The 116302-nt window shown below is 40.8% G+C and overlaps 4 protein-coding genes across 4 annotated transcripts; 3 read left to right on the top strand and 1 right to left on the bottom strand.

Moving 5' to 3' along the window:
* Positions 1–7223: 7223 nt before the first annotated feature.
* On the top strand, positions 7224–55587 carry rbbp8l (retinoblastoma binding protein 8-like). The gene is made up of 16 exons (XM_037774088.1): positions 7224–7297; positions 11239–11495; positions 39913–40175; positions 43037–43130; positions 43230–43272; positions 45431–45526; positions 47111–47223; positions 47502–47577; positions 48911–49104; positions 49205–49248; positions 50085–50146; positions 50459–51194; positions 51289–51385; positions 51485–51543; positions 51696–51837; positions 52872–55587. Exons 1-16 carry the CDS (start codon positions 7224–7226, stop codon positions 52931–52933), a joined length of 2412 nt encoding a protein of 803 aa, XP_037630016.1. The 3' UTR covers positions 52934–55587.
* A 2533-nt stretch (positions 55588–58120) lies between these two features.
* Positions 58121–80071, top strand: hck (HCK proto-oncogene, Src family tyrosine kinase). The gene is made up of 13 exons (XM_037771715.1): positions 58121–58448; positions 66231–66367; positions 68501–68534; positions 69316–69409; positions 69597–69692; positions 69923–70026; positions 71443–71589; positions 72155–72307; positions 72406–72588; positions 72890–72966; positions 75756–75909; positions 76283–76414; positions 77707–80071. The coding sequence occupies exons 2-13, from the start codon at positions 66239–66241 to the stop codon at positions 77907–77909; spliced, it is 1506 nt and encodes a 501-aa protein (XP_037627643.1). The 5' UTR covers positions 58121–58448; positions 66231–66238; the 3' UTR covers positions 77910–80071.
* A 2866-nt stretch (positions 80072–82937) lies between these two features.
* tm9sf4 (transmembrane 9 superfamily protein member 4) lies at positions 82938–99350 on the top strand. The gene is made up of 18 exons (XM_037771714.1): positions 82938–83042; positions 85396–85506; positions 87158–87257; positions 87400–87556; positions 89077–89221; positions 89748–89871; positions 90046–90167; positions 90576–90687; positions 91650–91720; positions 91942–92074; positions 92364–92445; positions 92582–92657; positions 92860–92943; positions 93540–93715; positions 93845–93908; positions 94153–94272; positions 94765–94854; positions 95652–99350. Exons 1-18 carry the CDS (start codon positions 83025–83027, stop codon positions 95799–95801), a joined length of 1935 nt encoding a protein of 644 aa, XP_037627642.1. The 5' UTR covers positions 82938–83024; the 3' UTR covers positions 95802–99350.
* A 9601-nt stretch (positions 99351–108951) lies between these two features.
* plagl2 (pleiomorphic adenoma gene-like 2) lies at positions 108952–114100 on the bottom strand. Its single transcript, XM_037772938.1, has 2 exons — positions 113716–114100; positions 108952–111717 (listed from the first exon to the last, which is right to left on the bottom strand). Exons 1-2 carry the CDS (start codon positions 114060–114062, stop codon positions 110253–110255), a joined length of 1812 nt encoding a protein of 603 aa, XP_037628866.1. The 5' UTR covers positions 114063–114100; the 3' UTR covers positions 108952–110252.
* Between the last annotated feature and the right edge of the window lie 2202 nt (positions 114101–116302).

Below are 116302 nucleotides of genomic sequence, written 5' to 3'. Positions count from 1 at the left end.
TTTTAGCTGTTTATCCATTAACTTTAGCAATTTCAACTGTTTTTACATAATGTTTTAGCTAACATCTGTTTAAACATTATTTGTAGCTGTTTATCCATTACTTTTAGCTATTTCATCGGTTCATACATTATAATATTATACAGTTTTAGCTAACTCTTCCAACTTTATACATAATTTTTAGCTGTTTCATCCAATTATCCATTACTTTTAGCTTTCTATTTCAACCAATTACTTCTCTATTTCAACCATTACTCGATTACTTTCAGCTAACTATTTGAACTTCCTTCCTCTCTTTCACACACTCTCAATTGCAACATGTGGTGAGGAATGACTCGGGTTGGTAATTTACTGAAGATCAGCATCACACCGATTTGTAATCCTATTTGGTTGTTTATTTTTCTCCTTAAAGGCAGGTTTGGTAAATATTTTAGAACATTTTTTTTGTTATATTAGTTGAAATTCTCATTACATCCCGACAGCAATCAATAAACCAAATGCTCGGCTATATGTGGCTGTCAAAGGACTGACCCAGCCCGCATGTAATGATTGGACGGGCTACCCGCCTGTCTACGTACCTACCTACCTACCTACCGGTCTGCGGGCAATCTGTCCGTGCACTCATTGTGCGTCAGTGGAGTCTTCCACAAACTGCTAGCTGCTTTCATTGAAAAAGAGTGGCAACACTGGTTGATTTTTAAAAATCTAGTGTACTCTTTCTAGTCTCTCAAGATTGCCCACCCTGCCTTTAACACAAAGATGTGAATATATTATTTGAATCAAATCGTAATTCTATTTTTTTGGTTTATTACTTTGTTGAATTTAGTTGAGACTGTCAGTAGAACTTTCCATGTAGGCTGGGCTTACCCACCGGCAACTGCTCATAAATGATGGAACAAAAAGTTCTAAAATTCAAACTATTGGGTGATTTTTTTTTGTTTACGCATCATGTGCTCTATTTACAGTATAATTCCTCGAGCTGAAGGCCATATCAATCTAACATTTCCTATCATTATATTGTGTGTTTTCCGATTCAGATCCCTGCACTGCATTCTTTGTTGGGCATTTCTGCAAAGTGTTTGTGCATTTGCATGTTTATTTAGCAAAGATATATTTGCTGATGCAAAGATATAGGCTATTTACTCCAGTGCACACATTCAGTTATATGTGTGTGTGTGTGTGAATTCATATGTGTGTGTGTGTGTGTGTACAAGCAGGGAGTGTTCTCCTGCTGGTTGCTTAAGCCGGCATTGTCGACCAAAGGTTGTGTTCCAACTCGGCTTTATGGCGGCCAGCTTCAAATTGACCATTGAGGAAAATACAGGCCTGTCAGCAACAAGGCTGCTGCTTTACTGCCGCCATGGCGACATCCAGGCACCAGTGCACCACCAACACTGCCCAGCTTTATGATTGTTGGCCAAGATGTTGCCGTCTTATCTGTTGCTGGGAGAGGCCTGTTGCAGTGTCACGTGAAGATGCAGACGCATTCATTTTTAGTCTGGCAGGGAGAGGGCAGAGTAAAGTGGATGCTTGGAATGAACAGCAGGAGGTTTAGAGGATGAGATGGGACCTACAAGAGGCTGAATAAAATGTTTTCATTACTGTGAAGATGAGAATTGTCAGTACTAGTAGTCTACTTTATGATGACGTGGTAAATATTTGAAACAAATGAACCCCTATAAAAAGGAAAACAGTATATGATCACTCAAGTTATTGTTGACAAATACATTAATAAGTGCTTAAAAATGTCCTTATATCAAAGTTTTTACCAAGCTTCAGCTTCAGTGGAATGAAGATTCTCAACTGTTGTAACCTCAAAGACAATACTTGCACCCCCAACCCATTCCATCCCTAAACAAACACACACAGTGAGCTACCAGCCCTAGTTCCTTTCTTTCTTTCAATGAATTCATAAAAGAGCAACGGCGAAGTGTGGCTTGCGGCGAATGAAAATCTTTAGCGGCCATTTGATTCTGTGGCAAAGAGCGGCCAAACTAAAAGTTGGGAAAAGTTTAACTCTCAGCGGCGAAGTGCAGCCAGAGAGGACCCGCAGCCAATCAGTAAACAGATCCTGTGACACCTGTGACATGTGGACTTATATGTTACAAAGAATTTCTTCCCACCTGAAACACATGAACACGCCTCCTGGCTGCAGAAAAATGTAATTATTGCAGCGAGCCGCACTTCCCCAACGCCTGATGTGAATTCAGGCCTAAGTGCTAAAGAGACTGCTCCTCCACTCAAACAATTCTTACGGCCGCAGTTACACTCAATTGTTAGTGAACTGAGTGGCTTCATTACAGCCATGTCACAGTAAAACCTCTAGAGTGTGACAGGAGGATGAGGGGTGGGGATGATGATGAAGTCCTCCTGTGTTATGTCAATGTCAGCCTGCCCCCACTCTGGGTTTGTTTCTTTTATGAATACCTCTAGCAGAAGGTAAACAGAGGTCTCACAAAATCGCAAAACTTTCCAATATTTGGAAATATTTTCAGGTACCAATTCTAATCTTCCCATGGATCCCGAAAAAAGGCTTTGAAAAACCTTCTCAGTCCTTCAGGTACCATGTGTATTCAACAAGTAGAGGAACAAGTAACAATAACTCTTTTCACTGTGTAAATATCAATGATAACTTATTGCAAATACTGTTAAAACTAATAATGATGGGCAGGGGCTTGCTTTTTAAAAAAAACAATGAAATTCCACTACTCCTCACCACTCCGGTAGTTTTTGTACAAGACAACCATAAAATGAATAAATATGCAGCCATGAATTTACACCCTTTCCCTCTGCAATATAGTTTGTCTGACCACCTTTGCTCTTCCTGCTACATACATGTAATTTACTATTATTAGGTTAAGTAGGCTCATTTCAACTGACAGTCAGTGGTGACAAAGAAACCTTGGATTTGATTTAGACGTGGAAGCATCGAGGCTGCGGTCAGACCGATGTCAAGGCCATGATGACTGCTGCGTCTCTGTAACAATTTTGGAGTTTGGTGTGTCAGACCTCCAAATACCCTGACGCATCCTTCAAGAGAGAGGTTTCTCTTTCTCTGTGTGTGTGTGTGTGTGTTTTGTGTAAGAGAAAGAGAGAAATTCAGCCTCCGAGGGCCCTACAGTTCTCCTTCCTTCATGTTCGCAGCATTCTGTCTTCCTGGACGGCTTTGCGACAGCTAAATGTGTGTGTGTGTGTGTGTGCAGTGTTACAACTCAATTCCAGGACAGACATGCGGGAAAGGGCCACAATCCAGCAATAATATGAGCGACCGATAATGAGAAATGGCTTTTTTCTTCTTTGTCTACAGCTGCAGACAGTCTTTCCCAGGGCTCAGCTCCTAGACTGTTCCATTCAATTACTGCCTGCAAGCAAACAGGATATTCTCATCTGTTCTGTGGTCCTTGTAGGGTAACTGCCTTTTGTGTGTGTGAGTGTGTGTACGTGTGTGTGTGTGTGTGTGAGAGAGAGAGAGAGCCTGAGAGTGTGTGTATAGTGGGATGTTGGAAAGTAGCACACACATTTATTCAACTAATTTTCAGCCTTTAAATCAAAACTTCCGCCAGCTGTCTGCTCAGTGATTCGCCCCGAGGTCCTATTCTTCACTCTGTGTGACAGGAACAAAACGGTGTGTGTGTGAGTGTGTGTGTGTGTGTGTGTGTGTGTGTGTGTGTGTGTGTGTATGATATACTGTATATTTGAGTATTTTGTCTTTGCCAAAGCCTGACGTTGTTCTTGTGGGATGTGTTGTTTCTTACAGCTCTAATCACTGACTGTGTGTTGTGGTGTCTCTGGGCTCCAGTCCGTCGTTTCCTCAGGACAACAGAGATAAGAGCACTAACAGTCTCAGGAGGCCTGTCACTCAAATCCAGAGCTCTTACAATTGCAAAAAAAGACATGGTAATCCTGCAGTAGAGTTATAGAGTATACTGCAAATGACATGATATTACAGTATATGATGAATAGATCAAATTTTGAAAGGTTACTGTTGCTCAGTAACATAAAGTAAATATTATGCACATATGTTACATACAGTACCTAGCATTATGTAACGTAACGTCTCTCAACAAGCTCAACAACTTTTGTTGGGGTTGTGTAGCACGTCAGATTTTCATGCAGGAGTCGCATTTTATGTTTGCATTTTTATGAACCATGATCTTGTTGTGTACTACTTGTTGAGTATGTATGCTGCTGTATAGTTTATCTTTTTTATTATTGTTAAACTGTTGTCTGAAATTAAGTAAAAAACTGAACTGAAATATTTACAAACGGTACAAACAGTAAACACACTGTAAGTCTTTCCTGTATTTTACATCAGCTGATTTGTTGAGCATCATTATTACAGATACATTGCCCAAGTCACTGATTATTTTCACCCCAGGAGCCCCATTCTATCATGATTTACGATTGTGTTCACTGATGAGCTCCTTTGCAAAGCTGTTGTCAGTGGTGAGGATGTTTGTTTTATTCATTTTAAAACGGGAAGTCGTTAGATGAGGTTTAATAACATAATTAATGAATAACTGCAACGACTATGTATAAGGTTGAATAACGACATTGTGCACAACAGAACACGTCCTCAGCAGTCTGAAGTTCACAGAACAAGCAGGGCAAAGGTTGTAACACAACAAGGGCTCCATAAACCAAAGTACATCTTACCTGGGGGGAGTAAGAACACACACACACACACACACACACACACACAAACACATTGGTTACCTCATTTAGCAGGTGCCAAACATCAATCTATACATGCTGACTGAAGTTACATCATAATTGAGATGTTGTTCATTAGAATAAAAATGCAAATTAAAAGCATTAAAAGCTCACTTCTATACAGTGAATGTCATGTAACCTCATTTGCTGGTTTAGAAACAATACAGTTTGGATGAATGGAAATATTTAATTTCAAGTAATGTAATTATCTTTTGAGGATCTGTTGGTGTGCAGCACTGGCTATCATCATGTACTGTAGCTCTGTCTGACCTCTGCTTTGGGGTCATGAAGGTGTGTGAATCATCACCATTGTTCTGCTCCTCTCTGAGGTGAAATGAGCATTGTTCTTCAGCATGCTCCTCATTCCTCACTTCTCCGTCTCTCCCTCCCACTCATTAACCTTTCACTAACCTAACTTGACTATACTCCAGCAAAGTGATCTGAGCTGCACACTCACTGCGTTTACATGCACTTAACCGTATTACAAACACTTTGGGGAAAGGGACAGCAGAGCAGCTGGATGAAAGGAGAGATCACTTCAAGTAGCGCTGCATACTCATATTTAAAATGATAATTCCACAGTTCCTTAAAGCTGAAGTAGGCGATATTGGAGCAAATATGATTAAAGAAAGTTATTTTTATAAAACGGTTGCTTTATCCTGACAGTAGAACATGAAACAGGTAACCTGAAAAAAATCATGTGCCTCTGTGTCCTCCGGTGCTCCTAACGGCATCTGCAAGATTTCACAGACCGGAGGAAAACAAGCAGTAAGAGCTGATCTGAGGTCCGCTATCCAGCGGCCGTCTATGAGAGCCGGCTGACAATCACTCGCGAACTCCGACCAAACGGTCAAACTAGGCAGCCCTGATCAAATATGAATCAATATTATGTTACGTTAATGACTATTTCTTGCCTCAAATGTTTTCAGAAATATCTTGTAGTTTACTGTTTAGCTGTAAAATGAGAAAGTTTGTGATGCGGCCGCCATTGTGAAATCTGATGAAGGAACGCAAAGTTCCGGTCACATGACCGGAGCACAGCCAATAAGAACGCTCTCTCAATGAAATGACCTGTGATTGGTCAAAGTCTCCCGTCAAGGGCTAGATTTTCTAAAGCCTGAAAGCAGAGCCATGGAGAGGTGCAGAAGTTTAGTTTTCTCTCAGAGCACTTGAATTACAATATGCTGAAAGATTATTATGGAATTTTTGCCCAATGATGCCAAAGATATACTGCCTACTGCCACTTTAACGTGGACATATTCTGATTCCCAGTAACCTGATAACTACAGTGCATGTAAGCGCATTCTCCGATTACTTGCATGAAGGCCAATTCATACTTTCCGCGAGGGTCCGCTTCTGATATGTACATGGCGTCATCCGCCTATGTCCGCAACGTGTCAGCCCAAAAAAAGAAAGAAAAAAAACTCCACTCTTGAGAGTCAAGTCTAGGTTATCCATGTTGAATAGGTTACCATGGTGATTTACCTTGGTTAAAAGTGAGCCAGTTTCGTGATAGTGAGTTAAGCCCAAAGATAGATGGTTAACCCACTGATCTCACTTCGTTGCACAGGCTCCGGGTGTGTCTGAGTAACCTGGTTACCTAAATGCATTTCCATCGCATAAATCACATACCAACTGGATGTAAGGACAAGTTCCTCGAAAGAACAACATAGACCAGAACTATAAACTGTTTTGACCAATTGAATGGAAAGACAAACACTAACCATACAGTCTGGCCCAACCTACAGTATATAACTCAATAGCCCAACCCAGACAAGCCAACACTAGAGGTTATTTGAGGGGCACAGTGAACCCACTTCAGCTATACATGCTTCTTTCATACTTTTATCTAGAGTCAATAATACTCACCCTGCACAACAGCAATACACGCAGAGACCCGGCAAAGGAGAACCTGGTATATGTTTCATCACGAGTTTTATGACCTTGTTCCTTGAATATTTTTGGGAACACTTTATAATAACCATCATTCATAAATGGTAAATTGATAGTTAATTAACCTTAGTTAATAGTTATTTTACTGTTAAACAATGCAGTGATAATTAATCATGTTTACTAATTATTAGTAACACTATAGTTTCTGTTATTTATTTTATCACTAGTTTATTTAATATAAACTAATTAGTTTATAAATAATATATTCTATCATAGCTGATAAGAGACGATTATTACATTCTGATTACGTTAGTAAACTATTAACAGTTTATTGTTGCACACATTATAACATTTTAAATACATGATGGTTATTATAAAGTGTTATCATATTTTTTGTGGCAAAGAGAAAGAAAGGGTCTTACTGTGCAGGCAGGCATGCACGTGTATTTACTCTCCCTCAGCAAAGACCATGAATCACACAATCTGCTGATATTATTAGCTCTTAGCCCAGGCTGGGGTTTATTCGTAGACTTATTCTTCCATTTTTAGGAAGAAAAACACACAAGACAACAACAGAGAGGCCGAGTGAGGCCTAAAATAAGACAGAAAACAACGGGGTGATGGATTACTCGGAGACACCCGAGAACGATGACTTCCGTGGCCGTGAGTTTGATTGTTTCCTTGAGAAGAAAAGGTTACAGGAAGAGAGGGGAGGGGGAGCGCAAAAGTACCCTTGAAGGGGAAATCAGTAGAGAAACCTTCCTTTATTTGTACAGTTACATACGTGCTCTCTGACTGTATGTTATCCACATGAATGGTTATGTATTTACTCTCTCAATCCCCCACAGCTGATTTATCCTCCCTCAGAAACGTCTGCCTCACAACTAGCCACGTAGCTCTGAACCATCCCAAAGCACTCCATAGCACAAGCAAGCCCCTAACAGTAATAACAAAAGCATTTGGCACCGACATCCATTGCCAGCCTAAGACTCTGTGTATACTATACACACTGCTGTAATATTTATTGTCAGCTGGCACAAGCTGCTCTGTAGGATACAGCGTGAAAGTGCCTGATTTGTATTCTACGCTGTGATTTCTGGTTGTAAACTATCGTACAAGAGTCTTAAAATGATTGTATTTTGAGGAGAATCGTACGCATCATAACCACGAGAAGAACTACAAACGTCGAATTTTACAAAACACGTATTTAAAAAACTTTTTGACATGCCAATAAATCTACCTACATTGTTCTTAGTTAGACAGAGACTTAGCTATGATGTGTGGAAGGGGACGTACGTGTCCATCAGTCCATCTGCCTGACAATTTTGTTCATATTCTGCATGAAAACAAATAAGGCCGTAAGCTAAGCTAATTAAATCCATAACTTGAGCAGCAGTGCTCGTGAGTCACATTCATCAACATCACAGCCTACACCAAGCATGATTTGCATGATTTCATTCTTAAGATTCTAAACTTAAAAGGGATATAGCGGCTGTGGCTCAGAGGGTAGAGCAGATCGTCCACCAAGCAGAAGGTCCGTGGTTCAATCCCCGGATGACATGTCGATGTGTCCTTGAGCAAGACACTTAACCCCACATTGCTCCCGAAGGCTGAGCCATCAGTGTGTGAATGAGTATTTAGATTCGATCCTGATGGGCAAAGTTGGCACCTTGCATGGCAGCCTCTGCCATCAGTGTATGAATGTGTGTGTGAATGGGTGAATGCTGACCTGTAAAGAGCTCTGAGTGATCGGAAGACTAGAAAGGTGCTGTATAAATGCAAGTCCATTTATATCCAGGTCCTAACAACTTGTAATCTTTACTTATGACATAGAAATGATGGTGTTTTTACAAATTCTCTATGTGCACTTCTATACAAACCAGTGTACAGAAAATGCTGTACTGTAGCAGGCATTAGTCAGATTCACATGCACACACTGCACACGCACGTGTGGATGCAAAGTGATGTAAAGACAGATGGATTTGTTAGTAGGCGCCCAAATGGACATCCATCACATGATTTCATGTCTCCCATTTCCAAGACTCAAATTCTGTGTGTGTGTGTGTGTGTGTGCGTGTGTGTATGTGTGTTTAAGACTTAATACAAGGATGGGTGCTATCTGTACAGGATTTTACACGTGGGAGTGTATAAAAAGAGATCACTCTCCCTGCTTGTGTGTGTGTACCAATGTGTCATGGAGGGTGCCTGTGCATGCATGAATGTGTGTGTCTGTGCTTGTGTGTGTGTGTGCGTGTGCGTGTGTGTGTGTGTGTGCCGAGCTGTCTCTCCATCCGTCATTGGCCCAGGGTGGAGAGGAGACTACTCGGAGCCCAGAAAGCAGGGGTCAAGTCCAGGCTTACTCAACCCCCGCAGGCCCTCCCCTTCCCTTCACCACCCCCACACACCCTCCTCCTCTCTCCTCTCTCCATCACCCTCAGATGAGGGGTGAAGGGCTGAGGAAAGAGGTGTGGGGGGTGGGGGGCTAGTGGAGTTTATGGAGGAGGGGGAGGTGGTGTTGAATGGACTGGCTGAAAGGAAGAGTTGATGAGAGGAGTAGGAGATCTATGAACAGTGAGGGAGCAATAAAAAAGGAGCGAGAGGGGAGGATTGAGAAATGGAAGGTCTGAGGATTATTCTTGGTGAAAGGAGCAGATAAATGGAGAGAGGGCAGAGAGAGAGAAAGGCAGAGAGATGTGGAGAATGGAGAATTGATGAGGGATCTTGAGAAAGAGAGAGCGAAGTGTCAGCAGCTTCTTTTTAGAATCAGGTAACCACAGACAACTGTTATAGGAATCAAGAATAATATTCACGAAGACAAATTCAGAATTCAGAATTTACTGGTATGATTTAAATGTGATGATGGGATGTAATGGGAAAGAGGTTCTTTAAATTATAATTGGAAGTTACAGGAAGTTGATCTAAAAGCTTTTTTGGAGTCCGGTTACTACCGAAGACGTGGATCTTTAAAATCAGCTCACAAATATAAAGTTTCATCTTTAATAAGGTTCAATAATTTCCTAAAACAGTTGGTCAGTGTAGTTATCAAACTGTACACAAACAGGAGGGAGTAGTGCATTTGTTGGGGACCATTTTCAGAGGCGGATTAATGCACATTTGGTGCTCTGGTGAGTATTAGTGGCAGCAGGACGATGTATGTGGGATTGAGTCAAAATAAACCACAATGTGTGTGTTCATGGTGATGAAGGAACATGTCACCCAGTGCATCACCAGATCTATCCTTTAGAACTGACTCAGTTTTAGGCCTGAGAACCTCAAGAACTGACACTGATTATTGAATCTCATCACGGTGAATGGCGCAGTGATATCACACTCTGGGAATCAAGGTGGTAGCAGGAAATAGGAAAGAAAAGCAGGTAACTAGTAGTTGGTTTACCCTCTGTAGCTGGGTCATAGTAGAACATGTTTGCTGACACGCCTCCACACACAGAGTAACAATGCATGCTGATCCACTTCAATAGCTTCACCTTGCAACGGGGTCAAAGAGAAGGACAAGAGTGCACCCTGCCGTAGGCTGTCTTAAAATATCTCCACAACTACTCTTCAGCTTGACATGAAATTTGCAGCCTGGTCTCCGAAAGATTACGTTCCCTTACAACAAAACGGCATTGTCAATTCAAAAATTCAAAATTGGTCAGACATGGGACTTCTACCCAGGAGACTGGTGTTCGTGTCTCGTGTGAAACCAAAAGTTCGGTACTTATTTTAACCCCAAACATGATCTTTTACTAAACCTAAACAAGGAGATGTGTTGCCGAAACATAAACGTAATTGAGAATGCAGTTTCAAAACAGCAAAAGTGCCACGAGTGGTTAAAACATTTAATTTAATGTTGATATACACATATGTATAAATGTTGATATGACATGTGTTTTTGGTTCAGAAACGTTGAGATTCAATGTATCCGTGGTTTGCAGAAACATACAATGTCAACATTTTATTCTAGCGACTGGGTTGGAAATTTGATATGGATATTTATCAAACTTACTGTGTGCAGTACTGTAATGAAGACGGCCTTTTGAACCAACTTCAGCACAAACGTGTACATGTTTAGCCCCGTTACTTTACTGAGTTACTAAGACTTGTATGTTGGAGACATTTTCATAGTGTGGGGGGTAATAAGTCAAATTGATCTCATGGGAAGGCATACAACATTTTAACGACATTCCGCGTGTCATGATAACGCATTTTAGGCTTACCGTAACGTACATTCCATAGATAAGTATGGAAAACATATCACAAACGTCACTAATTTAACTTCAAAATAACTCAACAACACTTTAGGACACGAACAGTGGTCTCCTGGTTGAAAGTCCTGTTTGTTGGACCCATCCACCTCCTTTCCCTCCCACCCACCATAAACAGTCTTTGTCACTTTTTATTCTACGTCACTAGCTCTGAGCGTAACATATTTTCATTGCGGTCAGCACAGACCATGGCATATACGTGACACGCCAAAAGCAACAAAGGTGTTGTTATAGCACGTGAAATAACTTGCAAATGATCGTGTCATTCATACGGCATTTGGCGAAACCCGGACTGAGCCGAGCATCTAGTGTTGTGGTTGCACATTGCAACCAACGGAATACCCCTCTGCTCACTCCTCCCTTTTCCAAGACCGCGGAGAGGTGACAGCCAGCAGCACGCCCAGCGCTTCGTCCTCTTGCTGTGTTACAAGCTGAAGACCAAACATTACCTGGTGTTCCCTTGTGAGGACGGAGGCAGGAAGTACTTCACCATGGACGACGGCGTGACTCTCTTCATCAACCTCCTGCAGCTGGTGGAGTTCCACCAAACCAACAAGGGCATCCTCCCTGTCTGCCTCAAACACCCCTGCGTCTGTGTAGCACTCCGACACGCTTGTGAAACTTCTGGTTGGTGGTACCACGTTTTGGCACTCAGCGGCTCGCATTACCGAAGTTTCACGAGCGTGTCGGAGAACTACGGTGGCCTTCAGGTAACGTAAAAACGTGAAAGGCTCTCTCTAGAGCCAGAGTGTGGTTTGTCCATTCTGGGCTACTGTAGAAACATGGAGGAGCAACATGGAGGTCTCTGTGAAAAGGACCCGCTCCCTATGTAGATATGAAGGACTCATTCTAAGCTAACGAAAACACAATGATTTTTTGTTTCAGGTGATTATACACTCATGAAAACGTTATGAATATTATATTCCATTTCTGACGAAATATTACACACTATTCCTTTAAAGTTGCTTTTAAATTTTAGACGATTAAAATATAGATGTATTCCGTGAGTTTTGTGTTTTGGCCAGCAACTGATTATTATTATGTGGTGCCAAATTAGCAAATTTAAGTACCAGTAACATATTTGAAAGAGGTTTGAAAACATTTTTATTGCCAAATACATGGACGTGAAATAGTCCATTTAAGCTTCCTCTCCAAATTCAGGCTGAATCTCATGGAGGATGTTGCACTACCAGGCAAAATAGGGCGAAAGACAGAAAAATGGGTGTGTAAAAGGGGAAGATGGGGAAGATACAGAGGATTATACAGAGAATGGTAAAGGGCAGATAATGTGTGTGTGTATGTGTGTGTGAGAGAGAGAGAGAGAGAGAGAGAGAGAGAGAGAGAGAGAGAGAGAGAGAGAGAGAGGTGCAGAGTGATGTGTGCCAGGTACAGCCCTCCAGAGGGGGCGTCATCGCGGTTCTCAGAGCACCACCTCGGAGTCGATGTCAGGGTGGCGTCGGCGATGGCCGGCACAGAGGCTCCAAGGGTCTGCTGGTATTTTTAACAAATACACACACACACTCACACTCATGGATGCAGACACACACACTATCACCTCCTGTTTGGCCTGCAGGTCACTGACTCATCAGAGATGGACTACTGCCTGATCTTCCTCAGAAAGGCCAACAAGTCTGTTTTTTCTTTTACTGACAGGAGGGTCCAGTAAGGCTACAGGCCCATTTCTCCTGGATTCCCCCACAGTATTACAATGTTTTCATACCAAAAAGCTATCAACATTAGAAAAATACTCTAACAATTTCATTCAAAAATGCTTTAAATTTAAAAAAAAGACTGTTGCCTGATGTTTATTTCTCAATATTTTGAAACAAGCTATGAAATGTTCTCATAAAAAACTGACATTATGTAATTTTCAGCTGTTTTAAACTGTGCACAGAATCCAACATATAGGAATAAAACTCTTCACCTGCAATATATGGATGCGGTCTCCTGGGCTGGAAAGGGTGATAAACCCAGGTTAACCTCATGTGACACCCAGAAGGAGAGAAAAAAATGTGCTTGTGTGAGCAAATGGAAGTGTGAGACTGATAATTACAGAAGAAAGTTTTACTGACATAACGAGTTCTTGGCAACTCAAAGCTTCTCCATTTTGACAACATGCCAGAATTGAACTTTTAGTCCTCCCTATCTTGGCTTGTCATATCGACAAGCCATTTGACCTAGCATGAAATTAGAATTATCCTCCTGTGTCTGCCATTAGTTCTCAGCTGGGAGGAGTGATTACAAGTAAAGGCTGATCTAAAAAATGCTTCTGTCATGTGAAAACTTTGAATTTAAATGTGACATAGTCCAGGCTGTGTGTCTGACAGCACACTCATTTAATCCTAAAGGAATAGGTCACCCAAAAAAAGCAAGTTTGCTGAATGGCTACAGCAACATTTTATTTTATTTATTTATTTTATTAAGAGACGAGGCGTTTGCATCCTGAGACCTGCATGTGGTTCATGATTATTATGGTTCTGTTTCAGCACTCAGACCACTTCACTTTCTCTCAGTCTCTCACCATTTAACCAAAACCATCATCTTTTCCTGGCATTAAAGGAAAACTATTATATATATATATATATATATGTATATATATATATATATATATAAAATTATGTTACATATACATACATATAGTTCATGTATAACCCTTTATACATTTTATTAAAATGAAATAGGGCACACATTTTGATTCTGAGTGTATTTTAAGAGGCAATCTTCACATGAAAAGAGAAAATATATATATATATAATATATATTGTTTAAATGATTAAATGATTGATTAAATGACTTTTGCTTTGACTATACGTCAGTGACTTGGGCGGCTGTGGCGGGTAGTGGGCCGTCCTTTAACCACAAGGTTGGCGGTTCGATCCCCGGCTCTTGCTGTCTGCATGTTGAAGTGTCCTTGAGCGAGACACTGAACTCCAAGTTGCTCCCTGCGCGCTTTACATCAGCACACTGAATGTGGTCTGAGTGATCCGTCCTCAATGCGTCTTGAGTGCGTTCACACCTGTATTTAAAGCTGTCCACTTGTGATCCGATCACTGAGGACGCATGTTAATACCAGGTCTGAACAGGGCCTAAGATGATGAACATGGTAATCATTATACCTGCTAAACATTCGCACGCTGATGTTAGCATTTAGGTCAAAGCCTCACAGAGCTGGCCTGTAGACTCTCATTACCTACCCCAAGGAGGTTCCGTTTTCGGCTCGGTTTGTCTGTTTGTCAGCAGGATTGCAGAACAACTACTGGCCTGATCGTCAAGAAACTTGGTGGAAGGATGTAGCGTAAGCCAAGGAAGAACCCATTACATTTTAGAGTGGATCCAAAATCACAGGGCGGATACATGAATTATTTTTTACTTATGGAAACGGCCTTGGCGTACAGTAGGTCTGGGCTCTCCGAGTGCCCTTCAAGTTCCATCATGTTTCCCTTCTTAATCATTTTTGCAACATATTGCGAAGCTGTAATTGCTGTGTGGTTGTTCAGCACTTTTTGTCAGGGCTGCTCTTTTCTTTTGTCTGCTCCAGAATACACAGGGCTGTGGTATTACCTTGTGTGTATTCTCTGCTCCTCTTACACTTTGAAGATCCATCGGTGGAGTTAAGCTGCGTGCAGTGCGTTGCCAGCGGCCCCGACAGGCACCATGTTTGATCTTCTGATGAAGCTCCAGTTGGTGAAGTCATCCCCGCTGCCGCCGCCCCTGCACCTAAGCACTGCACTAAATAATGATCATTATAGCCATCGTAAAGCGCTGCATGTGGAGTTCTCTCTCATCCTTCTCCATTATCTCTTCTTTCAGCCCCCCCTGTTTCTTTTCTTTCTCTCCGTCTGTCCCCTCCCCTCCTCCCTCTATCTCTGTACTGTCTGCTGTCAGAGTAGAATCAGAGTATATGTGATTCTCTGTAGTAAGAAATACATCATTTTAATGGTTTCATCTTCTGATTTGCTTACTATGTATCTCATTCTCCACACGCCTCTGTCTGCCCGTATTTAGTGACTTCCTCTTGTTTTGATCTTCACTTTTCCCAATTCTCCATTGCACACTTTGGACTAAATAAGCCTCCCTCTTGTTGTTTTAAGTTCATCCCCTGGTCTCTACTTCTCCATTCCTTAAACCTTCATCTGTTTCTCTCTCTCCCCCGCCTTTGTCAGCTGACATCTTTCCCTCTCTCTAACTTCTCGGTCCCTACCTCCATCCGTCTTTCTGACTCATCTGTTTCTGTCTGAGCTTCTGAATGTGCACTCTGGATAACCCGCGGAGGAGCCTCCCCTCTGTTTCCTGCGCTGAGATGCACCCTATTTATTTCATTGATTTTCATGAGGGAAAGAATGCGCAGGCCAAAGACTGACTGGCTGCAGTGGGTTTAGCCAAGACGAGCCGCTGGGTTACCCAGGGAGGGAGAGACAGACCGTTTGAATTTGAACTGAAGCCCTAAACTCAGAGCTGTTGAGCATTTGCATGTTGTAAAATGTTTTTGGCAATACCTGAAGTCCTTATTTGTTTAAAAAGAAAGAAAGAACGAAAGGAGGGTTGGCTTAGATCTGACCCAGGATGTTCTTTTTTGTGATGTATTTTTAATCCTGATTTGTTTGATTAGATGGAGGAGTGAGCACAGAGTGGGAAGTATTTTATCTTGCTTTTTTCCCCTCTTTTCTTTTTGTCTTTACTCCTTATGTCAGTGTGCTCATCTTCCATTTGGGATCAAGAGTTCACAGAAATCTGAAAGAAAAGTTTTTTGCAATTGCTAAAACACAATTTCTGAAACGAGGGCCCTCTTTGTCGAAATACTGCACACAAATATCAAAACATTTACACAAAGTACAAAATATCTGACATCTATTGCAAAAGTAAACACTTCATTCAAAGCTACATAAACTCTTCTAAACACCAGATAAATAGCTCTTTCCACATGCCAAGTGCACAATGATGTGCTAAGTATAAAACACTATCATCTAGATCAGTCGTTCCCAAAGACTGGGTCGGGACCCACAGGTGGGTCGCAGGAGATTTTATTAGGGTCGCCAAATAAATTTGTAGAATTTTTTCCATCGTCTTTTATTTAACATTTCTATCTGCAGTTCACCTTTAAGCCACAGGAGGGAGCCTGAATGTTCGCATTGTTCTGATAATTGTAGCCTACTTATAACATTAAATCTAATATGAAAAGCTAGCGTACATTCTGATTGTTATACTGATGAGAGGGAATCAAACTGTTATCTCCACCAGAATGCATTTATTTGGTTTCATTTATAAAGTATTTAACATGTGTATATGTTTTCAATAACACATGCATAAAACTTAGCTGTGATTTATCAAACATGCATCTCTTTGAAATGGCTGGTTAACCTGTTCACAATAATATAAGGTGATGCGGAAATGGCAATAAAAATGGTCAGGAACATTCAGTTAAGCACAAATTCGCTCTTCTCACAATTTATAGATAAGCATTGTGAATTGGGTCCCAATGGTTTGTTATTTTAAAAAAAAGTTGCAGAAACGCTGCTGGTGGAGACACCACAATGCGTGAGAATGAGGCGGCCGTCACACACTGCTCAAGCGGCCTGTGTGGCCCGGCCGTAAGCATTTAGGAGCAGTGGGCTGCTGTGAAACACTTGGCTTCACTGCAATGCCTCAGGTAAGCCAGTGAAGGACAAGCAAGCACACACACACACACACAAACTTACTTAATGCTGGCATCCCACCTCCTCTCAGCTGACACAGAAACAAGGCTGATTGCTGCATTCTTCTCATACATCAGCTAAACGTATACAGATAACTGTCTTTACAGCAGCTCAGAAAAGTGGCTCAAATGCAAAGAAGATATAAATAGTTCCAGCCAGCTCAGCCAGAACAAGAGACGGGGCAATCAAACCAATGGCCCAATTATGTGAAATCAGTCTCTTACAATCATTACGTTGGTTACATGGCTGAAACAGCTTGGACAACACCGGTAACATGCACAAGAACGGAAACAAGGAGATGTGTCACTATAGTGCCCGAGTCGGGCTTCTAACTTTGATGAAAAGTATCGGCGGCTTGTTGGGTAATAGCTCATCACAAATTCAACTCCAACTTGGCCACACTCCCACACTCCTTTCAATACATGCAAATTAGACACTTTGTGTGAAAAGATCTTCCTCTTCCTCTCTTGCGTGTACTTCTTCTCCTGATGGCATTGATGGTATTTATTTCTAAATGTGTGAATTGTTTTTTAATGATTCTGCTGCTGCTCAGAGAAACCTGGGGAAACGACTGAATGAGGTGCAAGAAGCAGGGTGGGGAGGGTCACTATAAAAAATTGAATCCGATACAATTACTTATTACCTGTTAAAAATGCAGTCAGTAACGTAATTCAAGTATCACAATATAAAAGTAATGTAATCGGATTACTTTCTGTTACTTTTGAATCATCTCAATACCAAATATGCAAATAAAGACAATAAAAACTGTTTAGTATGTAAAGTAGAAAAGGGGAAAACCTCACAGTACAGTTCTGCCTTCCAGCTGTAAAAATGTTGTCTCGAATCATTTGGCACATTAGTGTTGCTGGATTTTATCAATCAACACTTCTTCACACCTAAATGTAACGGTTGCGGTTTTAAACACGTGGGTAATGGTGTGAAACGGTCACAGTTTGGTTATGTTTAGGCAACAAAACTGTTGTTTGTCCACAGGGACCGCCAAAATCAACACAAAATGAAAGTTCCTCATAGTAGCTTTAAATTTCTGCTTTGTAAATGGTAATGTTTCAGTGGATTTTGTGTTTTATTGAGCTGAGCACATTTCTGTGTCTACTATATATTAGAAATACCTCTGAATAAAAGGAATTTGAGCATCTTAGTAAGGTGTTTGGCCCCCAAAAGATATTTAGTGTGTTGATGATGTGGTGGAGAGCGCTGTGGAACATGTCACTCCAAAACCTCCCCACGGGCGTTCAGTTGTGCCTGTGATTCATTTTCATGCTCATACCAATCAAACCATTCAGTGAACCCTCATTTCCTTTTTCATTTATTATGTCTCCCCACTCGTTTATTTAGGTTTTTCCCTTTCATTTTATCTCTCGAAAGTGGAATTATCACACCTGATTTATATAATTTTTCACTTGATAAAAACATCATGTTTGAAATCAAACCCGTTCATCCTCAAAAAAAAAAACTGTTAAGGGAGCCACTGTCATAAGAGATCATTGTTTCCGTGTGTAAGTATGACGGAAGTTCAGCAGTTATACATATCCTGAAAGATACAGCACAGCATGTGATGATGGATTAACATTAATGTCTATATGGAGAGAAGTATGACCAGAACGTGTGCAGGGCAGGGTGGAGACAACTCTGTGTAATCAGGGAGGTCGGCTATCAAAAAACAAGCAGCATGTGTGCGTGTGTGTGTGTGTGTGTGTGCGTGTGTGTGTGTGTGTGTGTGTGTGTGTGTGTGTGTGTGTGTGCGTGTGTGTGTGTGTGTGTGCGTGTGTGTGTGTGTGTGTGTGTGTGTGTGTGTGTGTGTGCGTGTGCGTGTGTGTGTGTGTGTGCTGGGATTCCTCATGCCTGTCTCATTGTCCTGGGCCCTGTAAGACAAAGGGTTAAGTAAATGTTTGGGGAAGATAAGGCCACTCACCCTGACAGGCAGCAGGCCCCACTGCCCAAGGGGACCCAGACCCAAATACATCACACACACACACGCACACACGCACATACACACACATACACACACACACTGTATGTACATTCACATAAAGACATATATTCTCTGTTACAATCATCTATCCCTCCTTCTCTCTCTCTCTCTCTCTTTAAGACACACTCATTTATATTTGACTCTTGGAGTTACCATTGTCTCTTCACCCAGTAAATCACCCTGTGAGTGTGCAGCGCTGTATACGAGCCAGCAGCTCCAGGTTTGAACTTGGTGAAAGTGTTGGGTAGGTAAGTTAGTTTCCGTCTCCAGCAGCGAGCCTGGCAAACACATCACGCTCATTCCTGTTTGTCCCACTGGTAGAGAGAGAGAGAGAGAGCTCGGCCTTACATCACAGCTCTCTGATAAGGTCTACGAGGGGGTTGTGGGCTTATACGGTGTAGTGGGGGACTATGAATTCTTGATGTCTTGAGCCAGTTTGAGAAATGTCTACATAGTCTTTGTGTGGCTTAGGATTGTCCCAAGCAGACAGCATAAATCCATTTACAATGACAAAGTTGTGGTATCTCTTCTGTGTCTCTCTTCTAGATTTGCTGTCTTTTTTTTTTTTCAGAGGATAATTTAGTCGTGGAGTGTGGGGTTCCAGATGTTATCCCACTGTAACTTATTTTTTTGCTGTAAGGCTGAATTACCAGCTGGGCAAAGCAGGGTTTGTGGTAACTTTATTCATTTCAATTCAGTTAACGTTATTCCTTCTCAGCTGGTGCAGGTTTTATTGGAAAATGCACCTCTAAAGCACAATGTGTATTCAAATGATGAGCACCTTAAAGGGGACATATCATGAAAAACTCACTTTTTCAGTGCTCGTGCACATCCATCTGGGTAGTGCCTACCAACCCACACCTATATCACATGCAGGCTCATTAGAATATACCGCCCACAGCTTGAGATATACCTTCACAAAGGTGCACCATGTTTTTTCTCACAAGCCAATCAGAGCAAACTGGGGGGGCTTAAAGAGACAGGCGCTAAAACAGAGCGTTTCAGACAGACAGTGAATACAGGTATATTCAGACAGACAGGAGGTGAACAATAATGTGTTTTTTGAACATTAAAGCAAGTCAAACATGTTCTAGTAGAAACCCAAAATACAAGTATGAACCTGAAAATGGAAAAGGATATGTCCCCTTTAAGGCTTATGCATTTTTACCAAGTTCTGATTCCCTTTCTTGTAGAAGGTCCAAAATCCCTCCCTCGTTCACTTGTTGATTATTCCCTCTATATAATACACACTCAGTAATTTACATTGCAGTCAGCTGTGAATTGAGATTTTGGAAACTTGTCAATCGTCATCATTTTGCGTCATCACTGACAATTGTTTTTAATACCTTTATTATTTCAGTTGAAATTATACTCATATTGTGTAAATGCCTGAATACATTTGTGTTAAATCAAATGATCACATCTCAGATGGTTTGTTACACAGAACCAGCACAGCACCAACACAGAACACAGAACCATGCATAGAGAGTGCACTGAACAGGGAGTTTGTTTTTACCCCCGGGGTCATGCAGCAGGTTGATCTAGCCCTGAATGTCCTGATCAGCCTCGTTGAATTGGAGTAAACATTCAGATGGATTTACAAAGCATTTGCTAGAATCATGATTTTTCAAGATACTTTCAGGTGAGACACAAAGTCATGTTTTTATTGCCATTTGCTCCAGGCTTGATGACTTATAACTGAGTATAGGAGACCTTTTTCTCACAGCTCTCTGGTCACTGAATAAGCCCATTGCTTCCAGGAAAAGAAAAAAATGTCAAACGTTATGCACAATAAAATTAAAATAATCATGGTGTGTTAAAGTTTATCATGAGTTTTGTTCAGGCCTAACTCCTCTAACTTTTCTTTACTTGGAGGAAATGGGCTTCCAAAGAATTGGAAACCAAAACTATGAAATCATTGCCTGCATGTATGAGCTACAAGGCCTCAGAATGATGGACTGTCCATGTATCATCGCCACTCTTTGCTTGGCTTTTAAATGGCTGTTGCAGTGATGTACAGGCCTTCTGCAACCAAGGAGGGCATTTCAGTATACAGAGAGACGTTTCGTTTTTGTAACAAATTAGCCGTTCGAGTAAACAGTAATGCGGTGGAAATGTAGAGCCGTCAAACAGTTTACGAATCCCCATTCTTTTGCTGTGCCCACAGAGAGAGAACAGAAGCTGAGGGAGAAAATCCTCACATGCAAAGAGAGCACTGAAAAAGGAGCTGTTCGTCAGTTTGAATGTGCCTTCACACACCTGAGCCTCTCAAGATTTGTTTAAACTTGCTCGAGTTATCAGATAATTTAGCCGGAGTTAAATAAGTTGATGACAGAAGGTCCTCTACCTTTTTGAAGTTGTAATTTTAACCCAAATCACAGTGTTTCCATAACTGTACCTAAGTGCTTATTTTAACCCAAACATGATCTTTCCCTAAAACTAAACTTTGTGCCTGAACCTAACCAAACCAACCGTCACATTGTCACATCATGGAACAGATTTATTTTTGTGATTTGTAACAGTTTTGGAAGGCACAGACAAATTATATCATCCTGTTGCATAGAAGCATGAAATCAGAAAACGTGTGTTGTTCTAGAGGACAAAAAAGTATTTTGTTATTTAATTTGAGTTCATGAACTCTGACCTGTGAATTTGTGGTGTTGACCAATAGCAAACCATCTTAACAATGTTGACCTTTGAAGAAGCAGAGAGCTGGAGAGAGAGTCCAAAATGGAAAACGATATTAGATTAGCTGTGTTGCACCATTTACTTTTATTCAACCACCTCCGCTCCACAAAAGAGGAACGGTTTGCATACAGACAGCAGTCGGTGGTATTTACGTCTTTTGAATGAACTGTGTGAACTTTTTGTCCTGTAAGCGTGAGCTTGCTAACTGTCATTTATCAAGCAATTAGCAAGGTTTAATTCCCTTTTCAATTAAACTGTTTATTGAATAAAATTATGTTCAGGGAGTAAATGGAACGAAAAATCGAGAAAAAAAAAATCGAGAGAAGCTGCTAGTCAACTAGTCCTGCAAGTTGTCACTACATCACCTAGCTTCATATATTTCGTGAAGACGTGAGGATGGGTTCCAATTGATTTACTAAAACATGAAGATGGTCATTGACTAATGACAGAAGATGTCCTAGATATTATTATCAAAACATTGCTGAAGTAGTCGTAGGCTTACTAGCCAATAACACAAGCATCTGCATCAATTGACACCAATTTCCCCAGACCATCTAATCACCTCACAGATAATCTTTCTTCATCATACACTATGAGCTCATGAGGTTCCCCACATCCCAATAATAACCAGCCTCCTTGTAACAATGGAGGGCAGCAGAAGCAGACAGCTGTATTAAACAATGCCACCCACTCACTGTGGAACCTCTGCAGACTCACTCATTAGTGACCACTGATCGCTGAAGATTGGGAGTTTGTAGGGGTAATAATATAACCTGCGGGGCCTCTCCTCCTCCTCCTCCTCCTCTCTCTTTTACTTTGCTCTCTCTCTCTCTCTGTCTGTCTGTCCCTCTCTCTCCCTCCCTGCTGGGCTTTATCAGTGGTCCTGGTCAATGTCCCACTGTCATGTCTTGAGGTGATTTATGTCACAGGCTGTGAAGTCGACTTATCTCCCTCCTCTCCCAGTTCTCTCCCCCTCCTCCCACCTTCCCCACCTCCTCCACCGCCCGGCCGAGGGTTGGCTCCCTCTGTCTCAGCCAGCCTGGCTCCTCCAGCCGGAACACGGAGGAGACATTTGTGTTTCAGGCATCCACCTGTCCTGTAAATTATGGCCATTATCAAATTTAGTTTATAGGTATTGGGGAGTACTACTGCATGTGTGAAAGACGTTGTATAAACCTTCAGTGGTGTGAAATCTCACAAAGTACCTCAAGTGATGTCACTTGAGTCAGTGTTGGTTGCGGCTGAAGACTACTTTTTGTTTGCATAACACACCCGAATAAGGATGTACAAAGAGAACATGGATGCAGTGTTCGAGGCTGGCTTATTCACATGAACGGTGGAAGGGAAATAACTCGGGATTCTGAACTTTTAATTCCTAATGATTTAAATAAGGACTATTCAAGTGTTCGTACTGGGAAGTTGATTTATACCTCAAAAAAATGATATACTGAGTTACAGATGTCTCTTGTATAGTATTATAAGTCAATGGGAAAACATCTTTTTGGGCCCAATGGCATCGCATGACGGACACAGGTTGTAATTCCACCGTTTGGCCACTACAAAAATTTGCTTCAAAGCCCGGTGCACTTCCTGGGGGGCTTGCACCCGAATCTCTGGCTGGACTTTTGGCAATTGAGTTGCGTCGTGGGTAATGTAGGCGCCAGGTTTTGACAAGGAAGCGTGGAATAAAAAAGATAACATCTCTGGTTAGGCTGCATTGATTTTTTTTAAACTGTCCATCGTGAGTTGGTCAATGTTATAGGAGGGATGTGTTAAATCAGGTGGAGTGCTTTTAAAATTTCAGTCCGGGTTGATTGGGCGACAGCCATGGTTACCACGGTAACATCAAGTGCAGTTTAATACCACAGCGCACACTCCTTGCGCAGCTACTCTGTCAGAAATGCAACACGACAGCAGGGTACTGTAAAGTTTGTTGTTGCCTTGCTGAGGAGTCGGAGGTGTGCAGCCTGTCGCCCGTCTTGTTTTCTGGAAGCGTTTTTGATGAACAGTCTCAGTCAGCGCTAACCTCTGTGATAAATACATTACGATTATGTGGCCGCTTGATGATAAAAGCCATGTTTCGCCAGTTGAGCAATTTTAACGTGAAGCATAGTAGCAGAATATGTTGGCAGTAACTTAATGAAACTATATCAGAGTTTAAAGATCCCATAGTATAAAAAAGTGAGATTTTCATGTTTTTTTATTATAAAGCAGGCTTAAGTCCTATATAAATACTGTGAAAGTATCGAAACACTCAATCCACAGGGAAATACACACAGCCCGTGTTCAGAAACTCTGCATTTGAAACAAGCTGTCAGGATTTCTGTTCATTTGTGATGTCACAAATATACAATATTTAGACCCTTTACACAATTTTAAATGTAAACATTCTAAATGTGTCCAAGTTTATTCCTGGTTGCAGTGTATGTGAATGTCATCAGCTGACAGGAAGTACACATGGACCCAAGCTGTTGCCTAGCAACACAATTCTGTGGCAATTCTGTGGCAATTCTGTGGCAATTCTGTCAAAATGCGCTAAAATTGAGCGTTTCAGACAGAGGGTAAATACAGGTATGTTCAGGCCGACAGTATGAGGAAGATAAAGGTTTTTTTGAACATTACATCATGTCAACATGTTCTAGTAGAAACACAAAATACAAGTATAAACCTGAAAATGAGCACGATATGGGACCTTTAATTAAGTTACTGCCACTACAGCTGTAGGAGAGTTAGGCTGATTAAATCGAGCTGGATTATATCTCTCGGGCTTAGGCAGACAATCTGAACCCAGCTGAATGGCTGAACCCACCACCACAATTAAAAACAATCGTATGGCGAGGTCATTTCTGAATGACAATACATTAAATATGGTTATTGCAGAAATAATGCCAACCATGAATAGCATAAAAAATGGGGTTTTATTTCATGAAAACCTTTAGGATTGTAACTTGCAAATCATTTCTACACTCATGCTATTTTTCTTCAGGCTTACAAAGGGTGATAAACAATCACAGGCTTTGAAATGATTTCTGAACATCGTTTCTCATATCTGTGTGCATGCTTGTGTGTGTGTTTTCTCATCCATCCACGTTTCCCATCCTCATGCCGCTCCTTCCTCTGGCCTTTGATGTGCTTTTAAAGTGGCCCGTGCTCTCTCTGCTTTCCCTCTCACTTGACAATTGTTTATTAGTTTTGAAATGGTCTTAGAGGACCTTATGTGTCTCTCAATGGCATACTTAAAGAGAGAATAACTGGCTTTGAAACAAAGAGAGAGTCAAACGATAGGAAGTGGAGGAGAGGCAAAAAAAAAAAATGAAGGAGCATTGCAGAAAACTGTTTATGACTTTTATCGAGGTTATTATGGTGCTCATTGGACAGGCATGCTCGACAAAAGAATGGCTAAAAAGAGGCAAGTAGAGCAAGAGAAGAGAGAATGAATAGAAAGCTATGTAAGAGTGTGAAAGAGTGAAGGAACAATGAACAGCAGAGGAGGAAAAGAAAGACATACAAGGAGAGAATGCCAGACCACCCAGGTGTCCTGCTCCTCACGGCAGTAAGATGGATTGGTTTCTGGTTGGTCCATTGCCAGCTTCAGGTTTGATCCTGTGACTCAGCATCCACAGCACCATGACTCCACATGGTTAACATGTACATTGTGTCCTCATGATTAAATCCAGCACCTGCATCTCTTCTATTCATTGTTCTTATACTCTCAAATATGCAGAGCCTCTTACAGAAACATGCCGAAGAAAGATATTTATGAAGTGCTGCTGGACTGAGCTCCATCTTAAGTTACTTTATTCAACATAAGAGAAAGGACGGAACCCAGTTGCTGATTTGCAGTTTTATCTTTTCTTCCTCTCCTGCTTAGGTAAACATGGAGCAGGAATTAGTATAAAATATCCGCTTTAATTTGAATGTCTCCCTTTTTACCTGATACATTTGTGTTGCATTTGTTTTACCTGCCTGATTCTGTGAGTATGGGAGTAAATCAATCAGCACAGCAGAGCAGTCAAGCTTCAAAAAGTGCAACACTAGCCCAGTATCTCAGCCCAGGAATTATGTCCAATAGACCATTTTCACAGCATCTATTTTGCCATGTCATTGCAGGGTGAACACTGGTGTAATTAATAACATGAATTATGGCCCTGTTCCATTCAGGTGGGCCAGGGCCCTGGTATTGTGCATGCTGGCTCACTGGAATGACTGTGACACACTAAATAGAAAGGAACCATAATTAATTTGATCAGTCACACCTGTGTTTACCCTGCTATGACATGTCAAAAAGGCCGCCGTGATAAGGGCCTAGACGATTCTGCGCCTCATGGTTTCCATCCAATGCCAGCGAACTGTGCATTTGAAAGAATTAGTGTGCCCCACGTGTTGCAAGGTGGAAAGTAAGTGCATTTCCCACCTGTAGTTCATTTTCGCTGGTCTGAATCAGGGACCAAATTGTTACAATGTTGCATGATGCCTCGACTTTGGTTTGTGTTCACCCGGCAGCATTTACAAGCGGACCAAAAGTTTGGTGTGCAAAGAAACTGCTCTCTAATTGGTCAGTAATAAGTGGGCTCCAGTTTCTCTTTGGATAAATCTTTTTTTTTCCAGTAATCATCACCATCACGGCAAGACAGTAAACACACAAAACTTCATTAACAGCAGACACTCCAACCCTAATCCCCGTAGACCGCAACACACATCAGACATCACAATGGTTTTAAGACACAAATCCAATTTTTTTATTCTCATGAATAACTGTAGTTATTATAATATAAATTAACAATTGGTCCCTGATAATGTTGGCTTAAAAGTATTTAGTCAGTTTCCATACAATTTACACTTTTATCAACACATACAGTAAGTGCGACCGGGCAAATGAAAAAGTGTGAGAAAGAGAGTTACGCAGGTGAAAAGTGTATTTCTTTCTTTTTTTATTTGTTTGTTACCTCAATGCAAAAAAACTGAGGAAGGGCACTCACCGGCATTTAAAAAAAAAAATTATTAGCATTTTGTTTTGTTCTTTTTTAGAGGGCGAGCACTGCCCCCCAGAAGGTGGCGCCCTAGGCGACCACCTATATGGCTTATGTCTTAAGCCGGCCCTGACAGCAAGTAGGAGGACATGAATTAGCAACTTAAATCCTTCCATTATTGCTAACCACTTATCCTATTCAGGGAGTCGATCCCAGCTGACATTGGGCGAATGTGGGGTACACCCCTGGACAGGTCGCCAGACTATCACAGGGCTGACACATAGAGACAGACACATTCACACCTACGGGACATTTAGAGTCAACATTGAAACACCGTGCAGCCCACAGCGACTTAAATGTTTCGCATAAACATTAATGAAAGTGCTGTAAGTGAAAATGAAATAATATTTATTAGAGTAATAGTATTAATAGTAATAGTAATAGTAATAATAGTATTAATTCTGAAACAGTCTATGATAATATTCCAACTACAAATATGTGCTGTGGAGTAGCAGTCATGAATGAGTAAGGTAAACGTAAGGGCCCGGGACACCCACACAGGTGTTTTCACTTATTCAGACTGATTAGAGCTCTGGAGCTAAACTGTACTACATGTAAGAATGATCAAAGTGTCACACCCTTACAGGTGCAATAAAGCTAACAGTGTAAGGGAGATGTCAATCAAGCACAGTCTGTACACGCCCAGACAGCCATGAGCGGATGAATAATCGGTCAAAATAAGGGACACCCGTGTGGGTGGACCGTGGCTGTTCAGGCTGTTTCAAAAATTAAAGTATACCTAAATATAATGTATATAGTGACTACGTTAAGTTACTACAGTAAAGTTACTACAGTAAGTTACTAATGTCCCATGAGCCAATCACCTTTGTTCCCCCCATTCAAACAGTCAAGATTCAAATCAAGAAAACAAATCTCCACCAGGTCTTCAGCATGTAACCTCTTATTTCACTTTTCCCTGGACATCCTTCTTTCTCGACTTTCTCTTTCCATCCCCTCTCTGAACTCTATCCCTCACTTTCACCTCTTCTTTATACCCCTTCCCTCTCTGCCCTTCTCTTCTTCTTGTTCCCCTTCTTATCCCTCTCCACCGTCCAGCCTTTCCCCATCCCTGTTTCCTTCCCATTCCTCTTCTCTGCCATCCTCCACAGGTCCATCCACTGATCATTTTTCAGCTCTGCCTCAGCTGTGGCGGCAGAGGCGGCGGCGGCGGCTGTCCCTTATCGGGCCCACGAAAAGGCTAAGAAAACAGTGTGATGTGGGATCCTTATAGGACTAGATGGTGTAATTGCCTAATTGCTTTTTTTCTCCTGTCAAGGGGTTCTGCTTTCTGTCAGGCAGGCAGGAGCCCATAAACACTGGCCGGCTATTCCCAGCATCTCCTTCAATGTCACCGTTTAGTGCAGTTTGATTGGCTTAACTCAGAGCCAGGGCCTATCGCTCATTGGCTCCTCCCAGGATGAATGGCCCCACTGACAGCCAATGAGGCCACGGCAGGGTGAGAAGGGTGAGCGAGAGAGTAAACAGCATTTTTCTGGAGTCAGGGACGTGCAGAGCTCTCTTTGTTGGGAATTCCAAGCAATGTTTCCAGTTTTGGTTCCCAGGAGACATAAAGGCGTTCAGAATTGTAACGCAACAATATGATAGGTATCCATTACTGGTGACAACAGCAAGATTTTAACTGTTTACATGCACACAAGTTTAAAGCATCTGAGGCTGGTTCACTCATGCACAAGAGTTAAATGTTTTAAGTAACACTGACTCCTTAAACTTAACAGAAGACAGGGCGATTTGAAGTTGTAGGGTGTTACAGGATGGCTGTGGCCTAGAAACAGGGCATAAATCAGGGCAAAGTCTCTGCTGCTCTCCCTCCTCCAATGCTCCTTCTACTCGAGCACACTCACTCCATCCAAGGCCAAGCAATCTGTTCGCCGAGGCAGAGAGGGCTGAGTGAGTGAGAGAGGAGCTCGCTGTGTGAAGAGGAGAAGAATGCCCTAATGTTGGTCATCTCAAAACCATCCTTTACCGTCCTCTCTCAGTCCATTTTTCTGTCTGGAAACCCCCCGTGTGATAGATATTCTGTCTCTCTCAGACCCTCTGTCCATCTCTATTAGCTTGAATGAAGATAGATGTGAACATTGTGTATGTTCACATGGCCATCAATTTCAATCCTTTCCATTGTTGATGGTGTGCAAGTGCGCGGAGCTAAAAATGGAGTCAGGTAGTGACGAAGAAGAGAATATGTAAAACAGGAATAGATTGAGAGAGAGAGAGAGAACACAGTAGCACTAGGCTTTTTTTATCAGCAGAGCACACACACTAATCTGAGGGAGGAAGCCTGGAGGCGTCCTGTCATGGAGGCAAACGCACACAGGAAACAGGCCGGTACAGACAGGAAGCCAGCGGCAACACAACAACAAGGCTCACACAGTCCCGCAACAACGGCTGCTTATTGTAAACTACTGATACACAAACAAACAAATCAACTGAAAGACAGCCGTGCGTCTGTCTGTCTGTCTGCCTCTTTATCTGCGTGTAAGTGTGTATATATGTCCAGTACAGCGGTAGTAGGTCTGGTGACTGGCGCAGAGTGAGGTAACACTAGATAAGTGGAGTAGGTTGTGAGAGTGGGACCTGAATACTAAGCGCCGTTTCACACCAAACATGGATTTTCGTCTGAAAAATGTACAAAAAAATGACTTTGCGGGTTCTTATGAAGGCTGGCACACCCCTTTGGAACATTCGTGCAGGGGGAAAAATATTTGGACGGACCTTGATTTCAGCGTATTTCCACCTGCAGAAATATATGTTTGACATGCGCGCACACTACACGCTGCAGAAGAGTTAGTTTAGCTCTGAGAATATCTAGTGAATGTACAGTGGAAGTTTGTGCAGAAATAAATGCTGCATGCTCCTTCAGACCAACAGAGGTTTCCTGTGTCTTGTGAAGTGACGGGGCTCCGGTGTCTCCCCTGTTCCCTCCGGCCGCGGTTGGGAGGCTGAAGCAGGAAAAGCCAACACTAGGATCAACATCAATTCATGGAGAGACCTTCGTCTGGTCAGCTAACATTACTGCCAAGCAGGTGAAATATAGAGTGATATTATGGTTTTAAGTGACGTGTGTCTCCTCACTGTTTTGACAGATGCACGTTCATTGCTATGTAGAGCGAGCACAAGCGCGAGCAACAGGACGCTGATGTTCGTTGACTTAGCGGCCACAGGTGTCGCTGTTAACAAGCAATTTCTGATTCTTACATATAGAGTCCCTTTAACAGGTACAACAACCAAATCGTGTGTGTGTGTCGGACTGTTAAATGAGGAGAAGGAAAGAGAGACATACAGATGACATAGGACAGGGTTTGTGACATTGCTTAACATTGTATGTGTCTCAGACTGCTGACACAAGAGTGTGTGTGCATGTTTGCGTGTGTGTTCAATAGCAATAGATAGAGGGAGACCTTGGGAAGTCCTCAAACTCTCCGGTTCTTTCCTGTATTGTTACTGTATACACTGACTCTAATTTGATAGCCACATATGATAAAAAAAAAACATCAGCCTCACACACTCACACACACACACACACACACTCAAGATCTGTGGTTTTGTACCATTAAACCGTTGAGACAGAACCACCCTATAAATATACACACTATGTACACACAGATACACATTCACCATTGGCACTTTCTTTCTCCCTTTTGCGCTTTATTCATCCTTCTTATTATTGCACACTGTCCCTCTCACCTCAGCCTGTTCGCTCTCTCTTCTCTTCTGTCTCGCTGGGGTTTGAAATATTTATCCTACCTCTCTGCTTGTTTGACGTCCCGGGTTTATTCATCGCTCTGGGTGGCCCGGACCGCGCTGCCAGCTCCTGATGCTCTCTGGCTCGGCTATAGAGAGGACACTACGTTTAATCTCAGTCACACTAATATGTACACATACATCAGTGCTTTTTACAATTCAGCATGCAATACAATAGGAATGAAGTTGCTTGAGACATTTGTGGGGGTTTTTCGGTCAAGTAATAACACTGCATTCGTCAGCAAGGTGGTTATAACTATTCCTCAAATGGAGGAAGACAAAGCCATTCCTAATGCCGCACGGCTCTACTCAACTCAAATCACTCTTTTTTGCTTTTCCATTAGTAGAAGTTGTGGATGGTACCCGGTATCTGGTAAATTTTTTTGGTACCACCTCGGGCGAGGTTCCAAGCGAGCTGAACCGATACTAGAAGGTGGAGTAAAAACACTGCAGACCACTGATTGGTCAGAGAGAATCGTCACTAGCACGACATGGGACAGTCTGCAAAAACCCGACATTATCAAATAGCAAAGCTATACCGTCAATAGCGACAACATATTTTTTATTCACTTGACCCAGATTTTAAAAACTGCAGATGTTCCTCTGTTTGGTTGCTGATGAAAGGATTCAGCAAGTGTCACGTTGAAGAAGATGTCACGTTGTTTCACGTGATGGCGCCACGGCAATCAGCTGAGAATCCCGCCTACACTGAGAGGGTACTATCTGCAGTGGAAAACAAAATAGAGAAAAGGACCTGGTGCCAAAAGTGAGTTGAGTGGAATCAAATCGAGCCACGCAGTGGAAATGAGATGTAAGACTTTGGTTTTACATTTGTAAGTCGCCCCCTATCCTGATGATATCATTTTTTCATAAAGCAGTAATTACTCAAAGCCACAGCAGCAGTGTTTGATATACTGTGAGGTGATGACGTTTTTATGGCAAGCTTGATTCCAAACCATTGCTTGAAGACACAAAGCAACAAGAAGTTGTACACTCTCTTGATGTCTTTTTTTCCTCACCATCCAAAAACTCACATGGCTTTTATCCCTGGTGTTGTTGCAAACTCCTGCAAAAAAAGAAAATTTGAATATTTGAAAATGTTCATCAGTCACACATTTATGTTGGTTGTTTGCCATTTTGTCTTGTCCGCTAACACATTACCCATAAGAACTTTATGAGGTGATAATATGTCAATGTTATTTTTGTTATATAGTCATCCTTCACATCTCATATTTTTAAGTTAAACTTAAGGTAATTCAGAAGACAGTAATTGACAAAAAGAGCAATAAGAAGGAAATCACACTTCAAATAAAATCACTTATTACTGCACCTGTTTTGGACTACAATAATCGTTCCTTTTCAGTGTTCAAAGGTGAAATATTGCACCTTTGTATTTAAATGTGGCTCTTGTACGTGTGTGTGTGTGTGTGTGTGTGTGTGTGTCTCCTGGGCTACCCTACATTGTGTATCTAAACATGGGCATGGGTCCAGCACACACACACATACTGGAGTAGCCACGCAGCACCAATGCTCCACCCTCTCATCAAAGTTCTGCCTTATAGTGTCCCACGCCCATGCCATGTCTGAGTCCAATGACCGAGGTTTAGTTACACGTGCACACCCGCTCAGACACATGCAACACATGGGGGTGGGAAGTATGAGGGTGGTGGAATGGTGGTGGTTTCAATGCTGCAAGAATTTCCAGTGCACACACTGACACATACACATACACACACACACACAACCTTATCTGGAGATCAGCAACAGGACTGGCTGGCTGGTTGGCATAGTAACTCTTCGCACCCTTATTTGATGAGGTCAGCCAGAGATGGAGCCGGCTCATGTTGGAGCTGGGAGGGTCGGTCATTTATATTCAAGGATAACGTGTTTAGCTGATTTGTGGGCTGTGGTGTTAACTGTACTTCTGCTGTAATAGGCTAAATGCACAGGTGTCAGTATATATACCATAACAGTATATATAGTACAATATAACAGAAACAAAGCCTCTTAAGAGCCACTGTGTAATCATATTAAGCTATTTGACGGACACTTCTGCAAAAGCCACCTGCCTTGCCTCTCAGCCGTGCGTCTAGGAGCAGTGCATATCTTTTTTTTTTACAGTATGGCTCACTTGCCCACTCACCATCGTCTCTGTATTCACGGTCAGAGACTACCAGAGTGCACCTGTCAAAGCCGCTGGGCCTCACTAAGCAGGCCAGATTTACCCCGTCAACCATTTACAGCTATTACAATGTCTCCCACACAGAAATGCAAACGGTTCGTCAGATTCATAGGCAGCCATTAATTTTCCAAAGTGTCTGGTCTTGCGCTGCTCTGCCATGCTCTCCTCCCCCTAGTGCCTGACATGGAGAGAGCTGCATAAACATTTATGCAGCAGTATTTTTTAAAGGCCCTCTGCAGTGTCTTGTAAATCTGCCCGCTGCTTTGATGTCTTATCTGTGTGTGTGTGTGTGTGTGTGTGTGGGTGTGTGTGTGCGTCTAACTATTGTTTAGGCATGCATGGACACTTTCCATGTGCATTTCTTGCTGCTCATAATCCAGCTAATCACTTTAGAATTTTATAAAACTACACAGGACTTTCACACAGGAGACCCCTGTTCGTCTCCTGTGTAACACTAAAAGGTGACGTTGACTTATTTTGTCACGTCAATCGCTAGTCACGTGAGTCGTTATTCAGTCAAGTTAACATCAACCACGGTCTTTTCCTGACCAGACTCTCAAAGTGGTCAGATCTCTGTACTGTTCACATTACACAACTTGCTGTCTTGTAATCTGGAGGCTTTAAGTCGTTGTGGTTTTCTCACTACATGACTGACACGGGGTCACACACTATAAGACCTTTCACCAGGAGGAAACCCCGATGATGTCTGCAAACTAAGTTATGTCATGAAAACACGGTAAATGATGTGAAACCATGTGCGAGACACATTGTTAATACTGTCGTTGGCACGTGTTTAACCATCGGTTTCCACACGTCTTTTTTAGTATTTATTCCTGTAGGTGCAACAACAGCTTTGCTCCGTGTTGCAAGTGCAACACATACAGTAAATTCCTGTTGTTACAGGCGACCCCTCAACCCCCCAGGTTTATCCTCAATCCGTGTCTCGCGCTCTCATTGGCTGTAGCTAGTGGCCAGAGTCCCCGACAGGTCCAGATATTTAGCATGCTAGATATCTGGAATGTGTCTGCGAGGCATCGGCGAGTCTCTCGTCTCGCGTCTTTGAGCAGTTCACACATGGCGCTCAAATGCCAATGTGCGAGCGGTGAGCCAACGCTGACTTGCCTCTGATGGGGCTTTTAACGGAGATCTCCAAAAACTGTCGGGGAGAAGAAAATCAGGGCTAAAGTTGTGTAGTGTAATAGTCGTTTTGTTGCCTAAACTTAACTTTTTGCGAAGACACGATGCATGCAACAAGTATATATTGACATGCCGTCCCTGACACGTCATAAACTGACACTATAGAGAGTATCTACAGCGTCTTTGTTTGAAGCGTAGAGCCACTGACCAAGCTTCGGTATTAAACAAGTTGGGAGTGAAAATGTGTTTTCTATGGAATAAGGAAAGAATGCCAAAAAACAATAAAACAAATCCTAAATAAACTGTTTAAATCCCATTGGATTTATAAATGTATTAATACAAAGCTAAAAACTTTTTCTTAGCCAATGGAAAGTTGACATTTTGGAGATTTGTGGTTTTCACTGAGCAGCAACAAAATTCAGGTTAAATCATAGTTAGGTAGTCGATGTATCCATCAAAAGTAATGCATCCTGTTGGAGTGCCTTTGAGCAAGACACTGAAGCTCCTACCTGCTAACAGTTATTTACGCTGCTGCCCTGCATGTCACTCTGGACTAACTGATTTCAGCACTGGCCTACAGAGTAAAAACAAGCCAGCAATCGGGCCCAGAGTCAATGCACTAACTGAAGATTTTACTGAGACACATTCTCCCTTTGGGAATGGTTCCCCTGAAAACCACATATAATTGATGCATTGCTTTTATAGTCCCTTTCCTATTGGATGGGAAATAGAATAATTGAGTCAGTAAATTGAAGTAGTGAAAACAAAACAATCATTTTCTTAATATTCCCAGAGAAACCGCAGTGCCTGTCTGATTAGTGCCCCTTAGGCCTATCTTCTCCTCAACAGATTTGATAGATGCTGTTTATGTAACGGAGAGAGAGACTCCAGTGATATACAGGCCTGTGAGTGTTTTAGTGATGGTTGGTGCAGGTCAAGGTAATGATCATAAATAAAGAGGAGGAGAAGGAGGGTGGGGATGGGAGGGGAGGGGTGGGGAAGAACAAGTGAGAGAGGGTGGATGAACATCATAACAAGTCTAAGGACGGGTTCAAATTCCTACAGCTCGCAGTGTCGTAACTTACAGCACCCTGTGTTGACCCAAATAGAGAGCTGTGAAAGTGGTTGGTGGGCTCAATGGCAACTTGGAAATTGTTCACGCTGTGTTAGAGACATCTGCAAATACTCACATAGCACCATCTCTTTTAGTGACATTTTTTATGGAATAATCTGTAGCAACATAAATTATTACTGGATCTGAAGTGCTTGTTTTGTAGGAGCCAGTAAGTTCCAATGTAAACCTGGTTGTAACATGTTTACTAAATCAACGAGACATTTAGATTGAAGAGTAAAAGAGGTAATGGGATATGGGCAACATATCTGTACTAACACTTAATGCTGTTTAATAATGATGTGAATAGGGAAGATTTAAAATTACATAAATAAAACACAGTATACCTCAAATTAAATGAGCTGAAAAACACAATAATGTTCTATAGAGTTTAGGAGAATAAGGGTCAGATGATAATTATCTGTGGATTATTTAGATACAAGTGGTCATGTGATCCATTTTTAGTATTAAAATGTTTATTATAGCCCCTTGATATATGTGGCCTCCTACAACTTTTGGAAATTATGATTGGACAGTGCTACAGATGTTTCCTAGCAACAATCTTAAGTAGCTTTTTTTTGTTTTAGTAGATTATCATTATCTTGGAACAAAATATCTAATTTCAAGGTTTAGACTGTTTGCATGAGTTAATTTATTCCAATCCGTCACATTCCATTCATAACAGTACTTCAGATGGTTTACGTCCCATTCAATACAATACCAACCTGCAGTCTCAGAATCATCATTAGACCAACACCCTGCTCTGATGATGAAAATAATCTAAACCAGAACAGCAAATATACATCTATAGCAATGATTACACATGCGACAGACAAAGACAAAACTATAGTACACACTTAATGAAAAAGGACTAACTTTGAATCAGGCAAAATCCATCGTTAAAAGTTTCATCAAAGTATAAACAAGACTAAGAAGTCTGCAGCCATGCTATAGCGGACGTGTGAGGCCTTGAGCTACATGCTGATGTCAGCATGTTAGCATGCTAACATTTGTGAATTAGTACTAAACACAAAATACAACGAACACGGATGGGAATGTCATTCTTTTTGCAGGTATTTGGTAAAAAAAAACAAAAAACTGAGTATTGGACAAACTGACACTTTGACCTGATGATGGTGCTAAAGGAAAAGTCATTGAGATTCATCCTCTGGAGATCACATGGATGTATTATGAACCGAATACTGGACCCCAAGATGGTAACTATTCATTCCAATAAAAAGAAAGAGTTTTCTACTTTCCTGGTTTACTTCCGGGGTATGTGGCTCACTGAATATGCACAGTGGTGTTTCTCCCGCTGGCCCCGCCCACGAGCTCTCACTCGGCCGTAGACTTTACATTTGGATGATTGGGATCCAGGAAAGTTTTACAAATATAAAACCTCCATGGATCAAAAATTCACAACAGAAAGAGTCATAATTGACCTTGTTCGAGGTATCCTGTCAACAGTATTAAAGACGCCTCTTTTACAATGGCTGTCTATGGGGGAAAATGCCTTTTAAGCTTTTTTGCTGCGAGTGGCTAACGGAAAAAAATTGAAAGCACGGCTGAATGGCTGGGTCATATCCAGGTCTTATGATACATCCATGGGAGATCACGAATGTCTGAGATGTCGAGATATTTCAGTGAATAAGTGAAAACTGCGACCTGCTGGGGGCGGTAGAGTGGGTCATTGGGTCAGTGGGTCCCCAAAATCATTGGTATTCATCCTCTGTGGACCATAAATAACTGTACCAATCCATTGTATAGCTGGCAAAATATTTCACACAAAACCAAAAAGGTCTACCTCATGGGGGCGCTAGTGGAAAGCCAGGTGATCACTAAAGTCATTCGGAGACATCATCTGGGCAACATGATTGTCTGAGAATGAAAGTGGTGGACCCACTGATGGACATTGCCCTGGCGAGAGCCACAGCACCAGTAATCAGTTGGCATGGTAGTTCAATGGTAATAGGAAACGTGTCTCCCAACCTGAAGATTGTAGGTTAAAAACCTGGCTGGGCGAGGCTCTGTACAGGTGGTGTTTTTGTTATCTAGAAACAAAAATAGCACTTATCTTATTTTAAGCAATTTATCTTATTGTAAGACTTCTGGTAGCTGGACATCCTCATTTATTAAAAAAGATTCTGAAACCCCTTACTGCTCTGGCATCCAAATGTGCTGGTTTCAAGCAAAAGTAAACAGTAACAGTAACAGTAAAGTTATTCCATGAACAGATTTAACTGAATGCGTCAACCCAGACAAGCAAACACACTTACACACTCTCACACCCACATTCATACGATCACAGACTTAGCTATGGTCTGTGTTATTGTACCCGAAAGCGCTTGAGACAGACTCACCCTGTAAAATACACACATATTCTGATAGGATTGTGTAGCTCTAGCTTTCTGTTTGTTCGTGTTACTCATGTTCCTTCTGGATTGGCTGTGTTGAACAGTAGACCAGCTATATATGAACTGCACTGCACCTCAGTTCAGAAGTTTATGGCTGCACAACCTAAAACTGGATGGAAAATAAACATTGCACTTTCTATTTACTCGGAGGCTGAACTGTGCACAAACAGTAACACAATCAACTGCTAGGTGTCCTTAAAATCCCTGTAATTTCAGAGACGTTGGGCAAAATGTTCATATACATTTTCATAATAAAAAAGATAACAAATAGTCAATATGATTAAGTTAAATATGTAAGTAATGAATTTGTATTGTGATTAAGTTATATTATAAGTAATGAATTGGTATTCTGGATTGATAACAAATTTATATTTTGATAAGGATAATTATATCAGTAATTAATTTATATTTCTGTATGACACAGATTAAAGATAATAATTATAGTTAGACAAATATAGGAAAATTGAATTAGAGTATATGTATGGCTCAATAAGGAAGCTGGTTAATAATTAATAATTGACTTATGGAGAAGCGGTGGGATTAAATAAGTTTATACTTCTTCTCACTCCTTTTCGAATACGTAAAATCAAGGCATCAACTGTTTGACAATTTATTTTTCTTATGCTTTTCATTGTATGTAAATACTACTTGTTTCTGACTGTCCACTTGTTGGTATGATCATTCTCTTTTTTTTATTTTTTATTTTATTTATTTTTTATTCTACATGTTCGAAATAAATTTTGAAATGAAATAATTTGATCAGGTTTTAAATGTGTTCAGCTTGACCACTGAGAGGTAAGCTAGGGAAGTGACGAGTCTCTGAAGAGGAGAAAAAAAAAAGGACAGCGATAAATTGCAGGCTTGACCTTTCACCCCTGGATCACCCTGTACACACCCCACTCATGATCGCCCGCTCAGCTTCCCAAACCACCCAAACTGCTTCACCTGAGAGTCATTCATTACAACCACTGCTTTAGTGGAGGATGGGAAAAGTTCTGGGTCGACATTTAACTGAAAGGCCTCAAAAATATTCTGCTGTCACCCAGAGCCATGTTGATCCTCCCTCTGCTTCAAGGTTCAACTGGGCCCTCTTGTGGATGCAAAAAAACATTACACTATGTGAAGCATTCAATTTAAGCCAACTTTATTGGCATCAGTGAAAGAGCTGCTAGAATTTTGACTAAAACTACTGCAAATAATATTACCATATTACACCAATCTTAGCTTCCTTTCATTGGCTCCCTATCAACGTTAGGTCAGACTTTAAGGTACCACTAATGACTTCTAAAATTATAAATGGGCATGCTCCTTTATACCTGTCTGACCTCCTTCTGTTCTCTGCTCTCAGAATACAGGCCTCCTGTCTGTCCCCAGAGTTAAAAAGAAAAGTCAGCTGGCTGCAGGGTCTCTTTGTGGTCATTTTGCTTCTCTTTGTGGTTGTTATGCTTCTATTAGTGGTAATTTTGTGTCTCCTTGTGGCCGTTTTCTGTCTTTGTGGCTGTTTTGTGTCTCTTAACAGTAATTTTATTAACTTTCCAACAAGAAATGTCAATTCAGACAGAAGTTTGGGGCCTGTCCTGCCAACGAGAATATTGGTAATTTTATTAATAAGTCAATTAATTCATTTTTCTACACTAATTCTAACCCTGTTTGTTTGTCGTCCAACATCTGCAAGCACATGAGTCCTGTGTGCCTATCTCTCTTTATCTCTCTTCTCCCTCTCTTCCCTGTTTTCCCCTCCTTTGTTCTCTCTTTTCAGTACCATTGATGACCTGGGACCTCTCTCTCTCTCTCTCTCTCTCTCTCTCTCTCTCTTTGGCTTCCCTCTAGAGAAGTCTTGGATCTGGATCTCCGTCCTCCAGGAGATTCAGCCTAATCTCTCGTCTCTTCTTCCTCCTCGGTGTGACTGGTGTGCTTGAGCGATGTGTCTTTGTGTACTCTGTCCACTTTCCATGTCTTCCTGGTGGAGTAGAAGTCACGTGGCTCAGGTCCAATCTGTTTGGCAGCACCTAGAAGATTCTCGACTTCTTCCCGTATCCATATACTTCATATGAATCTTTAGTGTCATTCTGAATTGCTATATTGTAATTTTACTATCATTATTTTGGTCTGTTCTGTCCACATGACATCTATTGCATGTCTGTCCGTCCCGGAAGAGGAATCCCTTCCTCTGCCTCTGTCTTTGCCTCCTCCTGAGGTTTTTTTTTCTCGTGTGCATCACTGAACACTGACAATAAAACCTATAATCATATGTTCATACTGGTAATCCTCTCATAGATATTTTTGATACCTGTGAAAGCAGGGAGTGGTAGTTTGGAGGAGGAGAAAGAGGATGACGATGAAGATGCTGCCTCGGCCTCGTCAGGCCGGTTATCAGGCATCTGGTTCAGGAATCAGGAAATGGCATTTTTCACATCATGCATCCATCATGTCTAGCTTCGGTGACAACATGCATGCCATTGCTTTTGTTAGTTGTTTCCCATTGAATTTACACACCAGTACCACTGTCCACCGCACCCTGTCGCCGCTTTATGGCTCGTTTCACACACACACAGCTGCCTTTATGTACTATATACAAAGACAGAATTCAAGATATGATTTTTGATTAGTATCACACTCCAATTGTGTGATCACAACCTCTGAGTTGTTAAGTGGGTAGGTTAGAGTTTGGGACATAGTGAGACTTTTATACTATTTATTACATTTCCACGTTGGGTTATTTTATTTTATTTTATTTTATTTTTCCAGGATATTCCCATTGAGATTTAAAATGTATTTTTCCAAGGGAGTCCTGGCCAAGATGGCAGAATAAAAGCTTCACATAAAAGCACATAAAACAAAACAACAAAAAGTTTAAAACAATGTCACATTAATCATTATGTTATTCATTCATTATGAATCAAGCTAATATTTTAAATGTATTTCTGAATTAAAAAGAATTTCATAATGTTAACTCTGTCTCTCTAACTTCTGATTTCAATATGCCATTGCAGGCTTCTGCACGGCAGGCTTCGGTTTTGTCCCTCTATCCCCACAGGGCTTTATGGAGCCGGTTTAGCCGGTTATGTGGGATTTCAACAGAACTGGAAAATCAAGGGAGAACTTGCCCAGGCCTCGGTGTTTGTGTTCCTTAAGGGGACAACAGCTCCGACCGGTTTTCTGGGGTGGAGAGATGAGAGCGGGCAGGGTGTGGGGCGTTCTCCCTCACCTCATTCTCCTCTCTTTCTCTTCATTATCGGGCTCTCTTTCTCTGTCTCTGTACAACTCGGTCCATCTCTGAGGTCTCCACAGCTGCATGAGGTGAGTAACCATTGATTAAGCTCTGAGTTGTTGCCTGAGGGCCAGAATAGATATCGGCTGACAGGTGGGTAGAGTCGGTGCAGCTATGTGTGGCTGGGAGTGAGGGCAATGACTGAGCTGGCATACAGGAAATGATCATAGTCTTATCAGGCCTTTCATGCTCATAATGGAGTGTATGAGTGTGTGGGGTTTGTGTGTGAGTTTTAAAGGTCTGTTACCACACTCTCTTCTCTTCACACAATGTTGTTATAAAAATGTGCTCATACATTTACAGTACAGCATGAAGTAGATATAAAGCTGCTTGTCAATAATAAGATAAGGCATTTAATTAAGCAATGTGCGATAGAACAATCACAAACCGCTTTTACATATGCTCAGGGATCATATTGAGGACATTAGAGACAAGATATGTCTTTCAAAGTGTGTATGTGTGTGTGTGTGTGTGTGTGTGTGTGTGTGCGTGTGTGTGTGTGTGTGTGTGTGTGTGTGTGTGTGTGTGCGTGTGTGCGTGGGTGTGTGTGTGTGTGTGTGTGTGCGTTTAAGTTGGTGTAACAGACATTCCTCATTTATTGTCATTTACATAAAAGCCATTATTCCCTCGAAACACGTTTTTCAGTGGTGTCACAGTTCAAATAAATGAGTGACATGTTTACTCAGTGTCACTCCTGGTCATTCCAGTGACATTATTAGTCAGAGAAGCAGACAAAGAGAAGCCATGGGATTTTTGAAAGCAAAGCAGCTCCGGCAATTAGCTTCCAATGACATTTGTTTAGAAACAGCATCAGCCACACAGCCCACAGCAGTGGTATGAAGTCTGAAGACCAAAACTTCCTCTCACAAGTCAAGTTTGGTTTCGATCAAACAACAAAGCTCAACAAAGCGGATGGGAGGTGTTTGAGAAAGGCTTACAGTGAGATAGGCAGCCAGGTTGTTATCTACAGTATATCTCTCTATAGCTGTGTAGCATCATGACTGCATATTTCCACATCGCAGTCATGCTTCAGTTAATAGTGGGAGAAGTGTCATACAGTAGTGGCAGTATAGTATAGAGTTTTAAAGGTGCAATGTGTAAGATCCGGCCAGCATTTTTAGTTTAAAACATCCCAAAAATGATTATCAAGAGAATGTGAAGAGGTTACAGTGTCAAAGACGTACTATGTATTGTGTTGCAGACATACAGTAGCTCGTGAAATTAGCACGCTAACCAACTACCGCCGGCCCGTCCTGTCTTGTAATACCACTTGTTCCTCGTGCGGTGATAGAGAGTTACTGTCCAACCCTCAGTCCAACATGACAGGACCAAGAAGTAGAGCTGCCCCGAGGAGCTTGTCATATAATTCATCCATGGTCCGTGTACGTTTTGATAGTTTGTTTATTGGATTAAATCCAAAGTGGCAGAAATGAGAAAAAGACTCTCACCCTCGCCTCGTCCGACCCGCCGCCTGGAGGCTGCTTCGCCAGAGTGTTCAGCATCTTTTGGGAGAAGGACCAGGAAACTTTCCGTTGCTGTAGTTACACAAGTTAGACTCATGCAGCCCGCTGGGACTCCCGATGCCGGGATTTGTGTTGGCTGAAGTTGCTGCGGTCGCTGACTGGGCGTCAGTCTCTCTCCGGAGCTGCCGAGACCCGACCGCTGTCCTCTCGGAAAGGTGGTCTCCTGACCGCGGGAAGGACGAGACGAATGTACAGGTCATTTTCTCAGTTCTGCCACTTTGGATTTCCGCGGACCGTAGAGCCCCCGGTTAGTGTCACAGTGAACACACAGATGGCGTAAACACGTAAACTACAGGCCGACGCCGCACGTGAAGATTATAAGATAGCTGTGTTATTTGTCCGGCTCTCAGAGTTTCAGCAGTTTGGTTGAATTTTGCGTATTCTTGCCCAGCTGTTAGTTAGTAGTTGGCTTTTTAAAATGTTATAACTGATGACTGTAAAATATGAATGTATGGACCCAGTAGTAGAGGTAAAATGCTGCCCCCTATTTGTTTAGAGCATGTGGCTACATGTTACACATTGCACCTTTAAGGATGAATTTACTGGAAATACAATAACTACACAGCAACAATAATTAGACAGTGACAACTTATGCGTGCGTGGGTGCGTGCATTTGTGTGTGTGTGTGTGAATAATGATCTAAAGACTGCAGGGTAGGCACATAAAGGCAGACAGGTCTTTTCTTGCTCTGCTGAGGTGATCTGAACAGCCACTTGTCTGACATATCCCGACATGTCGAGAGAGCCTGATCCACACTGATCAACATGCTAAATAGTATTCAATGCATCTATTTGTGCTTATTGGTGATCGTGTGAGTGAGTGAAACAGAAAGCAGAAGTGACACACACAAAAAGCTATCGGTTTGCATTGAGACTTTCGATCAACAAATTACCTTATTACAGTTTTAAATTGAGACCATGTGATGCACATAAATGCATGCACATGCGCAAACTGTTGAAAAGCTGTGTACTTGGCACACAAACTGCAGAGTTAAGTCCCAGACCTTGCAGGACCAGTCTAGCTAGTTTCAATCAACCTTGATATAACAACGAAATTTGCTACAACATTTGTGTAACTGGGACGGCTTATGAAAGAGCAGCACCAGCGAAGTGTGTGGTACTGTACGTCCTCAACGCAACACAGTCCTCGGGCTGTAACGCCCAAGTCCTTGATGACTCTGACTGATTTACGATGTTCCCACTCTATTAGGAGTTTGAAGTTTTAATACCTAGTAAAAAGCGCTGGATTTAGGGTGTGTGAAGGGTTGTAATGTCATGTCCAATTCCTTTTTTAAAAGCATTCAGTACAATTTCATTCAGTCCATCAAACATATGACAAACATTTTCTGTCTCTCTGTTGTTGTACAGTCAGACTCAAGGTCTAAGGAGATCACCGTTGCAATGGAGTGCTTCAACAGCCTACTCCTCAAACTGCGGGAGGTCCACGAGCGAGAAGTGGAGGGTAAGTGGAACTCAGAATGGAAACAGCAGCCAGAGAGAGACACATATGCAGCTCATATCATTTGCAAGAATTATAACCAGATGTGTTTTTGGCTTCCAGGCTGGCAGGGGAAAATCCAAGAGCTGTCCAACAAGAAGGGCTGGTGAGTGGCTTCTTCACTTCCCTGAGGTCTCTACATGATCATGTTTAGACAACGCTAACAAGATATTCAAGTTAGATCAGCCACTGTGGGAGCCGTGCTCAGGCCTGAAGTCTTTGTGGACCATGCAGGCATACGTGCCGTGTTTGTCCATGTCATGTTTAGCTTGTGAGGAAGCTCATGTTGCAACAAGTCATTCAGTCTGGTACCGAGTCATAAATGCTTGGTTTCATTTCCACTTGAAAAAAAAAAAAACTGGTAAAGGAGTGAGATTATTTTAGATTCTAGATACAACTGGACAAGGCCGTAATTTTAATGGGTTTTGGGCATGGGCACATCCCCCACCAATATTCAATTACAGTGGAATCCGTTTAAAGTGATCACGTTTGTTGGGGTCAAATTGCGTTTTCTCCTGCGTGAGATGTGGCCGTTTTTGGCCGGCTCTGCAGCGCGAGTGTGCACGCAGTACGGCGCCCCTTTGCCGCAACGTGGAAGGAGACGGGCACCGGTCTGCATGTGTGCCGCAGAGCGATTACTTCCCCTATAAGGTTACTTCCCCAAACTAAAGACACAAAAGACGAGGAAAGAGTCAATCATGCCAACAATGTGTACTGACTCAGCAGAGATAACATTAAATGAGGAAAGTTGATCTACAGGAGAATAATTATTTGAGAATGCCTGAGAGCCTTATTACTGCATCATATTACATTACAGTTTTATATATAAAATTGTCACCTAGCGCCTGAATTGTTTGTTTTGCTTTACATAAATAAAGACATTTAGACCATAGAGTGGTGCATACAGATTCACCAGAAAGCAGGAAATTAAGCATTTGATGCTCAAAATTTCCTGGGTTGAGGACCCTAAGACCCGAAACCTACCGCCTTGCAACCAGGCAACGTATTCTCATACAACAGTTTATATGATATTTTACGGAAAAATTGTGTACACGTGTTTTCTACGAATATCCTTCAACATGTGTTGATTTCCTAAGGAAACAACTTCCTTAGTTTTGGGCAATAGTTAGGTTTATTTGTGTTTTGGCTTAAAATAACTCTGGAAGTGACGTTACTTAAGTTCGTAAATTGTGTGACAAAAACATCAACATCATTACTTTTAGTTTCACACGGGACACAAACACCAGTCTCCCGAGCAAAAGTCCAGTATTTTTTGACCCACCCATCCACCCAGACCTCCTACGACCTACAGTACTGTACATGAATTACACACAAATTGATTTTGTGGGATATAACACAAACTACAGTGCATTACTTTTGGCATTAAACCTCAACTGGGAGTTAAGTCAAGAAAGTCTTTGAGTCCATTTCAGATGCTGTAGATATCTAAACGTTGTTCTACTTAATCTGGCTCAATGCTTGATCAGATTCTTGTCAACGTGTGCAAACTGTTGGTCAAGTAATATGTAGGCCTACTAGGTTGTAATACCCGTCGGTTAAAATACGATCGACTAATACTTCTGCCTCAGCATCATGTCATCTTATGTCATCTGTTCCTGTCCTGTTTGGTGGCTGATCCAAACCACAATGAGATGGGTGTGCAGAGAACAGACTGGATGATTGCAGTGTAGAACTGGATCATGTTGGACTCCCACTAAGGTCCTGTACTAGCAGATTATGGATTCCAGAAACCTGAAGGCTTCCATAGCAGACACAGTGCTGTTGAGCATGGTGTATAGGGGCTCCTCCTGAAGTCCATGGTCATCTCCCACACTTTTAAGCATGAACTTGAAGTACATTTTGTTGATAATACTTCTGTCATTTTACTTCAATTTTTTTAATTTTTTTATTATGAATGCAGTCACACTTTTTATAGTGCGTTCTTGATACTTTTACTCATATAAATGATCTGATTACGTCTTCCACCTGCTGGAGAAGAGGAGTGTAATAGCAGAAGCTGATAGTAGCGGACATGGAAAAGCAGCAGCAGTCTTGAAACTAAAAGGAAATCAAATATAGTATTAGAACTCATATGTGTCTGATTCTTCAGCCTGTTCATTATGAATGTTCCTGAGAAGACGTATTATTCTGTATCTCACTGATCGGAGAAAGATTGACACGCTATCTGATCGACATTACGTTCTAACAGTGCAGTACACTAATTCTTGTTTTGTGCGTGTGTGTCTGTGTGTGCATGTAAACAGTGATACAAAGCGAATGGAGGAACTGTTCACCAAAAACCAGCAGATGAAAGAACAGCAGAGGTTACTCACCGAGAACATCAAGACACTGGAAAACAGGTACTGACGTTAGGTTCTGATGTTGTTGTATATATATATAGTATACAGTACCATAAGCTAGTGATCTTAGTAGCTGCAAAACCCCTGAGTGTGTGTATTGAACTGAGACGTGTGTGAAAATGAACTTAAACTTTTAATTTGGCACAATTGGATAATGGTAAATTAAACAGTAAAATATAGCAGTATAGAAGTAGAGAATAGTCAGCAAACACAATAATGTCAGTAACACAGCAATACCTATTTAAAGTGTGCTAACATCAGCCACCTCAAACGTACTGGTCATACTGGACCGAGAGGCTGTGACAGGAAGTGAGTATATTCAATTAAGCAATGGTGCAATTTAAAAGGAAACTAATATATTTTTCAACCTGGACCCCATATTTCCCCATGTTTTTGGGTCTAAGGGCCTTTTTTCATATTATAGGATTGATTCTACTGTGCTGGAGTATGATTGTGATGTGTGTAAATAATAAAATAATTACTCAACTATAGTTTTCTAATTAAGCTTTTTTGTGAGTTATCTATAGTAATAATAATGGTACGAAATTTTGAAAAATTGCGTAGTTTTAAGTCCAAAAACTTCAAATTTTCTTACGAACTCATTATCTGCTAGTATCTTTTATTCACTGTGGAAACTCAGAATGTGTATCTTTATAATATTGAAAACTGAAAACACTTTAAATATTAACACTCTATACAAACACACCACCTTAACCATATAATGTTCCAGTTGGAATATTAAACATTTGTACCCCTTTATAATAACTATCAACATGTTAAATCGATAGTTAATTAAACCTAGTTAATAGTTATTTTATTGTTAACAAACAATTAAATTATTATTAATAATGTCTACTAATTATTAGTAGGGCTTAATACTATAATTTCTGTTATTTTATCAGTAGTTTGTGTAATATGAAATAATTTGTTTATAAATAATATATTGGATCAGCTGATAAGAGACAAAAACAACTACATTAGTAAACTGTTTATTGTCAGTTTATTGTTGCACGCGTTATAACATTTGATATACTATATTAGGTATTTGTTAGTGATTACCAAATGTTTTGTAAAACATCTATAAACATAATATAGATAGATGGACCAGCAACCAATTATTAACCATTGACAAAGTGTTGATCTAAATAATGTATATATAGATGATTTGCAAAGTATTTATTAACCATTTAACAAGGTATAATCATCAGTTGCAACTTTATAATAGCCATCCAAATAATGTTTATAGATAAGACAATTTCTTAAAGGTTTACAAATAATTTGGGAAACAAATACTTATAATAAAGTATATAAAATGTAATAATATGTACAACAATGAACTTGAAATTATAGCATTTCATGTGACTTGTTGCCTGAAGACGACGGTGGCGACATGAGTGAGAGTTTGGAGAGAGGAGTGCCGGAGTTGTCAGAGTTTGTTGTGTTGGAGTACAGAAAGCGTAGCTTAGTGTTATCTAAAAGATCAAGTTCAATGTCATGGTGAATATTTAACTGATTTTAACTTCACTGGGTGATGCATTTAGTACCTGAATATTGTGTTTCTGATGTTTTCTGCAACTTGTGTAGGCTGAGGGCGGGGCTGTGTGACCGATGCACAGTAACTCAGGAGGTAGCCAAGAGAAGACAGCAGGAGTTTGAATCCTCACAGATACAGAGCCTCCAGCACATCTCTCTAATGGGTATAATCTGTTTATGTCCTTCTTTCAAAATCAGTGATCCAACCTTCCATCCATTCGTCATCCCTCTCTTATGTCACATTTCGTCACATCAGTCTTGCATCACTACTAAAGCTTTTACTGTTTCCATTCATTTCCTGTCTCTTCTTTGCCATCTGGCCTTTGGTACAACTTTCTTTCAGCCTTTTATCCATGTTTTTTTTTTCTTTCCACTAAAAATACATTTTAAAGACAACATTGTTGTTCAGTGCTCTGATCATGACCTGTGGTCTGTGTTGTAGCGGGAGAGATGAACAACCTGAAAAAGGACAACAAGAGACTTCGAGATGAGCTCAGGAATTTCAGAGCAGCACTTGAGTGAGTATGCATACGGTGTACGCATAGAAATAGAATGAAAGTAGAACGCACATTAAACTGTTTGCTATGGTCATTTGACTAGTTCAAAAAAAAATGCCGATTGTTGTCAGTTGTCAGTGTGACACACATTGTTACTCAGCCGCTAAGCAGTAACAGAGCCAAATCGACATCTGTGTAAAAGGACACTAGACGCTGATGCTGTTGCTGGAGATATACTTGCTTCTACCCAAGCGTTTGTCCCGCATAAGTGTTGCGTTCATTTCTGCAGACGTGCACAACCAACACTCCAAACGGATGCAGGATACACAAGACAGCGTCATGCACACACGAACACGTAGAAAGCATATCTCCAGCCTTACACGTCACTAGTCCGCTAGTCCTCTTACCCAGTTAAAATACGGAAGTTAGCCCGCTACAATGGTTGAAAATCAAGCCCCCCGGGAAGAGCCCCGGGTTTTGAAGCCAACTTTCGTAGTGGCCAAACGGTGGAATTAGAACTTTTGTGTCCGTCACGTGATGCCATTGGGCCCAAAAAGACTTTTTTCCCATAGACTTACAATGGGAAAGAGACTTCAGCAGATAATGTTTTGAGGTTAATCAACTTCCCAGTACAAACACTGTAATAGCCCTTATTTAAATTATTAGGTCCTAAAAGTTGTAAAACGCACTAACAGATGAATCCAGAGTTATTTCCCTTCCTTCGTTTATGTGAATGAGCCTCAGATCGAGTTGTTGGGAGGTGGGGTTAAAGGAAATGTGCTTGCTCCATGGGCCCAATGGATGAGGAAGATCGCTGGAAGATTCGGGTAATTTTATAGGCTACTCGCAAGTTGGCTTCATGCGCTACTGAGCAACTTTCATAGCAATGTACAGGGCCCCGCCTCCAGCGCTGCATATCCACTTCTCTTTATACATCCATGTTAAAAAATGGTCGTTATACTTTGACCATCCTGCTACGTCGATTTGAATGTCGGTTCTACTCACTCTATTTCTATGAGTATGAGTCAACAATCTTCTATCTAGAGGAGGCTTTAAACAACTTTTTGATCTCATTTTAATCATTTATTCTGTTATTACTCAAAGTACTTCTCAATAGTAGTCAATGCGGCAAACGTGTGACCACTATTTATGTTTTTGTGGAAAATTTTGCACAGCTTATCAACACATTTTGCTCGTATCACCAATATCACAACAATTACCATTCAAAAAGAATCTCTCTGTCAACTCCCAGGAGTTGATTATGGTCTGCCTGAAAGCAGACTCTCACAGAGCGACTGTAATGCAATGCTGTATGTCGACTGTAATGCAATAGTGTATGTGTGTGTGTGTATAGCAGAGGTCACAGTGACCACTCCTCCAATAGCGGCAGCAGCACCACCACCACAGAGGCCAAACCAAACAGCTCCCCTGACCTTTCACCCCCTTCTGGACCGATGGCCCTCGTCTCTACGGCAACCATCAGGGCCTGTAACCAGCCAGCAGATGGCAATATTGCAGTGAAAACTGAGGCAGACCAAAGAACTGAAGGTGAGGATGAGGAAGAGCTGGGAGGAGGATAAAGTACATGTTTGCTTGTTGATTATCCTGCTCTCATTCTTACATAAGGTCATGTTTGTGTTTCAATCAGAAAGTGATCACAGACAGCTGAGAGGGATGAACAGAGGTCACTTTGTAAGTTTCTAAATCAGCTCACTCTCATAAGCATAAACATTTAAACGCAGTTTTTAACATTTTCTCTGTTGCAAACATATTGAAAATACTAATATTTGCTTTCTTGCTGAGAGTTAGCACCTTCATACCTACGTTAAATATGGTAAATGGTAAATGGGCTTACATTTACATAGCGCCTTTCTAGTCTTCTGACCACTCAAAGCGCCTTACACTACATGTCAGCATTCACACACATATTCACACACCGATGGCACAGCTTTGGGTAGCAATTTGGGGTTCAGTATCTTACTTTGACATGTGGACTGAAGGAGTCGGGGATCGAACCATCGACCTTTCGATTGGTGGACAACCCGCTCTACCTCTGCCCCTACAAAATATGAAGCTGTAGCCAGGAGACAGTTAGCTTCGCAAAGCATAAAGAGTGGAAACAGTAGGAAAGAGCGAGCCTGGCTCTGTCCAAAGGTCAAAATAAAAATTAAAAAAAACATCCATCTAACCAGCACATCTTGTGAGCTTACTAATTAACATGTTATATTTCATTTTTGTTTGATCCTCAAGAAGTGTAAAGACAATTAAATTCCTTTTGGACAGAGCAATGCTTGCTGTGTCTGTTGTTTCTGGTCTTTATGCATTCTACATCTGCATATCTATATTCATATTTAGCGTACACAGATGAGTGGAATCAAACCTTCTCATCAAACACTCTCAGAAAGAAAGAATCTTTTTTGTTGTTGTTCTTTCCAAAATGTCAAACTATTACTTTAATTTATGCGATAATGAATAGCCACAAATATGTTTACATTTCTTTTTCTTTCTGCCCTTCTCCACTCTGACAGGAGTCATACAAGCCTCTTTCCTGGAGGACAGAACATAGTGTAACTCGTGTTGGCGAGAGGAGGTGAGACAGAGGGGCATAGGAAAACGCAATACAGGCTGCCATGCCATTATATGAGAGCATGGAACGGTGAATCAGTGATAGGGTGTGCCCAAATTTAAACAAAGATTTAAAAAAAAAAAAAAAAAAATTGTTTTGGGAGCCAAAGAAGAATGATCAAACGTCAGCTTCAATCACTCATAGTAATGATTTAAATCATATTCCTAGATGTATTCCCTTACACTAATTGTTACTGTAAAAAGGTATAATCATATTACTGTTACTAAGTAATGCATTACTGCCTAATAACCGCTCCCTCTGTTTCTAATAACATAGATCTCAGAGTGTTGAAGGACTGGACCAGCGACCCTGCATCCTTCCTCAAGGTCTCCTTCTTAAGAACTCTTCTTCCTCAACCGGCGGAGAAGTGCACCCCAGCAGACACGTGCTCCATGCTCCCGTCCCCTGCCGTCCTCAACCAATGAAGAGCGGCCCTGCTACTCTCCCCTGGCCCTTAGCTGAATCCTCTGACTGGGTTGCTGCGGCTGCTGCTGCAGGGTCAAGCCTGACGGTGCAACCTTCACCCAAATCAAACCCGCCACGCTTTCCCAACCTGATCCCGACGAGCCAACACGCCAGCCCTAGGAGGCAGGCTTTTGGGTCTCCCTGGGTCAAGCAGAGCGGGCCCCTTGCCAAAGAGCCAACCGTGGTGTTTAGGTTGAGAAGTCTGGCAGAGTGCGTGGAGAGTCAAATTAAGCAACATCAGGAGAAAAAGGAAATCCTGCCACCCAATACTGAGAGGGTCTCTGGGGAAGGGCTTAGAGAGGCGTACGAGATGCCTCTGGACCTATCGGATCGAGGAAAGCCCAAATCCAGCCAAACGCCAAGAGATGACTTGCCCTTAGCCTTTCAAGGTGGAGAGAGAGTACAGACAAGCCCTGATAAAGATGTGAAGGCGAATCCGTCTGCACACAGACCAGTATCGTCACCTTCTCCCGTTGGCCCTCCCTCGTGCTCCTGGACCTCTACCCCACCAGTCAAACAAGAGGAAGAGTCTACCAGTGACCACAAGGTGATTTTTTTTTGCAATTAGATCAAAAGTCATGAGGGGTGATGGTAAAGACGGGTCTAATAGGATTCATGGTATGATGGTGTCATCCCAGCAGGTAATCAAAGATCAAGAGCAGAAAGAGGAGGTGAATGGAAATACAGACCAAAGCAACGGGAAGAAGGTGCCCGTCCTCACTATATCACTACGTCCAGGTGAGGAGCTTAGATTCATACGTGTCTGTGTGTGTGTTCATCCGTATATGTACTGTACACAGGTGAGTAATACTTGCTGGTGTCATGTGTCTGTAACAGTGGTGGTGCTGGAGACTCTGAATTCTGCTCTGCAAGAATCCTTATCATCAAATGGCAAGGTAAGGTCATTCAAGCCAACGAAGCAGATACTGTTGAGATGCTCACTCAGTATCATGATTCCTATGTGAAAGTATTAGCTGTTTATTTTCACTTGAAACAAAGGTTTCTTTCTATTAAGAGCCCTTGTGCTTTTTGCTCTGCCTCATCACAGTCATCGTCATCAGCAGCTGAGCCAGGAAGCAGCTCCGATCACGACGAGGAGGGGAGCGTGTCAGGACAAGAGAGCAACCCGGGCTGCAAGAGGAAGAGGGCATCTGTGGAGACTGAAACACACAGGAACTCAGAAACAGACCGTAGGGATCAGTTTACATTTCAAGTCCTGTGTCTTTCTTCCCTGTTTCCTACAGCTTTCTTTACCTCTTGGGTGTGGTCTTCAAGTCCAGTCACATTTCTAAAGCTTTATGAATCGAAACTTTTTTTTTCCCCATATGCATTTCACTTCCGGTTCTGTGGACACACGTCTGATATTTAAGGGATAGTTCAACATCCCTTAAATATCATATGAACGTCATCCACTTAAATGATACGGAGGTGTCTGAAAACATCATATGGATGAATCTATTGGATAAGGTTATATTGTGAATGCACAGTATATTAAACCTCACGACCAATTCTGTAGTCATACAACCGTCTTGATGATGTGAACACTTGCAAGTCAAGAAAGCAAAGAAGTACATTTTTTTCAGATGGCTTAAAGTGGCAGTAGGCAGAATGTGTTTGGCATCATCGGGCAAAAATAAAAAAATTCTGTTTTCAGGCTTTAGAAAATCTAGCCCGTGATGGGAGACTTTGACCAATCATAGGTCATTTCATTGAGAGAGTATTCCTATTGGCTGTGCTCCGGTCAGCAGATGGACAGCAGACCTCAGATCAGCTCTTACTGCTTGTTTTCCTCCGGTCTGTGAAATCTTGCAGATGCCTTTAAGACCACCGGAGGACACAGAAGAACCTGATTTTTTTCAGGTTACCTGTTTCATGCACTACTGTCACGATATAGCGACCGTTTTATAAAAATAACTTTTTTTAATCTTATTTGCTCCAATCTCGCCTACTTCAGCTTTAACCATCTATCCACTGATAAGCCTAAATCCTGTGTGTAAATCAGATGAATTTGAAGGGTATAATTACTTGATCTCAACTCTTTGACTTCCGCTCAACCGATGTGTTCTCAAATATTGTCCGTCTTAACTACTTTCTTGTGTTCAGTCTTTATTTATACACATTCAAATGTAACCATCATAAAAAAAATCACAAATTTTGCTAACCACTGTTTCTCCCTCACTAAAAGGAACTGTTTGGAAGAATTTCCTTTTTTTCCCCCTCACAGACGTCCAGCAAGAGAGGAAGATCAAGATCACAGTGAGAACCGAGGAGAAGAGCCCTTGCTAAAGACCATGACTTAGTGATCTCACTTCAACCTGCATCAACTGATTGTTTTGGCCGGTTGTAAACACATCACTTAAATGTACCTTATAAAGTTGATAGGGCTAACAATCAATACGACTGCCCTAACTGGCCTCAAGACAAGTCTTTTATATAAGATGTGAATAAAAGCTACAACCCCAGGGTTTTAGAAAACTTTTCAAAAATAGCCCTAAACCTGCATTAACTTTGTTTTGTCCACTTGGAGGCAGCAGAAACAAGTTGTAAGCAGAACAATGAGTTGAAAGAGGCTAAAAAACTCTCTACAGAGCTCGGGGAACTACAGAGTTTATTATTATGAGCAACTCATTTCATATTGCATGTATAGTCATTTGATCTATTACTATGTAATATAACCTCTACAACTTCTCACTGAGTGCTTTTACATGGACTCTAGTATTCTATTTAGTTTCAAGATATTCAAATGGTCATTTTATGAGCTGGAAAATGTGACGTATTACTCCATATAGTGTTCGCACTAACTGGTATATGTCCATGTCCCGCCAACATAAATCTGAATAGGCTAACTGGAATATTCCAATATTGACCCATGGTTTATGTCAACATCATATTCTATTGATTATGTTGATTGGTAAACAACACAAATTCCATTTCCATGAAGTCATTAAATCCAAAATAACAATAATAAAATTAGTATTTGGAGAAAAATATCTGACATTAGACTGTCTTCATTTGAATAAAACATTTAACGGTACATATTAATGTGCATAAATAGCATTCTGTTTAGCAGCTTATACAGTACATGTATTTATTCGGTGGAGAACTGAGACGCAGTCCGGCTGAGAAAGTCACACATTTTGCAACACGTACCAGCCCATTTTCGCAACAGACAACTGAAGACGAGTGCAATAATTGAAAAGTTTCTTGTAGAAACGTAAGGAAGAAATGGACAGGTTTAAATTGTATTGTGACCTCTGTTCAGTTTCGTCTGCTGTTGATCATCACAAATACTGCCAATGCAGTAGCACCATAACTAGTGTCATCCCTCGGCAGTAAACAGCACTATCATTGCTGTCCCCTCTCTCTGAAACGCTGAAAAATGTCAAGATCAATAACCAAGTTTTGACCTTTGATCTTACATTTCTAATTAAAATGCACTGTGTTGTCAAAAATAACTATCCCATAAATTTAACCATTTGCAAAATGTTCTTGTCTTACAGCCAGACAAAGCAAACCAAACTGTGTTTGAGTGTCACCTGCTAATGCCTAATACTTTAGTCCTCCTCTCCAATACTCACCACACACTACCGCATTTATAATTATGTTACTTTCCTGGCATCGCTGTCGCTGCCTTGCTATTTTTGCCACAGAGCTTCCCCTCCTCCCGCCCTGTCTTCAGTGACCAACAAAGAAAAAAAAGAAGACAAAAACTTGTTCCTCTTCCTCTTTTTCGTTTTCAGAATGCACATATTTTGCAAGTATTAACTTTCCGTTCACAGCTGTGACAGCTTGTGGTAAGCCGGATGGATGGAAGCGATAAAAAGCACAGTGACAGAGTCAGTTCAATAACCTATACTTTGTGATACAGCGCTGTAAAGTCAATGCGTCCTTTTTGTGTAAATATAGAAAAATATTTTTAATGGAGATGCCCTAATCAATAGGCAGAATCAGCCAATATTTACTAATAATACAAATGAGATTATTTGAACCCTCTTTTCTCTTTTCAAAAGTGTGCACTTTTTAGTATCCTGTGTGTGAAAACCTGTACAGCCCTAATGCTGTTCCATTGATTTCTATTGCTTCTATCATGTCTCTCTAATGCCATTAGAGTCCATTAAGTCCAATACTTGGTCAATGGTCAGTGGACAAAGTAGCCTTCCCCTTGCCATCCGTATCTCTCTGTTAATTCAAATGCGATTGACTGTGCTACTGTAAGTATACTTTGACTTTTACAGTATGCTAATCTATCAAGCTAAATGCTGTGTTGTTGTGTGGTCTTAACAGATATGTAGGTGTTTTATTTTTAGAATGACACAATGTACAAACTGTTGTCTGAATGCACTTCTAATGCTGAAATAAATTTCCATTTTTGCATCTTGCTTCTGTAGCTCCCACTGTAAATGATTCAGCTCTTATATTTCGTACTATAACAAGTTTACCACACGTCTCTTGTACACTAATGTAAGTTGAATAACCTTCAGTGAATAATGACAAGTGTTCTGGGAAATAGAAGTAACATCATGTCGGACATTTTGTTCAGGACGTTAAGCAAAACCGTTGTGGTTTGATGATCAGGAATGTGGTGACCAGTGGAAACCACCACGGGTAGTGTGATGTGATACAACTTAACTGTTACAGGAAATCAGCTCAGTGGTCAGCATCCTGTAAAACCATTATAATCTATTCACAGATTAAATTTACATTACGAAAGACTTTTACGTAAAGCTACAATCTAACAATGAATGTTTTGCAATACGGCAGAGCATTTCCTCAACTCTATTCGAGATGTCGTAAGTTGGTTCTGTTTGTTCAGATGAAATTTTGTTGTATCGACACGTCTCTGCCCCGCAGGAAGTGACAGATGGAAATTAAAACTGCCTCAGTGTAAACTGATGTTTGCTGATTTTTATCTGTGTGGACTAAAATTAAAGATATTTTTTAAATCAGTTCTGCCGATCATATTTTGTGAAACATTAAAGCTGTAGAAATGGAGCAAATATGATTTATTTTTATAAAACAGTCACTATATCCTGACAGTAGCGCATGAGACAGATAATCTGAAAAAAAAATCATGTGCCTCCGGTGTCCTCCGGTGCTCCTAACGGCATCTGGAAAGATTTCACAGACCGAAGGAAAACAACCAATCAGAGCTGATCTGGAGTCTGCCGTCCAGCTGCCGTCTCTGACCAGCTGTCAATCACTTTCAAAGTCCGATCAAACGGTCAAACTAGGCAGCGCTGATCAAATATGAATCAATATTCTGTCACTGTAATGCCTATTTCTCTCCTCAAAAGTTTTCAGGAACATCTTGTAGTGGACTGTTTACTGTAAAATGAGAACGTTTGTGTTGAGATCAGTTGAGGAATTACCAAGCACCGCCCACCAGCCGGAGCACAGCCAATAGGAACGCTCTCTCTCTGATATGACCTGTGATTGGCCAAAGTCTCCAGGCTAGATTTTTTAAAGCCTGAAAACAGCCATGTGTGGCTGTGGCTCAGAGGCAGAGCAGGTCACAGGGCTGTGTGCTGAGCCCCCTCCTCGATGCAGTGTTAACAAATAACTGCCAACCCATCCACAACTCAAACACTACATTCACTACAGACAACTAAGCTGCATACAGGGGAGGAGGTTCAGAACCTGACAACGTGATGCAACAACAACAACCTGGTCCTAAACACCAAAAAGACCAAGGAGATCATCGTGGATTTTAAGACTACTAAGATGACCACACAGTCCTATCCACATCAACACAGAGGCTGAGGAAAGAGTCCCCAGCTGCTGCTGCTGCTGAGGTTTGTACACTTATTTGTATTTTTGCGTTATTTTATTTATTATACTGATATTGCTCTATTTTGCTAATGATTCTGCACTTTTCATCACTGATATTTATTACCAATATTTGATCTCATTCATGCTTTATTTATTCCTTGTATATATGTGTGTAATTTTTTGTTTGTTTTTTAAATACAATGCAACATGAGGGCAAACGCATGTCGTTATGCTTGCATAATGACAATAAAGTTCTTGAATCTTGGATCGGGAAATGTGCATGCGTGGAATGCCCTCAATTGTAGTATGAGTGGAACTTGAGTCTGACTCAAGTATAAACCACGCCTCTGCTACCAGCGACCACATCTTTAGGTTTAGAAAAAGAAAACAGAGATGGGAAATCTTGTGTAAAATCTTGACTTTACTGAGAAATTGACCACTTGTCTACTTGACATTACTACTACTACTACACTACTTACATTAGTTTCAAAACACACACAAAAAAATCATATAAGGAGAAACTATAAGAAAATCAAAGAGGATCTGATCTATAATTATGTAAAATAATAATAAAATGCAGGAAATGAGCAAAATAAATAAGTTGTGCTTGTGTTTAAAGTGGAATGTAACACAGTGTCCCAGACAGCAGTAAGCAACGCTCCATCCAGAGAAACCTGGTCTCAGATCAGTCTCAGCCTCTCCGGTCTCTTTGTCTGTTACTGTTTATTTTCCACAAACCATCACAGGTCAGAAAACATATGCAAATGTTGTAAAGGAAAAATACACCTGTCAATGTGTAGTCTGTCAGCCAAGTAATTCCCTTTAATAATTAAGCTATCTGTGGATCTTTAACCTGGAAAATGAGGAACTCAGTTCACCCTAAAGTTTGACTATAAAGAACCGCAAACTGAAGCCTGTATGTCAGTAACAGCTCACACCAGGCAACACCTGTTCATCTGCAGCTGTGAGCAGCTGGTAAACACAAACTATTTCTCTTTATCCCTCATTTTTTTCATCCTCTATTGTCCTTTACCAATTTTTAAACTCTTACAATCAAGCTTTTTCCTTTTTTTCTGATCTCATTCATTTCATTCTTATCCTCATCTTCCTACGGACCTCCCTCCCTCCCTCTCTCCATCACTGCAGTCTGGGTTTCAGAGGGAACTGGGTTTCTAATCCTGACTGTTGATTAAGGATTACAGTATATAGCTGAAGAGCCTGGAGCTTTCTCTGATGCTGTGTTATTGCCGAGCTGCTGTTGTGGCCCTGGAGGCTGATCCGCCCACGCCTTCCCTCTGCTGCCCAGAGGATGCACTGAGCATGATAGCTGTCAAACTCATTTGAATGTTACAGCTGTCCTGCACACCATGCAAAATATGTCCCTCACATCTGTCCTCATCCATTTAATCCATTCTTCCCTCCAGCCATCCATCCACTATACAACATCCAACATGATATAGCAGCTGAATCGGTTACATTTTTTTGGTTGGCAAACATGTTTTGGATTAGGCAAAATATGTCCTGTACATAAATATACAGTAGTGGATGATCTATGACCTCTAGACTGCGATCTTCATCTATTAAAAAAGAAATTGACAATAAACAGTAAAAGATGTTTAGAAAAGAAAGCTCAGTAACTTTAGGTTACCAAAGTTATTCTTTTGTTCTGCGTTTTTACGCACAAGGCAGCTTTCTTCTCTCCATTCCATCAGTACTATAAGAGGCTGTAAAAAAAAAACAAAAAAAAAACAGCCGGCTATTTCAGCCAGTCAGTGAAACCCACAGTGTGAGCTTGTTCCTCTTTCCATCAACTCAGTTCACAGCTCAAACTTCCTTGTACAACAAACCCAGTCCGCTGCGCTCTGTCGACCGTCCGCATCCTCAGACTAACACAAAGAAAACAACTGTAAAAGGAGATGGAACCTACCAGAATGAAATGAGGAATATTCTCCACACGGTTATCCGAATCTAGAAGAGCAAATATACATACATCCGCAGAAATAAGAGTCGAAGTGATTGGTTGAAGCGCCCGGTAAGTGCCCTCTTGATCTGTGTTTGCTTGTTTGTGTAGAAAGGGAGTAGCTGCTGTCTGAGGGATGACTAGAAGAGCAAAATGATAGTTAGACAAAAATGAGAAAGTTGTGCGTTTATGATCGACAAAATGAAGACATGCACTTTTACCACAAGGATGCTCAGTCTGTTTCCAAAAAAAAGAGGAACTTCATTGTCTTTGAGTTGAAACAACCACCAGCTAACAGAAGTCACTGTACACACAGATAATATATGTAGAAGAATGTGAAAGTCATCAGGAGGGATTTAAAGTTGATTACAGTGCTGTCACCACTTTATTATGCTTTATTCAATGAAGTGAGGAGTCTCAAGAAGTATTTCTCACAACTTAATTTAGGGCTTTTTGCAACTGTGTGTGTGTGTGTGTGTGTGTGTGTGTGTGTGTGTGTGTGTGTGTGTGTGCGTGTGTGTGTGTGTGTGTGAGAGAGAGAGAGAGAGAGAGAGTTATTTTTAGACTGTCCATCTCAACTGAACCAGAAACCATGTAGTTTCAGTTCTGTGTTACTTCCAGTATACATTAACTTTCATTTTAGATGTTCAATGTTATAATTATAGACAGCCCCTAAAAATTATACAACATATATACTTCAAATATACATCAATGTGTTTGTGTTTGTGCATCCCCTTAAAGAGAATTGTTTTAACCCCAGGGGAATCTTACAGAGACCCTCTTTGTGCGTGAAACATTAGTGTTATGCAGAAATGCCAGTATTACATCATACTGGTGACCACTGTTAAATTCCCCATCCAGCACCCACATTAATCTGTTTTTCCCCCAATGTTATAACCAGAAAAGTAAAAGGGTTATTGTAACCCCAAATTTTTCGAATATGACACAACTTCCATGGTTGGTTGCTTGAATGTGTCTTGCTTTGACAGAGAAGCAGAATTAGATTTTTTTGGGGGGGGGGGTTAGAGACAAAACCAACTTCCTTTATGAAAACAAAACTCTAAAAATAATATAGCATATGGCCCAATATGTACAACAAAAAGAATATGAACATACTGTAAGTTAATTGTTTGGTCTATCAAATGCGCCCATCAAAATTTCCGAGGGCCCATGGTGGCCCGCAGAGTAAATCCTCACACTTTGAGAAGCTGGAACCGGAGAATTTGGGTCAATTTTGCTTGATGATTGATATCAATGACAAATCAATTATCAAAGTAGTTGCAGATTAATTTTCTGTCGACCAAATTCATTGTTTCAGCTCTGATCTTACCTGATCATGGTCAGGTAAGTAGAACATATACTGTGCTCTTATATAAAATGTATGAAATAGTTATACTCATGTCACAAAGTATATAGATTGTACAATATATCAGTCTCAGCTTTTATATATCGGCTATCTGTCAAGTAAGCTGGATCTTGTTGGTGGTGGCAACAGCAAACATATAGAAGCATATAGATACACAAATGGTGCAGTAGCTCAGATTCGGTCCAACAGGACTGTCCATGAAGTCTATACAAATCATGTCATGCAGTACATGTAAGGAAAACATTTGAGCATGCTGAGAAGGAGACACCCTGCCATCCAGAGTCATCTGTCCTTTCCCGTTGATAAGTTACTTAATAACATTGTGACAAGTAGAGCCTTGGGGCTGAGAGGAGCTCTGCTTTCTTTCTTTCTTTCTTTCTTTCTTTCTTTCTTTCTTTCTTTCTTTCCTTATATCAGTCTAATGTCCTGCTGGTTGCGTGCCAGGCTGCCAGGTGATGTTGTTATGGCCTGAGGCAGTCCCAAACAGCCTGGCAGCCTTTCACAGCCCACACAATTTACATCTGTGTAAAAAAAAAAAAAAAAAAAATCACTCCTCATAACAGAATATACATGAATTATTCCTGTCTTCTGTCCGTTGAGAGATTCTTGGCTCTTATGTTTCAAACGAGTTTGGTGATAGGATAATACTCCTTTAATAGTGTAACCGTGGCGTTGAGTGGAACTGGCCGGGTACCTGCTCACTGCTCGGACAGGTACAGGGTCCTGCAGATGGACAGGGTGTGTGCACCTTTTATAACCAGGATATTTATAATGTTGAAGTGTGTGTTTGTGTGTTGTGCTCAAATTAACAACGTATCAATGCACACTTGTTAGATTTATGGCTTTTTTGCAGTGGTACTTATTTGCATGGTATGATATCATTTGATAATTATGAACTGGGCCTTTATACCAACGCTAACCATAGAGTTACAGTATGATAGAAGGGACAGCTCAGCGACATTATATTTTTATTAGTGCTTTGGAGATGTACTGTTTGGGCTAACAGTCATGACATGTAAATTCTGTATAGTCTGCATATTTTTTTATAATATGATTGGTTGCAATTTGAGCTTGTGATCAAGAAGTTGATCGCGGGACTTTCCACCACAGCACAGAATCACTCTTCCTGTTATACCTTCTCAAAATTCTATATTATCAAAATAAATTAGTTATATGGGTTACCTATCACTTTGATAATATAGAGGCCAAGGCTGCACTGCTGTTCTAAAAAAAGGTGCTGTGGTGATATGCCCTGTTTTCAATGCTGTTGACTAGAAGTGCTGTACATTACCAGTTCTCTTGAATAGTACTGCGCCCATTTTAAATCGATGTAACTTGTGAAGCATAAAAGAAAACATTCTTCCTCTTTCAAATGAAAAGTAGGCTTATGGCGGCCATAATGTTAGCCAACTTTAGATGGATTCTGTGTAACTGGCATTACGTTTGCTGACTTTATTACTCTTTTTCAACTTGTTCCTGTTATATACAATCTGGCATGTGACTGATAAACAAAAAGGTGTCTTTAAAGCAGCTCACACAAGAGAATCTTTGGAATTTAAGGCAACATTACAACTTGTGGCCTACACAAGTTACGTTAGAAAAAGTTGCGAAGTCTCACTTTACAGGTGTAGTAAAGAGGGGGCAAGAGAGAATTCATCTCTTACGGAAACTGAATTCCTGAAAAGTCTTCCATTGAGAGTCTCCTTTGTTTTTTCTTTTATCTGTTGGTTTCACAGCTTCTCAGTTAAAGACAGAAACAGTCTCAACAGTATTGTTAAAATCGGTTCTAAGATTATTGGTGTGAAACAGAGAGTTGAATTCCCTTTGTAACCAGCAGATCCTCCGTAAGGCGGAATGTATATTTATCATCTTCTGGTCATGTGCTTTCAAGTGAATTTTTTTTCTGTTGCCGTCAGGATGTCGTCATGGTCTACCGGTTTGTAAAACTAACCGCTATTCTAAATCGTTTATCCCCTCTGCAATCAGATTATTGAATGCTACTGAATTGAACTGAATAGTGTGTAGTATTTCAGGGGATCTATTAGCAGAAATGGAATATAATATTCATAACTATGTTTTCAGTAGTGTATAATCACCTGAATCTAAGAATCGTTGTGTTTTCGTTAGCTTAGAATGAGCCCTTCATATCTACATAGGGAACGGGTCCTCTTCATGTTGCTCCTCCATGTTCCTACAGTAGCCCAGAACGAACAAACCAAACACTGGCTCTAGAGAGAGACTTTCACGTTTTTTACGTTACCTGAAGGCCACCGTAGTTCTCCGATCTGCAACCTCACCACTAGATGCCACTAAATCCTTCACACTGGACCATTAAAGCAATAGTTCAGCATTTTGGGACATAAGCTTATTTGCTTTCTTCCCGAGTGGACGGGTGAACTAGGGACTCAGTTGTCTGTTGTGCTCATACACTGCAGCTGGCGCACCGCTGCATGAGACGCACTAATCTTGTCGGTTAATAGTTAATAATCGGTTAACGAGGGTCGGTTATCGGAAAATTAATATCCCTAGATGGCATTTTTATATCCAAAAGCTCAAAGTTCAACTTCACTGTGACATAATGTTCAGCAAAATCATACAGACATGATCGGCATATTTGTCTTTAAGGAAGTTGTTCGCTCTCGACTGAACTGTGACATTTGACATTTTGGGGAAACACTAATTCCCTTTCCTCCCGCGAGTTGAGATGACAAGATTGATGCCACTCTCATGTCTGTACGCTAAATATGAAGCTAGAGTCATTTTATCATGAATTTTTTTAAGCAGGGGGAAACAGCCTAGCCTAGCCTGTAGAAATGATCAGTTGTTGTGTTTCTGGGAGTTGCGGGCGGAAAGTCTTTCTTTCTGGGAGCAGTGATTTCCTGTAGTATTGACAAAATGTGATATGTTTGTTAGTGAGCTTTAGGAATTCTGGTAGTTGGATTTTCTTACCTTTGGACGTAGCCAGGCTAGCTGTTTCCCAAGTTTTTGCATACAGTATCGGCTCTAGCTTCATACTTTGCATACATACCAACATGACAATGGTGTAAATATTCTCATCTAACTCTAAGGAAAGCAAATAAATGCATTTCTCAAAATGACAAACGATTCCTTTAATATTGTGTTTTTCCAGTCAGTGACACAGTTGGAGTTGAACTACTGGGATTGTCCCCAAAGTTACATGTTGAAATTCTTTGATGAGAGGAGGTGTCATCTAGTGAATCATCCTCTGCAATCCATTATGATGGATGAGGAGTAGAGTTAATAATGTCCTTTTATAGTGTCAAGGTCTACAGTTACATTAGCCCAATCTCAGTGTTTGAGCACATCTTATAGCCTGCGATACTGGATGTTTCATGTAAATACGGATATTAACATTTGGGACTAATAATATTGAACATAGTGGGCTTCCAAATTGCACCAACTTTGACATTGCACGTCCTTCGGTCCCCACCAAGTGTGAAGTAAATCTGACAAACGGTTCTCGAGTTATGTGAAGGATAAACACCCACACTCACAGCAAGGCCGAACATCCCAGTCTGCAGTAAGTTTGCATCTTCCTTCATGCTTTGCTGGTCTCCCAATGGATCTCATTGACACCTGAAAGTTTGAAGAAACATTTTTTGTCCAGTTCGCATCCCCTAAGAGCTGCCAGTTGAGTCGATTAAGATTTTCATTCAGGCATACAGTATGTCAAAGTGTTGGTTTCCTTAATTGTAGCTGCATTACTCACGGACTGAGATGAATCAATGACAGCTGCATTTGTTACACAGCTAAACTAGGGCAATGTGTTACCACCAGCCTAATGCAGACCTCCATTTTGTATCAGTAAAAACATGACGGGGAGCTGCGACTGTTCGATACTCGTAAGCCCGACCTGCCTGCAATTAGACATCTAAAGAGGAACAAGAGTTGGAACAGAGAGAGAGAAAAAAAGGAAGCAAATACGTTAACGCCACTAATTCTGACCTCAAGAACATCGGAACTTCCTGTGTCTGAATGTTCAAATGAAACATTTTCCATTGCTTACCACAGTATGAGTGGCAGCAGGCCAGTATGGTAATGATTACAGAACAGATCAAGAGATACATGCAGAAACATTTGAACTTTTGTTAGTTTTGGTGTATTTCCTGTCGCTTGTAATTCTAAATGTAGCTATACTGAGGACATCAGTGTCTTCTCTTGTGGTGATTTTGGTCATTCTGTGGTGACATGTGACCTTTACAATCATAGGAGATCTGTTTGCATGTTAAAGGGCTCTGCTGTTTATGATAAATATTACTTCCTTCCCTCAGTGCAATAATCATGCTCCTATGAGCCGAAGAGAGACGAGCTACACAGAGTAACTCTCTCTCCATCTGTGTATGTGAGCCAACATGTGTTATAAAACACAGCTTCTATCTGCCATCACAGACTCCCTCTTTGTTCTCGCTCCTGTTAAACCTTGTTCTAGATAACTGCATTCACATTTGCATGTAGTTACATACATCAGATACAGTATGATACAAGGAGAAAACAAAGCATTCCCTAGATGTTACTGATGAGTAAAGGGGCTTGTGTGGAAATATTTGTGTTGCCACCGTAGATAGAAAGACCTTGCAGTGTTCATAAGATCTTAATAAAAAAATAAGAAGCAAAACAGTATTGCAGGTGGCCAACATCAGTAAAAAGTCATCCAGTAAGCTGACTCTAAGTCTTCTGAGTCTTCCCCCTGTTCTGTAGTGAAGAATATCTAACAACGTCATGTAATAATTCATTTTCACTTTCGCCACCCATTTACGAAGAAAGCAATATAAGAACAAAGTTCCTCTTATTTCTATTTGTATCTACGATTTGTTCTTATTTTGTTAGTACCCATTGATTTCTGGGATTCACCAATGTCTTTTTATTTTTGCTCTTCTCTTAGTAAAGAGAACATTTTACGAGTGGTCGCATATCCAAGATGAGAAAAAAACATCTTGTTTTCACAGTCCTTAAATTGTTTGTCCAATGCAAGCAAACATAAGTTTTAAATTTCAGAAACAGAAAAAAACACATGAATATCATGTAATACAATTTAAATTATATGAGTAAATATAATGTGAATTATTAGATTTAGGGGCTAAAGAAATATCATTGGTCCTTTTTTTGGAAAAAATATGAACCGTAGTCAACAGCGAGAGATATATACTGTATATACATTTATATAAATATATATATATATATATATATTTTTTTATTCCGTTTGAATTGTGCCATGAATCACACATATGTTTGTCAATTTAAAACATAACTTTGCAAGACAAAAAAAGTTGCAGTTTGTCGTAAAAACAAGGCAAGGTACAAACGTATGTAAACAACATGACATACGTACGGAAAACCCGTCACAAACATCATTAACATAACTACAAAATAACTCAACAACACTGGGACACAAACAGTGGTCTCCTTGTTGAAAGTTCTGTGTTTGTTGGACCCATCCACCTCCCTCTCCGCCCGCCATAAACTGACTTTCTCACTTTTAATTCTACGTCACTATCTCTGAGCGTAACATATTCACTGGCATGTGTGTATACATTACAGTCAGTACCGACTACTTAGTGTACACATGACACAGCAAAAGCAACAAAGGCTTTGTGATTGCACACAAAATTACTTACAAAATATTTGGCCGTTCATACGTCATTTGGTGAGACCGGGCTGAACCGCCGAATGAGCACAGTGCAGAGCGACAGCTGTAAGCTAGCCTGTGGGGCACGCTCACATGCACGCACAGCTGGCCGGGCTCTGATTACAACACACACACAGAGGGAGAGATACTTCATTCTCTGCTCAGGTAGACATTACTCCTCTTTATCTTTACATAGACAATAGTTGATGATGATATATTAATGCTGATATCATAACCTTTAACCTTGGAAACACATTTTGACTGATACACCAGAATTAAGTATTGCCAACAGCAGATGCCACATACAGTGCATGAATGATTCATAATATCTACAGTAAGGAAGGGACTAGTTTTATATTCACTCCTAGCATTGTTTGTCACATAATAATTGACCAGCTTACTGTAGTTCCCCTTGTCGTATTCAAAGGTCATTTAATAGTTTAATTGTTCATGTATTAACCTGTTTATGCTTTTATCTTGGATGTTGTTTTTTTGTGCACCTTACCACCCCAGCCTTGAGTTCAGGATGTGCGCCAGAATTACATCAATGTTTGTGTGACAAACACGTGAAAATGACAAATGATTTATGAGAAAAAAATATATTTCATAAAATCTATTTGTTTTACATAAAATCCCATATCTTATACTGCATACTCAGCATATGTTCAGTCATAAATGGGTGTGACTGCCACTGTTTTCTGAATAATACAGATACATATCAAGTCAATATAGGTTAGGGAGAACTGGGCCTGGCTATTACATTTTTCATCCCCATTGCGTTTTTCTGCTGGTATCCACATCCTTCATGTCCTGCTGTTTCTCCTCTGTTGTCCTCTTGCAGAAAGCACCATGGGCTGTGTGGGCTCAAAGAAGGAGCAGGAGCCTCTCGGCAAAGGGACGAGCGACGACTCGCAGAGCCGGGCACAGGCGGCCCATTATGTCAAAGACCCCACCATAGGAAACTCCGGGAGCAAAGCTGTAAGCAGTAATGTTGTGAATCTGAGAAAAGTAACCAGTCGGTGTTCATCACATGCAAGTAACAACGTAACATATATAAAAGGTTGCATAGAGAAGTAATCATTTCCTCAAAAATGTCCTATTCTAATACAACTTCTACAACTGACTGTGACATGTCATGTTGGTGGACATATTCAGATACCTTAAAGTACCAATACAACATTGTAAAAATACTCTATTACAAGTAAAAATCCTTAAATTAAGTAATAAAAAATACATAAAAACATATACAAATACAAATACAAAACAATACAAATACAATATGTGAAATAAGCGGCAGTGCCAGGCCCGCTGTACATTATCACTTACACAGTAGTTACGTTGTTACAGTTGTTACGTGATGTTGTTACGCTTCATTGATTCGTTATTATTTTAACACAAACCATGATTTTGTTTCTTACGTTAACCAAGTAGTTTTGTTGCCTAAACCTCACCAATCGCTTTACAACGTTAACGTTAGGTGTCATTGTGCGTTTCTGCAAGCGTGATACGAGGCTGGTGTGAAACAAATTCATAAAACGTTTTGGTTCAGAAACGTTGACATCCAACATATCTGTGGTTTGCAGAAACGTACAATGCCAACATTTTTTTCTGGCGAATGGGTTGCAAATGACACAAGACATTGCATTTTTTGTGGGGTCACAAGCTAAAAAGGTTAATCTGAAAAGTACCTAATAACTATAGCTGGCAAATAAATGTAGTGGAGTAAAATTGCATCAAATGGAAATATTGTACTTAGGTACAGTATTTGAGTAAATGTACTTTAGATCTTTAGCCACTTAAACATGTTTATGAACTTTTTTGCAAATAAAAATGGGCACACACACCTGCAGAAGTGCCCCTGGCTTTAAAAAAAGAATGAGGAAGATTAATGGTGTCAGTTGCAGAAGCAGTGAAAGTATGAAGAGGTAAACAAAAACAAAAAAAGAGAAAATAAAACACTTTTTCATTGGTTACTTCCAGCAGTGAGAGTAGACAGTTTTCTTGTGCCTATCAGAGAAGATTGATACTCCGAACATGTTTCCGTGACTTGTTTGCATACTGGTCAGACTTTGATCTGTGACATGAGCTGCTAAGTGTTAAGTGTGGTTCCTCTGGCTACTGCTTCCTGTGTGCTGACTGTAACATCTCTTTCACCCTCAATGAAGAAAGAGGAAGTGACAGAAGCAGAACCAGAGTGCTCAGACAGGAGATGTACGATCAAAACTTGAGTAATAAAGGACATCTGAAACTTCTACCAATCCACACATACTGTATTGTATTATCTCTCAGATGTCTACATTTACAGATGGTCTGTCTGACTGTCTGGTCTCTGCACAGCTCAGCTCACTATACTTTTGTACTAACGTTGCACTATGTGGAAAAGATAACTATGCCCTGAACACCCGGATTTTAAAGTTGATAAGACAAAGAATTTCCTTACAAATGTTTGTTTTCTGTGCAATGGTTTTATTCTAGCAGAATGTTGGTCTTAACTTGAGGGATAAATTGATTATAATTCTGATTTGCTTTAATGTGGTAAGTAATATTTCGAGACAGTGAAGGACAGTCCTGCTTTCTCACGATTCTGCACTTAATTTTTTTCTACTGCATGTCATATACAAAGTGTTGAATCAACTGATTCACATGTCAGATACTCAGTTAAGATTATTTATCAATATTTCTATATTAACAATGGAAAAGAAATAATACCTGTAATGTGAAAGGAATTGCTCGCAGTGACGAACCAGCAGAAAATTGTCACCCAACTCTGTAGCTTTACAACAGGTTTTTTTAGCATCTTTCAGCTAATTGTTTTGTTTTCATGGCCTGCAACTTTAATGTTTTGGTTCACTCTCACGGCTCTCATCGGTGTCATTTCCAGCAGCATCAGTCAGGTTGTCTGAAGTGAAAAAGCTTTAAAAAAATCCACTGCACGCTACCTGCTCAGCACAGACTGTATAAAATATGGACGTAGTCTCCATGACATCACCCGTAGGTTTCTGAATAGCCGTTGTGAAGTTCGGCGTTATGGCGTGGGTGGAATGAATATTTGACAGATCTTCTCTTTGCCCTATACCATCATACAGTATGTCTCTGTCTTTCTCTCTACAGAGCAAGGTGCCATCCAATGGAAACTCTTCAGATGGTGAGTCACAATCTTTACACAGTATGTATTGCAACCCTTAAGCACCTGTACTTGATTTTGTATCTTATATTAAAGTCAACCACTGATGAACCACTGAGCTCAGTCAATTGCAGGTTTATTTCTAACCTCCCAACTTGTACTGTCAACACCACCAAAGAACCTGCCAACAAGGCTTTAAACAGCGTCATCTAGATGCAAAAAAAACAACTCTGTCCGAAGCTCAACACAACATATAAGCGAGAGGAAGGAGAGAGTGTGTTGACTCAGAGCGATAGCCCCTCTCACCGCGTCACCACACAGGCCTCCAGTGCACTGAAGAGCAGCCCTACTGCTATTATTAACACGCCTACCAGGAAGTCAGTTACATACTTAAAGTACGGGGAACCCAAGATAGATGTGGTTCAGACCTAAATGCAGTGTGTCCACTAAAAAAAACAACATGCACACATACTCAATCATGTGCACTGTCTTCCTCTCTCATACACACTCTCACATATCAGCGATGTTGGGTGAAAACCTCACGAAAAAATTCCTTCGAAATGTCAACTCTTCACGAGCCAGGAAAACACAGGCTTGGTTTCAAGCGCCATAAATTTCATCCAGTGTTTTTTGTTGTTTTACAAGCACAAAGATGTGTCCTCAGGCCATCATTCTTCAGAGAGTAAACATGCTTGCAGCTTTCACATGACAATGCAAAAGGGACATATTTTACATTGCATATCAACACCACAATGTACCAACTCCTGTTTTTTCTTCTTTTTCTGGCCATGCTGCTGTATAGGAGAGAGTATTGCCATGGCACTCTACGACTATGAGGCCATTCATGACGGTGACCTCGGCTTCAAGAAGGGGGATAAGCTCAGAATCTTAGCGGAGTAAGTATACAACAGTAACATAATTTATTCTTTGTTGTTACAGATATAAGAATGACTACTGTATGAATAATTGTGTGTTCAAAATGTAGTTTTTTGGACTTGTGAAGCGTGTGGTTTGTCATATCTTTGTTGACAAGATAATAGTCACACTTGTTGTGTGTCTTTGTGTTTCTCTCTGTCTCTGCAGATCGGGGGAGTGGTGGAGAGCTAAGTTAATCAGTACAGGTCAGGAAGGCTTCATCCCCAGTAATTATGTGGCCAAAGATACTCTGGAGGCAGAGGAGTAAGTGATAGTACTCACACTGAAAACACATTCATATGCATCAGTATCTCACTGATGAGAACTGTGTGTCTATGAATATGACTTTGAAATAATTGTAATAGTTTTATTATTATTATTATTATTATTATTATTATTATCAAAGCACAAAGAATAAATGTAAAAATGAAGGCTTGCCCAGGAAGAGCCGTTAAGAGGTTTCTGTTCTAACTGATCTGTTTCCTGTTGTTGAGGTGGTTCTTTAAGGGCGTGAGCAGGAAAGATGCTGAGAGGCAGCTGCTGGCCCCCGGGAACAAAACGGGATCCTACATGATCCGAGACAGTGAGACCACCAAGGGTGAGTGAAAGATTATTTGTCCTTTAGTGGAGCAGTCTGAAGTAGTCATAATGAGAAATTATTGACGAGAAAAAAAAAAAAAAAGACAAATCAAGCAATTTGATCTTGGCAGTTACTGCAGAAAAATGTGTTTTTAACAAATAAGCACAAATGAACTTAATTGTATTTCTTGTACCTTGCACATTTTAAGCCACTGTAAATTCCATGAAGTGCACAGTACAATACAAACAAGTAAAGTCCTGTAGCACATCTTTGTTACAAAGAGCAGGCAGCCTATTACATACATAGGTTAACATATTAATGACTTTAATGTTAAAAAATGGCCATTAAAGCTGCTATTATTCATATTTTTATAGTAACCACTGAAGAGATGACTATTTGTAATGTGAATAGGGCCGCTCGTAGCGACGAATCCACAGAAACTAAATCCCGACTCTGCAGTTCTCTTCAGCTCTCAAAGCTTTTTAGCATCTATATAACTCACTGTTTTGTGTTTTTTGGCCCACATCTTGTTTTGGTTCACTTTCACTGCTCTTATGTGTATTTCCCAGACTCAGCTATTTTCAGCAAAAAAAAAAAAAAAGAAAAGTCTGATAAACCCCTTCAGGGGTTGTTGGAAACCAAACCAGAGCAAGAATTAGAGTTAATATTGGACTTACATCTGTCAGTTTGCGAGACACACGACTGAATGAATGCTAATGTTGCTCAACGGATGTGTAAATAGGCAGTTGTGTGCAAACATGTCAGCCATAAAAACTTAAAACAGTGATAGTAAGTAGTCAATGTTGCGTTCACAGCGTGTTTCCACTGCCCCAAGGTGGCCAAAACATTTTTTTTTATTATTTCCTTAATAATGAATACATGCAGAATTCTATAAACTGAATGAGTAGTTAAAAAGACACCAAATTTACACAAAAGTTCAGCTTACTCGTCATGAGGAGCACTACCCAACTTTTAACAGAAAGTCTGCATGACAAACTGGAGGTGTGAGGTTCAAAAGAAGTGGGCATTTAAAAGGGATGAAAGATGCTATTAAGTTGCAGTATGTTTTTGGAGCTTGACCCATAATAGAGACTAAAAGTCAGGATATCTTAGCCTCTGTTGCTTTGATTTTGATTATTCTTTTTTTAATCTGTCTTTTGTGAGTTCCCTGAATTTATGGAAGTGCAATACTAATCACTGAAGCGCCCCTTTAAGTGTCGCATGGTGGCTTTTCTACCCTCACAAGAATAACATCTTCTTTTTTTTGCATGTCAGTACATCTTCAAGATGTACTGACATGCAAAAATAATTAAAAATTTTAAAATGCGGAATTATCCCAAAATATAAGCTAGTATCAGCGGAAAAAAATATTGGTATCAAAATCCCCTCTGGGTCACATGGTAACTATACTGTTGTCTTTCTCTTTTACCACAGGCAGCTACTCCCTGTCTGTCAGGGACGGTGATCCATCCGGTGACACAGTGAAACATTATAAGATCCGCACGCTGGACAACGGAGGATTCTACATCTCCCCACGCAACACCTTCAGCACCCTGCAGGAGCTGGTCATCCATTACAAAAGTGAGTTCACCACTGTCAGAGTTCACACTTGTATTCAGGCGGTTTTGTCACTGAATGATTTGACCTCCTCACAGCTGTGTGTTTTGGTAGTCAGTTGAGTAGTCGCTGTTGCCGTTAAAATGACGATGTAAGGAGCAAATGAGAAATCCTCAGAAATCCTCAGGGGTTACTTTTCTGATAATGTTTCTCATTTAATGGCCTCAGAAAAGAGAAACTTCAGTTCAGTCTGTGTGTCACCACTAAACGTGATGCTTATAGTGATGCACACAGCACACTCTACTGGCCGACTTAATACCTCAATCTATGTGAAACATCAGGGTTATTACTGTATTAAAGTGATAGATTGTATTGATCTTCAATTAGTATTAGCATCAGCACGAAAGTGTTTTTAGTTTTATGTGAAATTATATATATATTTTTTTATAATTTAGATAATTTTCACTCAAAATAAGACCATAACATATTACTGATTTTCATTGCGTAAAAACATTTCATACAAATCTACGAGACATAAATACATTTAAAAAAAATCAAATCATGAAATATTTTTTTCTGTTTATTCCAGAGCAGGGAGATGGCCTCTGCCAAATCCTGACCAGCCCGTGCTTGAGCCCAAAACCTGACAAACCATGGGAGAAAGACGCCTGGGAAATCCCCAGATCATCACTCAAACTGGACAAGAAGCTCGGTGCTGGCCAGTTTGGAGAAGTCTGGCTGGGTGAGTTAGATCTGAATCATTTTTACAATCCAGTTGTTGATGGAGATGGGAAGCTAGCAATTGATTTTTCTAATTCTAATTCTTGTTTTTGCTTTAAGCTACATACAATAAGCACACCAAAGTAGCAGTGAAGACCATGAAGCCTGGCACCATGTCAGTGGAAGCATTCATGGGCGAGGCCAACCTGATGAAGACTCTGCAGCACGACAAACTGGTCCGACTCAATGCTGTAGTCACTAAGGAGGAGCCGATCTATATCATCACAGAGTTCATGGAGAAAGGTGTGTGTGTGTGCATGTTATGAATAAACTCTTCAAATTGTTCATTAAAAGTAATGGATAAACAGTTGCATGACTTAGAGCTCCCTAATATTAGCAGTGGACATGGAATTTATATTAATTTACAACATCAAATATTGGTTGAACCTTTGTCAGTATATGATTGTAAAGGATACATATAGTTTTTTATTGCACTACCACGTCGCACACCATTTGCTTATGGTGAGGATGTGTCTGGCAAATTGAGCTTTACATGTAGCAAATGCGTTTGTTTGCATGCATGTGTTTGTGTGTGTGCCCACAGGTAGTTTATTGGACTTCATAAAGAGTGATGAGGGAAACCGTTTACAGCTCCCCAAGCTCATCGACTTCTCTGCCCAGGTGAGAGTCATTCAGTCACATTTAGTATCCATCCTCCATTCTACACACAGCAGCTTGCCAGACCCTCTGTTATTTTTTTTGTTGTTTTGTGTTTTATATCAACGAATGCTTTGTTTGTCTGTGATACATAGTAGACAGGCTGTTTCTTGAGTTCGGTAGTCTATTGCTCTTTTCAGGGATTGTGTAACTTTAAAGTGAATTATATTATTCAATATCTACTTTGGAACATTTAGAATAAGAATTGTGTAATTATGCAACATAATATACAGTTTTTTGACAGTGGGGGGCTATTGGTGAAACAATATCTTTGTTACTGTACACCTGACTGGAGAAGAAAAATACTGACACTTTATCCAAGGTGAAATAATGTGGAAAAATAGATGGAACACTGAATAAGGAAACACGGTGATGTGAAGCACTTCAAACTACACCCAGCCAATATGATCCAGCTGCAGAGCCATAGCACACCTGCGCTTTCAGACTTTCTGGTCCAGCCTGAAAGTAACAGCAGCAGTTTAGAGCTGCAGATGTAGACACGCCCATATGTGCCTACTGTTCGTGCGTGTTTTAAACCTGTAAATGTAATAGTCCTGATAAGAAGAGGTTTATCTTAAAGGACTAGTGTGTGGGATTTAGTGGCATCTAGCAGCGAGATTGCAGATTGCAGCCAACTGTCTAACCGCCCTCCCCCCTTCACTCATCCCTTTCCAGGCATGTATAATAATAATAATAATAATAATAATAGTAGTAATTATTATAATTATAATACATTTAATTTATAAGTGCCTTTCATGTCACCCAAGGACACTTTACAAATAGACAATCAAATGCATAATAAAAGATGACAGTGGAAAGAAAATGTACAAAAATAAATGAATAAATAAAATAAAATAACAAACAACAACAACAATGGTAATGAAATATATAAACAGATAAATTAATACATTAATAATGAGCAACATTATGAAGCACCTGGAGGGGGAAGTGGAGAGTAGATGAGCATCAGAGGAACGTACTGAGCAAGTGAGTGTGTATGGATGGAGAAGATTGGGCGCCAAGCCATGAAGAGATTTATTGACAAGGAGAAGTACTTTAAAACAAATGTGGTATTTAACTTGGAACCAGTGTAGTTGCTGAAGGGTCTGGGTGATGTGCTCCCAAGACCACATGTGGCGGAGAACTCGGGATGTGATAAAGATGTGAATCAGAGTCTCTGCAACAGAGTGGGAGAGAGAGGTGTGTAGTCTGGTGTTGTTCTTAAGGTGGAAGAAGACCGCATTGGTGATGTTTTTGATATGTGTGTCAAAAGGTTGGAGTCTAAAGTCACACCAAGGTTTTTGACCACAGCAACAGAGGATGTAATAAAACCAGGGATGGACCAATTTAGAGGGGACACTTTGCAAAGTATGGCTAGGGAGGCAATGAGGATAGCCTCTGATTTATCCTGATTAAGTCTGAGGTAATTACAGGTCATCCAAGCATTAATATCATTTAAACAGTCTGTGAGGTGTTAGAATGTCCGAGGGCTTGATGTGTATGTAGAGTTATGTGTCATCAGCATAACAGTGAAAATTTATGCCATGTTGGCGAATATGTAGAACCGACGGTGGCCTTCAGGTGCATTCACGCCACCAAATTCAAGCTGCCATTTCAGGTGAAAATGTGAAAACGCGAAGGGCCCGCCAGTGTTTGGTTTGTCCATTCTAGGCTACTGTAGAAATATGGCGGAGCAACATGGCGGACTCTGTGAAGAGGACCCGCTCCATATGTAGATATAAAGGGCTCATTCTAAGCTAACGAAAACACAACAATTCTTTCAGTTGATAATACACTAACGAAACCATAGTTTTAAATATGATATTCCCTTTCTGCTAATAGATCCCCCTAGATCCTACACTGGACTTTTAGAACTTGGAAAAGTAAAAGAGTTCAAACACCTCGGAGTGTGTCATCCAGCGACATGTCCTCCTTGTTATGTTGAGATGGAAAGAGGGGGTCTTAACCACATTTTATTTATACAAAGTAAGATGAAAAGTGGGATGCAAAGGCTTAAATAAAAACAAGAAAAGTCGCAATATAGACTACATTCTGTCTTTGGTGCTGAATGTTTGTACTATAAGCTTGTTGGGTCATAGATGTAGCTATAGTACGGGAAATAAAAATAAATGTATTTACAAAATCTTCAAATGCTGACAGGCTGAACCTCATCTCCTTTGGAGCATTTAGTTTCTACTGGAGGTTAGTGTGACAGGATGATGTTCCATTTTTATTAATCACTTTATTTTAACGAACTGGGGATACAAGTTGTAAAGTAAAATGGCAAAAAAAATAGTCCACAGCCATGCCTATGTGCCTCTATGAGGCTGTACAGGGATGCATTGAGCTAAATGCTAACGTCAGCATGATAACATGCTTATGATGACAATACTAAAGGAGGAAGAAGAAGGATCTGCCTGTTTTGATTAAAATCCTACCATGAACAATTTGTCATATTAAATTATTCATCAGATTGTAAGAGAGATTGGTCTTATCTAGTGCTGACACAAAGAAGCTAAAAGGAGAGTAACCATGGGAATAAATCCTCACACATAGTAAATGTCTGTTGCTGTTATTACCAGCAGTGCTATTTACTGAAAGAAAAGTCTGTTATACGTAAAGTATGTCTGAGAGTATGGAAGTGTTTGTTTTAATAAGGAAGTTTCAGTATGTTTTGTACAATTTCATTGCCAGTGACAATTGCTATGGGGAACTATGTTTTGATTCTTTCAAACTGACTTATTTGTCTCTAGACCGCAGAAGGTATGGCCTACATTGAGCAGAAGAACTACATCCACAGAGACCTGAGAGCTGCCAACATCCTAGTCAATAAGGCTTTGGTGTGCAAAATTGCTGACTTTGGCCTCGCTCGTATCATTGAAGACAACGAGTACACGGCCCGGGAAGGTACGACGCAATACTCGCTGTCACATATTGTGTAGCTATACGTGTCGTCAGCAGAAGTGATTAAGAAACTGGGGAACTGATTCCCCCCAGAATTGATGAAATGGGAGCAGTCACGGTTTCATCAGTACAGGGGAAATTATTTTGTGTCAGCTGAGCTGAGAGATGTCGGATTACAACACAAGTGACAAAAATAGCAGGGGGTGCAGACGAGAGTGACTCTCTGTATACTGAATGAGCCAGAGAATGTAAGAGTTTGAGAGGATGTGTTACTAGCATGAAACTTCTCAGCAGTGTCATTAGGGCCAAGCTAATGTACAATGTCATCAACATTACTTCAGAATTTGACTGGTTTTTAATTTTGCCCTATAACCAGGAGCCAAGTTCCCCATCAAATGGACAGCCCCTGAGGCCATCAACTACGGCTCTTTCACCATCAAATCTGACGTCTGGTCCTTTGGCGTCTTGCTGACTGAGATTATCAGCTATGGACGCACACCGTACCCAGGTAAGTGGATCACTGATTTCAACTTTGATATTGTATTTGCCAGAATGCCTCTGTAGAGCAAGGACTTCGCACTTGCACTTAATACAAAAATGTTTTTGTCCATTTCTACACTCAGCCCATTTATTGTCTTGGCCTTGGTTTAAAGTGGCCTTCCAAAAATGATGGGTAGTCAAGTGGGAAGATGATGCCATGTTGGAATGGGATGATGGTTGTGAATTTGGATTTTATTGAAGATAGAGGCAGAATGGGCACTTCACAAAGACCTACTTCGTGAATTTAGAGGGCCATTTGTTGTTTTCTTATTGTGCCATTTAAAGGACCAACTGTGTAACATTTCTGGGAATCTGTTTGCAGAAATGGAATATAATATTTGTAAATACTTTACTTTGACTTTATATATGTTTTCATTCATGTATAATGACCTAAAGGACCTTAAGATGAGCCTTAAGATGGGTCCTCTTCACGGAGTCCGCCATATTCAAACCAAACACTGGCTCTAGAGAGAGCCTTTCGCGTTTTTACGTTACCTGAAGGCCACCGTAGTTCTCCAACACTCTTGTGAAACTGTGGTAGCAACGTGAGCCGCAGAGTGCCAAAACCACTAGCCACCGTCTGACTTCCGTTGCTGCTAAAGTAGTGTTATTATGGCAAGGGGGCCACAGAGCTCTGTGAAGCTGCATGCACAGTGAGCTAAATGCTGTCAACATCAACATGTTAACATGCTCACAATGTCTATGCTAACATGCTGATGTTTAGCAGGTATAATTTTCACCATATTTACCATCTTAATTTAGCATTTTAGCATGCTAGCATCTGCTAATTAGCAGTAAACACATGGTGATGGGGATGTCATGAGTTTTGCAGGTAGGCCTATTTGGTCCCAAACCAAAGTATTGGACAAATTAAATGATGGCGCTAGAGGAAAAGTGAGAGAATCACCAAATTACATGGCAATTCATCCAATACTTGTCTGGATATTTAACTCAAAACCACAAAATGTCAATGTTATTGTAGCGCTAGAGAAAAAGTCAGAGGATCACCGAAGTCAGACGGGGTTCATCCTCTGAGGACCATGAATGTATGCACAAAGTTTCATGGCTATCCATCCAGCAGTTGTTGAGATATTTCATTCAATTGACCAAACGACCAACATTGCCATACATAGAGCCACAAAGCTATAAAGCATGCCAGCCAAAGTCCCCGAATGCCAGCCCCGTGAGCTATTTCTTATTTATTTTGAAGAGGTTGTGGCTCTGCAGTCTCTTAACCCAATCATGTGTTCTTGTTTTCAGGGATGACCAACCCAGAAGTGATCCGTTACCTGGAGAAGGGCAACCGAATGCAGCGCCAGGACAGCTGTCCCACCGAACTCTATGAAATCATGCTGGAGTGCTGGAAGAACAAGCCTGAGGAACGGCCCACCTTTGATTACCTGCAGAGTGTCCTGGAGGATTTCTACACAGCCACAGAGAGCCAGTATCAGCAGCAGCCATGAGACTTAACATCCACAGACATGTTTTCTCTTGTTTCATTCATTCTCATCAGCAAGGCCAGTTTCTGCAATTCAGAGCAGACACACACACATGCTCTCTCTTTACCATTCTCACTCCGTCTGTCTCCCTGTCTCTTTCTCATTCACGCACACAAATATCATAACAAGGGACTGTACAAAAATTATTGAGAAGGGTTGAAACTGTATACTATACATATACTATATTTTTAGGAAGCTATGCATCACTGTTTCTAACATTTTTTATATTTTCATTGGGCCCTCCTACCTTTGAATGAGAACATTTTAACGTAATATAACCACAAAAGAGAGATTAAGGAACACAAAATATATGAACAATATATACAGTAATTATTATTATTATAACAATATTATGACTACACAATCCTACCTCATACTTAGGTCAGGGCCACAGCACGACAGACGCTGTCTGATGATATTCTGCAGACTTGGCTATAGCTAATATGACCACAGCTGTACTGGATATTTCTTCATAAAAGTGACCATAAATCATCTAGATGCACACCAGCAGCAGTCTTGTAAATCACTTGACATATACAGTAGTGACCAGTGCATGATACGTGCTGACAGATCTGCAGCGGATCACTATATTGTGAGATAAAAATGCAAATCATTATGCACAACAAAACACGTGACCTGACATTTCATTCATATCAATATCTATCTAGAGATAATTGCTGGTAACGGGTCAGTTTCATTATTGAGCTTTGTAGGTGAGGGGTGGGTTGCAAAACTTGACCCATGAAGGACTCTTCTCTACATATATAGCCTAAGTGAAAATAGCAAATGTGCTTGTATAAGCCCTGCTGGTGCACAGGAACAACAGCCAGACAGGTAACAAATTTGCAAGGGAAGGCTGAAATAAAACAGATTTGAGGCGGGGAAAAACCGGCCCTCCACTGTGCTGCAAAAATAAATCTGACAATACTTTTTCTTAAACAAAAAGAAAAGATAAATAGCCATCCTACTTTCAGCCCTCACCCCTCTTATAATGTTTGTACAGTCCCTAACATTGGAACAGCTTTGAAGGTGTTTTACATAACATGCGTATACAGGAAGCCGTACTGTACAGTACATGCTATGGAATAATAATGACATGTCTCACACAAAATATTATTTTACACAGCACAAAGATATGGCCATTAACGGCAGACAAACAAGGCCACCTGAAAGCAGTCGCGTGGAAAAGACTGGATTTAGTTGTTATGCCCCAGCACACATTGTGCATCCATCAAAGGAAGGTAGGCTATATAACCACAAAACACAGATGTTAATATAGTGAACTATGTGCAGTGTTCGGCTCTGATAATACTGTGTTGATGTCAACAATTCAGCAAGCAAAACTGCCATTGTCCACTCCCCTCCTGTCAAATGCACGGTGTGAAAGGAGGTCGAGTACTGTGAGCTTTACAAAGTGCGAGATACTGTATGACTGATGTATGCTTAAGTCTCCTATTTATATTCCATAGATATTTTCTATAATGCTGTTGCTTAATTAGCATTACTCCTTCATTGTGCCTTTTTCAGTGGTTGTGTCTTTTCTTTCAGTCTTGACATTTATAATATATTCCAATCACTCTGTAAATATAGTACAGAAATAAATACAATTATTCAGGAATACAGTTTAATGTGAAGTCGCATTAACTGATAGTGCTTGTTGATCCTTTTGGCCTAATAAACTGTTGTTCTGTATTTGGGAATTAAATGAAAAGGCAGTGCATGCATAGTTCCACATCTTTTGGCCTTCTTTTTTGTGTGTGAAATAAATAATTTATTTGTGCAAATGGTACTGAATATTAATATAACTTGAACGCACTTTCTTAGTGAAGGACTCATTACTCTGCTACTTTACTCTACAAAATTTCAAAGGGAATATTTTTCAAATATTTAAGATCAGCAGTTAGAGAGAACTATGAGAACCAATATCTGAGAGAAGTTTTCTATGGAACGCATATATACTGAGAGATGTGTGACAATAGGCCTATTGAATCAATGCTCAGTACTGCATACAGTGTGTTCATAGGGTTACTGATGTTTTAAGTATAAACGTCTTTGCAGATTTTGTTAGATGCGTGGATCAATGCAACTGTTGTGAAAATGTTCAAATAAATTCTTTTGGAAACATTTCCCTTCGCAAATGTTATTTTTCATTTATTTATTTATTTGCACATATATAAAACTGCACGAAATCCAGTCAATGAAAAAAAAAACAAGAAATGTGTCAGGAGAGGTCAAGAAGCCACAGGCTTATACAAAGGACCTCCCCCCAACCCCAGGAGAAGAAAAAAAACAATAACAAAAAAGGAAGAAAGATCTAAACTAACATAATTTTAAAAATACAACAAAAGTTAAACAACAACAAGAAGTACACAAAATGTGTAGAACAACCTAACCAAACAGTGTAAAAAAATCCAATAAAAACAATGAAATACCTACAAAAAACAGTACAGAAAAGACAGTAAATGTGCATTCATATAACAGCAAGCAATTTCATATGTTATTTTTACTTACTATTATACACAATTAATGTGCTTGTTTGTAGGCATTGTATTAATGAAGGTGGAGCCAAATCATAATTATTTGAAATCATACTACTTATCGGTATTTCACATCATATCAAAGGAAGAAGGGAAAAATACTGTCTAATAATGCTTTATATATGTATATAAAGCATTATTAGACATATATATACAGTATATATATATATATATATATAAATAAAGCATTTTATATATATATATATATATTAGCATTATTATTATATATATATATATTAGCATTAATATATATATATATATATATATATATATATATAAAGCATTATTAGACATATACAGTATATATATATATAAAGCATTATTATATATATATATATAAATATATAAAGCATTATTAGACATATATATATATATATAAAGCATTATTAGACAGTATTTTATATATATATATATATATACTTAGTATATTGATTTATATTAGTAGGCTAGTCGTTCATTATATGTTATATTATAATATATATATATATTATAATTATAGATATATATAATACTGTATAATAATGCTTTATATATATAAAGCATTATTATACAGTATTTTATATATATATATATATATATATATATATACTTAGTATATTTATTTATATTGGTAGGCTAGTCGTTAATTATATGTTATATTATATATTATATCATTTCAGTTAGGCAAGAGACCATTCAGCTGTTATATATATTATATATTATATATTATATATATATATATATATATACAGACGTAGGCAAAGTTGTTGGTACCCTTCCGTTAAAGAGAGAAAAACCCACAATGGTCACTGAAATAACTTGAAACTGACAAAAGTAATAATAAATAAAAATTTACTGAAAATGAACTAACGAAAATCAGACATTGTTTTTGAATTGTGGTTCAACAGAATCATTTTAAAAAACAAACTAATGAAACTGACCTGGACAAAAAATGATGGTACCCCTAGAAAAGATGTAAAATAATGTGACTATAGGGACATATTAAACTAAGGTGTGTCCTGTAAATAGCATCACAGGTATCTTCAAACTTGTAATCAGTCAGTCTGCCTATTTAAAGGGTGAAAAGTAGTCACTGTGCTGTTTGGTATCATGGTGTGTACCACACTGAACATGGACCACAGAAAGCTAAGGAGAGCGTTGTCTCAGGAGATCAGAAAGAACATTATAGACCTTCATGTTAAAGGTAAAGGCTATAAGACCATCTCCAAGCAGCCTGATGTTCCTGTGACTACAGCTGCACATATTATTCAGAAGTTTAAGGTCCATGGGACTGTAGCCAACCTCCCTGGACGTGGCCGCAAGAGGAAAATTGATGACATATTGAAGAGACGGATAATACGAATGGTAACCAAAGAGCCCAGAACAACTTCCAAAGAGATTAGAGGTGAACTCCAAGGTCAAGGTACATCAGTGTCAGATCGCACCATCCGTCGCTGTTTGAGCCAAAGTGGACTTAATGGAAGACAACCGAGGAGGACACCAAATCATAAAAAAGCGAGACTGGAATTTTCCAAAATGCATATTGACAAGCCACAAAGCTTCTGGGAGAATGTCCTTTGGACAGATGAGACAAAACTGGAGCTTTTTGGCAAGTCACATCAGCTCTATGTTCACAGACGAAGAGATGAAGCATCCAAAGAAAAGAACACTGTACCTAATGTGAAACATGGAGGAGGCTCGGTTATGTTATGGGGCTGCTTTGTTGCATCTGGCACAGGGTGTCTTGAATCTGTGCAGGGTGCAATGAAATCTCAAGACTATCAAGGCATTCTGGAGCGAAATGTGCTGCCCAGTGTCAGAAAGCTTGGTCTCAGTTGCAGGTCATGGGTCCTCAAACAGGATAATGACCCAAAACACAGCTAAAAACACCCAAGAATGGCTAAGAACAAAACATTGGACTATTCTGAAGTGGCCTTCTATGAGCCCTGATCTAAATCCTATTGAACATCTGTGGAAGGAGCTGAAACATGCAGTCTGGAGAAGGCACCCTTCAAACCTGAGACAGCTGGAGCAGTTTGCTCACAAGGAGTGGGCCAACATACCTGTCGACAGGTGCAGAAGTCTCATTGAGAGTTACAGAAATCACTTGATTGCAGTGATTGCCTCAAAAGGTTGTGCAACAAAATATTAAGTTAAGGGTACCATCATTTTTGTCCAGGCCAGTTTCATTAGTTTGTTTTTTTAAATGATTCTGCTGAACCATAATTCAAAAACAATATCTGATTTTCATTAGTTAATTTTCAGTGAATTTTTATTTATTATTACTTTTGTCAGTTTCAAGTTATTTCAGTGACCATTGTGGGTTTTTCTTTCTTTAACGGAAGGGTACCAACAAATTTGCCTACGTCTGTATATTGATTTATATTAGAAGGCTAGTCGTTCATTATATGTTATATTATATATTATAATCATCTCAGTGAGGTGAGAGTCTATCCAGCTGTTCAGCAGCACCACATCTGCATGTGGGTGTGTCACATGAAGAGATGGTTAGAGTTGATGAACCTCAGCACTTCCGTGACGTCACTAATGACACGTATTCAAAATGGCGGCCGCGGCTATGGTGAGTGCAGAGCGAGCTCTTCTTCATGAAACTCCTCGTCTTTCTTTAACGTCTTTACACATCAACTCACACTCAATGCTGTAACTACGACCGAGTAGACTCCTACCGTGGTCGATAAACAACCCTTTAACGTGTATCGCGTGCAGACTGACTGTAGTTTGTGAGGTTTGACTGTTGGTGATTTGTGCTAACTGCTGCTGGAGTTAGCATGCTAGCATCACCTAGCTTGACTTGTCAGAGAGCTGTCGGCTCTAAACTCTGATTTATACCACGTGTCTGGTGTTTTAAACTGGGCTGACAGAGAACAAATGGCCACGTACTCGGTTGTTGGACTGTCATTTGCTTCACAGGCTGGATAAACCAGCCAGCCGAACTTGGGCTCAGCATTAGCTGTTAGCATCTCTGCTAGCAGCGTCAGCTCGAGCTGGTTGTAGTTAATAGTGTTGATTAATGTCAACATGACAGCAGCAGATCAGCGACAAACAAACACGTGGATGAAGACTGTGCCTGTGTTATTGAACTGTGCTGCTACTGTCTGATAACACATTGTATGTCAGGAGCTTGCTAACTTCCTTTCCTTAGCATGTCATAACTCACAATGACTATAACAATGCATGTGCTCCTCGTGGACTTGTTCTCCATTTATTGTTCTCCAGCATTGAATCACATCATCACTAGTAGGCTTTCTGACACTGAACAATAGATGATGACTCTGTAATGTCAAAAGAAAACCATGTAAGGTATCTTAAGGACAAGATAATTACAGTAAATCGAGAAGTACTCCTCTCTCTCTCTCTCTCTCTCTCTCTCTCTCTCTCTCTCTCTCTCTCTCTCTCTCTCTCTCTCTTTCTCTCTCGAGTTAAACATGTAGTAGTAGAGGCACCTACAAGGCAACCACAGCCTTGATTCTGTTTGGATAGGCAGATCTGCAGCTTTGCACATCAGTCATCTCCCCCACCATGTGTCTTTGCACAACTGTTTTAAGTTCTGTGAAGTTGCATGAGTTTCTGCCACAGATTGGGGTTGGCTGTGGCTCTGCAGATAGAAAAGGGTCTTCCACTAAGTTCTGTACCCGGATCCTCCAGTCCACATGTCGAAGTGTCATTGAGTTAAACAGTGAACCCCAAGTTGCTCTCTCTGGTTAGGCCTTGCATGGCAGTTTGCTGCCATTTATGTGTGTGAGTGAGATTTGAGTTGATTGATTAAATTGATTTGGATCAAAGTGCTATATAGAAGCAGTCCAATTTGCTGGACTCCCCCACCCCACATTAAGATTGTTGTTGTCTAGCCATTCTTCTGTTTCTGTGGCTTTCTGTTTGGAGTCAATGTCTTAAAATAAAATAAATCTTTCTCTCCATAGTATCAGTATCACTCTGTTTCCACACACCTGTGAGAAACAATAGCTTGGATGTAATGTGAGGTTTTTCTCTTCAGCTCTTCAACAGTTGTATGCTGCACAATGTCTCTCATCTCAGCTTTGGAGCCCTGTAGCTCCCTGAGTGACCACAAGCCTGTATGACCTGTATGACTGAGAAACTTCTCACGATGGTCTCCATTCAGATTTACAGCTGTGCTGTAGTTTTTCCATAAAAGCAAACTACCATATGTAGTTCTGGGGACTAGAAAGAGACTTGGAAATATTAATATAACCTTCCCCTGATTGTCACTTTTCAAGTCTTGGATTTGTTTGAAATGTTGCTTTGACTTGATGATGTAGTTACTTTTTATAGGCATTTTACAAGATAGCTAAAGGCTTGAAGGGATCCTCCACCATTACTATACTAATATTGTACTACAACTTTATCCATGTTGTCAGGAAAAGTGCATTCCAATATGTAAAAGCCTCAGGGTAAACTTGGAGAGTCACTGAAATGTTATTTTTGGTTTAATGTTAGAGGATGCATTTTGATGTGACATTGTCCTCCACACACAAAAAAGAAACAACACTTTTGCAGGTGAGGTGTTAACCTCCCAAAGATGAGCTGTGTATAAAGTTACATCATGAAAAGGAAATGTTACAAAGTAGTTTTAGGTTTGCTCTGCCTGAAGGCATCTCTTGAAAGAGATTTGAAGCTCACTCTATCAATGCACAGCAACTGTCCTTCCTCTCTTTCTCATATAACTTGAAGCTCAGCATGGTCTCTGCACCTCTATAACAAATTTACATTATTTGTAGTTGGTCTAAAATCTTTTGTATCTTTATATGGCATGATGAAATACAAAATTTCATGTTTAGAATGTTTTTGTCTTGCATACACACAATTTTATCTGTCAAATGTCAGTACACAGTATACACATAGTATGTAGTGTTTGTGTCTGTGTGGTGAAACATTTGGTGATGTCTGTTTTGCAGGAGACGTGGTGGGCCTTACTGCTGCTGTCCTCGTTGCCTGTTGTCCGGCCCTTCTATGTTCCGGGAGTCGCTCCCCGGGACTTCCATGAGGGTGGCACAGTAGATCTTAAGGTAAGACTAAAATTAATTTGATCAACATTTCACAGATTAGCAGAAACATTGTGATATGTTTGTTCACTTTTTTAGCACCATTGCCTTACATTATGAAGGTCCTGGGTTTTAACCCAACTGTGGTGTTTATTTGTGGATTTTTTCTGATCTTTCCATATTCATGCAAGTGCACTATCCACCTCCCACACCAAAAACATGGATATTAGGTTGCTTTCACATTTGTAGTTTAGTTCATTTGGTCCAGACCAAGGGATAAAATGACGCATCGTAGCCTTTTAGTTCTGGTCCGTTTCATGTTGAACGAACCAAGAGCTGTATGCTGGAAAATGTACAGACTGATTGGTAACTCAATCATCGGACAGTTTTGGTGACTTTCATCATCAGCAGTGCTACATAGACCCATGTGGGGAAGTCAAATTCTGAAATAATACACGGTGTAGCACACACATGCATATCACCTCTGTTTTAAACTTTATTTGCTCTAATTGAGCAGGAAAAATCCTTGCACTTGTTTGCTGACAAGCATAGCGTTTTACCATGATTACCAAATGATTGATAGCTTATACAGATCGCTTGACAGTTCCCATGATCAGTTGATGAATTTAATGATGGTTTAGAGTTTGAATTCATGCTAACATCAAATATCTATTATCACCAAATCCTTTGGTTGGCTTACTTTGTTTTCACACCAAAAACAACCACCTGATTGGTGAAACTCTGGTCCGGACTGGGACGACCTGAAGAGGTGGATCTTGTTCCAGACCTGAGTTCGACTGACAGCTTTCATACCAACCTAAACAAACCAAACCAAACTAGATGGTCAAGAGCACCAGAGTTCGTTTGACCAAACAGTTTAGCAGGGACAGCACCTTAGAGACTTACACCTTATTATTGCCTTTGGCTGCACACTGCTGCTAATAAATGCCAGCCATGGGTTAATCCTTGGACTTTTTAGGGGTGTAAGGGGTCATTTTTTTTCTTTATTTGTTTGTCCATAAAAGAATACAATTATAATAATAGATATATGTACACAGAGACATTCACATATGAGTGTGTGCTGTACATACATCTGACAGTTTGTGAATTCTGTAAAACACATATCAATTAGCACAGCAGGAATTATGCAGGGTGTGTCGTATTATGACCATTAAAGAAAGATGGAAGGAAGGCTGGATGTACATGTCAGTCTTGGGCTTTTAGTCCATAATGGATAAGAAGTCAGTGATGTGGTGCTCGTAGAACAAAATAATTTATAACAGGTCCCAGACGCTGTACAGCCTGAGAGGCAGTCTGGCAACATAGTGAGTGTTACCTGTAGGACATCCATCCCATGCAGAATTCCTGCTGTGCTAATTGATATGTGTTTTATAGAATTCCCAAAATCCCAGTTTAAGCCACTATCCAGGTTTTGTGAAACAGCCCCCAGGTGTCCAACAGTCAACACTGTCATTGAGAAGTTACTAATGTTTGTTTAAGATGTTTGACTGGCAGGAAGTTACTTTTTTATGAACACTGGTCTTACTGGTCATGGTTAGAAAGCTCACACCCAAAGTAGAGCTTCAGTGTCATTCAGACCAAGATGTTGTGAGTGTAGTTTTGCATATAACTATATCTGTGACCCAGTCAGTCAGTCAGATCATTTGTTTTTCAGGCAGTGAAGCTTACCAGCTCCCGCACCCAGCTTCCTTATGAATACTACTCCCTGCCTTTCTGTAAGCCAGAATCTATTGTCTACAAGGGAGAGAACCTGGGTAAGTGGACTGCTGCTGACGTGTGGAGTGTAGTCTGTGAAGTTTCCCTAAATGTCTCACTTAATTTGACTTCATCCTGTTCAGGAAAAGCAATGTTATCTTACATTTTGCTATTTTAAAAAAAAATGTTTTTTTTTTGTAGGTGAGGTATTACGTGGGGACCGTATTGTGAATACCCTCTACAATGTTGAGATGAACAAGGATCGGAAATGTGAGATGGTATGCAACAAGAAAAAGCTCAGCATAGAAGAGAGCAAGCTGTTTGCTGAGCGAATCCAGGAGGAGTATTATGTGCACCTGTGAGCATCCCTTCCTCAATATTGTTACCCAGGGAATCACCCAGAATGCTGCTAATATTGACATATCGCCACTAGGGATGCACCGATTTATTGGCCGAACATCGATAACGGACGATATTCACCTTGCTGACTGCCATCGGCCTATCTGCAAATAAGATGACATTCGCCGATGGCAGTCAGTGGCCGATGTTTATCTCTTGTGTTGCATCAATTTTGCGCCGGCTAAATGCTGTGTTGATTATTTACTGTCAGTCTCGGACAACAGTAACCAGCTGCTGATTCGGAGAAGAAGCCACTGACTGGATATCACACGACTGTGGCATGACGGCGGGTGCCATGCGCCGCGTGGTTTGTTTACAAATAAAAGTGAGAGAAAAAGCGGCCATGTGGGATTATTACACGTTCCTCAGAGAAAGATCTGCAACAAAAACGTTGTTATGGTCAATGACATGTCAAGCAGTCAGGGTTTCTACGCAGTATGAAAAAGTAAGGAATTTGATTTTAGTAATTTCCAGGTCTGGATAAGTATAGAAAAAAGAAACGAGAGTATGGAAAAACATTTTTGTTTCTAGAAATAGGCAATGGCGTGTGACTGAACGCACACTCCTACGCAGAGCTGCCTCTACGCCTGTATGTTATAGCCAGGGCCGGCGCGTCCATATAGGCGTCCAGCCCGGACAGCTGAGGCAGCGAGGCCTGAAGCTGCACCAGCAGGGCGGAGCTCTTCATCCCCTCTGTTCTGCCGCTACCAGTCCACTAGTTGATCGATCACGGAACGCGTCGTTCTCTCGGACAGATAAAAAAATTAGAAAGTCTATGTGTGAGCAATATTGCTCATGTTTCAAATCGCTTTTACATTGAATTTTTGTTTCACAAAACAAATATTTTTGTTGGGTGGTGTAAGTACTGAAACGTTCTTCTCATTGAGTAGGTAGTTGTAGGCTACAGCAGCTGAAAAAGCTTTTTAAGCAGTTATTTTAAAAAAAGAATATTTTTCATGAGAAAGAAGGTTATATTAAAGGTTGTTTCATAAATTTGTACGATTGAATTTGTGCTCATTCAAAAACAGTGTAATGAAAAGCCGAATGGCTTCAAAACAGCTCAGTTATTTTTTTATTATAAGGAAGAGGTCTTTTATTATAATGAAGAGGTCTTTGTTTCCCTGGCACAACAGGGGAATAAATAACAGCGAAAACATTGGTATCGGCTAAATTGTTATTTTTAACATCAGTATCGGCCCAGAATTTTGAAATTGGTGCATCCCTAATTGCCACAAGGAATACCGTGCATTGCTTTATTTTAATTTATACCTTTTTGTTCAGTGACCACAGAACTGATTTGTAAAGTTGAGGCAATTCTTTTAGTACTTGCAGTATAATGTAGTTGGAAGATCATGTTTTTTTTTTTTTTTTCTGTTCTCATTCATATCTCTAAGATAGCTTGGTTTTCTAGCATTTGGATTTTTTTAAATGTTCAATATGCAAACCAAAACTAATTGAACATCCCTCTGTGCCTTTCAGTATTGCAGATAACCTACCAGTTGCCACCAGGTTAGAGTTTTACCCCAACAGAGAGACAGCCGGGGAGGAGGAGCAGAAGAAGGACCTGGTGAAAGATATCCAGTTTGAACATGGCTACAGACTGGGCTTTGTCGACAGCAACAAGGTAGATGGTATCTCCCTGATTAGTTTGAAGCTTCAAAGCTTCATGCATAACGTTGACATTGAAATTAACTCCAAAGTAACTCTAGAGCGTTGTACAGTCCAAAAGTCGACATTTATTGAAAAACGATAGATGAAATCATTTCCAGAATTCACAGCATGTATATTTATTGAACAAAATATTTTGCTTCGATACATATTTGTTGGCGTTTAGCCTTTGAAAAACCACATTTTCACTGCGGTCAAAAAACTGCTTGCTGCACACAAACACACACTGAGGAATATTCATTAAAGAAAGTTGATTTAATAAGAAAAGACTCACTCATTCAATCTGATGAATCACTTCATTCAAGTTAAGGGTGTTTGAGGATTTTGTAATGTTTAAGGGTGATGACGTCATGAAATACGAAGCTTCAAACACTATAAAAAAAACAAACAGCCCTAATATATTTATGTACAGAATGTCATATATATATATATTTTTTGAAAGATACTAATTTTTGTCTTGCCCCTTCTTTTCTCCCTCACAGTTTTATCTGCACAACCACCTGTCATTCATCCTGTACTTCCACAAGGAGAAGCTGGAGCAAGGAGAAGTTCACAACTACAGGGTGGTGCGATTTGAGGTCATACCCCAAAGTGTAAAAGTAGAGGGTAGGTGTCAACACACTGATTTTGATTAGCTTGATGTTGTGTAATGTTTCTGACCTATGGTGATTTAAAAAGTAGAAGGAGGAAAACACAAGTGTTGCCTCCAACGTGGCCAGTTAAGTAAAAATTGTCATCCCTCGCTTCTTGTAATACTTGTATGTATGTATGTATTCTCAGATCTGAAGGCTGTGGAAAAGGACAAGACTTGCACCTTGCCTGAGGCCAGTGGCTCTGCCCCACAGGAGATTGACCCGACCAAGGAGAACGAGGTTCTCTTCACCTACTCTGTCCGCTGGGAGGTCAGTGACTGCTGCATGGATTCTCAGTGACTTGAAACGTCTTGTAACCAGAAGTCAGGCCAGTCTGTAACCCTGAATAAATTCGTAAAACCACCCAAATTGCTGTATTTAACTAGGGATTAGTTTGAAATTAAAACGTGTTCATTAGTTTTTATCCATGTGATCATTGCTGGCTCTCTTTGATTCTCTTTAGACCCTTCTTCATTTAAAATCCAGTGTTACAAAGTCAAAACAATAGAAAATGTGTAACTGTCCAAATACAGATTCCAGTTGGACATTTTCTGGTTTATTAATTGCAAAGCAACAATATCAGATTATAAAATTCCTGTATTTTTTTTCCAGCTGTTTCAGTTTTCTAGGCTGAGGGGTTAAATAAAGCTAGATAAATGTCTTATCTCCTCCATGCAGGAGAGCGAGGTGAAGTGGGCGTCTCGATGGGACACGTATTTGACCATGAGCGATGTCCAGATCCACTGGTTCTCCATAGTCAACTCTGTGGTGGTCGTCTTCTTCCTGTCTGGTATGTCCAATTTCTGCTCAGCGCAACTGTCATCTCTTAAATGTCCATATCAACACAACTAAAGTACTGCAGAGTCAAGTTCACACTACATGACTTTCAAAGTGGTCAGGTCACAGCACTGCTCACACTACACAACTTGCTGTCTTGTAAACGGGATTCTTAAAGTCGTGGTATTCCCACTACATGACTGACCGGAGACTGGGTCACATACTACGACATCTTTCACCAGGAGGAATCCCCGATGTGTATGTCTGGTCTCTAAACTATGTTTTGTCATGAAAACATGGGAGAAGGGACACGGTAAATGCCATGCGCTAGACGGGATTTTTTTTGTTCAAGCAGTCCGTGTAACTTTCCTTATAGTCATAGCCTGTTTCTGCACGTCTTCACTGTTTATTGCCTGTTTCCTCTAGGTGCAACAACAACTTTGTCCGTGTTGCAAATGTGACACATACAGTAGTAGTTCCTAACTGTTAACCAGGTTTCCCCTCAACCTGTGTCTTGCGCTCTGATTGGCTGTAGCTGCCAAACAGGTCCAGATATTTACCCTGATAGATATCTGCGATGTGTCGGCGCTCGAGCGCCAAGCCAACGCTGATTTGCTCTGATCTTGGGCTTTTGTTGGGGAGCTCCAAAAACCTTTGGCGACTGGACAATCGGGGGCTAAAGTTGCGTAGTGTAAATTACGCACAAGTCATTAGGCCCATGGCAGAAATCACACAGAGTAAATACACATTTGATGTCTAATATTGCCTTCAATTGGTGAAATTGCAACACATAGCATTGACCTTGTGATTTGTTTACATTTCTTTGGACTCTGGAAACATTTAAAGCTTTGGAATGTGATGTAAAATCTATACTGTATTATGTCATATCCATAATTTGATTACAGCATAGGAAGTGTTGAGGTGTCTTGTCTTTCTAGCTGACTGACATGCTTCTCGTTCCCTGCTTTTTTTCAGGTATTCTGAGTATGATCATTATCAGGACCTTGAGGAAGGACATTGCTAACTACAACAGAGAGGATGACATAGTAAGAAAACACACACCTGACAAAAGACAGATTGCTTGGTTCCAGGTCTTTTGGGGGAAGAATGCATTTAATGTCTTGATAAATTGTATACCGGTAGATCAGAATGATTTGATTTCAGGGTAGCTGATTTTAGTGTTACTGAAATCAGATTTGGGGCTCTTGACATTTATTAAATCGGTTTATTCCTGGCATTTGACCCGATGTTTCTCCTATCTAACCAGGAGGACACCATGGAAGAGTCAGGATGGAAGAATGTCCACGGTGATGTCTTCAGGCCGCCTCAGTATCCCATGATCCTCAGCTCTCTGCTGGGCTCAGGGATCCAGCTCTTTTGCATGATCCTCATTGTCATCTGTGAGTTTGTTTTCTCTTTAATCAATTCCCTGTAGATCTTGACTACAGTGATCAGTCTGGTATGATCATACATGCGTATGATCATACCAGACTGATCACTGTAGTCAAAGGGTTGAATCAAACAGTTATGTTATTTTAGAGAAAATGTGAAAATAGCGAGATATCGTATATCGCGGCATAGCCTAAAAATATCAAGATATTATTTATAAGCCATATCGCCCAGCCCTACAATGTCATTGTAATCTATGAAATGTTCTAACCACCACGTGTTCCTGTGTGTACGTCATAGTTGTTGCCATGCTGGGCATGCTGTCTCCATCCAGCAGAGGAGCCTTGATGACCACTTCTTGCTTCCTCTTCATGTTCATGGGGTAAGAGCCATATCCATCTCTCTAATCCTCATTAAGAAAATCCCAAAGAGACAGGAATTTAAATGGGTGGTCTATTTTCAAACAGTGCATTTCTTTGATTTAACATTGCTTTTTCCTGTGGACGTTTCTCCTCTAGTGTATTTGGTGGCTACTTTGCTGGCAGACTGTACCGTACACTGAAGGGCCATCGGTGGAGGAAAGGAGCGTTTTGTGTAAGTCAATAATAACCTGAATCTCTCATCACTCCGGAGTTAGTGTATCTGCTTATTTTTCAATACTGCATACGCAAAGATTGTTTGGAGATCAGCGAACAAGGCAACCCCCTTGTTATGTGTTTAATGAAGAAGTGTTCCTGTAAATTGGTGCTGCTGTGAACGGAGAGGCTTAACTGTGTTTGTTTCGTCTCCCCTGTAGACAGCAACTTTGTATCCTGCCGTGGTTTTTGGTATCTGCTTCATCCTCAACTGTTTCATCTGGGGAGAACACTCCTCCGGCGCAGTGAGTATCACGACTCAGATACACAGAATTTAAAATGTTCAACATTCAAGCTTGCTAGATCTAATAACTTTATTGTAATTCCTACGTTGACATAAGAGTCGTAACAGATCACTTGTAATACTTTTGTTTAAAGGAAAGATTCACTTTTAACATATTCAAGTGAGGCTATGTAACTTCAAATCAGTTTCGGTTTTTACTCCGACACAACCTGCCATGAAAGAGAAAAAACGTTTTCTAGCAGATGTATATCTGACTGAGATCTGTTTCTCTTACTGACTTGAATGAGTGGGTGAAGTGTGAGAGGAGACGGATGCTCGTAAAGAAAAGGAGATACCCATGGCCTACAGTGAACCGGCCTGTACCTTTTGATGATGCAATCTCTGTAACCTAAAGCTTATTGTTCACACCCCACCCCCGTTTGAATATTTCTCACTGAAGCTTCAAAGCCCCAAAAGTGGTATTGGGGACAGCCTTAAATTCAGAGCATTTAGCTGAGTGGTTTAACATATAATTTTAAGATTATCAGTACAATCACATGAATTGTTAAACATCATCCTTTATCTCTGTGTCCCCGCTTTCTTCTCTCACCACCTCAGGTTCCCTTCACAACAATGCTGGCCCTGCTGTGCATGTGGTTTGGTATCTCCATGCCCTTGGTCTACCTGGGCTACTACTTTGGCTTCCGCAAACAGCCCTACGATAACCCCGTACGCACCAACCAGATCCCTCGGCAGGTCCCAGAGCAGCGTTGGTACATGAACAAGTTTGTAGGGTGAGTGTTTAACCAATCTGCTTTTAAACTTTTACTGGGGATGGCGGATGTTCTCTTAATGTAGGGTTTGAACTTTTGAGTTTGAGTTGCTTTCTTGCGACCGAAATGTTTTCTATTTGTTTCCACTAGAATCCTGATGGCCGGGATCCTGCCCTTTGGTGCCATGTTCATTGAGCTCTTCTTCATCTTCAGCGTGAGTACAACTGCTCTGCTCTAAATGTGTTGTGATCAGTTCAAAGCCAGATCACATCCTCTTTCAATGCTGTACAAGTGTTTGTGTTTCTGTAACTTAATACAGTTAGAAATGTAGTTACATTGTCTAAAAGTTTATTATTACATTAAGAGATACGTAACTGATGTGAAGTCAGTGGCTTTGTCCTCACATGCACTAATGTCAAGATCAATGTGTGTGTGTGTGTCTGTGTCACCACCTACAGGCCATCTGGGAGAATCAGTTCTATTACCTCTTTGGCTTCCTGTTTCTGGTCTTCATCATCTTGGTGGTCTCCTGCTCTCAGATCAGCATTGTAATGGTTTATTTCCAGCTCTGTGCAGAGGTGAGTTCATTTGGGCTAGGTGTGAATGCACATAAGTGCAGTAGATGGTCATTTTCTCTTTTGGTTGCATGGCAAGTGTTTGACTAAAAAGATTGCCAATGCTCTGCAGCTCTTTAGGCGGGTAGGTGGTCGAACTTAGCATTGGAGGGATTCTGGTACTCGCAGACATCAAATTGTTGGAATCAGCACGACCTGGACTGTCTGACCAATCAGAATCGAGTATCCAACAAAGCCGCGTAATAACAAACAAATAAAGCCATTAGTTACAACTTAATAACAATATCTTATAAGAAAGTAGAATTTGCTGCGTGGACGAAGTGTTTTATAAAAAATTCTCTTAAGTATAGGATGGTGTTTCTTCCAGTATAGTGAAGTTAGTGGTTGTGGAACCAAAAATGTGTGTTGCCAACATTATCCAGCAGTAAACACAGTTGCTGTTTCTGACTGAACCTTATCTGCATCATCTGTTTCTCCGTTTCTCCTCACTACCAGGACTACCGGTGGTGGTGGAGAACTTTCCTGGTGTCAGGAGGCTCAGCGTTCTACGTCCTCATTTATGCCGTCTTCTACTTCGTCAACAAGGTAAAAGCCCGAGGCTGCTTCAGACATCTCGGATAACCAGATCTTCTTTGATTCTATTGCAGCCAAGAAGATTGCAGCTGAAGAAATCAGTATTTTGTTTTTATTCGGACATACTATTATCATTTGCAGCAGTCATTGGAATGATGACACATGTTGTCTCATTGAATGAAATAATTTGTATCTCTGACGATGTCATCAGGATGGACGACATGACAGCTCCCTGAAAAGTGCAACTTCACTCTAGCTCTAAAACTGAGGCCGCTACAGCCTCTGAAAAAGTCTTTCAAGGCCTCTCAAGGAGAGGAAGAGGTTAATTAGTTATTTGATGATATAAAGAAGGAGTGCGATATCATGGTTGACAGCTGTGATTGTCCACCGCCCAATCACACGCAGACTCTGGCTCCAAATGATGTCACGCCTCTCCATCTCGCTGTGACGCCGCTCCAACTCGTGCACCATAAGTCAAATATCACCTGAGCATTGTGGCGCATTTTGCACAATTGTTCTGCTATGTCTGATTAAAGCTGCACATTAACGTAATGGAGACCTCTGTCTGAATGACAAAAAGATTAATATATATACTGTATATGTACAGGTATATATTGATAACTTGATGACACCTGCAACGTAATGTATTGAAAAGGGCTCTACTAGAGGACTAAAAGCAGAATATCTCAGCCTCTGCTGATTTGATTTTTTTACCATTTTTAAAATGTCTTTAGAAAACAATTAGGAAAAAAAGATTTGAAATGAACAGCGTATTGAATTTGATTCCTCTTCTCTTAACTTCTCCCCAGCTGGACATTGTGGAGTTCATCCCCTCCCTCTTGTACTTCGGCTACACGACCCTGATGGTCCTGTCGTTCTGGCTGCTAACGGGCACGATTGGCTTCTACGCAGCCTACATGTTCATCAGGAAAATCTATGCTGCAGTCAAGATCGACTGAGCGGTCACTCTCGCTGCTGTTGTCGTTGTTTTGGGTTTTTTCTTTTTTTCTTTTTTTTTTCGTCACATTCTGTTTTTTTAATGTATATATTTTTTATTCCTCATGTCCAACAAGCACTGACTTGTGTGTAGAGGGAACGAGAGGGGTGCTTTTTATGGCACAACAGCCCTGCCCACTGGCCTCATGGGGAAGAACAGCAAGGTGGCAGAGCTAAACCAGCTGTCTCTCTCTCTCTTTCTCCCTCTCTCTCCCTCTCCCTCTCTCTTCTATCCCCCCCTCTTCTTTCCAGGACCGAGACTCAGAGGCAATTCTCCTCTGATGGGACAGTTAATGTCTCTTGCTCTTTCACCTTGCACACAGCACAGTGGGCCAAAGCTTGTCAAACAAACGGTTTCTGCACATTTTTTGTTCTCATTTGTTGTTATTTGAGTCTAACTTATCCAGGTTTTTATTTGTGTCGTCACAGGATTTATCGCTGACCTAATGTCTTTCAATCATCTTCTGCAAAAGCTATTTCATTCTGATTTCCTTCCATAAATTCTGTTTTTACTCTTTCCATTGTCTCTGTTTTCAAAACGTTACGTGGGTTTCATTTCAGAGACTTTGGAGATCAGGGAAGGATTGGGGAGTCTTAACTGTGGTTATGGTGTTGACTTTGTTGTGTTGAACTGATATGGGTGGAAATAATGCTGGGAAGTTCTACATTGTAACATAAGATAGGGTAAATTAAATGTTCTATTATTTTTACTCCAGTTTCTATGTCCTGGTGTGACCATGTTAACCACGACTGTAATCAAGATACTCCTTTCTCCTTCCAAAACAATGGGTCTCTTATAAACGTCAAAATATTGGACAATTTGCTCTAAATGATGCAGAACAGCTCTGAATGGGACTATGAACCCGATGCCCTAAAGCAGTGGACTGTTGGGTGAAGCCACTGGAGTTTGGATTAAAGGAAAAGCTGCAGTCAACACAAAAAATGACAAGGAGGAGTATCCTTTTATATTTGGTCTACAACACAAATGTGTGTTTTTGAAGCTTTTTCCAGTAGAAACTTACAAAGAAGTAGAAACGTTTCCGCTCATTAACCATGCCGTCAGTGTAGCCTTAGCAGTGCTGGATGCCTGCTGAACTATGCAGTAATGCAAAGCGAGTGCAAAATTGCTGTTTTGTGAAGGTTAATTCAAAGGACCATTTTTGTTGAGAAATGATCATTGCCTCATTTCTTTAAGTTTGAATCTAATGTATGATACATTTTGTGTATAATATGAGAAAAACCATAGCCAGCAAGATCACATCTGTGCGTGTTTCTACCGATAGTGGTAGGTATAATTTGGACAGTGCTTGGATGGGTTGCAGAGCATTGAAATGTAATCCAGTGGTCTTAATAGATCTGTATAGTAATAATGTATTCTTGAATTACAGCTCATGTTTTTTTTTTTCCCCCTCCTTTTCACATGTGACCACAAAATATGGTTATATTTTATCTGTGTTTCATCAGATTTTATTCAGCTAAAACCTTAAAATTGCATTGAGAGCATGGCTGGAACCTGATTAAAAGTGTTGTTTGACAAGCAACTCGAGCTAAGGGCTTCCCAGAGACAACCAATGTATTTTACTGTAGCTGAACTACACGGTATATATTAATCACATTGCATCATAATCATGACATTAAAGGAATAGTTTGACATTTTGTGAAATACGCCGAAATAACAGCTGTCTGTGCAAAGCAGCTTATTACCTTATTATTTATTATTTACCTTGTTATGTTACGTTTGTCGTTAGATGGAGACCTCAAGTGGCGATTATGGTGGGAGTAAAGGAGGAAGTCTGACTTACTAGGACCACAAGAGGTCGACGTCTAACACGTCTATTATAAAGCGGGACAAAGTCTGCGTAGGGATGAGGCCGGGTGGATAGATGGGTCAAACAAACACGGGACTTTCAAAAAAGAGGCCGCTGTCCGTGTCCTGTGTAAAACCAAAAGTTGTTTTAAGTTGCATACGTAACTATGTTAGTACGTAACCATGTCACATACGTAACAGAAACTATGTTGCGTACTTATTTTAACCAAACTACGACCTTTTCTTAAACCCAAGTAAATAGTTCAATTTTACAACGTGTTTAAAACTGCGACCGTTTCACAACTTTAAATAGAACGGTCATATATGTCATTTTGGGAGTCACTGGCAAAGACTTTCTTTCCAAGAGTTAGATAACCAGATTGATACTCAAAACGTGCATTAAATATGAAGCTATACGACCAGCAGCTTAGCTTAACACATTGATTGGAAACAGGGATACAGCTAGCCTGTCTATTGGCGGCAAAAACTATCCAGGCCAGCTGTTTGCCTCGGTTTCCCGTGTTGATGCTAAGCTAAGCTGACCGGATGCTGCAGGTATAGCTTCATATTTAGCGTACATCTAACTGGAAGAAAACGAATGAGCGTATTTCCTAAAATGATGAATTATTCCTTTAAAGACAACAGGCAGAACAACAACAACGCTCTAACCCTCTTATATATAGATCTCAATCACAGAACAGTTCTCATTCTCTGGTGCCCTCTGACAGATAACACAAGTCCAACAGAACATTGGTATATTATTATGATGTAGTTAACGGTAGACGCTTGAGGCCAGATGCTAATCCTAATAGATCATTCTAAAGACTGAATTCCAACAAGCATAGGAAATAATTTTCATCAAGCATCACAAGCCCCTAAAAATAAAAGATTAAAGGAAACTAAACTCATGCAGCATGCAGAGAACTCTGAGTCCATCACAGTCTTCGTAGTTACCATCAAACTGGTTTTAGTGAAGAATTGAAGTGGGATAGGTGCAGAGATCAACCCTGATTCTCCAGGGGCAAAACGGTTGAATGAACGAATGACCCATTCTGCTGTGCCCTCGTCTGCCTTCATTATAATGTAGCCAACCCAACACTTGTTAGATGAGCTGCTTGAAGAGAGCAAGACGGGACAAAATTAAGTTACCGCCTGCCACTTGCTACGGGGACATGACCGCTCAGTAAAGCCCCGGAGGTGTCCTCAATTCAAATGAGTGTACTCATGTATTGACCATTTATTCTTTCATTTATTTCCACTCCCATCAGACGCTCGGATACCATCTCCTATTTACTGTGCCGCCCTCCGCCCTCTGTATTACGTCAAAGAGTTACTGATCTCTGACACTTGGCTGCTGTCTTATGTAAAGGCAGACTGACACTCCTCTCCTGCTGTTGAAGTGCACACGCCTGGGGAGATTTTTTTACACATAGACTTTTAAAAAGGCCGGGTCATGCGTTGCGTTGGTATGATCAAGGGGTTTACAATGTAAATAAAAGAAAACAGCTTTGTATTTGTTGCGTTTCGCTGTTTGTGGCGCTCTCTGTAATGATCCTGTCATCGTTTTAGCCAAAAGCATGAAGCTCATGATGACTCAAAAGGAAATTGTTTCTGTTACTTTTCTCTTTGTTTCTTTTACAGAATGTCCAATTACAAAAATGTACAATGACAAAACAATAAAATGATGACAAGTTGAATATGAAAATCAGCTTCCGCTGTGTTAACAAAATATACTTCATTTTTAAGGTGTGTTCAAACCAATAACACAAAGCAAGTTTTCATCTCGAGTCACTCGCACGAATACGGCTACTGGAGTATTTCGCAACTCACAAATATTCGCCCTTAACAGCGTCAACTCCTTCCTTATACCTCCATACATACCACATACCTTAGCAAAGGTTATTTCTGTCATCAACCATGAATCATGTAATACATATTTTCAGAACTTACCATGTAGGCTAATCGTATGGCTTAGCTCACTCCTTTGTTGTTCTGTCTCTGTACAGCACTGACGTTGAGTCATAGAGCTCCGGGTTCCCACTCACGGCTTCAGTTTGTTCTCCATTTCTGATTCTCGATGACGTCAGGAGAATCAACACTGATAGGCTTTCGTGACACAGCGTCATGCTAATCTGAAGCTCAAGTTAAAACACTTAAACTTCGTAGTCATTATTTACACCTTTGCATTGACTTTGTGTGTAATCACGGCGTTTGAAAAATTCGCTCCGTGTTTGGTCTGAACACACCTTTACACATGCAGTTCAGTCTCAGGCTGGAGTACTGACACACTGTTAATCACTGTCTGAAAGCACCTTCGGTCTTGTATTACAAACTGGGGCGTAGAGTTTAGAAGACGGCATTTTGACCGGACTTTTGTTAAAGGTGCTAATTGCGAGATTGGGAGCATTTCTATTGCCTCCTCACAGCTCTCAACATGGCGACGGATGAGCTGGCGGCGGCAACATTGCTGACAGAGCTAACAGTGTTAACCGGAGGGTAGTTGCTACGTTTCCAATGTTGGTGGGGACGGTTATCAGCAGTAACCGCTGTATGAGAGCAGTACAGAGCGGCAGCCATGAGCTAGTTAGTGGGGCACGCTCACATTCACTAAAAGGCATGTGCAGCCGGCCCGGCGATGTCAACAAAGCACAGAGAAGCTCTGATTACAACAGGTGGGAGAGCGACTTCATTCTCCTTTACAATATTGTTTGCTGCTATATTAATGCTCTAGATATTATATATTACACAGCTACTTACTTCAGAAATCAATAATTTGACACAAAAACGATCCGCCAGAGTCCGACATCAGAACTGCGCCCATAGCAACGGTCTGTTATACATAGCAACGGTCTGCTATAAAGAAATTACAGACCGCAGAACGCCATGATTAACCAATCAGAATTAAGTATTCAACACAGCCATGTAATAAATATATACAGTATATACATTATAGATATTGTATAGAGCACCTTCAATGTCTCTTGCCCCCCCATCTTTATGGATGTGCAGTACTAAACCGCTGGAGTAGCCCTTTAAATGAGATGTCTATTCTGTGTACTTGTGAAGGTGTTAATTCCAGGTTCGTCCCTCCGTGTCTCCGAGACATTCAGTGTGTAGGAGGCTATGATGAAGTGACAAAGTCTGTGTTGTGGTGTCGCGGTCCTCTCAAATCCTTTTTTTACGAGCTCTCCAGGTTCCTCCTATAAGAAAATTCTACGAAACCAAAAGAGTTTCTATTCCTGAGTTATGGCACAGTTGGCATCCCGTTAAGTGTATGTGTGAGAGTCAGCTCAGTTGATGTAAGTATAGGTTAGCTCCATAGTACTATAATTAGGGTAGTCTTGACACTCAGCTATGCATGCAGGCTCACTGGTGCAGCTCTCTGAGACATAATCCAGACCCTGGTCCAATATGAGGGTTAGACACACTGTGGGACACAAGCCAACAGAGACAGATAGTCCTGAGATATTCTGGGATGGCATTTGAAACTTTTTAAAAATAAATTGTATAACCTCTTCATTTAAAATCTAAATAGTATGTGAATCATAGAGATTTGGTAATAGTAGACATTTTATTATTCTCTGGTGCTTGCTGTCATTTCCCTTTTCCCGGGTGTTTTTTTTTTTTGGTTGGATTGCTGAGGGTTATTCAGTTCACCTGTTGCGCAGGGTGTGGGGACCGGCTCTTAAATGATAGTTGAGAGCAGCTTGGTGCATTCCCCTCTTGGCCAATCAGGGTGTGACGACGCACCTTTCTGTAGGGCTTAAAAGAGGTGGAAAACTGCACACCCATCCAGTGTCATTCTGATCTCTCCTTCACTAAATGCAACATGTGTCAACAGCCAAGCCAGAAACTCTGGTCTTTTTTTATGCCCTTTTGAGATTCTGTGCTCTTTTGTGTGTTTTGCTTATTGAGACTGTTGTCCATCCTAGTTGGGGAAACCAAATAAATACCCTTCAATTAGGTTACCTGCACTAGGACGTTTAGGTGCAATTTGTTCAAGGACCTGGCTTAGCCTCACGATAGCCTATAGCGCCTGCAGGCTTCATTTTGTTATTCTATTAATTTGTTGATTTTCACTGAAACCCTTTACACCCATTTCTTTTAGTCTATTTCATTTGGGGAAACTTTAAAGGAGGGTAAAAGAGAAAATAAAAACAATATTTCAGTTTCCTTAATTGTTTATTGTAGAGGCATTTGTTCATTATTATTATTATTATTATTAAGGAAGCATTTTATTTTATATTATTATGTGGATGGGAACTGGTTCTCAGTCTTCTGCCTGATCAACTGATGTCTGGGGGAATCAGTACCGCCACACTGTCATGTGGTGACTGCCTATAGAGGGAGTGTGAGAATAATACTTCAGCTGTGGAGTCTGCAGAGTCCCCAGTAAAATAGAAATGTCCTAAAGTGAATGTGATGGAAGAACACACACAGGCTGTCCTACCAGCTCAGCTATCACTCCCCAAAATAGTCTCTGTACAGTAGGCCTATATAAGTTAAAAAAAAAAGGTTAATTGTTTTAAAAACACAAATGACTAATATTACCAGAGTGAAGGAAGAGGTTTCACGCGCTTCAACCGCCTATAGGCCTGTCTGGTGCTCTCAGAATAGGACAATCTTGTAACAAGAGAGACTTCAGAGATTAGGTCTGCTAACATCGCCTAATGTTACTGCGTCGCTGATGTTATGAAATTCAAAAGCAGCGCAACTTGTTTAATTGCCGGCCGATTGGCAAATAATCATTTTGTGTCAGAAGGGGGCGCAATGTCTGTGAATTTGATTGGATAGACATTTAAATTGGTTTACAATGTGACTTTGTGTTATCAAATTTATGTCCATATTCTTGTAACCTTTAGTGAGCCACTCAGACACTGGTAGCAAGCTACTGGTAGCTCACGAGCTACTTGTTGGAGACCCCTGGTCTTTAAGGTCAATGGAGGTCAAAGGTCTAAATTGTTTCAAACCGCTCTTGATTCGGCCAAAAAATAAAATTCCAATGGATTTCTAGAATCAACCTAAAAAATGTAAGTTTTTAACAATAGAAAATGTCTCCCACATTTCTAAAGAAAAGAATACATTATAGACATGACCACAGTGTCCGCCATGGTACTTAGGCCATCTAACGAGTTAAATAACTTTGAATTATGACTTTTGATACTCTTCTTTTGTACTGGGCTTTTACATTTCACAAAAGAAAAAATGGAGAACTCTTTAAAATAATAATAAAAAAACGAACAAATAGAATGCAAAGAGGGTATGAAACCGCTGGTTTGTCTTTTAATCATTTCAACATAACACATGACAACTCAAAGATACACTGTACTGTACAATAAGTCAATAGTTCTGGTGTTGTGTTCATCATCTCTTTGGATCAACCAATATACAAATCTGTCACTTCTACATTGCAGCAACTGATTGCATGTGAGATATGTAACAAAAAAGCAAGTATTCTCATTTTCTTTCTTTCTCCGAAGCACATCATTTATATAATTCTCCCTGTAGTTGATAAACTCCATGCTATATAAAATAGTGTAAGTGAATGCAAATATTCTATTTTCGTTCACCTTTTTTCACCCTTTTTATTCCAGAGGTGGCTGTAATAGCAAGTGATAAAAAATAAAATGGGCTATGTCACTAAACGAGATACACAAAGAGGTTGGAATGCAAGACTTACATTAAGCTAGAAATATATAAAACTACATGTGGATGTTGCCTGCATCAGACAGTACCCAGTATCTTACTAAAAGCAAAAAAAAAGAGGGAAAGAAAGAGAGAGCATTATTAAAATCAAATCAGTTAAACTGATGAACAAATTCCCTTAAAATGTTTGTGTTCTGCACCTAGTAGTAAAGAGGAGAAGGTGAGGATAAGTGCATCCCTAGTAGGTGCAGGTCGAGGTAATGGAGCTACAGCCAAGCCAAGAAACAGAATAACATCACTGTCAGAGGTCACTGTCAGAGGTCACGGGAGGTTCTGTACTATAGCAGTAAGTGTTTCAGAGTCGTGCTGACTTGGAATCAACTTTTTGTGTCAGCTAACACTATGGAAGCCCATTTTTGCCAGAAAAAGAAAAAAATGATGAACTGATACTGACGGTAAGTTAAAATGATGAGATACCAAGTCAAAATTAGTAACAAATTAGTAGTAACAAGTAATCATTTTGTATGTACGCCCAGTGTGTTGTAGCCTACTACAGAAGTAGAAGTCAAGATTTTGACTTTTTAACTCAAAATTACGACGATACTAAAAATGTTCACTTACTAATTTTAAATTATGATACTAATTCAAACTTTAAAAGCTTAATTTTTTTTGTTCGCAAGACATCAAAATGATTAGATGGTAAATCAAAATTTGAGTTTGTAGTATTGATCTAGAATCTAATACTGACTTATAAGTAGGGCTTGGTATTGTTACTCAATATCTTCAAGGTACTGACTGAAATAACCCAGTTCAAAACCTTTCAGTGCCCAGATCTAGAAAAAAATGACTATTTGTCAGAGCATGTGTGCGGAGTGGAGCAAGAGCGCAAGGATTTTGGATGGAGCATCGCCTTATCTCCCGCTTCATCCCGCTCCAATTCCGTTCTGGTACCGCTCACGCTATGAGTTCGAGGCATGCCCGAGCGAGCCCAACCCAGGATGTATCAGTGTTATTGTGCACGGCAGCTGTTTCAGACTCGCGTGATCCAAATATTTCCAATAACTCCAGAGCGTTGTAAAGCCCAAGAGTCAATCTTTGCTTCGATGTAATCATTTCCAAAATTCACAACCTGTTTTTACCTAACGAAATATTCTGCTTCAATCCATATTTGTTGGTATTTAGCCTTTCAAAAACAACATTTGAAAAAAAAAACACAGCACACAAAGGACGCATTAACGGGGCGGTCTAGCATTAAACGAAACTGACGAGTTATATTCAATAAAGAAAGTTGATTTAATAAAAAAAGAATACTAAAATTATGATGACAGACATTTGAAGCTTCATCCAAAAACCTCAATAGAAGCTTAAAAAAAAAAAAAAAAAAAAATTCGGTAGCCTACAGCCCTGATTAAAATACAACACAGCTTGTTTCTTTTATGTGCGTTTTGAGTGGAGCGGCTTTGAGCTGGGGTGCGGAGGGAACGTACATACACAGCTTCCATTCACATGATGGGTATCAAATTAAGTATTCTAATGGTATCAGTATCACTTTAAGGGTACTGGTATTGGTACTGACATCATCATTTTTTAAGCGATATCCAGCCCTACTTATAAGTCATAATTTTGACATTGAATCTGATAATGTTGACTTATAAGTCATAATTTTGACAGTAGTACCTCATCATTTTTGATTTAGTACCTCATCATTTTGACTTGATAAGTCAAATGTTTGATTAACCATTGGTATCTTTATTTTTTATCTTGTTTAACTTTTCGTGTTTTTTTTTTCTCCTTTCTTTTCTTTGCGGAAATGGGCTTCCATACAGATCTGGGTATGAGTCCAGTCACAGGGCCCATTTCCCCAGAATGATTCCACTATGAAGAATGATTGACCCAGTCCTGGGTGAATCACTCCTCTGAAACATGACACCAATATGAGCTCAGGTGGTGCAATAGGTGTGAGATCCGTTGTTGTTGTTGTTGTCAGGGTTTCAGAGCGAGTACAACCTGACCGCACTGCCACGTTTTTCACTTCTGTCTTAAAACATCTAAAAGTTATACTCAATCACTTGAAGAGTTTCTGTTTTCTAACATTAATCGAAAGCCACGTCAATGACCCGCTTCACAATGGAGAACAGAAACTGCAATTCTTGTAACATATGAAACTGAATACATATGAGTCATTATCAGCATTAAGTTGTTCCTTTTGGCAGGGATAAGCAGTTCAGTGACCTGAAAGCTTTAAGTGCTATGTTTTGGGGTCACTCCTGACTTTTCTTTCAGTTACACGGGCTAAAAGTGGCGTGCAGATGGGTCTCTGTTGCAATAGCGTTTCAATGGCAGGTTGTGGTCAGGTTGTGGCTTTGACACTCTCCTGACAACGGTCTCACAGCCTCAGAATAACAGACATGTTGTTGCTGTTCTCTTCAAGCACTTAGCTATAGAGTTTGATTAGATACATTTATGAGAGAGAAGGCAAAGCTGGTTACCCAAAAACAAAAAAAAAAAGGTTTCAAAGGAGAAGGGGCTCTTATTTAGAAGGATATTAGTGAAAAGTCTATCAAAAATACTGTTATTCATTTGGAGAAGAGAAATACACAAAGGTTGATAAAGTCTACACATCAAACTAATGGCACATACATATACAGGATCAATACAAAATTAAAAACATATGAACATATAAGCTGAAATTTTAAAAGAAAAATACTCTTTTTTTTTTAAAGGTTGAAAGTGCTAGAATTCAGATTAGCTCACAGAAACCCAGGGAGGACAAACTTAAAACATGCCAAAAGCTTTTCTTTAACTTTTTTTTTTAGGACTTATTTGTTACAAAAGTATAAATGCTCAATTTGATTGCTACAAATTTGGCATAAGCCAAGAGGGTTTTTCTTAAAAACCTTTTTTTAAGCTCATAATAAAGATCAATTTTGAATCTTCAGAAAGGTGCCGACAGCTAATTCATTTAGGATCAATAAAAAGTTTGATCATTTAACAAGAGCCATTATCAAAATAATGACTTTCCAGGGGGCAGACTGGTATGTGTAAAATAAGTCTCAAATTAGTTCAGAACTTCGATAATAAAATCTACGATTTTAGCGATGAAGTTGTGATAAAACAGTCTTAGACTGTGGGGAAGCTTCTCCTACATCAGTGCTTGCTGATTCTGAGTTTTCAGCCCATGGGGAATATTCAACCACGCAGGGGCCGTCAGCCGCTCACTGTCGGGGTTTCACGTCCTACAGTATCAAAAAAATCAGATAACACACGTAGTATTTTTTTTTTGTAACAAGCAATTGTGCAAAAATGTAGTTTCTTCTCCCCAGGTTTTGGTAAGAAAAATAAAACAAATAAAAATGAGGTGATGTGTTGTGTTGTTTTTCGAGGTCCTGTTTTATACAAACAGAAAATAATATATCATATGACAACAAACAAAACAAATATATGACTATGAGCAATACCCCAAGTTGTGCAGCCAGTCATGTGTCCCCCCTGTGCTTTGAATGTCAAAGCCTGGGACTTCGGTGACTGCGTTCTTCTGGATATCGCTGTATTTTCAGACCCTTTACCTTTGACTCTACAAAGCAGCTGAGAGAGGAGGAGGAGGAGGAGGAGGAGAGAGAGGAGGAGGAGGAGGAGGAGGAGGAGGAGGAGGAAGAGGAGGAGGAGGAGGAGGAGGAGTACAGAGGGGATGGGGCCCGGGTATGATGAACACTTTGTCGGTTCGGTTTTGTGCATGTTTTTCAGCTCGCTGTCCATCTTGCAAAAAATTTAAATGTTCTAGTGGTCTACAGTTGTTGTCCATCAGCAACCGTAGCTAAAAGCAGCAACATGTATTTTATTTTTCTTCTTTTTTTTTTATGTGCTATGTTTTTTCCTGTTTTTTCTTTCTTTGCTTTTACTTAACTTTTAATGGTGATAGGGGCTCGCCTGTGGCATGACGACTGCTATCGGCAAAGTGAACCGGCCTTCTTCTTCTGTGACTGGATCCATATTTCCGCAACAAATCACAGATGATGCAGATGAGCTGAAGTTATGGATACGCCAGTTGGTGTTGGTCACGCCACAGACAGAACATCAGATAAAGAGCACCTATTTCACTTGGCACTTAGGTTAACTTTGGGCTCAGGTTTTTATAGGCTGGTGGTGAATGGTTAGAAAGGATCTAAACTCCAAGACATCCGATACCACTGAACTCGTAGTGAAATCAGCTGGGATTTCACCGCAGCACAGAGGGTTACATAATCCACTGATAAAGACCTACAGTCATAGACTCGTAGGCCTTCCATGTCAGCATCCCAACAATCTATCTATAGTTCAAATCCTAATTGATTATTAAGCCACTAACAGCCTTCTATGGATATTTCCCATCCACAGTTCTGATTCCGCTATACTAACTCAAGTACATGTAAAGGTAAAGATTGGATATGACAGAGAAAGCTTAAGGGAAAAAGCTAATACTTCATCCATTTGTTTGATAAAAAAAAAAAAGCAAGATACACACAAATGTAAACCTGCCAGACATCAAAAACATCATCGCTTAGTTTTAATACGTCTACCTAAAATACACCTTACTGAGATAAAAGCAATAATAATATTCATTTTTGAGATATTTCGTACACTGCAATAACATTCTTTAACACATTTTTACTCATCTGTCACTGAAATCTTTTGTTGTTGTTTTCTTTTTACCATTCACATATGTCAGGGTTCATCATTACCATGATGATGCATCTTTTTTTTCTCTTTTTAAAAACACTGCCTAAAGATGTGTTTGTTCCAAAAATATATATTTTTTTAGGTATGTTGGGCAGCCAAGTAACGGCTGCAATTATCATTATGCAATTCTCATGGGAACTTTTAAAGATAACTGTTAGAGGAGGAGACAGGTGAAGGGAGGATAGTGAGGAGAAAGTCTCTGAGAACCTCTAGAACTCACGGGGAAAGGAGACAAGGTCAAGTGCCTTCTGCTAAAAATAAAAATAAAAAAGTGCTTCTCTTCAGGAACAGTAAAAAAAAAGCCAGCATGATATTACATCATTTTTCAACCAACTCACACACTTTCACTCAAGTTTCTTTCTTTTCTTTTTTTCTACTTTTCTTTAAAAATGTGTGGCCATATGTGTGACTGGTCTCTGGGTTTGGCTGCATTCACACCAAATCAGGCGTCTCCTATTCATTTGAATGTCGTGCGTTTAACCTGCGGCGGCGGGCAGGAGGGTGCCGGACAAAAAACATAGCATCCTGCGCATATAGACATGAATATAAGAAGTGGATGTAGTCACTGTTACATCACCCATTGGTTTGTGGACTACGGTTTTGAAACCTCGAGGTCGGAATTTTGGCCATCAACATCTTGGTTTTTGGCCACCGCCATCTAAGTACAACCGGAAATTGAATAAGACATTTTAGGCGACTAAAAGGGGTTATACCGGTAATTAAGTTTCATGAACTGAAAACACACTCCCAGGCTGGACAACGCCGTGGTAGTGACCTGTCAATCAAAGGGTAGCCGCGCCCTAAATTATCCCCTGCTTTATGGTCTATCTGACTCTAAATGGGACCATAATTTACTAAATGAACTTCATGCTGTATTGAAGAAGCCTTGAATCTAGCGATTGAGACCATAAACTCATGTTTACAATGTGTACTGAGGTAATTAATCAAGTGAGAAGTAGGCTCATTTTCTCATAGACTTCTATACAATCAGACTATTTTTAGCAAATTGAGGAGTCGCCCCCTGCTGGCTGTTAGGAAGAATGCAAGTTTAAGGCACTTCAGCATTGGCTTCACTTTTCAGAACTGGAGATTGCCGCCTGGTCCTGCAGTTAAAAGTTAAAACAGAATCAACTTCTGAAGAAACACAACCCGACGTCAGGCTGCGGTGGCCAATCACATAACTGGCGATCCCGAGCTGTCCAACCCAACCACGAGGGAACGAAAGACGTGAATCGTTGTGCAGTCGCTTGGTGTTAATGACACTCCACACACCACCACACAACCCTGCCCTATATCGCTGCAACGCCTGATTTGGTGTGAACGCAGCCTTTGGCAGCAAACAGGTCTCTTATCAATCATATAATAAGAGTTTTTCATTCAGTGAGCTATTTTCATCCAAACTGACTCTCGGAGCACAGTTACAGTTAATTAAACAATAGGGACATACATCTAATTTTTTTTTCCTTGTTTAAAGAGCACTTTTTTTCAGAGGCAGAGGGAGCTTTTGTGGCTCTAGTCTAGCCATCTAGAGGAGGATTCTAGAGTTAAGGTTCAATCGTTGACACAATGTCTATATCTCTTCATTCCTTCACTGGGAGAGCGAGAGGAGAGGCTCTCTCTACTGATCATGACGTTTATGTTATTAGAGTGGGTGGTTCAAAACTCAAGATGAGAAACATTCTACTATGTTCTTACATTTGGAAAAGAAAAAATAAAGTAAAACAAAATATCCACTTCAAACTATTTTTTTCTGGGTCACAACAAGACAGATAATCTTCACTAGAAATTATCTTTGATTTTTTTTTTTTATATTATTACTTAAAGTATGCAGTACCACGCCTTTTGGCCTACTGATCCTGCCCTCTATACTACTAAATATGGGATGGAAGAGGGATAAAAGGGGAAATAAATGGAAATATAAAAGGATGGGTTAATACATTGTTATAACTATAGGATGGAGGGGGCAGGGGGGGAGCCCAAATAAAAGCTGCTTCAACTTCTTTTCTCACCTTTTCCTTTTTGCTCAAAGGGGTTTAACTTCCATTTCAGGCTCAATCAAAAGCTTTTTGTGCACTTTCATTTAAGGCTTCTAAGTGTTCATTTGTGTATTTAATTATTCTAATTCTCCAACTTCTTCAACAGGCCCTGTAAAGAACCACAGCCCAAAATATCCATACTGAGCTGAGCTGAGGCTGGTATGGAGGCCTATCCTGGCTGGGCAGGGCTGGGCCGAGAGCTGGCTCTCTCACTGGAAGGCCTGGTGGAAGCGAGGCAGCGTGGTGGTACTAAGGCTGGAGCTGAACACTGGTGGGAGGGGGTGCAGGGGTCCGAGGCCCAGACCCCCGTTGGAGCTCTGCTGCTCCTGAGGTTGCGGTTGCAAAGAGGTAAGAGGTGCCGTGGCAGCTGCTGCGGCGTGGGGCTCGACAGCGTGCAGAGATGAGGAAGAGGAGGAGGAAGAAGAGGAGGGGGTCGCGGATGAGGTGTATCCCATCACCAGCCCTCCCGTGCTCATGGGGGCACTGTAGGGAGGCAGGTTGAGGGGCAGGAAGCCCAGCAGGTGGGAGAAGTCCATGTTAGCAGCACACAGAGACTCAGCGATCATCGCAGGGCTCTTGGACAGGAGGTGATCCCCGCAAAGCTCATCCACCAGGCCCGAGGTGGGCTCCAGTCCGTCCTTGGGGGGTGAGGCAGCAGCATGTGGCTCTACAGAGTGAACCGGGCCTGGCGAGCCACTCTGCAGATCCATGAGGAAGCTCTCCATCTCCACTTTCAAGGGCTTGTCCAGCAGGTATGAGGTAGATCCCAGCTGGTATTTGGGGGCTTGCTGGGGCTGGTGCTGCTGCTGGGGAGCCGGAGGCTGGTGGTGTGTGGGCAGCGGAGGGGAATGGTGGTGGTGGTGATGGTGGTGATGATGGTGGTGGTGATGGGAGCGTGGGTGAATAGGTCCAGGGGATTCCATGTGACAGCCCATGCCGATAGCAGCAGACAAGGGACTAGGCATCAGGGACGGGTGTGGGTGACCCACCCCAGAATTAGACATGGCCTGGAGATGGTGGGGGTTGTACATGCCCATCGGAAAAGGGGCCCCACTTGGGAACGGTTTGCCCATCATGGGGTCTTTGTTGGGACCCATGCCGCACATCATGGGGCTGAGCTCCTCCTTCACAGAGCAAGGTGGTGACCCAGAAGCTAAAAGACCTAACATATCAGGAGGCTCCGTCTTGATCCTCAGCAGCTCCTGCGAGTGGCTCTTCTTCACGTGGCGTGTCAGATGGTCCTTCCTGCCAAAGCGCTGGGCACAGTACTGGCATAGGAAGTCCTTTCGGCCTGTGTGGACCACCATGTGCCGTCTCACATCCTTCCGTGTGTAGAATCGACGGTCACAGTGGTCGCACGGGTGTTTTTTCTCCTTGGCGCCACCCGAAGACTTCCCGGAGTGGCTCTTGAGGTGCTCCAAGAGCACGGGTGTGCTCTCATAGCTCTGCATGCACACTTTGCAGGTGAGATCCCCTGCTGTAGCAGAGTGCATGGCCACATGGCGCTTATATCCCAGCTTGGTATTGTAGTGCTTCCCACACTCCTCACACTTGAAGGCCTCCTTGTTGGGGTCATGGGTCTGCAGGTGGTTCTTCAGGTGGTCTTTGCGGTGGAACATTTTCTCACAGAACGAACACTGATGGGTCTTCTGCGGAGAGTGTGTGGCCATGTGCCTGCAAAAGGAACACAAGAAAAAGAGAGATTGTTTTAGGAGAAGTCACACAATCCTTGTCTTATTGTCACATTTGTTATGCAGTCTGTCAGTAGTGTGCATGCTAAAGTGAGGCATGAATTCTTCTCAGTCAAACCCCTTGTGTCCATATATACATAAATGAGTCACAGTGGTTTGCAGCCAGGACCCAAAATTGGTTTTGGAACCACTTCCTGTGATTCACGGGATTCCAAACATCCTAGTATGTTGATGAATTTGGGACTTATGCAAAATATCCCATGCATGGTATGGCACGGCTCTACTCAACTCGACTCGCTCCCTTTTGGTTTTCCATAAGCAGAAGTTGTGGATACCTGGTACCTGGTACTTTTTTGGAACCACCTCAGTCGAGGTTCCAAGCGATACTAGAAGGTGGAGTAAAAACACTGCAGACCACTGATTGGTCAGACGCCCTGTTCAGACCTGGTATTAGGATGTGTCCTCAGTGATCCGATCACAAGTGGACAGCTTTAAGTACAGGTGTGAACGCACTCAAGACGCATTGAGGACGCACTGAGATCGGATCTGTCAGACCACATTCAGAGGTGGTCTGGGCCACATATGACCACATTCTTTTAGCAGTGTGTACTCGAATGCATCCTGGGCCACATTAAGGACCGCCTACTCATCTGATGTCCAGCTGGGATCCACGGGATCACCGCGCCCCTCAGGTGAATAAACAAGCAGACACGGGCGCTTGTCCGCCAGGAAACGACCTCTGTGCTCCACTGTACGTAGACTAGGCACGCAAAGTGCATTATTATCATACTGTCGGAGATGTGTCGGTGTTTTTGTTCCGCTGTTGTTGTTTTGAGAATTAACGAATATGTAGGATATTACTACTGACATTCATGTAATATTACGTCACAACGGCTGCTATTAGCCATGTGTTTACTACGTGTTTATTTGCATATGGAGCTGGGAAGTGAGATCGGATCACAAGTGGCCACTGAAGACGCATGGGGAGACGCATTCCGATGCCAGGTGTGAACAGACACCCTCAAAGCTGTCCACTTGTGATCCGATAACTGAGGATGCATGTTAATACCAGGTGTGAACAGGGCCAGAGAGAATCATCACTAGCGAGACACAAGACGTCCTGCATAAACCCTCCATTTTGAAATAGCCAAGCTACCGTCAATAGGGACCGAAAATATTGTATTCACTCGACCCGCAAAACTACGCTGCACAATACGCCGTAACAAAGTGCAGATGTTCCTCTGTTTGGTTGCAGATGGAAGGATTCAGCAAGTGTGGCATTGGAGATGATGTCACAGCAGTTTCACATGGTGATCAGCTGCAAATCCCGCCTATACACTAATGGGGTACTATCTGCAGTGTAAAACAAAACAGAGAAAAGGACCTGGTACCAAAAGTGAGTTGAGTCAAGTTGAGTCAAGTCGAACCACGCAGTGGAAATGAGGCATTAGTCTCTTAAATCTGCAATGATTGTTTTTTTGACATTATCATTCATTTGGAGTTGAGTTCTTGGTCAGCTGATGAATGTAAGTCCAATAATCCTTCTCCTTTTAGTTCTGACTTTGGTCTCCACCAATTGAGGGAAATATCTGGCTATTTAGCTGCTAAATGCTCCACTATGTTCATCAGCCACTCACTAACTTTGTCTGCTGTTTGGAGCAGGGAAAGTAATGTGCAATGGGTCAGAGCTCCCTGAAAACAGCTGCCAGCCTAATGAGAGCTGTGAGACTGAACCAAAACAGTTTAGTTGCGGGCAGTGAAGCCAAAACAACGAGCTGAAAGACACTAAAACTGAAAATCAGTTACTGCTTTCTGAAGATCAAACTTTTTCAGGTTCACTCATATTGAATAAAAGTTTAAAAAAATGATAGCCTTTCTCAAGTTGCTCATCTGGGATTCTGAGAAAGCTAAAGAAGCCATGCATCGTACTGTATGATGTGAATGTGATGTGAATTTGAGCGATATGATTAATTCTCAGTACCTGAAGAGTTTGTATTTGGAGCTGAAGGCCTTGGGACAGTGTGGCTGTGAGCAGTGGAAGGGTTTCTCCCCCGTGTGACTCGAGGTGTGAAGTCGGAGCTTCTCCTGTGAGGCGAACAGGGCCCCGCACACCAAACACTCGTTCCCAAACGCTTTCCCTACCTCTTCTCCTTCTTCTTCCCTCCCTCTCTCTCTCTCTCTCTCTTTCCCCCCCTCTCTTTCTCTCTCTCTCTCTATCCGTGGCAGCGGGGCAGCGCTCCCAAACAGCTTGGCGGCAGTCCGTCGTCCTTCTTCCTCCGGCGTCAGTGCGGTAATACGGTGTGAGGCATCGGCGGCAGCAGCTGCCATGGCAGCCCTAGAGTGCCGCTGCCATGAAAATTCACTTGCGGCTCCCCTGCCTTGCAGGCTCAATGTGGGACGGGGGGGGGGGGTGTCGAAAAAGAAGGTGCTCAACTGCTCACAGGAAGGACCAATGATTCAGCAGGAACATCGAAGTTAGCCAAAATCTGCGGTGAGATAGAAAGTACAAGCTTTGAAGCCAACTGTTTCTACGTTTGTGGCATCATTAAGCATGTTTTTATAAAAAAAGCTAACTGTTTACCTGAAATACTACTTGTCCTTCTTTTGTTTCTGCACTTTCCTTCTCTCTCTCTCTCTCTCTTTCTTTCTCTCTCTCACTCTCTCTCTCTCTGCTACAGTCGCTCCTCTCCTTCACTCTCTTGTCCTCTCCTCCTCACCCAGTCCCAACAGCTATGGTTGGCGGTGAGTGGGAAACACTGCTCTGCATTTTTATTGTCCTGCAAGGAGAGAGCAAACATAAAAGGTAAGTTGACAAAAAGTGACTCCAGCGTCCTTTTTATTTTAAAGCTTTGGCAAAAATTGTAACACAATGCACTGATGTGGACGACAACCCAAAACCTCAGAATCTGAGCAAGTTGAAAATGAAACCTCTCAAGCCTGTAACTCAACAGGCTTGACTTGAATCATAATATGTCATTTGCAAGTTCCACTTCAGAAGCTAGTTTTCCTCTGAGCTCACTAGGGGGAGCTGAACGATAAGTCTGACTGACATGACAACGAACTGCAAAGGTTTTAGCAAAAATTGTGAATGATGACTCTCAATCATAGTCAGAGCATAATACCTGTATTTGTACAACCAAATGTGAACGTCTTCAGATGACAGAATAGTGCACACAGAGCCAGCTTCGTGTGTGTTTATGTGTGTACATGTTATGAAACTGGATAAGGCTCCAGTAATCCTTGGGAGAAACACACACAACCCCCAGGGTAGAGAGAGGAGTTGTGGCGGTTGGGGGATGGATGGAGTGGACAGTCTAGTGTTTATGCCACAAACTCCTCCTTCTTCCTAGAACCAGCACTACCTGTTTACCTGAATTCAACAAATTCTTCACAACAGCGAAGACGGTTCGCAAACTTTGAGGTGAAAAAAGGTTACAGCGTGACCGCAAACTGCACCGAAGCAGCTACTGTCCTGCAGTTGTTTATTGATATACACCACAAACTACATTACCTCATGTTTCCGAGAGACCGCTGAACTCTCTCTTCCTGTCATCTCTGCATTCCCTTATTTACCCTCAGTGACCTCTGTGACCCCTGCTTGCTAACACAACCAGCTAAGTCCAAGGTTAAGCGGACACAATGCTGATCACAATGTTAGCCGTGCTCCGAGCACCGGTCACGTGAACCCAGTATGCATTTATAAGTACTGTAAACACATGTGGGCATATGTTACAGAAGGCACACATACACACACACACACGCACACATGCACAAGGTCTACAAGGTAATGGCATCCTTTCTGCGTCAGAGGTCAATGAGTTAAGAAAGACGTAGCAAATATGTTGGAATCTGCTGTGAGTGCTTTTGCAGATGCATATATTTACATGTTTACATAGAAATGCACAAGCATGTGTCCACAGGTTGGTGGCTGAAACATGTACATATGAGAGTTGTGTGTGTGTGTGTGTGTGTGTGTGTGTGTGTGTGTGTGTGTGTGTGTGTGTGTGTGTGTGTGTGTGCGTTCATGTCATTTATTCTACACACAACGCTTCAGCACATGCGTGCCTGCGTGCTCACGCATGTATCGGTGCGTACATGTGCATATGTGTGTTTGCTCCCGTAACGTATGTGTGTTTACAGCGGTGGTTAAGAGGACCTGACAGCTGTAGCGTTGTGTGGTGGTCATCACCCAGCGGGGAGGGTGCAGGGGGGTGACACCCGTCCCATTGACCACCCTCAGGGAGCCCAGCTCTATTGTACAGCCTACCCACATCGCACATTCCTGGCCTGAACCATGCCGTGTCTCCCTGCCTCTCTCCTCCGCACACAACAGCACATACAACACACAAAGTTCTGGTCACGCCGAATGCAACATCATGTACACACCCTCCCCCACCACCCCCACCCCCGCCCCCAACCCCAAGCCGGCATGCTCAAACGCACTCACAAAGGCGCGCACACAGACAGGCAGATACAGTACAATGAAGAGAATCCACACCATCAAGTTATAGAAATAAACCAAATCGAGCTTGAACACAAAGGGCACACCATGACAGACCATGTGGAGC

This window comes from Sebastes umbrosus, chromosome 6 (genome assembly GCF_015220745.1).
Source record: "Sebastes umbrosus isolate fSebUmb1 chromosome 6, fSebUmb1.pri, whole genome shotgun sequence".
Classification (NCBI taxonomy): Eukaryota; Metazoa; Chordata; class Actinopteri; order Perciformes; family Sebastidae; genus Sebastes; species Sebastes umbrosus.
Note: the sequence above shows the minus strand (reverse complement) of the source record. Positions and strands in the feature narration are given on the sequence as shown.

What these genes read in the sequence shown, in the direction of transcription:
- rbbp8l (XM_037774088.1), top strand. Translation starts at nt 7,224, where the DNA reads ATGGATTACTCGGAGACACCCGAGAACGATGACTTCCGTGGCCGTGAG. An exon ending in ACACGCTTGTGAAACTTCTG is followed by an intron (nt 11,496 to 39,912) that starts GTTGGTGGTACC and finishes CTATCCCCACAG; the next exon opens with GGCTTTATGGAGCCGGTTTA. An exon ending in CTGTCCAACAAGAAGGGCTG is followed by an intron (nt 43,273 to 45,430) that starts GTGAGTGGCTTC and finishes GCATGTAAACAG; the next exon opens with TGATACAAAGCGAATGGAGG.
- hck (XM_037771715.1), top strand. Translation starts at nt 66,239, where the DNA reads ATGGGCTGTGTGGGCTCAAAGAAGGAGCAGGAGCCTCTCGGCAAAGGG. An exon ending in AAGCTCAGAATCTTAGCGGA is followed by an intron (nt 69,410 to 69,596) that starts GTAAGTATACAA and finishes CTGTCTCTGCAG; the next exon opens with ATCGGGGGAGTGGTGGAGAG. An exon ending in GATACTCTGGAGGCAGAGGA is followed by an intron (nt 69,693 to 69,922) that starts GTAAGTGATAGT and finishes CCTGTTGTTGAG; the next exon opens with GTGGTTCTTTAAGGGCGTGA.
- tm9sf4 (XM_037771714.1), top strand. An exon ending in GCTTTGTCGACAGCAACAAG is followed by an intron (nt 89,222 to 89,747) that starts GTAGATGGTATC and finishes TCTCCCTCACAG; the next exon opens with TTTTATCTGCACAACCACCT. An exon ending in CCAAAGTGTAAAAGTAGAGG is followed by an intron (nt 89,872 to 90,045) that starts GTAGGTGTCAAC and finishes ATGTATTCTCAG; the next exon opens with ATCTGAAGGCTGTGGAAAAG.
- plagl2 (XM_037772938.1), bottom strand. Translation starts at nt 114,062, where the DNA reads ATGGCAGCTGCTGCCGCCGATGCCTCACACCGTATTACCGCACTGACG. An exon ending in TCCAAATACAAACTCTTCAG is followed by an intron (nt 111,718 to 113,715) that starts GTACTGAGAATT and finishes TTCCTTTTGCAG; the next exon opens with GCACATGGCCACACACTCTC.